Source organism: Nansenia antarctica (genome assembly GCF_963989245.1).
Source record: "Nansenia antarctica genome assembly, chromosome: 7".
NCBI lineage: Eukaryota > Metazoa > Chordata > Actinopteri > Argentiniformes > Microstomatidae > Nansenia > Nansenia antarctica.
In genome coordinates, this window is record NC_137677.1 from 24,311,525 (window position 1) to 24,455,703 (window position 144,179).

A 144,179-nucleotide genomic window follows, 5' to 3' on the forward strand; every position below is an offset into this window, starting at 1 on the left:
AATTTCCGGCTCCAAACCAGAAATTCCCTGCACCAGAGTACCAGTGTACTACAGCGGTAGAATGACAGTTTAATCGTTTTTTAGACTGGGATCTATTCATACAACAAGGGACACAGCAGCACTTTCCCGTTGTCCCCATATTGTCAGGGTATTTGAGCCTCGGAAAAGCGCTATATAAATATAATTTATTATTATTATTATTGCGGCATTTCGAAGACAGCGCCTCAGCCAACTTTGGACCCGGAAACGACAACAGGAGAGGAGAGCAATAGAGACAGAACTGAGGTGATAACAAACAGTTCAGTATGACAGAGACAACTAATAGAAAGACAACTGTATGATTATAGAGTTTACATGTTCAAGGAAATATTGTATGATAATAGAAAGGTACACTTTAATTTAATTAAAGAAGTAACAAAGAACACATTTATTATCACAATTGCATTGTGTTCCATGTCTTTCTCCATTTGAATAAATAATGCCTAGTTGAATGGCTAAACAAGACAACTGTCTGGACAGTACTATATACAGTATATTCTCATGCTAAAATCGACTGTAAATCCAGATTTTAAAGTTGATATTCTTCCCCGTGGAGCATGCCCCCATAACCTGTGCCCCACCCAAAATGTTTAGCACCAGCCGCCACGGGTACAAACACAATACTACTTTGCTAACTTCACCATCGGTATACGGTCATTTTGAGCCCTGAACCACCGCGCTGACACCCCGAGAAGTTATGATTTTAACCGTAAACTCAATGAACCGGGAGTTCACCCGCTACTGCAAGCGTATCTATAACGAACGCGGAGATTGAATGAGCCCCGCGTCAGTCAGCCTTTCCGTAGAAATACGTCGCACCGTTATATATCTAACGTTACATGTTTTAAGGCTGATCTGTGCGTGATAGTGCTGCATTATGTTGATCTATTTATATCGATCTATTCTTGCCAATTCCTTATTACCAGTGGAAAGGGGGAAGACTAAAACACTTTGAATGGGATAGATAGGACTTCCGTTCAATGGAGGAAGCATGATACTCGCAAGTTCATCTCGCTTTTCCTCCCGTTGATGTATTAAACAATCTAAGCAATCTAATCAGAGCAGTTGTTATTGTGTAATATTATTGATGGATGTGCCATTTTTGATGGAGAGCAGTGAGCGGATGACTTGATGTGAGCATGTATTTGACTAATGCCGATAGTCTTGCTCCGAAACCGGAGCTGTCTACAGCGGATTCCACAACGTTCCTTCAAACTACCGTAATTCATGAACTATATGCCCAATCTAAAACATTCAAACAGTTTCTGAAAGCAGAGAAGTTGCACTTTTTGAACAGTTGAACTTTTTTAGGCTTATTACGGTAGTTCACCAACAAAAAAAGCACAGTGCTCAACGTGTCAGGAGACACGCATTTCCCCCCGCTGATCTGTATAGCGGGGGGGGGGGGGGGGAATCTTATGACACGTAACTCCTCCTTGTCCCGGGTCGCTCCGTATAATGGAGAAGCGTTTCTGAAAGTACGGCACGGCTTGGCTACAAAGTCGACCCGGGCTAGCCCTGTAGTGGAAAAGCACCAATGTTGTGTCTATGAGGCATTGGTGAGTTTTGTGAAGATAAAATATATTCAGATTAACTGCCTGTTAAAGATTTGAGAGGTCTTTATTCCAGGAAGACAAAGTCATCAAGATCAACAGTAAGTTTGGACAAATACATTCAGAAGGTGTCAACCAAACGCAGATAAACGTTCAACACCCAGTTCATATGTATTCTTTTTTATACAATCAGTCGGTGTTATAGATCAAAATTGATTCCTCAAGTTTCTAACACTCTCACCATCAAGGCATATATACTGAAAAATGTATTGTACTTTGCTGATGGGACAGTTCAACTCACTGTGGACAGTCCAGTTAGAACTATGATGTTCTTAGGAGATGGGTTCCCATAACCAGGCCTTGTTACCATTTAGGGTTCTTTAATGAGCTTGTGAATTTGTGGTTTCTGTAAACATATCAAATATACAGATCTCTATAATAAACCTAAAATAATATACTCTCTACCTAGGTGCATACTGTCCACGAGGCTAAGGCATGCACCTTCACGTGTAACACGCATGTGCATTAACACGCATGTGCATTAGTACGCATGCACCAGTGTCCAATGATAGCTCAACCTCCCCAACTGACGAAACATTAGAATAAGTGGATTCTAATACACAGCAAATGCCCCTTGATTATCATTACACAGTTCTAACTTGACAATAATATCTAACAGAAAAGGTGATCCATAGACTGTGTAAACATCTTATATACATAGCTACTGTTACATACATAATCAATATTTCCAACGGCTAACATCCTAGCATTTAGTTCAACTCAAATCAACTAACAGAGAAAATCCCCATTCAAAGTTCTTCTTTGTCACTTCACACTTTCCACAGGCGGGTAATGGGTGGGAACAATAGCTGGTTAACTCCCCCCCCAACCAAGTTAATTACCTCCCATTATACAAGTACAAGAGAGTGACGTTGTTATGGCCTCAGTTCCAATCGACATTGCATCAGCATGAGAGAACAATATGGCAATATTTATAAAAGGAAACAATAAGGAAAGATTAAAAATATATATAATAAAATAAATGTAATAATAATGTTGGGTCCATGTGTCCATTCATCATTCTAGTCCATAATGCATCTGGTGGGACTTTGGTGGAGGGCGTGTGATGTTTCATGCCTCATCAGAACACAATTCTATGATCTTCTAAAAAAAGAGTGGGGTTTTTCTGTGTCAGTGAAGCGTCTCTCCTCTCCGCGTCAAATTTGTGAACACAAACTCTGTGGCCATTTTAATGCTAGTCACAGCTAATAAAAGAGAGAAAGTGTTTTTATTGATTCTGCATATCCTCATTTCCAGTGAAATAGCTGCCATCTTGTTGTTCCATTTTTGTTTATCCCACCCCTTCATCACGTTGATTGGTTTCTTGAAAACAAAACATGCCCCCCCACCCCCAAACCCTACTGTTACCTCTGACCTCATCTGCCATTCAACCCTCTCCCTCTCCCGCTCTGTACTGTACTGTACAAACACACGTTTATTACAGCCCTCGTTCTCTCTAGCCCAGCGCCAGGGAGGGGGCTGAAGGTAGAGGGAGTTCTGTTGGCTGTCTGGAGTGTCTGGGGGAGAAGAGTAGACCAAGACAGACTGACAGGCCTCAGTATCCAGAATAGATACACAACAGTCTTCTGTCCATACAAGCACATGTACATACAGTATATGAAGGTGCTGCCAGCAGACCCCCCCCCTTCTTCTTTAGGGCTCCTGCCTCCTTTAAACACCTCCCACACTGGGAGCAGTCGTGTTAACTAGTGTGTGTTCTCTGATGTCTCTTTAGGTTTCCTGCGTGACTGAAACTCCTCCCACACTGGGGGCAGCAGAATGGCCTCTCTCCTGTGTTTTTTTTTTTTTTTACAGATTATGAAAGTGTTGATTGTCAGATCTCAAATGGTGATGTCATACACTGAAACCAGTTGAAAATAGTTGAAGATTTATTGTTTATGTGAATGTTGGTACACCTCAATTCAACTAGCAGAGAAAATCTCCCTGAACCAAAACAAACAAACACGTTGGTTTCAGAACATGCTAAAACACATAACTACACAAAACTGGATTATCACACAGTCCCTAAACATGAACAAGACATGTATCACCATGACAACACTCACCCGAGTACAAAGCTCAGAATGTGTTACAGCAGACAAGTGTTGTGAATCACGTAATGAAAACAAGCTTAGTTTGCTGACAAATTATAAGTATTTAAGGATCCTAAAACTGTTGATTGTTATATTGAGGGGGCTCTACAACATTTAAACTTTCAGAATATGAAAACAAATAAAAACACATTTAAAAAACAAAACATAAAAATTATCAGCGTCATTAAACAATGTCAATATGTCCACACAGGCTAGAGGCCAATCTAACAAATGTGGGGGAGGAATAGTGTTGGAGTACGTCCAGGCATATGTCCAGATAATAAGCTAATCTAATAGAAAACTGAGAAGTGATGGGATCTATATCTTAATATGATATGATGTACAACATCTTAGTCTTCTAGCTGAAACGTTAGGAGGATTTATTGCAAACATACAACATACCAGTATTCAGTCACACTCGGCTTCTAAACACCAAGGCCTCATCTGGGTGGAAGGGGCGGTGACCACATGACAGAGGAGGGGACAAGGACATCTCAACTCCTACGACCTCGATTCCTCCTTCACTTTCCAGGAGGGGAAGAGAGGAGGAGAGGAAGAGAGGAGAGGAAGGGAGGAGAGGAGGGGAGAGGAGAGGAAGGAGGTAGAGGAGAGGAAGGGAGGAGACAAGAGGAAGGGGAGGAGGGGAAGGGGGGAGAGATGAGGAAGGGAGGGTATGAGAAGAGGACAGGAGGAATTGAGAGAAAAGAATCAAGAAAAGGCTCATGTCGTGACACAACCTTCTCCCAGATCTGATCAACAAGTAAATATCCATACAGTATATGATGGTGCTGCCAGAAGACCCCCCCCTTCTTCTTTAGGGCTCCTGCCTCCTTTAAACACCTCCCACACTGGGAGCAGTCGTATTAACTAGTGTATGTGTTCTCTGATGACTCTTTAGGGATCCTGCCTCACTGAAACTCTTCCCACACTGGGAGCAGTAGAATGGCTTCTCTCCTGTGTGTATTCTCTGGTGACTCTTTAGGTGTCCTGCCTGACTGAAACTCTGCCCACACTGGGAGCAGCAGAATGGCTTCTCTCCTGTGTGTATTCTCTGGTGTGTCTTTAGGGATCCTGCCTCACTGAAACTCTTCCCACACTGGGAGCAGCAGAATGGCTTCTCTCCTGTGTGTATTCTCTGGTGTGTCTTTAGGTCTCCTGCCCGACTGAAACCCTTCCCACAATGGGAGCAGCAGAATGGCTTCTCTCCTGTGTGTATTCTCTGGTGTTTCTTTAGGTCACTTGCCTGACTGAAACCCTTCCCACACTGGGAGCAGCAGAATGGCTTCTCTCCTGTGTGTATTCTCTGGTGTGTCTTTAGAGATCCTGCCTCACTGAAACTCTTCCCACACTGGGAGCAGCAGAATGGCTTCTCTCCTGTGTGTATTCTCTGGTGTTTCTTTAGGTCACTTGCCTGACTGAAACCCTTCCCACACTGGGAGCAGCAGAATGGCTTCTCTCCTGTGTGTATTCTCTGGTGTGTCTTTAGAGATCCTGCCTCACTGAAACCCTTCCCACACTGGGAGCAGCAGAATGGCTTCTCTCCTGTGTGTATTCTCTGGTGTTTCTTTAGGGATCCTGCCTCACTGAAACTCTTCCCACACTGGGAGCAGCAGAATGGCTTCTCTCCTGTGTGTATTCTTTGGTGTCTCTTTAGTTGGCTCATATAACCACATCTCTTTCCACACTGAAGACAAGAGTGAGTCTTCTGTCCTCCTTGAGTCTGTGGTTGTGATTTAAGGTGAGTTGGACAAATGAAACTCTCACTGCAATCTAAACAGTGGTGATTCTTCTGTCTTAAGCTCCTCCTCCTCCGTCTGTGTTGTTTATGGCTTCCTGATGCGGTGGAGCTGGGCTCCATGTCTGAGTCTGGGTTGGAGCTCTCTCCTGTAAGAATAGGAACATATACAGGATTAGAAACAACATGAGAACAAGTGCTGCTTCCATAGACTCAGCAGTGCCAGAAGTAACACCACATCTCTGGAGTCTGCACACGCTGTGGGAACATGAAGTGTTCAGAGTGTTAGGATACCTGTAATGGAAAACTGTAATATTCCATCCTTGATAGAACTGTGTCATTTAAATTAGGGATGCACTCAATTGAAATTTCTTGGCCGAAGCTGAATTTAAGGAAACATTTGTCAGAATACCGAATGCGTACCGGCAGTTTTTCATTTCACTATTGATCACTTTTATTGAACACTCCAGCAGACATTATGCTATACCAACAAAGCACAATAACTGGAAATAAATAAATAAATAAGAACAGCATTGCACTGTTTGATCGCGTCATCAAAAACGTCTACTCAGGGTTTTTCCTGCCACAAAATGAGGTTATGACAGAGAAGGTTTGTTAGTCCTTGTTAATGACAGTAGTACCATGTCATTCCAAAACCTATTGTTGACTGTCTGATTAATACAACTTTTCAGCAATTGAAACCCCTGACAGACTTCAAAACTGATCATTTTGCAAATAATACATTAAAAGGAGCACTGACTAACGCTAGTATAGGCTCAACTTGTCATTCTGGATAATGGAACAGCAAGCCAACTAATGTGACTTTCAGGATTTTTGATATGAAATAACGTTTCGACCTAAAAGACTATTCTGACAGTTGACAAAGTGACGAGTGTGCAAGCCCAGGGCTCCACATGTTGCTGGCTGGTTCCTTGTTTTGTCTTCGCTAGCAAACACCAAAGCTAAGCTTATTTGCAGCACAGCGCCACCAGGGTTAAGGTTAAATAGCGCCCCCGCCACCACATGGGCGCAGTGCCGCAATTGCAGTTAGAAATGACAGAAATCCACCGAGTGCAACGTTTGTCGAAAATACGACCGTCAGAGTTTTGACGAGAGCTGGAGGCGGCAAGAAATATGACGGAGGCGGCCGCCTCATAATTCTCTATGCAGGAAAAACCCTGAAACCCTGCTACTATTTACCTGTATAACCAGGGGTGCACATAACTTTTTGGGGCCAGTGCTCAGAGGAGCACCTAGGGATGCTGCTTGGTGCTCCCCGAGCTCGCGAGTCACGACCCGTCCCACAGGATGGATAAAAAAGGGATACATGAATAACTTATATTAGCAAAACGACATGTAGTCATAAATAAAGATGAACAAACAAATGATTGTGTGCAAAACAAAAGAAACAAATGCAAATTCAAATGACTGCTCTTTAAGCATGAAAGTCTGTCAGACTCCTTTAAATACAATGAAATCAACTGACATCTCTTTAAGCACTAACTGAATGTCTGTTCTTTAAACACACTGAAATAAACGGACATCTCTTAAAGCACTGCTCTGTTCTGTAAACACTGAAATCAACTTTTCAACAAAAAGTTACAGCCTAAGCATTTATTTATGCTACAAGCTTAATCATCATCATCACTGCTCTCTTGACTGCTGTTATCACTGTCCTCAATTTCAACCATGGTAGAGGATGTTATAGGCTATCACTTTAAATAGCTCATTATTTTGATTGTGCAACAAAGTCATTTTTTTTCTTTTTTCTAATAGAATTCCCAACCATATTCCCTGGGTCAGGGGTCGAGGTGCGATAATGAAGCTGTAAAACAAACGTCTGAACGTTTGAAAGCTTCAGAGAAAAGAAACGTGAAGTCCCTTGGTGTTGTTTTTCCTTTTAGCGACGAGTCGTTCGGGACTGAATTTTCACGTGGCGGCATGATAACCGTGCGATACGCGATACGCTGAATGAAAGTACGAGTTACGATACTTTCCGAATGTTTTCATGAGGGGAGTCGCCGTGGTCGTCGTCGGTCGACTATTGTGATGGATTACTCGTCGGGCCTTCGGCTGAGGTGACGGCAAATAGTTACTTAGTGGGGCTTGCTTCTTGGACATTTTGACGGCTCGTCGGGTGCCTCAGTGATGCAGCAGTCAGCAGTTGGATTTTGAGGAGGTAAATTCCTCTCCCAGCGGTTCCAGCTGTTGGTGCGCAAGAGCGCCTTCATGCGGCTGATCTGCCGCGCAGCATGCATTTTGGCGACGCATGCGCACTGGCGCACCAGTTGTGTGCACTCCTGTGTATAACCCTGCTACTATTCACCTGTATAACCCTGCTACTATTCACCTGTATAACCCTGCTACTATTCACCTGTATAACCCTAACTCTTTGACTTCAATAAATGTAATGATCATTTAAAAACTGCATTTTCTATTTACTCAGGTTATCTTTGTGTAATAGTAAAATTGGTTTGATTATCTGAAACATTTAAGTGTGACAAACATGCAAAAACACACAGAATTGGGAAGGGGGCAAATACTTTTTCACAGCAATGTATATGCGACCTGCCTGCTGAGACCGCAGTAGACATGACACATATCAGATTCATATCTGATAGAGGCCGGCATGAGATTGAGGCCTGAATGGGATCTGAGAATATCAGAGTCAATGTGCTTGTTTACTGCTTACACCTGCATGTTACATAACCCATCTGTGCCACATGAGAAAAAACGTGAGAAAAATATCTGAATTGTGTCACTTGGACCTGCGGTGTAAATGCAGCCTAAATATCTGCCAGCGCCCTTTGATCTACTCATTAACCTGGCCTGGCCTTCGCCAAATACATAGCATGAACTCACCATCTTCATCATCCTCACCAACTTCATCATCTTCACCATCCTTGTCCTCTTCATCCTCCTCTTCCATCACCACATCTTCCTCCTCTACTTCCTCTTCTTTCACCATCACATCTTTCTTCTCTTCTTCCTCTCCTCCTTCTTCCTGTTCTTCTTTCACCATCACATCTTTCTTCTCTTCTTCCTCTCCCCTTTCTTCCTGTTCTTCTTTCACCATCACATCTTTCTTCTCTTCGTCCTCTCCTCCTTCTTCCTGTTCTTCTTTCACCATCACATCTTTCTTCTCTTCTCCTCCTTCCTCCTCCTCCTCCTCTTTAATTGCCACATTGAGTTTGAGTGTTTTCCTGCAGTCTTCCAGCTTCACTGCAACCATCCATCGGCCGTGTGTGCTTTCCAGGGCTGGAGAACCACAGCCAGAACCAGGGGACTGTGTGGACCTGGGGTCAGACATGGTAGCTGGGCTGTGAGGTGGATCTGTGCAGTGGAAACAAAGGAAGCATAAACAGTGAAGAGTACAGTCCCTGACAAAAGTATTGTCGCTTGGGTACAAGTTGACCTTAAGTGCCCCTCAAATATATTTCTAATCAAAAAATGTTTACAAGAAATGGCTAAATTCAATCCCAACAGCTTTTGAAATAATGTTTTGGTGCAAAACGAAACTGCTGAAAAGCATTCTAACGTTCACAGCTTGGTAAAGCCCACTGAGTCAGTTTTTGCAAAGACAAAAGTCTTGTCGCCTTGTCATATGATGCACCCAATCCTAGATTACAGCCTCACCTATGATCAATAATTGATCAATCAATTAGTGGGTGTGTATAAAAAGAATCCCAGCACACCAGACCTTCACATCAACTGCAACTTGACCTCTGACAACATGCCTAAAATTCACCCTGAGACCAAAGCGTTGATTATCAAGAGGCTGAAGACTGCTGAGGTGGCTGACACCTTCAATGTGTCTCAGCGTCAAGTACAAAGAATAAGAAAAAGATGAGACTGGATTTGAAGAGACTGGAGATGTTTTTGACAAGCCCAGGTCCGGCAGACCCCGCAAGACAACTGCTCGGGAGGACCGTTTGTTGGCTCAAAAAAATCCAAGGCCAGCCCCTTTTCCACTGCAGCAGAGCTCCACCAGGCCTGGTCAACTCAAGTCCCCGTGTCAACCAGAACAGTTTGTAGAATTCTGTCTCGAAATGGCCTCCATGGTCGAATCAGTGCCCAGAAACCAGCACTAAACAAAAGGCAATTAAAAAAACGTGTGGCATTTGCCAAGACCCACAGCCTGCTAAAAGGATGGACGCTGGAAAAGTGGCAGAAGGTGGATTTCTCAGATGAATCTTCGGTTGAATAACATCACAGCCTCCGCAAATATTGCAGGAGACCTACTGGAGCCCGCATGGATCCGAGATTCACCCAGAGGTGTGCGAGAGATTTGCAGGGTGGAAGGCAATATCAATAGCCTAAAATATCAAGAAGTATTAGCTACCTCTTACATTCCCAACCATAAAAGGGGTCAAATTTTGCAGCAGGATGGTGCTCCATCGCATACTTCCATCTCTACATCAAAGTTCCTCAAGGCGAAGAAGATCAAGGTGCTCCAGGACTGGCCAGCCCAGTCACCAGACATGAACATCATTTATTTTTTTTTATACTTTATTGCAGGACTTTACATTACATTTCACAAGTTCATTTCACACACTTTACAAGTTTTCTTCACTTGTTTAAGTTCATCCTGCATCATTTTTGTTTGTTTGTTTTTTTTATTTTTTATAAAGAGAACAAGAAATAAAGAAAATAAAGAATAGAGACTAAAGAGAAAATATAGAAAAAGAAGAGAGAAATTATAGGGATAGACATAGAAAAGTAAGAGACAAAGGGAGGGGGTGGGAGGGGTGGGATCGGGGAGGGGGGGGGGGGGCTTCCTTCCTACTCATTCATTCGGTCCATTTACTCCAGTTCATAGTGAATTGCTCTTCACGGCCTCCCACTTTGCAAGTAATTCTTTCCATTTCTTTTATCTCTTCAACAGTTTTTTTCCAATTATTAACAGATGGTGGGTTTAAGTCCAACCATTTACGTGTGATTTGCTTTAAAGCCGCGATACGTAGTATGGTGTACAAATATTTATCTCTCTCTCTGTATATATCTAATGGAATAAGACCGAGTATAATATTGACTGGATGTATAGGATTTTGTAAGGTAAATGTATTTTTTATTTTTACTTGAACTGCCTCCCAAAACCTTTTCAATTTAGGGCATGTATAGAAAATGTGTGTGTGATTGGCTTCTCGTTCCGTACATTTCCTCCAGCATTCTGCATTGCCTGTTGGCCTATATTTTGACAACATTTTCGGTGTTAGGAAGATCTTCATATTTATTTTCCAAGCAAATTCTTTCCAGAATTTTGATTGTGTTGTCTTAAATATTCTTTTGCATGCTTCTTTCCAATCGTCATCCGTAATTGTTATTGCTAATTCGTTTTACCATTTTTCTTTAGTGTTATCTTCTTGTATCTTGATTTCTTGCATGATTTTGTAAATTTTTTAGATTTTTGTCTTTTCACTGTTTCTATTTTTGATCAGATATTCCATTAGTATATGTGATCTTTGTTCCTGTCTCCTCTGCTGTGTTATAAGGTAGCTTCTAATTTGTAAGTACTTGAAAAAATGGCTATTACTTTATTAAATGTATTAACTAAGGTTTCAAATGAGTCTATCATGTCATTTGTAACCATCTGTGAGTACACCTGTAGTCCCTTCCTAGTCCATTCTTCTAATATTTTGTCTGTTTTATTAGGTAAAAAGTCTGGGTCACTGGCTATCTCTCTCAAATAAATACATTTGTCATCACATTTATACATTTTACGAATAGTTTTCCAATTTTTGAGGGTATTTTCTATGCATCTGTTATTTCCACTATATTTTTGAATATCCTTTAGACTCAGAAAAGGTAATGTTCCTATTGATATTGATATTGCTTGTTTTTCTATGTCTTTCCATTTGGTTTGAACCAAGTTATTCATCCATTTCATTATTGTATCTATTTGAGTTGCATGGAAATAGGACTTTAGATCAGGGAAATTAAACCCTCCTTTTTCTCTGGTTTGAGTTAGTATACTAAGTTTTTTCCGTTTACTTTTGTAGTTACAAATGAAGTTTGAGAGCATTGTATTCCATTTTTTGAACTGGTAATGTTTGAAATAAAAACAGAAACTGTGGGAGGATCATCATTTTGACGCTTTCTACTCTACTCATTAAGGATTCAGGTGTTATCTTCCATCTATTAAGATCTTCTCGTATTTTATTTTCAAGGGCTTGATAATTGTCGGTGTATAATGTTGTTATATCTCCAGTAAGGTAGATTCCTAAATATTTGATTTTCTTTGCATCCCATTTCAACTTGTATTTTTCCTTAATTTCCGAATCTATCTGTTCTCCAATTGTTAATACTTCACACTTACTTTCATTTAGTTTATAACCAGAGTGTTTACTATATTCTGTAATTGCTTCCATTAGGCTTGGTAAGGATTGGGCTGGTGATGTTAAATAAACAACCACGTCATCTGCATATAATGCCAGTTTGTGCTGTTCCTCTTTTATCGTTATGCCTTTGATGGTATTATTTTTCCTTATACTTTCTGCTAGTCCTTCCATGCATATAGCAAATATAACTGCTGAGAGTGGGTCTCCTTGTCTTGTACCTTTATAGATTGGAAATCTTCTGGATATTGTGCCATTTACTTTTACTCTTGACACTGGATTTTTATACATTCCTTGAAGCCATTTATTAAAATTCTCATGAAATCCAAAGCTTCTTACAATTTCAAAAATGAATGGCCATAGCACTCTGTCAAATGCTTTTTCTGCATCCAGTGTTAAGAGTAGAAGGTTTGCACCATTGTTTTGTGCGTAGTCCATTATATTTAACGTCCTCCTTATATTATCTGACAACAGCCTACCTGGTATAAAACCACATTGGTCGCTGTCTATTATATCTGGCACGATGTCCTTTAACCTATTGGCAATAATGGCTGTTACTATTTTATGGTCCGTATTCAGTAGTGATATTGGCCTGTAAGACGAACATTCAGTAGCATCCTTACCTTCTTTATGTATAACCGTTATTATAGATGAGTTCCAAGTAGTTGCCCAATTTCCCGTTTGTAATACAAACTTATATGCTTGTAAAAGTAGTGGTATCAATTGTTTTTGAAAAGTGTTATAAAATTCATTAGTATATCCATCATCACCTGGTGTTTTCCCCATTTTAAGATTATTTATTTGTTGTTGTATTTCATTTACTGTGATGTCCTTAATGAGCTGTTCATTTTTTGATCTTGTTACTTGCTTTAAGTTTAACTTATGTAAGAAGTCTTTCATTAGTCCCAGGTCAATGTTTCCTGTGTTTTTATAAAGGTTCTCATAATATTTTACGAATTCTTCAGCTAATTTTTCCGTTATTGTTCCAGAGCCTTCTACAGTCTTCAATTTCGAAATGTGTGCTTTTTTAGTCTGTGTCTTAAGTCGATATGCTAGGAGTTTTAAAGACTTAGGTCCTCCATCGTAATATTTCTGTTTGGTGTATGTCATTAATTTCTCCACTTCCTCTGTACGGATTTTATCCAACTCCTTATACTTCTTTTTTAATTCATTTTTAACTATTATTTCATTTGTCTTTTTTAATTTGTCTTCCAAGTGTTGTATTTGTTGTTCAAGTATTTTCTGTTTTTGTTGTGTTTGTCTTTTCTTCCATGCACAATATGATATTATCTGTCCTCGTAGTACCGCTTTAAGGCCCTCCCATATAATAGTTGGATTAGTATCTCCATTGTCATTTATCTCTATGTATTATTTTATGGCTTTATTGATTTTTTCAACAAAGATCTTATCTTGGAGAAGTGAGTTGTTTAATCTCCATATTTTTTCTCCTTGCTTTATATCCAAATGTATAGTTATAGATAGCATAGCATGATCTGATAAATCCCTTGTGCCTATTGTGCATGTTTCCATCCTCTCTACGTCTTTTTTAAACATGAAGAAATAATCCAGTCTATTGGAAGTTGGAAATCGCCCAGAATAATATGTATATGTTTTTTTAGTTGGATTTAGCATCCTCCATATGTCTACTAATCCAAATTCTGACATTGCACTTCTTAAAATTGATGATGTTTTATCAGCTCTGTGTGGTTTATTATTTGAGGAATCTAGCCTAGAATTTATTGTAAGATTCATATCTCCTCCCATTAGGGTGATTCCTTTACATTTTGTCATTAACATTTCGATTATTTCTGACATGAATTCTGGGCCTAATTCCGGTGGATAGTATACATTTAAAAATGAGACAGTAATTGACTCTATTTTACCAATTACTAAAACAAACCTGCCCTCTTTATCGTATATATGTTGTTCTTCTTTAAATGGTATGTGTGGTTGTATAATTATAGCAACACCCCTCTTCTGTGTTCCATATGAACTGGAGTAAATTTGTCCCCTACTCAATTTGTCATGTTCTTTTTTTTTTAAATGGGTTTCTTGTAAAAAGAGGACATCTCCTCCAGCTCTCCTCAGCTGGAGGATAATCTTTTTCCTCTTAATTATGTTATTCAAGCCATTAACATTTAATGATATTATTTTCAACTTTTTCATATCTCCGTTTAAGGGCTTCATTTTAAATTAATATTGCGAGTATTTCATAAAGTAAGCATATTATCCAGATTATATATAACATACTTTTAATAGATATCATGCTTTTAATATGAAGAATACAAGTGACCAGCCCTACTCTACGACATAATTCAAAAATTAGACATGAAAGTGTAGTCTCTACATGCGATTTGACTTGAGCAAAACAGTTAACATAAACAAAATAGCCCCCCCCACAGAAAACCCTCCCAAAAAAACAAAACAACGTGAAAAGTAAAAATAAAAACGACATAAAGGTCAGCCCCTCAGAACAGAAAAAGGGGCACGGTTCTTTGACCCTCCCTTGCTCCACAAAATACAGTGGAGTTGTGACCACAACAAAAACAGGCCGACCCCTGTCTAAGGCACTCCGTGACTCAAGTATTTATAAAGGTGACAGCATAGTCATAAAGTGGCTCTCAACACCCCGGCAGGACACGGAGAGATCATTGCCCATACATTCATGTGGTGTGTCAGTCTGGCCTACAGACAAACACACTTATGCACACATTTCGGATGTGCACACTAGCTTTCACTCACACACACACAGACACACACACACACAGACACACACACAGACACACACACACACACACACACACGCACACACACACACACACACACATACACACACAGTCACAGTATACACACACATATACATATGTACACATACATACACATACACATACATACACATACACAGTCATAATATACACACACATATAGCCTACACATGTACATACACATACACATACACATACACATACACATACACACACACACACTACAAATTGAGCAATGTTCTCCGCAGAGTGTATCATCGTCCAGGTGGATAGCCTATTCGAAATGAAATGAAATGAAATTAGCCTACCAAGTCTGCCGTTTACAGAGTAGGCTTGATTCGGAACAGGAAACAGGTGACTTCCGGTGGCATGCACTGAATGGTTTGACACCTGTATGAGGCTCCGTAAAATCTTTGATTTAAATCATCACTGACGGCTTAAATCCTATAATTTGCCGTGGCATAAGTTTATATAGTTTGTTTGTAGGTTACGTATTCGAGAGCTAGTCGAAGATTATATTCTTAGACGCGAATGTGTACCCGCAGCAAACAAATGGATCCAGACGCCATGGCTAAACTTGTGAGATACATTGTTTGCAAAGAGGTCTCCCGTTTATCTGTCGAGTTATCTAAAGATAATGAACTCATTCGCAAGGAGATCTCCAATGCCAATGTGCTTGTTCGCAGGGAAATCTCGGATGGCTTAAAACCTATCCAGGCGACTTTGCAACGCCTAGAGCAGGGGTCACCAACTATATTTGTCCAAGTGCCAGAATTTTTCAAAGCATACACTGTGGGGGCCGGACTTTAATATATATATACGTATATATATATATATATATATAATTATTTTATTTAGGCATACTATTGTATATAGTACTATTAGCATATTACTGTTTAATATTTTCATTTTCTTACTAAATTAATGTTATTAATGATTATTAGCCTATTATCAGTGTGAACAGACTCCTGACACCTATTATCCAACCAGCCACCAGGGGGCAATCGAGATATTTTGGCGTGCTGTGTGCCAAACTAAGTGGGGATCTGAAAGAGGTTATGGACAAAACAATGAAAATAATTAACTTCATCAGAGGAACTTCCAGTACGCAGCATCGCCTGTTCCGCAAGTTTGTGCTGGAATCTGAAGCCATTCACGAGGACCTCCAGCCTGATTTTAAGAAGTTGGCGTCAGAGGGGAGATGTTAGTTCTCTCATTAACAAAATGTGAGTATTGCAGACATAGGATTTTATTGTTGCTATGTTAAATGGCATGGTTTATTCATTGTTAAAGTGTAATTTAATGACCTGGTTATTACCGTTTTATTTGATATAGGCTACAGATGCCAGGCGATACCAGGATGCCGCGGTGAACGTTTGACTGACCGACTTGAAAACAACATTTCTGGCAATGAAGGCCTATCATTTGCCATGCTATTTTTTTTATTTAAGTGATGTTAATCTTTTTCATTTTCTGACTGAGAAGTTAGTTATTTAAGTCACTGTTAATGTTACGAAATGTTAAACAAGAGCAACAAAGAGTGAAAAATAAAATAAAACGAAATGTTAAATAGGCCTATGAGTAGGCTATGTGAAAAAATGAAATACAACGAAATGTTAAATGAGAGCTATGAATTTGTCCTCATTCTTGCATGAGAATTGCGCTACGTCTGCCGCATTCCATTTAATAAAAGAGGGGAATTAGTTTCAGCTTCGCTACTGCTATTTAGTGCCCAACCAGAAGCAAGGCTGCAGCTTTGTGAATGAGGTAGGTCTGACTCCTCCTGCATTGTAAGAACTATATGAATCTATGATATATGTTCTAAACGGTATTTCCCTCATTTTCGAATAAAAATAATAATAAATAAAACATTAAAAAAAAACGTAAAAACAAGAATATTCGGCGGGCCCGATGGAAAGCTTCGGTGGGCCGCATCTGGCCCACGGGCCGCCTGTTGGTGACCCATGGCCTAGAGGGTTCTCTCAATGAATGCAAAGTAAAAGTTCGAGACCTGGAGAATGCCGCCACGCTCACAGACACACGCATTGATACGCTCGAAAAAGATTGCAAACTACTCAAAGAAAAGAATGACATCCTGCTCCAGAAAACATCATCTCTGGAGTTTCATTCTAGGAAATTCAATTTGAAATTCATCGGATGTAAGGAGGGGATAGAGGAAGGGAGACCTACTGCGTTTGTCCAAGACCTCCTGCGAGAGCTGTTTGGAGAGGCTGGGACTGGCCCTGCGCCCCTGCTCTCCATTGCGCACCGGGTTGGACCACCGCGAGGGGAGAGGTGCCGTCCGCTCATCGCCAGGTTCCATAGTCTGGAGACTAAATCGACAGTCCAACGCTTGGCGGCCAAGAAAGCTGGCCAGTTGGCATACCGGGGGGATAAGATCAGCGTTTATCCGGACGTTCCTGACGACCTGCGCCGTCAACAAGCTGCCTTTGGCCCGATCAGGGCACTTCTCCGTGCGACATCCCTGAGATATGGCCTGGTGCAGCAGGCGCTCCCGGCTAAACTTCTAATTACCTTCCAGGAAAAGACTCATTCCTTTACTAAAGTGGACGAGGCAATGAACTTCTACCATACGACATGAACATCATTGAGCATGTCTGGGGTAGAATGAAAGAGGAAGCATGGAAGACGAAACCAAAGAATCTTGATGAACTCTGGGAGGCATGTAAGACTGCTTTCTTTGCTATTCCTGATGACTTCATCAATAAATTGTATGAATCATTGCCGAACCGCATGGACGCAGTCCTTCAAGCTCATGGAAGTCATACAATATATTAGATATGGAGCTCACAGCACCACTACTTAATTCACTGAAGTTATGCAACATATTTTAGTATTTGAAGTAAATTATTTGTTCAATTTTCACATTACTCTCTGTAGGCGACAACACTTTTGTCTTGCCAAAATCTGACCTTTCTGTGTTCATTAAATGATCAATCTTTCTTCAGTGAAGCAAATTTATTTTGGTATATTAAACATAATTTGGGAGGGTTTTTGCTTTCATATGAGCCATTTCTAAAACCAATGGATTAATTAAAAGTCAGGTTATAAACTGTTGTTTCTACAAAATGGATAAGTGACAAGACTTTTGTCAGGGACTGTATATTTATCAAACAATACCAACAACAACCCCTGACCAGACACTTAACTCTCTACTCCCTCCACCTGTCATTCTAACCAGACACTTAACCCTTCTAACAAGACACTTAACCCTTCTAACCAGACACCTAACCCTTCTAACCAGACACTTAACCCTTCTAACCAGACACCTAACCCTTCTAACCAGACACCTAACCCTTCTAACCAGACACCTAACCCTTCTAACCAGACACCTAACCCTTCTAACCAGACACCTAACCCTTCTAACCAGACACCTAACCCTTCTAACCAGACACCTAACCCTTCTAACCAGACACTTAACCCTTCTAACCAGACACTTAACCCTTCTAACCAGACACTTAACCCTTCTAACCAGACACCTAACCCTTCTAACCAGACACTTAACCCTTCTAACCAGACACCTAACCCTTCTAACCAGACACCTAACCCTTCTAACCAGACACCTAACTAGGGATGCACGATATTATCGGCACCGATATTTATCGGCCCGATAATGGGAAATTAATGTTTATCGGTTTTTATCGGTTTTATAAAATTTTAGCCGATATAGAGCCGATATTTTTTTTATTTTTTATTTTCCTTTCCTAACACCAGGGGAGCCACCCCTCCTAAATTTCGTTGTTTGGTACCTGTACTGTAGCAATGACAATAAAGTCCATTTATTCATTCATTCAATATGAAGCCGGAAATATTTCTGCTTCCGGTTGTCGCGTTCATGCTGCTGCGCCTGCTTACAGCCACGCAGTGTATAGACCAGAGCGAAACATGAGAGCTTCCCCGGTGTGGACATTCTTCAGAGTTTCTGAGGCAGATAGTGCGTTTGCAATTTGCAACACATGTTCGACAAAAGTTCGGAGAGGAGGGCAAAGGTCTACGAGTTACAACACAACGACACATCTTGTAGCGGGTAGATAGTAATATCCCTCCCCTGGCCCCTCTGTTTTCCCTTGATAGCTGACAAGCTAACGGGTGAAGTAGCGAGGCCTGCTAGCAGCTAACCTGGCTACAACCCCTAGCCAGCAATGGCTAACGTTGAGGCTAGCGGACCTAGCACAGCTAGCGGACCTAGCACAGCTAGCGGACCTAGCACAGCCGAGACGTCAATGGCTAGCTGGGACACCCACTCTAAGTGCGCAGCGTGTCTGGGATTAATCCACGCCCAGGCCGCTGTTATCTCTACCGATGAGTGTATCCACTGTGCAGTGTTCCCCAAGAAACTTCTCCGCTGACGGCTAAGTCGCATGGCTAGCCTGTCGGGAGAAGATCCGCTTCTGTGGGGCAGCCGAAACGCTGCCATCACAGTCTAACGCGGACATGTCTCCAGGTCAGCCCGCTTCGTTCCCCTTTTCCATTCGTCGTTCCAGGTCGCTTCGGTCCCAGGTCCCACATCGGAGCAGGGTCTAAAATGTCATATCCGGGTCTCTTTGCCAGGCTGCGTGTGACGTGTGACGCTGCACACCGTTGATTGGTCAATGGACAATCGTCATCCGATGTGAGTCACCTCGAATCTCTAACCGCCATTTTTAAAACTCAGCCGGCAGCCGAACATACAACAGCGTACTAGATACTAGTTCTTTACTGTTAATTTGACTGTTTCTACTATTCTTTTTAATTATGGAATCGTGTTCGAGTTGGGCACCAAACGAGGTCCAGGCCCTCATCTGTATTTAGTCTGAAGACCAAATCCAGCTAGATCTGTACTCTACCGTTCGTAATGCGAAGATCTTCCAGGCAATTTCTCGCCGTTTGTTGGACATTGGCGTTCACAAGACACCCAAGCAGTGCAGAGATAAACTGAAGAAACTCAAAGCGAATTACAAGAAAATCAAGGACCACAACGGCCGCAGTGGAGTTGAACCACGAACCTCGCATTGGTACGACGCAATAGATGCCGTGATCGGACTACGACCGAATCACGCAAGCACAGAACTGACGTCGTCGATGGTCCCGGCAGTGTCGTTGCTGGAGGCCACCATGGCCGGTACTAACCAGGAGGAGCAAGGTATGATATGATAGACGTATGATACCAATCTACTACTAACTAGCTACTATCTTAACTGTATTTGTTGTATTGTTTGTCAACGTGCTATCTGCTAGCTAGCTAACAACAGCTGCCATTGTTTCTCAACGTGCTATCTGCTAGCGAGCTAACAACAGCATCCATTGTTTGTCAAGTCTTTGTTTGGCTAGCAGCTCGTCTTAACTCTATTTTTCCTGCTTAACGGGATGTTTTATTAATTAGTGTTGATATAATGTGCTTTTCAGAGGACCCACAGGTGGAGACGGACGACGAGTGCATCCCGAATACTCCGGGTACCTCCACCTCCACCCCCAGTCCCAGGCCCAGCCCCAGCCCCAGGCCCAGGCCCAGCACCCCCTGTCCTGTGACCCATAATCGCTCAGGTATGAATGGTCTTTATTGTCATTGATATAGTACAGATACCAAACAACGACATTTGGGAGGGGGGGCTCCCCTGGTGCTAGGAAAAAATAATAATAAACAAAAAAAAAACTAGAAGGGAAAGGAGCTGGTTTACATAAATAAAGGCTATGTACACTATCCACTATACTATGCTACTATACTGTACAAATAAAACACTGTGCTGTACTTCATGTATTACTTGTGACCTTGAATGTACTTCTTATTTTAGCCAAAAGGAAAATAGGGACCTGGCAATTTGAACACCTGGCCTTCATGAAGGAGTCGGAGCAGTGCAACAGGCAGCATCTCACTGTGATGATGGAGAGGGAGGATGCCAAGGAGCAGGCCGCCCAGCAGCATCTCACTGCGCTGATGGAGAGGGAGGATGCCAAGGAGCAGGCCGCCCAGCAGCATCTCACTGCGCTGATGGAGAGGGAGGATGCCAAGGAGCAGGCCGCCCAGCAGCATCTCACTGCGCTGATGGAGAGGGAGGATGCCAAGGAGCAGGCCTCCCAGCAGAGGGAGGATGCCAGGGATAACGCGGCTGCAGCCTTCCAGAGCGTTTTTTTGGGCGTCTTTGGAGACTTTGTCAATGTCATGGCAGGACGCCCAAGGAAGTAGAAAGACTGACTTTTGACTTATGTCTGACAAATATTAGTAAATAATATTTACTAATATGTGAGAGTGACTTTGCACGTTTGCAGTGTTTTTGCACGTTTGCTGTGTTTTTGCACGTTTGCTGTGTTTTAATTGTATTTCACTACACTTTGCACCTTAATAAATACCGTGATCTAATCTCTGTGTGTGTGTGTGAACCTAACAATGATGCCACAGTGACCTAAAGTAGTAGCCATCTCATATGCTGAGCATAACAATGCTGCTACAGTTCATAAAGCAGACAAGTGAAGGCAGTGGTTTTAAGGGTTCAAAAAACATGACTTTATTATGTGTAGAACAACATATGTGCAGAACAATGTCCACTAGCAATGATTCAAACAGGCAGACAATCACAATGATGCTACAGGGAGGTAAAGTAGCGCATCAGCCCCTGACGCACACCCAGTCCCTCAGTCTCAGCCCTTTGTGGCCGCGCCACAAAGGATGGTTCTGGTGTGTCATGAACACTCCATTCCTGTCTGTAGTCCTCACCATGGGCTTCACAAAGGTTGTGTAGAGCGCAGCATGTAATCACCATTGATCTCACCAGGGCCAGATCACAGTCATTCCGCTTCATAAGGCAACGCCACCTGCCCTTGAGTCTGCCAAAGGCATTCTCAACAGCAACCCTTGCTCTGCTTGTTTTCATGTTGTACTGTAGTTGTTCTTCAGTCAGTCGTCCGTTATCAGAAAATGGCTTCAAAAGCCAGCTGTGCAGGGGATATGCAGCATCCCCTAGAAGGTAGTAACCAATGTCACATCCACCAATGTTCCTTGTGCGACCTGAGAAAAGGTTTCCAGTGCTGGCTTGCTCCCACAGCCCGGACCGACGGAGAACACGGGCATCATGCATACTCCCTGTAAACCCTGTGCAGACATCCCAGAACAATCCCTTTCCGTCTACAACGGCTTGCAGGATGATTGAGTGCCAGCCCTTACGGTTGAAATAGTCACAGTGGTATTCTCTTGGTGCCAAAATGGGGATGTGAGATCCGTCAATAGCACCAACACATTGTGGAACCCCCCATCTATGCTCGAAGTAGTCAGCCATTTCCTCAAACTTTGCCTGGGTTGGAACATGAATGAGTTCTGGTACTAGTATCACTTGTACAGCAGCGCAGAAGTCTCTCACACACCGCCACACAGTTGTGATACTGACACCAAACAGATGTGATACACTTCTGTACTCGGAGTTGGTCGCCAATTTCCACAGTGCCATCGCTACTCTTTTGTTGAGGGGGACACACAAACGGAAGGCTGTGTCTCGTCTCTCCATGGCTGGTCGAAGTTTATGGCACAGATACAGGAATGTTCCCTCCGACATTCTGAAGTTCTGTACCCACAGAGCATCGGTGAAAGAAGGGACCACGAAATCCCACCACTCGTTAGCTCTGTTGATGGCCCACGCTGACGGGGCGCTGCGAAGATTTCGCCAAAAATTAAGCATCTGGAATAGATCAGAGATAATGTGTTTTGTCAATTCGGAATAAACCCAAACCAGTCATATACTAGAAATAGCCGTGAAGGATAACAAAACCCACCTGTGTTTGTTGTTTACGCCGACGATCAAAGCTCCTTACGACAGCCCACGTTTCTTTCTCTTTTCAGCATTCCTCTTTAGAGCATCCTTCATTCGGTCTTCTCTCTTCTGTCTTCTGTAAAGTCTCTTCTGTCTTCTGGATTCCCTCTTCCGTCTTCTCTCTTCTGTGTTCTGGATTCTCTCTTCCAAAATACAATGTTTAATGATATACCACAGGCATAGGATAACTGCAACTTCCTCCATGCTGCTATTGTTGGTGCTGTGGTGTGTTGTGAAACTGTCTCGTGGAAATATACGTCACCACCATGGCGCGCTGTTATGACGCGTAACTCCGCCTACTATCGTCTACTCCTCCTACTAGCTCCGGGTCTGTGTGTATAATGGAAAACCAGAACAGATCAAAAGTGACCCGACCTGACCCCGAAGTGATCCGAACTGCACTAAAGCGGGACCCAGATGGAAAAGTACCATTAGTGCCACATAGCCCTGACATCGGTTTCCCGGTACTGGGTGACAAGGGAATTGACAGCTTTACCGCTGCTCGCTATGACCCTAGGAGAGACTCGGACAATGATGAGGGAGGGTCGCACAACGCATCTAATTACTCTTAGGTGAGCCTTTTTTGTTTTCATAAAAGGAGGCCAGATCTTGGCTAAAAAAAGCATTGTGCACTGTCTATAACAGATTCGGTTTGTTAGAGGAAATAATAAATGAACATTTGAAGAGTCAGAAGTGTTCTCTTTGTTGTGTTAACACCAATAATTAGATTTGGTGAGATCACTATGGAATATAAAATCATCAATCTTTGCTCACTACATAGCCTTTCTTACCTTCAGGTGTGCATGAACTACAGGTTATCAACTGTGAAATATCTGAATGGTCTTTATTGTCATTGATATAGTACAGGTACCAAACAACGAAATTTGGGAGGGGGGGCTCCCCTGGTGCTAGAAAAAAAAAAAAGAAAAAAAAAGAAGAAAGAAATCGGTTATCATATCGGTTATCGGCCACGAGAAGCGGGTAAATATCGGTATCGGTATCGGTTGGAAAAAATGCATATCGTGCATCCCTACACCCAACCCTTCTAACCAGACACCTAACCCTTCTAACCAGACACTTAACCCTTCTAACCAGACACTTAACCCTTCTAACCAGACACTTAACCCTTCTAACCAGACACTTAACCCTTCTAACCAGACACTTAACTCTTCTAACCAGACTAGGGCTGTCCCAAACGACTATTTTTCTAACGATTAATCTAGCGATTATTTTTTCGGTTAGTCGATTACTTTAACGACTAATTTAACGATTAGTCTAACGTTTTTTTTTTTTTGCTGTTCGATTAATGTATCACTTCATTTCCCCCAAAATAATGGCTGTATTGTCTCTCTCTGTTTAACAGTGTCTTTATAAATCACTCTGGGTAATAGCTAGCCATCAGGGTTTTTCCTGGCTCAAAATGAGGCGGAGGTGGTACCAGTGGTGTTTGACATCGGGGGGGGGGGGGGGGGGGGGGGGGACCCATGAAGCAGGGCTGTCTGGGGGTCCTTAAACATCAAACACTTAATTTGTTGAATTCTGGTGAATTGATATGCACCAATTTGTGCCCTTTCTGCATCAATTTATGGTGGAAATGTCATTATTGATGTAAAGGAAAACACAATATTCAGGCACCAGATGACCATTCAAAATATAATGTAATATAATGCAATATAAGGCTCTCGGGCATTCTGTACTTTCAAATATGTGACAACTGACAATGAAAAGGGATACCTGTAGGCGAAATCATTTTTCTGTTTTTTACATGTGCTTAAACTACAGATTGTAAGCTTTCAAATGATGCATCATACATTGAAATCGGAAACAAATTGAAGACGACATGAGTATTTGAAAGTTGCTACACCTGAAATCACTAAGCACAGAAAATGCCTTTCAAAGATATTGTTTTTTCTCACCTTCACACAGCCAGGTAATGGGCGGTAACAATGTCTGGTTAACCCCACCCCCAACCACTCAGCTGTCAATATCTGTCAGTGTTACTCACTGGGTCAGATAGCTATCACTAACATTATTACCTAGCAAGGTATTACCTAAGCTAATTAGCCAGCTTATCATTATGGAGGCTTTATGGTTGTTGTAACTATTATTCTTTTAATGATACAAAAAAGTCTTGAATCAGAATCAGAATTTATTTTACAGTACACAATAATACAAATCTTTGGCTGTGGTTCTTCAACATTAGCTTTGCAGCAAGGTACATAATCACAACAATACCATCATCACAATAATCACAAGTAAATAAGTAAAGTAAGTAATGATAAGTAATAAAGTGATAAGTGATGGTAGTCGCACTACAGCAGAATTAAAGTGCAATCAATAGTGTAACATGCTGTGCAAAGTTCAACAAGATGAAAATGAAAGTGTTCAGGTATTTCTCAAGTAGTCAGGTAGTGTGCAATTCCTGTGTCCTAATGTTTTCAACATTAGCATTGCAGCAAGGTACATAATCACAATAATAAGTAAATGAGTAAAGTAAGTAATGATAAGTAATACAGTTTTCTGTGGTGCTGTGGAGTCTGGTGGGCATGTGATGTGGTGTCTTTTGCCTCATCTGAATAGAATTCTCTGATCAAAAAGATACATTCTGTCTTCTGAAACAGACACAAATAAACACAGTTAGCTAGCTGTACACGGTATCAACAACACAACTTATAAGAACAGCATAATGTGCTATGCGATTGTTTTAGAAAGTCTTACGCAATACCATACATAACTTACTAGCTAATGCTAGCTAGCTAACATGGCTAGCCCAACCCAAGTAACAAAAGACAAACAGTTAACTAACTGTACACAGTAGCAACAACACAACTTATAAGAACAGCATAATGTGCTACTATGCGATTGTTTTAGAAAGTCTTTAAAAGGCAATACGACGACACAGAACATACTAGCTAATGTTCGCTAGCTAACGCGGCTAGCCCAACAAACAAACAAAGGACTGTAGGCTACTTACTTGTGGTATGTTGATCCCGTGAAATCCGTATGTTGTCCAAGTAAAGTTTCGTTTATTGGGGACTTTCTTTGTGCCTTCAGTCATTACTGAACAATTGATGAGCTAAGCAGTGTTCATTCTAAACCAGTGGTTCTCAACCTTTTTTGGGCCAGCGCCCCCCTGTCCATTATCCAGGTCTCTTACCGCCCCCCATCAAAAAAAATGGCTTTTTTTCTTCCCTGAATATTAATGTTGACTAATATTCTGTGTTATATCATTTAAAAAGCATGTCACTGAATGCCAAATAATGGATTTGATTTAACTGGGCAGTTGGAATATCATTATCATTAGTTTACCAGAGAGCAGAAAAGCCATGTGAATGTGAATAAAAATGCTGTTTATGAGTGTTAAACAAACTCAGACAACATCAGAGAATACAAACAGACTGTTTTATGATGCTAATATTTATACTTGTTTTATTAGACTTTGTTAACACAGTTCCAAAGTTCAGAGCACTGCGCTCTGGGACCGCTCAGAGATGGGTGCTCTGACTGAAAAGACGGTTTGCCCGAGCGAACTGACCGTTCGTGCATTTACGAATGTACCTGTAATAACACTGCTGACAGCTGATCAGCAGAGTAGTGGTTTCCTATAGCAAGAGTGCTTATGTGTTCGTTTCCAGGGCATCACATGAGGAGCAACATATCACTAAAAAGCGATCGTATATTTTAGTTTGTAAACGTTAAGACGACCACATCGCAATGCTAACCTCAGAATGGCACTAGGGATAACAACACTTAACAGTAATACATTTATGTAATATACTGTAATGAACCTGCGAGGGGAAGGGACATTTGTAGCTGATTTCTCCAGGTTAGATTATTGGTAAGCGACAGAATACTTTCCGGACTGGTTTATTACAATACGATCGCTTTTTTGAGATAGGTTGTTCCTGCTGTGATGTTCTGGTATGGTGGTATGGTATTAGCACTCATTTTAACTAAATTAAATAAGCTGTATTGAAATAAGCGAACGCATAAGCGCAGAGGGTAGTGTGTATACGCAGAGGGTAGTGTGTATACACGGGGAGGGAGTATTTGGCACGACAGGCTTACGTCACCGGCGGGGACATGGACTCAGTATCAAAACTAACATAAGAAATATTCTCTCTCGCTTATAGCCAACAATTACAATGAGCCTACAAACTGAAACACATGTCACTCAAGCATAGCCTACAAGGAAAACACTCATAGAAATTAAACAAGACCGTAAATTAAACAACACCTTATCGCTGTTAGATGAGCAACACAAATTAAATAGCCTATTCCTCATAAATCTAAATCCAAAGACAATCAACTATTTACAGTTATATATAGCCTATTCCACTCCTATCCGTGTTCATTTGCGGGTGCTATGCAAGAAAAGGATGGCAAGGGTTGAAACATGACATTACAGATGGGATGAACCGGGGTTCTTTCTATTGTAGACTAGCATAGTATTGCAATTTCTGCACTGTACATGAACTGTCAAGATTCTTCTACAATGCAGCTTACCCAGACACATTGGAAACTATCAAAAGCTCTGCCTTTGCTAGCCGAGTTTTTAGCTTCATCTTCTTGTTGACACTCTCACTTTAAAAAAATGTGGGCGCTGCGCTACGTGTGTCTGCGTCACAGAGCCCGGCCAAGTTCAGAACACTGCGCTCTGGGAGCGCTCAGAGATGGGTGCTCTGACTGAAAAGACGGTTTGTCCGAGCGAAATGACCCGTAATAACACTGCTGACAGCTGTTTTTCATGAGAAAAATACTTAATGCGCGAACGCCCCCCAAGAACACCCCAACGCCCCCCTTTTTAAAATATCTGTTCCAGCGCCCCCCGATGTTGTCTGAACGCCCCCGTTGAGAAACTATGTTCTAAACAGTGTTTGTTTTCTCAATGAAAACAAACACGGCGCCCTTTGTCCCTCCCCCTTGAGCTCAACAGCCAATCACACCCAAGTGTGATGCTCGTGTTATTTGAGCTACAAGCATGACAAACAAGCCTATTTTGTTGCTAGATTACACTTATTTAATGAACGTAAAACTGTTCGGAAAAATAACGAGTGGGTACTTCACATCTTAAAGTTGAATGTTAGCTAAAAAACCGAAAATCTGAGTTTTAGGTCAGAAATAGTTTGAAGAGCGATTTCACGTATTTCTGTTTTCCGAGAGGTGGCTGATTACATCGTCAGTCGACACATGTATTCTCCTTGAGCAGCCAACATCAACTTTCAGCTATTTTGCTAGTAAAAACGAACGCTAACTTATTTGCGAAACAGCGCCCCCGCCACCACGTCGGCGCAGTGCCGCAATTGCTGTTTTACAGAAATCCACCGAGTTCAACGCTTGTAGAAAATACGACCGTCAGTTTGTCGAGAACTGGAGGTGGCTAGAAATATGACGGAGGCAGCCGCCTCATAATTCTCTATGCAGGAAAAACCAGAAGACAAGACATACAAACTGTGGTGAGCTACATTGCTTGTGTAACATTAGCTAGTAGCCTCCTCCATGTTTCCACTGGTCGCAGCCATGTTGTTTATTTGCGACGCACCGACGCACATTACGCAAGTCGACGTATTGACGTAGTCGATTACGTCGACTACGTCGGTCGTCCCAGCCCTAAACCAGACACTTAACCCTTCTAACCAGACACTTAACCCTTCTAACCAGACACTTAGGGCCAATCCCGATTCCCTTTTCTACCCCTATGGCTCGTTTTCGAGTGTGACTCGATTCGAAGCCAGGGCCTTCGAACAGAGCCACAAGCCATACCCCTTGAAATCTACCCCTATGAATTGGGACGGCCCTTCACGGCGGCTACGTCATCAACAGTGGTTTAAATAGACGCGGTACGGGTGACGCGTTATGTTGCCGGCGAATTCTCACATCTCGCAATGCCTTCTTCAGCTGTGTTTATTTCTGTTGCGTGTGCTATAAGTATCTTTTTTCGTTTGTTATCAACACACTGTAGTGTTTAGACGTTCCTTTTTCAGTCTCTTCCGTCAACGATGTCTTTTTTGTGGACATCGCAATAATGACAATGAATGACTCCAACCAAAACACAGAGTATTAACCAGATCTGTCAGCGCACAATGTTCCTCCAAAGATACCCGTGACTCAATCCTCAGCCACCACATACACACGAGTCCATCAGTAGTCATAAAGCGTTGTCCAAAAATCACGTAACCAAGCGCCTTTCTCAGAACAATTCGTCGTCAAGAATCCAAAAATCAATCCATCATAGTCGTGGTCAAAAACGTAGAAAGAGGATCTCTTGGGGACGCGGCCACATTTGCCCGTGAAGGAGAGATGACAAATAGGCGGAAACATTTCTCAGTAGAGTCGAACTGTGATAGATAGTCCCGATCCCATTTTTTCACTACCGATACCGATACCTGGGCTTCAGGTATCTGCGATACCGATATCAATCCGATATTTGTATTTATTGTTTAACTCCTGAATAATAACAAATACTTCCCCAGTATATAGTCCACAACAACAGTTGCCAGCCTTTATTCAAGCAACAAAAACAGTACTCTGCAGTACTCAGTGACCAACTGGTTTAAAGTTAAAACAATTTAAACTGCAGCATTCAGCATTGTAAAAAAAAAAGAGTTACTGTCTGATTTCTAGTTTTAGTGCCTTCATGTTTTTATTCTATTTATCTTCTCTTACAAATGGCAAATCAATTATAGCACCCTTTTTAAAAGTGTAGCCTAGTGAGACCAGAAACCCGCTGGTGAGACCAGAAACCAGTCCCAGAATCAAAGGGGTGTCAACAATATCTGCTTTTAGTTTTTTTCATAACAGGCAACTTGGAAGTTTTAAAGTACCACTAGATATAATATACAACAGTTTAACGATCACTACTATATTATTATATTATATTATATTATTATAATACTTATAATCTGTGGGTTGGATTCACTGTTGCCAGAGGCTACCGGTAAGTGATACCTGGCTTGTAAACATAGTGTAGCAACCCTGTTCATTAATGCTTGAGTTCATGTTCATGTTCGCACTGTTACTGTGTTGTGTGCCAATGCACCCCTGTGATTGGTGGAGGTCACGGGGGGGGGGGGGCGAGTGCTGTGTGTGTTGTTGAGACCGTTGGGAGAGAGAGCTCCAGTGAACTAAGAAAGTTGTGTATGAGATAGTTTACAATTAAACGCACAGATTACATGAGAGAAGCTATCTGTCATTATTTCAACCACTGTCCAAGTGGGGACGTTACAATACTTTCGTTTTAGCACGAAACGTTAGCAGCTAGCCGCTAGCAGCGTTTTTAGCAGTCACCATTCTTGAGCAAAACATTGATACAAACAAACATTCAAATACTTGTGTCGTCTTGAATTTTTTTCCGATTTCAATGTATGACGCATCATTTGAAAGCTTACCATCTGTAGTTTCAGACAATGTAAACAAACGAAAAATTACGTAAACAAATGGTTTATGATTTCACCAGCTAGCATCATGACATTGTCAGACTCATTACACACAGGTAGCTACTAGCCAACTCATGCCCGTGAACACTGACTACTACTGTTGTCATCACGTGAGTGACACGCCGGATCGCGAGCCCCAGATCACAGCCTACTTTCTCAAACCCAAGGACGCTTAACAGATTTCATAGACAGAAAGTCAAACAGACAGAACAGAAAAACAAAGCAAAGAACAGGGCTTGACGCTTACCTTTTTCCCAGGTAGCACTGTGCTACCATGTTGAAAAATTTAGTAGCACACCAAGAATTTCAGTAGCACAATGAAAATTGCGCAATTTTCGTCAACAACGACAACAAATTATCATAATCATAACATATCAAAATGATCATAACCGGCTCTTGGCCGTAATAAAAATGGAGACTCACACAATGTAAAGGGGAAGTAGAATAATAATTTCAGTTGCCCCACGGTTCGGTATGAACCTCGGTTTTTGGGTCACGGTTCACGGTTCGTGTTTTTTTAAATGTTTTAATGCTACTATTTATTTACAAACTGTTACTTTATTTTGCTTATACTTATGGAACTTTAACATTTAGACAAATTCCAGAATATGACTGGTATATTATAAATATATATAAACAAAAAACACTTTCAAATGTAAAAAAAATACATAAACACTTTCAAATGTGACGTGTTGTGGATTGGAACTACGGATCATAAGCTTTCAAATGATGTGTCATACATTGAAATCCGAAAAAATATGAAGTTAGAGTCATTTGAATGTTAGACGTCAGGCACATATAGGGTTAACCTCTTTGTAATGAAACCGGAAGCAAACGCTGCTAGCGGCTAACAAAACACAGCGCTACGAGCGCATTTTAAGCGCATATAGGACTCGCGTGAAGCATTTCTGCGACACACGTTTCTGTTCACTGTTTTCATTCCCTCATCGCTTATACACATAAGTTTGACTGCGCATGACACTTTTAGTCGCACTGGTGCGATTGAATGTATTTCAATAGTCGCACAGAAATATATTCACTCGCAAATGCGACCAAAACAGTCGCACTGTCGAGCCCTGGCAAAGAAACAAAGACAACGAGACTGACAAAACTAGACTAGGGGCCAAAGGCCTTAGAGAACAGGTGGGTTTTGAGGGCTGATTTAAAAGTGACCAGGGTAGGGGCATTGCGGATTGCTGTGGGGAGAGAGTTCCAGAGGGTGGGAGCTGCCACACTGAAAGCTCTGCCCCCGAAGGTCCGTAGGTTGGTGCGGGGGGTGGAGAGTAGGCCCATGCCTAAATACCTCATTTAAACCAGCTACTCCATAGAGTGTCCACTCTGAGATTGGGAGGTTGTGAGTTCGATCACCAGCCGAGTCATACCAAAGACTATTAAAATGGTACCCGATGCCTCCCTGCTTGGCACTCAGCATTAAGGGTTGGATACCAGGGTAATGTCCAGGGGGTGTACTTGTATCAAGCCACCACATGCTACGGAAACAGGAGATAGGCTCCTGCCCTAAGCAGTGTTTCCTCTATATGCATTTATTGGTGGCGGGCCGCCACGAATGAATTTCCTCCGCCACCAAATGATTCAGACAGTCCACTTTGATTCAGGCTGCGCAGAAAGGCAGCGAGTTATTTTGACCGGAGAACAGAAAAAAAGCATGCGTCCCTGAACGCTCCGCCAATCACTGTGAGTAAACTGACTCTGAGAATGTCCTCACGTCACATTTTACCGTAATACCCTATATGTTGGTTGAAGTGCAACATCTCAGCTTTCAGGGACAGTTGGATTTTTTTCGATAGCACAAACCGTTTAGAAATTACGGTAATTACAATGTCGGGTGCGGATTTGTGCCGGGGGCGGTACATTCGGCGCAGAAGTGGTATCTATACCAGATAAATAATAACCATTTGGTTACGTAATTTTTCATTTGTTTACATAGTCTGAAACTACAGATGGTAAGCTTTCAAATGATGCGTCATACATTGAAATCGAAAAAAAAATCAAGACGACACGAGTATTTGAATGTTTGTTTGTATCATGTTTTGCTCAAGAATGGTGACTGCTAAACGCTGCTAGCGGCTAACGTTTCGTTCTAAAACGAAAGTATTGTAACGTCCCCACTTGGACAGTGGTTGAAATAATGACAGATAGCTTCTCTCATGTAATCTGTGCGTTTAATTGTAAACTATCTCATACACAACTTTCTTAGTTCACCCGAGCTCTCTCTGCCAACGGTCTCAATAACACACACAGCACCCGCCCCCCCCCAGCCCTCCCCCCGTGACCTCCACCAATCACAGGGGTGCATTGGCACACAACACAGTAACAGTGCGAACATGAACTCAAGCATTAATGAACATTAATGAACAGGGTTGTTCTATCTAAATTATTATGTTTGTGTTATGCTAATAAATGTAGATCCACACAGGTATACAAACTGAGCTCCGTTTACTGTCAAGTGCCACCAGGGTTTGAACACACACACACAGTCGTAAAGCTCTAACAGAACGTGACGTCGTAAAGTGCAACAAAGTGCTGCAATGACATACTGTCGTACATAACAATATTGGTATTTGATCACCTTCTATATAAAATCAACTGCTCGGCTTTAATGACTTAACCGCTATTTAAGACAACCACTCCGCCACTAATGTGAAAAATCCTGGAGGAAACACTGCGAGACATTAGACTCTGCTGCCTCATACCTACGACCGAATCATAGCCGTGCTGATATTCAGTATAACAGTACGTATGTGATATTGCTTTGTTGTGGATATAATTGATTCTTAATAGATTTAGTAGAACTTACAAAGCACAAAGAGCTTAGATCAATTGTCTCCAAAGAGGCCTTTTATTATGCCACGTTTACATGAGCGCAGCAGCAAGAAGCAAGCAGAAAGCAAAAAGCCCCCAACGATGGGTGGGACTCATATATATAGAACTGTCCTTGGTCATGAGGTCACTATTCTTGGGAACCAATCATATTATACAAATCTGTGATTACATAAGTTATGGGCCTTGTCCATAGTCAGAATTGTTCACTGCGCCACAGATCTTGGCACATCCCTTTCAGGAAGGAAATGGGCTTTCCTTGAGTGCTAGATTTTGCCCCTACTTCAGAGAGACTTACATTTCTCAGTATAACATGATATAAAACCACTACAGCTTAAATAAGTCAGCACACAGGCTTCAAATCATACTGGCTAAATCCTAGCCTCGTTCTAACCAGTTTGTGCTTCGACAACAAGCTGGTTACTTGTGTAACAACCAAGCGTGCAAAACCTGGCCCCCGAACTTGCTTTGGTAAAGAACTGCTGGCTGTGTTGGTTAGTCCACCGCTACTAGCATCCGTCATTGTTATCAGCTAGCTAGAGTTATCTAGCGTTACCTAGCAACGAAATGATCAAATGTGTTTAATTTCATGTCTCAATCCAGTTACTTACTGTTGGTTGATTGGCTGTTGTAACTGCAGCTGGGTCTTGAATAGGAGGAGTTGCTGCGCGTATCAAGTCCTTCCTGAAAATGCAGAATTGATTGTGCCTCATTCATAATAATACAGTCAGCTGCACATTGGAAGATCGGGACTGACTTGGGATGGACCTCGGTTGTTAAAACAGCACAATTTGCATGACCTGGTTTGTTTGTCATAGCTGCAGCTAACGTAGCTAAAGAGGGTGGGCAGCTGCCTGCTTCTGCTCACTGGTTAGGGTTCTAACACAAGGTTCAATGTGATTCGTCTAATACAACGAGGTCCTGCGATGACACAACATTACATTACGTTAATTCTTCCTAAACAGATCTGAATAAATAACATGTGACATACAGTAAAAGGTATATGTTAGTGCATGTGGCCTTTAGGGCCTCTAGTTCCACACACACACACCGGGGCTAACATGAATAAATAACATGTGACATACAGTAAAAGGTGTATGTTAGTGCATGTGGCCTTTAGGGCCTCTAGTTCCACACACACACCGGGGCTAACATGAATAAATAACATGTGACATACAGTAAAAGGTGTATGTTAGTGCATGTGGCCTTTAGGGCCTCTAGTTCCACACACACACCGGGGCTAACATGAATAAATAACATGTGACATACAGTAAAAGGTGTATGTTAGTGCATGTGGCCTTTAGGGCCTCTAGTTCCACACACACACCGGGGCGCGAATTTGCGAAACCTAGGATGGTAGGGGAAGGCAGGGCAATACCGCTACCTGATTGGTTGGCGAAGCACTCGTGATGAGCCCCCTCATTGGCTGGCGAGTCTACCATCTAATTAGCCAGACTCCTTGCTATAAGCTAGCACTATTGGGCTAGATAAGTTAGAAGTCATAAGGGAACATGTTTATTGATTGGGCAACACAGTGTAAATACAGTACTAGCCTGACCTTGGTCATGTGAACCAGCTTTGATTGAAATTGATTGAAAACTTTATTAGAAGGTTTGCAGAAGTAGGTACATGAAAGTACATATTACATACAAGGTCAAACTAAAAGGATAAAAACCCAAGAAAGCCACTGGCTTATTTCAATTGGGGTCCTTGATTTTCAATTCATCGTTACATGTAAGACAGACATAAGAAAAGAACTAGTACTATCTACAAGATAATACAGACAAATAACTATTACTATCTACAAGATAAACGTACATCCATCATGGGAAGAACAATACAACAAAACATAAGGTATGTACAGCGGGTAGGACAGGTGGGGACATACACCACAGGTGGGGGCGGGGGACAAAACACAAAGTATGTACAGTGGGTAGTTCGGGTCTTTTAATCTGATTTTTGTTTTAGAGGGTCCAGTTACGGATTGCAGCCTCCTGTAAATGTTTTTTGAGAGTGGTTTTGAAGGTGGGCAGTGTTTTGCACTCCTTTAAGATTATAGGAAGGGCGTTCCACATCTTTACTGCATAGTTTGCAAACGAGTTTAACCCCTTGTTTGTGGTGCAACGCGGTTGAACGTGGTTCGTGGAGCTTCCTCTGGTGTTGTATGTGTGGACGTTGTTCACTTTTTGGAAGTATGTTGACAGGTACTTGGGTGTCTTTGTGGTGTAGCGTATCTTGAAGACCAGGCCCAGTGCAAGCTGCTGCACTCTGTCAACTACTCGTAGCCAATCAAGGCTCAAAAAATGAGCAGTGGTTAGATGTGTCCTAGGGTTGAGGCCTAGCAGAAGCCTAACCAGTTTATTTTGGGCTGTCTGGAGTCTTGTTTTATGGGCCTTTGTGGTTCTATAGTACCATGATGTTACGGCATAGTCGAAGTGACATTGAATGAGAGCTCCTGATAGGGTCCTCAGTGTGTTTTTACTGACAAGTGAGGATATCCTGTACAAGAATCTAGTTCTATGGTTCACTTTTTTGATTACTTTTGCTGCCATTTTATCTCCGGAAAGATTTGCCTCTAAGATGGAGCCCAGGTATGTAATATCCTCTTTTCTTGTGATATTAATGTTACCCACTTTTATTTTAAAATTTTCAGCCTTTCTGAGTTTAGATGGGGATCCGTATAGGATGGTTTCAGTTTTACCTAGGTGTATTGATAGTTTATTGTCAGCTAGCCAGATGCAGATTCTACTCAGTTCAGTGCTTAGCGCTTTTTCCACCTGCAATATGTCCCTGTCAGAGACCAGCAGAGCCGAGTCATCCGCGAACAGGAACAAATTGCAATTACATGCTGATGACATGTCATTCACATATATTAGGAACAGTAAAGGTCCCAATATGCTTCCTTGTGGAACGCCGCAGGTCACTGGGACAGTGTTCCGTTCACACTAACCACCTGTTCCCTCCCCTCTAAGTAGGACTGCATCCAGCTCACCGATGTTCTATCGAACCCAATTGCTTTCAGTTTATCTAACAATATGTGGTGATCTACTGTGTCGAAGGCCTTCTGGAGGTCCAGCATGACCATGCCGCAGTACTTGCCCGAGTCCACCTCATGGTTGATGTGGTCGTTCAAATAGAGAAGGCATGTGTCAGTGGAATGGGATGTTCTGAATCCTGATTGAAATTCATACATCAGATTTTTTTCGGTAAGGTACCTATCAACCTGTTCATAAACTATTTTTTCCATAAGTTTCGAGATGGAATTAAGAATAGAAACAGGTCGGTAGTTGCCTGGGTCTAATTTGCTTCCTTTTTTATACAGTGGGGTTACCCTTGCTATTTTAAAGTCAAGGGGGACGTGTCCCTGTTTGATGGAGAGGTTTATTATGTGGGTGATGATTGGGGTAATGGAGGCAGCTGAGTCTTTTAGAAATCTGGCTGGAATATTGTCATGGCCCGTGGCCTTTTCTGAGTGTAGAGCGCCTAGCTTTTTAAACACCTCATCGTTTGACACCATGGAGAGTTTAAAATCATCATTGCGTACACCCAGTTTATTGTAGAACGCACGGATGTGCTCTACACCATAACGCCCTGAGTGGGGTGGTAGATTGTTAACTAATTTAGTGGCTATGGTTGTAAAGAAAGTGTTTAAGCACTTAGCCACATCCAGCTTGTCTGTAAGGAGAGAATCACCAGATTTTATGCTGATGTTTGTAGACCTGGTTTTGAGTTTTTGACTGCAACCTAGTTGGCTATTAAGTAGCTTCCAAAGGTCACGTGGTTTGTTTAAGTTTTCTTCGATTTTGTTATCGAGGTATTCTTTCTTAGCAGATTTGGTCATGGTAATTACCTGATTGCATAGTTTGTTGCATTGTTTTTTAATTTTCTCAAATTGGGTTTGTGATCTTCGTTTAAGTGTTTCACTAATTTTGATTTGCATTTTTGAACTTCAGAGCATTTTAGGTCTCTGACTTTCCTAGCATTTAGAATGTCCGAATTCATCCATGGTTCCGATCGGGCTTTAACCCTGGTGGTTCTCATGGGGGCTATACTGTCAATAATATTTAGGAATTTGGTTTTGAAACCTAGCCATGCCTCTTCAACCTGTGTGCATTTTAGTTCATCTAACCAGTCTTGATTCTCCAGTATATGGTTTAAGGCCTCACTAGAATAGGATTTAAGGGATCTAGTGGTTACAGTTTTATGACCGCCAGCCTTGGGTTTATGTTTTTTACGAGTGCAAAAGATCATGTAATGATCACTTAGCCCACATACAATAACCCCACTCTTGGAGATTTTGGACTCATCCGATGTTAGAATGAGATCTATGGTGTAGTGATGCTCCGATCTGATCGGCGCCGATCGGTATCGGCCGATATGGCCTTGATCGGTTTTGATCGGAGTTCTCAAAACGGCCGATCAAACACGACCGATCAGTTTACAAAATGGCGTCGCCAGTCTGGAAATATTACACAGTGTCGGAAAGAGACAACAAATATGCCGTTTGTAATGTCTGCTCAAAAGAAATACCTCGGGGAGGAACCCACGCAAGGTCTTTCAATACCACGAATATCATACGGCATTTGCTGCGTTTGTCGATTCGCTCAGAGAGCGCCGAAGCGCACACTGGGCTCGACGTCATAAAGGGACCGAGTGCTTTGATTGGACGAGAGGCGTTCCACGAGTGCTGGTCAGAGTTTCAGCGCGACTTCACGAGCGTAGTGTAGGTAGTGTTCAGCGACGTCATGTGACCCCGCGAGCAGGAAGTCACTTGGCCCATAATCCGCTTGTTAAGTCGTGACGTGTTTCCGGGGCCAAAGTTGGCTGAGGCGCTGTCTTCGAAATGGAGAAATAATAATAATAATTAATTATATTTATATAGCGCTTTTCCGAGGCTCAAATACCCTGACAATATGGAGAAAACGGGAAAGTGCTGTGTCCCTTGTTGTATGAATAGATCCGAGTCTAAAAAACGATTAAACTGTCATTCTACCGCTGTAGTTTACAGGTACGATGGTGCGGAGAATTTTTGGTTTGAACCCGGAAATGGCTAAACGTCACTTTTGACGTCAGACTTAACAAGCGGATAACAACTATTAGCGCGTGAGTTTTAGGTCTTCCTCTGTGCACCTTGCACAAGTGTAGATAGCGAGCGACTTTTCAGCAGAGCAGGACATATTTTAGATGATAAGAGGAACAGGCTGAGTGCCAAAAACGCTGAGATGCTTGTATTTCTCAAGGCTAATCTGCCAGTGATGCTGCTTAATCAGAAGTAAGGTTTGAGTCTGAAATCTCCTTAGGTGCAATGTTTTGTTTTTTTGTTTTATTGATTATTGCTGACTTGCTGTCTTATCTCCTCCTAAATATGACTTGAAACTGACTGACTTGAAACAGTATTTTATATTTGGCTATAGCCTGTTTATAGGGATGCTCCGATTTATCGGCCACCGATTTAAATCGGCCGATTTCACTCCAAATGACTCGATCGGTGATCGGCAAAAATGGCCGATCGCAAAAACCGATCTTTTTTTTTTTTTTTTTTTTTTCCCCCCCCCTGGGGAAGACAGATAACTGAACAGAAAACATAGGAGGACGTAACAGTATGTAAACCATGAAGGCCACGTTTATGATGTCTTTTATACAGCCATATCGACTGACTTGGGCTTCAGGCCCTAACTGGGTGATAGGCCAGACTTTTACTATGCCATAAAAATGGGTCTGCGTTTGCTTGGTGCCTAATGGATCAAAACTTTTGTCTAAAAAGCAAAAAATATGTAGGCTATCCAGTCAGTAGGCCTACAGTTATGTATTTTAAAAAAAATCGGTATCGGTATCGGTATCGGTTGATCTTGAGGAAAAAAATCGGTGATCGGTATCGGCCCCAAAAATCCAGATCGGAGCATCCCTACCTGTTTATGTTGCAGTTTAGTTTGGGTATGTTTATTGTTCCTCAGGAAAGCTACAGTATAAGCTCCAAGTTCTCTAAGAGCCCCTAGTTCCTCTCATTCGAGTGGAATGTTGCACATTTGATGTGACAGTGTACATTTTATTTATTATGATTTTATTTTCACATTTTATTTGTTTTTCCTAAGCTACAGGTGGTTGTGAATTCAATAAAACAGATGGTCGTCAATTCATGATACTTTCTCATCTCCTAATTTCATTTGAATACTTAATATACAATGTCAATGGTGTTAAGAATAATTAAAAACATAAATAATGCTACACAATAAATAGAATGCTTCAATTGCCATTTTCGACGCTGTGATCGGTGATCGGTGATATCGGATCGGCAGATCACTGATTCCAGTGATCGGTGATCGGCACCAAAAACCCTGATCGGAGCATCTCTACTATGGTGGTTTGAGTAGAAATACACACCCTAGTGGGTTTGGTAATTTGTTGACGGAGACCGTGTAATTCAGAAAACCTAGTGAAGGATTTGAAAATGGATGCTTCATTTCTGAGCATGTCCGTGTTCAAATCTCCAATAAGAATCTTTTCCACACAGTCAGCGTCATCCAGGCACCCCTCAAGAATATCATAGAAATCATTCTGATCGGGAGGAGCTTCATAAAATAAACCAGAAACACTCATTCGCCGAAACCAGACCAGTACTTAGGAACAACCTCTAGGCCAGCCAGTCGAAGCTTTCCACATCAACACATTTCAGTAATGTGGTTAAGGGTGTGTGTGTGTGTGTGTGTGTTCACTGGTGGGCCTGAATGACATTATTATGACGTCTGTGGCGACTGCCTGAGGCGAATAACCAATCAACAACAAGCTCCTGTGTCTCTCTGTGCTTTGTCTCACAGAGAGACGGCAGGCCTGTGTGTGTGTGTGTGTGTGTGTGTGTAATCCCTCACACATGGGTTTCATAACACACACACACACACACACATACACATGCTCATGCGTACACACAAGCACACTATACACCAGTGCCTGACTAAAATCCTTCGCTCAAAGCCATTCGACACGCGCACACGCACACACACACAGAAACACACACACACACACATACACTACGACACCACAAATACACTGTGTTTTGACATGCATACACAATATGCATAAGGCTATAGAGTCTACGTCCCAATGTCCAACACTCGCACACTACCGATATTAACGATGAATTGAGAATCAAGGACCCCAATTGAAATAAGCCAGTGGCTTTCTTGGGTTTTTATCCTGTTAGTTGACCTTGTATGTAATATGTACTTTCATGTACCTACTTCTGCAAATCTTCTAATAAAGTTTTCAATCAATCAATCAAAACCGAGTACGAAGCGAGCTGGCCGTGCCCACTTAATAACAGCACGCCAAGTGTGGACAGTGGGATGTAGGCTCTGGAAGAACAATTATGGGTGGAATCCTACGGCACACGCAGATGTAGAATTCCACCCTCTGTGAACAATTCCCTCCTTGGACAAGAGGCATTCCGATATACAGTATAACAGCACTTTGATACTGTATTTCCCCTGTGTGGTTGCTTATGCAGTAATATGGTTTGTGGGTATACAATGTGACAAATTGAATGTTAACAAGCTGGTTAATATCAGAATAAAACGTGCAGACTGCAGAATGAGTGTTTCTGGTTTATTTTATGAAGCTGGTTCACATAACGTTTACGTTAGCCCAATATTGCCCTGCCTTCCCCTACCATCCTAGGTTTCGCAAATTCGCCACCGGGGCTAACATGCGCCATACTGGACGCTACTAGAATAGGCTACAAAAGAACCAACGCATTTGCCTTTGGCCAGTTAAAGTTATTATTCATCTGGCTAATATCTTAGTTGTCCTTACCTGCGACGCGATGCTTTATTTAATCACACTCCGGGAGCGTCGAGCTGCATACGCTGTCTTGCATAAGGAGAATGGAATCAACCTTTGATCAGATAGAATGAAAATGCTGCTCTGACAAAAACACAAACACTGTCGTCTTTTGATGACGTCATCGATGGGCGTTTCACTTTCTTCACAGGGATAGGCACATTCAGCGGAAAATAAACACACGTCTCAGAATGATTACAAAACTAAAGCTGATACAAATTAATTGTATCTATTAATTATTTATCAACACTACGTAACATAAGATTAGAAAACTGTAGACTGGTGTCCTCAGACACAAAGGACCAAATACTTTACGGCAAGCAACTCCTCAACAATCAACAATAACAATGAACAATTAACAGTGCAATGCAATGCAATACGACTACTACTACTTATAAGAATAATAATAATAATAATAATAATAATAATAATAATAATAATAATAATATTAATAATCATAATCATAATCATAATAATAAGAAGAAGAAGAAGAAGAAGAAAAGAAAAAGAAAACAGAATAGCAGCAGAAACTCAACAACAAAACCCAACCACATCAGACAGGCCAACACCCTCCCAACATTCAAACAGGCCCTCTAAACCTCTTCAAGCTGGCCTTCACCAGTTAACCCTCTCCCCCCCTCCCCTTCCCATGTGTCCCCAGCACTACCTCAATTAGGCCCCTATACTTTCTTCTATTTACCTTTTGTTTCTTTTTATTATTACTACTCGATCTTTTCAGTTTGTAAAGCGTCTTTCAGTGTCTAGAAAAGCGCTATATAAGTCTAATGTATTCTTATTCTTATTATTCTTATTATTCTTATTACATGTAAGTGATCCTTCCTGGTTCTCACTGAGACATGGACCACAGGGAACACGGCTACTCCAGCAGCCCTCTCTGCTCCTCTCAGCCCCCAGGGTTTGAAGTGATCTAACTCTTCAGTCCACCCCCCAGCACTACGTCTCCTGAGACACCCGCTTTTCCTCTTTACTGTGTCCCCTATGACTACTACTGCCACCGCCGCCACCAAGGCAGGCATTCTCCGCCGCCGCCGCTACATCCACCGAGGCCCCCAGCAACATCGACACCGGACTCTACACCACCCTGAAGGCACAAACATCCCCTCATTCTGGACTAACTCTCGCTCACCTGTCATCACCCCACACCGCACCGCTGACCCCTCAAACCTCCGCTCTCTCCCTCCTGCTCCCCCATCCATCTCCCTTGCACTATTGAACACTCGCTCTCTCTCCAACAAATCCCCTGTCATATCTGAACTGATACTGGACAACAACCTGGACATACTTCTCCTCACTGAAACCTGGCAACAACCCTCGGACTACTACTCACTCAACCAGGCCACCCCCCCTAATTACACCTACATCGCTAAACCCCGCCTCTCCAAGCGAGGGGGTGGTCTCGCTGCTCTCCACAAACTCACCCTAACTGTCACTGTACTGGACCTCAACCTCCCACCCATGTCATCCTTCGAATACCTCGCCTTTTCACTCCCCAACTCCATAACTGCACTTCTACTCTACCGCCCACCGAAGCCACACCCCTCTTTTCTGTCTGATCTCTCTGAACTCCTCACCATTGCCTCTTCCCTTTCTACCCGTCTCTTACTCACCGGTGACTTTAATATCCATGTCGACCAACCCAACTCCAACCTCACCTCTGATTTCCTCTCTCTCCTTGATTGCTTCCACCTCACCCAGCACATCAACTTCCCCACCCATGTAAAAGGCCACACACTCGACCTTGTCTGCTCTGCCTCCCTACCCATATCCAACCCCCACCCTTTTCCTTTCCCACTCTCTGACCACCACTGCATCCTCTTCTCTGCCCCCCTGCCCCTACCGCGCCACCCCATCAAACGCACCATCTCCTTCCGTAACATAAAATCTGTTAACCCACTCACTCTATCCCAGTCCATATCTTCTGCCCTCCCCACTGACTCCACTCCCACCAACCCGGAAGACTATGCCACCTTACTCAACTCCATTCTCTCTGACTCCCTTGACTCACTGGCCCCCTTGAAAACCATCACTGTCTCCTTCACCACCTCCTCCCCCTGGTACACCCCTGAACTACGCACCATGAAACAGACCGGCCGCCAACTTGAACGACTACACAATAGAACCCACCTCACTGTCCATGCCGAAGTCTACAAGCAACATATCTCCTCCTACCGTGACGCACTCCAAGCTGCCAAATCTGCCTACTACTCCACCCTCATCAACACCTCCAATCGAAACCCCCGCACCCTCTTCTCCACTGTCAAGACACTACTCCAACCCCCGGACAACAACACAACTTCCTCCCCTGACCTCTGCAACTCCTTTCTCCACGCCTTCAACAGCAAGATCTCCCACATCAATAGCTCACTGACTGCCTCCATCTCCAACTCCACCACCCCCGCCCCCCCTGCTGTCATCTTCCCCCCTCCTGACTACCCCCCCCCTACTCCTCTCACTACTTTCTCCCCTATTGACTCCTCCCTCATCACTACTATCATCACCGCCTCCAAAACAACCACCTGCTCCCTCGACCCCCTCCCTACAACCCTGACCAAGGCCTGCCTCCCTGCCCTCATCCCCCACCTCACTGCCCTCTTCAATCAGTCACTATCCCAAGGCCACGTCCCCTCAACCTACAAACTTGCCGCTGTTACCCCCATTCTCAAAAAGCCCACTCTTGACCCAGCCAATCTCTCCAACTACCGCCCCATCTCCAACCTACCATTCCTTTCCAAAACCCTTGAGCGCGTTGTCGCTGCCCAACTTCACTCCCACCTCCAATCCAACAAACTGTATGAACCCCCTCAATCTGGATTCCGCCCACATCACAGCACTGAAACAGCCCTGGTCAAAGTAATCAACGATCTCCTCACCTCTGCAGACTCAGGTGCCCTCAACATCCTAGTTCTACTAGACCTGAGCGCAGCCTTCGACACAGTGTCCCACTCCATCCTCCTTCAAAGGCTGCGTCAACTGGGTGTTGAGGGCACCGCCCTGGACTGGCTCACCTCCTACCTCACCAACAGACACCAGTTCATCTCCCTCTCCGGTCACACCTCCTCCTCCTCCTCTGTCACACAGGGGGTCCCACAAGGCTCAGTCCTCGGCCCCCTGCTCTTCCTCTGCTACACACTCCCCCTCGGTCACATCATTCGCCAATTCAACCTGGACTTCCACTGCTACGCTGATGACACACAGATTTACATCACCACAAACTCCACCCAGAACCCACCCCTCACTCACATCGAAACCTGCATCTCCGCAATAAAAACCTGGCTCACACACAACTTCCTCAAACTGAACAGTGAAAAGACCGAAGTCATCCTCATCGGCACCAAATCCACCCTCAATAAAACCGGACCCATCACACTCACCATTGACGATACTACCATCACCCCCTCCCCCCTGGCTCGCAACCTCGGCTTCATTCTGGACCCCACCCTCTCATTCGATCCCCACGTCAGTTCCATTGTCAAGACATCCTACTTCCACCTCCGAAACATTGCAAAAATCAGACACTGCCTCTCCCCCCCCGCTGCTGAATCCCTCATCCACGCCTTCATCTCCTCCCGCCTCGACTACTGCAACTCCCTACTCACCGGCATCACCTCCCGCTCCCTCCATAGACTCCAGATGGTCCAAAACTCTGCTGCACGCCTCCTCTCAAACACCCGCTCCCGTGACCACATCACTCCTGTCCTCCACTCTCTCCACTGGCTCCCCATCAAAGAACGTATACAATTCAAAGTCCTCATCCTCACATACAAAGCCCTCCACAGCCTGGCCCCCCCTTACCTGACTGACCTCCTTCTCCCCCACCGCCCTACCCGTACCCTCCGATCCTCATCCATTGTTCCCCTCACTGTCCCACCCTCAAAACTCAAAGGCTTCGGTCACCGTGCCTTTTCACGAGCCGCACCCCGCCTCTGGAACTCTCTCCCTCAACCACTCAGAGACTCACCCTCACTCCTCACTTTTAAATCCCACCTCAAAACCTACCTGTTCTCCCACGCCTACAGCCTCCCCTACCCCTAGCCATCTCCCCCATCCCTGCCACCCCCGCCCCCCCCCCTGGACATGCATACAACCTCCCCTATCCCTAACCATCTCCCCTCACCCTGCCACCCCCCTCCCCCCATGGACATGCATACAACCTCCCCTTCCCCGTTCGTTACCTCTGTGTTCTATGTGCTCATGTTATCTGTTGCTTGTTGTTTCTGTGTTTTCCGTTTTGCCCATATTGTCAGCGTCTTTGAGCCTCGGAAAAGCGCTATATAAATCGAATGTATTATTATTATTATTATTACTACTGGATGGATCTACTGCCCCCCTTGTACTGTTTCTCTGTTCTCCAGTGTCTATAACATACTAAAACGTTTTTTCCTTCTAGTTGCATTTCTTTGGCTTTGTTGATAATAATAGTCTTTGCTTCTGTATAAGAAAACAAACAGATATATCGACTTTCTTGGCTTGGAGAATTTTTGACTGTTTACACAAATGAACAAAGAGTTTTCACAGCTTTTACAATAATGTAAATATTTTACAATAATGTAAGATTTATGAAACACAGGATAAGATGTAAATTCCTTTGTGCAGGCACGTACGTGAGAGTGTGTGTGTGTGTGTGTGTGTGTGTGCGTGTGTGTCGTCTTGGTGGTGAGTGGTTCATGCGGGGGGGGCTGGGGTTAGGTTTAATTTCGGACGCATCATCAGTAGTGTTCCTCCAGGTCATGGGGTGTTTCGGCCATCACACTATACACCCTCGCCAGAGGTGGCCAGCTCAGGGGGATCAGCCCCGAACTTGCGTCAATCCTAATTCGTCATGAGAATGGCTGACGTCTCATGAGACTATGCAAGGCAGGGGCGTCCTTTTCCCTGAGTCAGGCCTAAGCTGACCGCATACCTTCTGGTTGGCTACTTCGGGGCCCAGCAGGGATCTTTCCTTCTCATAAAAAGCCACTGGCTGCTTCTTTCGGCTGCTTCCGATGCAGCTTTGATGGCTGAACGCAGGCTTTGGCCTCTGATTCCCAGGTCTGTAAACAATCTGGTGGTAGATCTTGCCACAAACCCTCTGCACCCCACCTCCACTGGGCGGACTTCAGTGTTCCAGCCGCGGTGTTGTGCTTCGGCGGCGAGCTCAGCATAGCGTAGATGTTTCCGCTCGAAAACAATAATGTAAAATAAAAGCTTTAGGACAACATTTGATTTCAACATTTAATGTCAATGTATTCATTCTGATCTTGTACTGGGTCTGTGAACCCGTGCTGCCCTCTAGTGGTCGGATACGGTAACTGACATCCTGACAGTGAACCGACCCAGATACGGTAACTGACATCCTGACAGTAAACCGTCCCAGATGGTAACTGACATCCTGACAGTGAACCGACCCAGATACGGTAACTGACATCCTGACAGTGAACCGTCCCAGATACGGTAACTGACATCCTGACAGTGAACCGTCCCAGATACGGTAACTGACATCCTGACAGTGAACCGACCCAGATACGGTAACTGACATCCTCCATCCATCCGTCCCAGTTCACGAGGACGGAATAAAACGGAGTCTGTCTGTGTATATATGCTGTCTACTTTCTGGTGTATATATGCTGTATATTACTTTACTATTATATATATATAATATTATATTATTATATATTATATTATTATATATTCCCTGGTGTATAATAGACAGCATATGTATACACCAGGGAGGTAACAAGACACAGACGTACCAAATACAGACTAATGACAGACGTTATGACAGACACAAGACAGCAGTTACGTCATTAAAACACAGCGAGAACACATCAGATAACTGTTCAATAACAGGGTTGCCAGGTTGGGCGGGTTACCGCCGAATGGGCTACTTTTGATCACACTTGGGCCGGAAAAAAAGCATCCGAGCGGTTGGGCTGGATTAATAGTTAAGTTAAAACACATAGTAGCTACATACGATGTGCATGTTTTTATTTTATTTTACTGACATCATTGGTAACAGACATACAGTTTAGGGGGCAGGAGATGGGCACCTGCCCAGTATTTAGCGGTTTTTGGAAACAAATTGAAGACGACATGAGTATTTGAAAGTTGCTACACCTGAAATCACTAAGCATGGAAAATGCCTTTCGAAGATGTTGTTTTTTTCTCACCTTCACAGCCAGGTAATGGGCGGTAACAATGTCTGGTTAACCCCGCCCCCAACCACTCAGCTGTCAATATCTGTCAGTGTTACTCACTGGGTCAGACAGCTACAGTATAGCTAACATTATTACCTAGCAAGGTATTACCTAAGCTAATTAGCCAGCTTGTCATTATGGAGGCTTTATGGTTGTTGTAACTATTATTCTTTTAATGAAACAAAAAAGTCTTGAATCAGAATCAGAATTTAATTTACAGTACACAATAATACATATCTTTGACTGTGGTTCTTCAACATTAGCTTTGCAGCAAGGTACATAATCACAACAATACCATCATCACAATAATCACAAGTAAATAAGTAAAGTAAGTAATGAATTAAAGTAAAGGTGCTGTGGAGTCTGGTGGGCATGTGGTGTCTTTTGCCTCATCTGAACAGAATTCTCTGATCAAAAAGATACTTCTGTCTGGCCAGATCCGGGGGGCTTGACATCAAAGCTGAAACAGACAAAAATAAACACAGTTAGCTAGCTGTACACAGTATCAACAACACAACTTATAAGAACATGTGCTATGCGATTGTTTTACAAAGTATTGCACAATACCACACATAGCTTACTAGCTAATGCTAGCTAGCTAACACGGCTAGCCCAACCCAAGTAACAAAAGACAAACAGTTAACTAACTGTACACAGTAGCAACAACACAACTTATAAGAACAGCATAATGTGCTACTATGCGATTGTTTTAGAAAGTCTTTAAAAGGCAATACGACGACACAGAACGTACTAGCTAATGTTCGCTAGCTAACGCGGCTAGCCCAACACAAACAAAGGACTGTAGCTACTCACCCAAAAGCAGAACGTGTTGTGGTATGTTGATCCCGTGAAATCCGTATGTTGTCCTAGTAACGTTTCATTTCTTGGGGACTTTCTTTGTGCCTTCAGTCATTACTGAACAATTGATGAGCTAAGCAGTGTTCATCTATGAACAAACTCAGAACACATTCTCATTGTAAACATTAAAACAGGGCTTCCTTTGTCCCTCCCCCTTGAGCTCAACAGCCAATCACACCCAAGTGTGATCCTCGTGTTATTTCAGCCACAAGCATGACAAACAAGCCTATTTTGTTGCTAGATTATAGTTATTTAATGAACGTAAAACTGTTCGGAAAAATAATGAGTGGGTACTTCACATCTTCAAGTTGAATGTTAGCTGAAAAAACGAAAATCTGAGTTTTACGTCAGAAATACTTTGAAGACGAATTTGACGTATTTCTGTTTTCCGAGAGGTGTCTTATTACATCGTCAGTAGACACCTATATTATAGGTTTTGGGCTGGTTTTTGGTGGATTTAGCGGTTTTCAGATTGTCAATCCCATCTGGCAACCCTGTTCAATAATAGATCTTTTCGTTTCTTTCCGCACAGAAACTGGAAGCAGCCCAGTGAGCAATTTTACGTTGATTAGACGTCTAAACAACGTCTAAATGGCCCGTAGACGTTTAGGCCAAATCGAGGCTAAATATAGGCCAAATTGGAAATGTAAAAAACGTCTATGTTTAGACGTTGAAATGCCATTGAAACATAGACGTTGTTTCCCTTTCTATGTTTCAACGGCATTTCAACGTCTAAACATAGACGTTGTTTCAATTTCCAATTTAGCCTAAATTTAGCTTAATTATAACCTAGACATTGAAACACCGGTGTTTAAACGTCTAGGCTAAAACAAAGCCTAATGGAGGTGAAATTGAAACGACTGTTTCTATAGGCATTTCAACGGCAGACTATATATAGCTGTTGAAATGCAGTTTAAACAGACGTTTCAATTTCCAATTTCACATCAATTTAGCTTTGTTATAGCCTAGACGTTTAAACACTTAGTATAAGTAGACAAATACAATTTTCATGAGTAATAAGTAAATTATGACAAGGAAATATGAATAGGAACATGTATTTATTTAGGGTTAGGGAATTTTGCAATAAACAGAAAGAGGTATTACAGTACACATGTTGTTACTAATCTGAATTATAACACCAACTTAAGACAGTACTCGAATAACAATCTCTGGGGCGTGAACTGCGCCAAACGAGCTTCATTGAAGAGCACGCAATAGCGGCGCCCATAGAAAGCACATGGCCAGACTAATTGCTAGTGCTAATAGTGCAGAAAACGGCAGTATCCAAATCAACACAACAAATATGTACAACCTAAATACTGGGTGAAACATTGTACTTACAGTAGTTCAGTGACGCACATTGACACTGTAATGCTGCACAACGATGCTAACTGGTTGGAGTTGTAACACGAGAAACTTGATGGAAGCTTGCAACTTATTCTCCGATCTGAATCAATGCGGTCCAGAATGCACTGCGCACTTAAGGTGGCAGGTGATATTACGCACAGCTTAGCTCTTAAGGTGGAAATGATAACCAAATATAATAATCATGAATCATTAATATTTTCTACTTATCTTAAATGCATTAAAACCGTTATTAAATCCCTCTAAACTGTCAGAATACGTCCCTGACGAGTTGATACATCCAATTGTATCGAACCTTTCGAGTTTTGATACTTTTTTGCCAGCGCCAGCCCAGCACACATATTGTTTGCACCAGAGAGAAGTTTTGTGGGGTCAGCTGTCAAACGTGCGTGTGTGGATGTATCAACTCGTCTTAGAGGGGTTTAATAACGGTTTTAATGCATTTAAGATGAGTAGAAAATATGTTTAGACACAGACCGCATTTAGCTGGGTTAAAGCTAGACTACATGGAATCTCAGACTAAATGACGGTCTGGTACATATTTTGACAATCTACAGGCGTTTAGGGTATTAATTTAAACTCAACGTGCTGCTAGACTAAAACAGGTTTAGACACAGACCGCATTTATCTGGGTTAAAGGACAGCGACGTATAGACGCAATTTAAACCACCACTTCTGCTAGGATAACTATGCTAGACTATATGAATCTCATACTACATGACGTCTGGGACGTATTCTGACAGTTTAGAGGGGTTTAATAACGGTTTTAATGCATTTAAGATAAGTAGAAAATATAGCCGTAATATAGCTGGTTTATATGATGGCCAAGCATAGACGCGAGGTTGAAAAGACGTCTATTGCTCAGGGGGAGTACAGTGGAAGCGGTGATGGTTTGTGGTCTTGGGACCAATAGCCTATTATCAACTCACTGTATTTCGGTTACGACTTCACTTCGAAATGAAACATGACTGATTTACAATGTGCGTGAAATAATGCAGTTATCTCATGAATATGCTATGTTTATTGTGTATATCATATTCTACATTATTTCACACACATTGTCAATGAGTCATGTTTCGAAGTCGTAACCGAAATACAGTGTGTTGAATTGCTCTAAATCTATAACATATAAATAAATGCATTATCATTATTATCGTTATTATTTTAAACCAAGCATTGTTATTATTTTAAACCAAGCGCTGGTAGAACGAGCTTCCGCCGTAGACAATCCCCACTATACCCCCATGTACAGTTTCTCTTCTGTTAGTAATAAATATATATATATATATAAATAAATAATAATACTTCTTAATAATAATACCGTCTTTCTAGCATTGTGAATGCCAATGGCCGCTGGTCCTAGATTTGTTTTTTCATATCATGACTGATGGATAAATGATACATTTACTTAGACAAAATGTCATTTTAGACAAATGTAGGCCTATTTGTTGTAAGTCGCTTTGGATGAAGGCAGCTGCTAAATGTCTAAAATGTAAAATAAATAGCCTAAATAAATGGTGTGGCAGTTATCAGGGTTCATATGTTCTAGAAGCATAGTTTAGCAGAGCTATTTTTTTACTTGTATTATTTATTTAGCCATTTAGTGGCAGGGACAATACACTTAAATCAACATATCAGTTTAGCCTACACATCGATGTAAATTAGTCTGATATGGCGCTAATAATAATAACGCATTCATTTTGTATAGCGCTTTTCTCAGTACTCAAAGATAATACATTCCACGGAGAGAACAACAATAGATCAGTAAAACGGAGAGGAGAAATTCCCAACTAAGCCACCGGGGCGGAGACTTTCCCTTGATTGATTGATTGATTGAAAACTTTATTAGAAGATTTGCAGAAGTAGGTACATGAAAGTACATATTACATACAAGGTCAACTAACAGGATAAAAACCCAAGAAAGCCACTGGCTTATTTCAATTGGGGTCCTTGATTCCCCTTCCCCGGTTTCCCCCGGTGCAAGGCGGCAGGAACACCGTCCGTGTCCCGTCCTCTGGCTCCGGACCGGGCGAAAGGAATACAACAACATATTCCCACTGAAACCATATTTGACTGTCATATTCCCAGTGAAACCATATCTGACTGTCATATTCCCACTGAAACCATATCTGACTGTCATATTCCCAGTGAAACCATATCTGACTGTCATATTCCCACTGAAACCATATCGGACTGTCATATTCCCACTGAAACCATATCTGACTGTCATATTCCCACTGAAACCATATCTGACTGTCATATTCCCACTGAAACCATATCAGACTGTCATATTCCCACTGAAACCATATCTGACTGTCATATTCCCACTGAAACCATATCGGACTGTCATATTCCCACTGAAACCATATCTGACTGTCATATTCCCACTGAAACCATATCGGACTGTCATATTCCCACTGAAACCATATCGGACTGTCATATTCCCACTGAAACCATATCTGACTGTCATATTCCCACTGAAACCATATCTGACTGTCATATTCCCACTGAAACCATATCTGACTGTCTCCACATCTGAAAGCATATCTGACTGTCATATTCCCACTGAAACCATATCTGACTGTCATATTCCCACTGAAACCATATCTGACTGTCATATTCCCACTGAAACCATATCTGACTGTCATATTCCCACTGAAACCATATCTGACTGTCATATTCCCACTGAAACCATATCTGACTGTCATATTCCCACTGAAACCATATCTGACTGTCATATTCCCAACTGAAACCATATCTGACTGTCATATTCCCACTGAAATCATATCTGACTGTCTCCACATCTGCTTTCAGTGGAGGTGTGGCGAGACAAAGACGGTAGTCTCGCAGCTCCGTGTTCTCTGGTCACAACCACACTTTCACATCGTTCTCATTCCTTTTCTACAACAAAACAACAACACAAATCCTCCTCGAAGTCGATTACCCGTTTCACACTTCAGCAGAATGCAGTTCGGTTTAGAGATGATTAAGCGAGTCTCGTTCAGATTTCAATCCAGAATGAAACAAACAACAAACGAATGAAAAGTGAATGAGAGGGCCCCGCGGTGGTGTAGCGGTCTAAGCACTGGCCACTAGTGCATGCTGCCCACCGGGGCCGGGGTTCGTATCCCGGCTCGCCAGACCCGGATATGGCCAGGGCACACACGGGGAACGGCATATTGGGCAGCCGCTCCCGAGGGGGGTATAGGAGTAGTTCCGGACAAGGATCCGTCGCGCAACAGCGCCCCCCGTCTGGTGCTGGAATAACGGTCTGCCTGGCGGCCTCCTCTGGGACTGCCGGCCGCGGGGTCGTGCGGCGGATCCCTCGCAATAGGCAGGGGATAATTGGATGCTAGGTTGGGTTCAATTGGCTACCAAATTGGGTGAAAAAAGGGCTAAAATCTGAGAAAAAAAAAAAAGAAAGAAAAAGGAAAGTGAATGAGAGACGTGACGTCAGAACCGCGCGCGACTTCCTCTCACCTCTGCGTTTTCTATTTCGCAGTGACGTCACTCACTTTCACTGTGCAGCTGTCTGCTGTGACGTCACTCACTTTCACTGTGCGGCTGTCTGCTGTGGGCAACACAACTTCCTCTACAGTAAAAGCAACAGCATATCACAGGCCTGCAGACAAAGTTAAATCAAGTATAGTGATATTTTCCTCCAGGGAGACCTCTAATAATGAATACTAGGCTAATTGATCATATTTATATGTATATAGTGCCTCTCAAGACACCCGAAGTGCTTTACTTGTGTATCAGGTGGCCAAACAAAGATGAATAAAGCCGCATGAACCACGTATGTCTTGTTCTCATCAGCAGTATTCTAATCTCTCTTCCTCCCTCTCCCTCTGTCTCTGTCTTCCTCTCCCTCTCTTCCTCCCTCTCCCTCTGTCACTCCCTCTGTCTCTGTCTTCCTCTCCCTCTCTTCCTCCCTCTCCCTATGTCACTCCCTCTGTCTCTGTCTTCCTCTCCCTCTCCCTCTGTCACTCCCTCTGTCTCTGTCTTCCTCTACCTCTCTTCCTCCCTCTCCCTCTGTCACTCCCTCTGTCTCTGTCTTCCTCTACCTCTCTTCCTCCCTCTCCCTCTGTCACTCCCTCTGTCTCTGTCTTCCTCCCTCTCCCTCTGTCACTCCCTCTGTCTCTGTCTTCCTCTCCCTCTCCCTCTGTCACTCCCTCTGTCTCTGTCTTCCTCCCTCTCCCTCTGTCTCACTGTCGGTCTTTGTTAGTGCAGGTGCAGAGACGGCCTTGACTTCCTGACACAGGCTGGTGGGGGAGTGACTCTCATACAGGGAGGCAGAGCACTCACTTTACTCACTCTGGAATAGCCTCCCCCCCTCCACGTCAGATCTGCCCAGAGCGTAGAGGCTTTTAAAACCTTAGCTAAAACCTACCTCTTCTCCATGGCCTTTGACCTCAGTTGAGCCTGCCTCCCAACAACATACTGCACTTTTCTGCACTTTTATTTCTGCACCTGTTGTTATTCTGTATTGCACCTTGTTTTTGTATATTTGTATTTCTTGTTTTCTTTTGACTACAGTGTTGTATCTGTTAAGCACTTTGGTCTGCTGTTTGTCGTTGGAAATGTGCTATACCACTATGGGGTCTAGAGCCTTCAGCCACTCTGCCCCCCGTCTCTCTGGAACTCTCTTCCACAAGACATCCACAATATTGAGTCTCACTCCACCTTCAAAACCTGCCTGAAAACCCACCTTTTTAAACTGGTGTATTTTTAATTGATGGTTGTTTTTAAGTCTTTTGTTTTGTCTTGTTTTGGTTGTTTTTGTTTGTTTGAATCACTGTTTTAACCTGTTTGAATATGTTGCTTGTTTTTAAATGATGCTCTGTAAGGTGTCCTTGAGTGCTCTGAAAGGCGCCTATAAATAAAATGCATTATTATTATTATTATTATTATTATCATTATATAAATAAACCTGACTTGACCTGACTTGATTTACTTCGCAGCCTCGCCTCTCACTTGCATGTCTGGTTCCTCGTACCCCCTCCGTATGACATATGGGTTGAACCGTGACCTGTAATGTACTTGTGGTATATTTTGACACACACACACACACACACACACACACACACACACACACACACACACACTCATAAACTGTATATACTGTATAGGCCTGTAGAATTTGTCTTATTGCACACACATTCATGCCTGTGGGGGTTACACCTTTTTTAGGCCATTGTTGCATTCCTAAAGGGGGGTTTCATGATGGTCATCCGTTTGTCCTAAACCACATTGTCCCAGTGGTGTAGTCTACGTGATACGCGGGTCTACGCCGTATACCCACTAGGAACGGCCAAGGATTTGCGTATACCCACTTAAAAATGCGCGAGGATACGTATACCCACTTAAAAATGCGCGAGGATACGTATACCCACTTAAAAATGCGTGAGGATACGTAAAGGTGTTATATACAACCAGTGTTGCCACAGTTACTTTGAAAAAGTATTCTGATTACTGATTACTCCTTTAAAAAGTAATCTAGTTACTTTACTGATTACTTGATTTTAAAAGTAACTAAGTTAGATTACTAGTTACTTTTTTAGTTACTATTGGCAGCTGCCTAGGCACCCGACCCCCCCCCCCCCCCCGCAACATAAAAATGAAAACTGGTTTTGCCAAAACTCACTTTATTTTAACAGAAACTTAAATTACATAATTAAACTTTAAACAATAACTTAAAACAACAAAATAAAGAGTCTTTCTTTGCCTCACCCAACATAAATACTTGTTTTTAAACAATAAAATAAATATAATCTTTATTTAACACAGTAACTAGCAAGGAGTGGTTTCACAAAACCTAAAACCTACCCTGACCATTCAGATATGATCCTAATATAATCCTAATCCTAAACTGGGTGAGTCTGAGTTTATCAATGAAGAGTGAACTCAGCTGTCAAGACTGGAAGGAGGCCATGAACACGCTATGGAGGCCATGAACACGCTATGGAGGCCATGAACACGCTATGGAGGCCATGAACACGCTATGGAGGCCATGAACACACTATGAGTGAAACAGTGGAAAGGGGCGAGTAAACCAGTGGTTGTATCTCATTAACAGAAGCTTCTCAAACCTCTTGTCAGAAAGTCTGTTCCTTCTAGGCGTGAGCACCAAACCTCCCAGACTAAAGAGCTGCTCTACAGGAGCGCTAGATGGGGTTGGAGTGTTATACTTCAAGAAAATGTTCTTAATGTTTGGATACTGATTCAGAATCTGAAGCTCATGCCCTGACCTCAAGTAGTCCATGACTTCCTTTTCTGCCGAGTAGGTCTCCTCTGGCTCCGCCTCAAAAGCAAAAAAGTCCATCTCGCCTTGGTTGGCAGTCGTGGTGGGTACACTGGCAGGGCTCTGTGCTGCAGGAGCAGTTTTGCGACATTCTGCTGTGAGAAGCTCCTTTACTTGCTCCCTCCTACCTTCATCTCTCAGCCATCGGAGTTTGAATTTTGGACAACTAGCAGCTGCGAGAAGGGCATCTTTGTTGTCCAGCACACTGGCAAAACGAGTCTGGATAGCCTGAAAGATCTAATTTGATATGTTTATTATTATCTAGTTGTAGCCTATAAGGTCTATTATTTATACCTTTATTTACTAATTATGTATGCAATTAGTTTGTGCAACTGACAACCTACATACTGCAGTATGGTGTGACTCTGCTCCATGTTCATGAATAGTGCAATGAAAATGTATTTATTTATCTTTAAGATGGAACAACATAGCATACCTGCACTATGGCATCTGGAAGGCCTGCAGTCATCTTGGATAGGGTGTCTTTCACAGCAAGGGTCTTCTGCATCAGGACTTCAAGTGTGGGCAGTAAAGTCCCATACGGACAGTCACCTTGTAGGATATCCAGTGCTATAGTTAGAGGCTTCATGGCGGTACAGTACTCATGCAGGTACTGGTACTCCTGGTCTTTGAAGCACTTCACTCCCAGCTTGTTGCACAGAGTAGTCAGCTCATTCATGGGGATTTCTGCGATTCTCTTTATGGCTTCGTAAAAGGAATTCCACCTTGTGGATGTCGGTACCAGGAGCTTTCTTTTGTTAACCTCCTCCACCGTTTCTGACGCAACGGTAGATCGGCTTGCTTTCGTCCAGAGAGCTGTGCATTTTGCTGTGCTGCTCCTATACACAGCCTTGCTCTCTGGTTTGGAAGTGATGTACTTCTCCACATCACTTGTAGAAATAAGGTTGAGGGTATGTGAAGCACACCTTTGGTGCGGGGGAAGAATCAGCTGGCCATCACTATCATCCTCAGCTGATAGGATTTCTGACACATCTAAAAAAGTGACATCATCCGTGGCCTCCTCCACCGTCTCATCATCGGACTCTGTGACAGCAGGCTGATAGACTTGAAATGCCTTGACAAAGTTAGATCCATTATCTGTCACTGTTGCTACTACTTTGTTGATTAGTCCATATGAAGAGTGAATGTTTTCGATTTCTGCACCAATAACATCATACGTGTGTCTACCGCGGATTCTCCTACACGCCAATGCAGCCTTGTTGCGGTCTAATGTGGATCTACTAATCCAGTGGAGCGTTACTCCCATATATAGCTCCTATTGTTAGCTGTCCAAATGTCCGCTGTAGTTGACACATAGTCGACCTCGTTCAGCGCAGCCTTCAGATGTTTTTCCATCTCTGCATACTCCTTCTCCAAGTACGAAGAAAAAGATGTTCTGTGAGGTAGCTCGGCATTGGTAGTAGTGGGGATCTTGTTAATGATGGCACGGAAAGAGGGCGAGTCAACTGTGTTTATGGGCAGCATTTCCTCTACAACATACCGCCCGACCAATTTATTCAACTCTCCCACACTTACAGGTTGTGATTTTGTAGGCCTACTGAAGTCCAGCTTTTGTTGCTTGAGCGGTGTGGGACCTCCCGCAGAAGTCGAGGCGCGGTCTCTGGGACTTTCTCCGCGAGCTTGACTGAGCTGTGCTGAGATTCCAAATGTTTCTTTAAATTTGATGTTGTGGTTTTACCACAGGACAATATTTTCTTTCCAGCACAGAGTGTACAACGAACATTTATGTTCTTGTCATCCTTTGCTGACACAAACTCAAAATAATCCCTATATTTCCAGCTATTTAACTGTTCTCGCTCCATTGTGTAGTAGGCTATACGCTTCTGTTTACACTGTGCAATCAGCGTGGTGATACACGTGAGCGATTCTGCTGCACCTCGTGTTGAAAACGTGATCACTGACGTCACTCCCCAAGACGCGAGAAAAGCAATAAATGTTTGTTTACTATCGAACATTACAAAGAAATACTGCATTTAGCCTAAGTTATGAGGTAGTAACGCAATAGTAACGCACAGTCACTTGAATAAGTAACTTTAATCCGATTACTGATTTGGAAATAGTATCGCGATAGAATACTCGTTACTGGGAAAAGTAATCAGATTAGAGTAACACGTTACTTAGTATCGCGTTACCGGCATCACTGTATACAACAGATAGATCCGGTCCATTCATGTCTCTATTGGTCAGTTTGAGTTCCAGCCGTACAAATATCCATGATATACGCACGGGCCGGCTAACTGGAATCTTGACACATCTTGTATTACTCCGCGTTTGTATATTTTACCCGTCGTGCCTAACCACTCCGCTAGCTGTACCAAATACACACCTGTGCCGCACCATAACGCTTATTGTGACAGAACTTTCAAACTTCCCAGATATGAAGAGAAAGCAAACTACACTTTTTGAGTGTTTTAGTAAGCCTTCCCCTGAAGCTACTGCCGCTTCTGGTGACACTGACACTGACATGAATGTTACAGAAAAAGAGCCAGATGATGAGGCTAATGCTATCCAGCACCAACCCGATGCCATCGTAACGTCACCTGGTGGTAAGTGAAAGTACCATATGATATGCGTTATCATTAACGTAAACTGTAACAGCAGGGTATTATTGTTGGTATATTGAATTGTATCTAGAACTAGCTAGCTAACTTCACTAACGTTAGCTGCGTTAATATTCTCTGTATAGTTATTCTCTGTCAGAATAGTAGTGTGATGATGGATCAATAAATGCGGGGGAAGGGGAGAGAGAACTTAGATACTGTGTGTGCGCATGTGCGTGTGTGTCTGTGTGCAGTAGAAAACAAACAGAATATGATGTTTATATCTCCTTGTTTCAGACGATGAGACAACTGAGAACTCCTGGCCAGCCTTGTGGACTGAAAGTCAGGCTAAGGAATTTAAAACAAGGCATCCTTGGTTACAGTGGAGGGACAGAAAATTAGGTAATATCAGCACATGAAAAGGCAAAGCTGATATAAACAATTGAAATTCATAAAGTCAATGACTATGCAAATGAGAGTTAATTCAGGGTCATCTTTAATGTGCATTAATTTAAGACATTTACCATTCAATTACTATATTGTAATGTTAGTTATCAATAGTTGTCAGATAATTAGCTATTGAAAGAGTGTAATGTTTTCCTCCTTTCATCTGCTTTTCAAGCATTTGCTAGCCATGGTGTGAAGATTGTAAACAGTTTATTAAATACTTTAGATTTAATTTAATTAAAATGTTGGCCCTGTTCAGCAGATGTTATTGCTAATATAGATACAAAACGTGTATGATGATGCTAATTAGTCGTGGTTTTGTTTACTTCCAGGTTGTGCTATTAGCAGGTCCATAAAATCAACTGCCATCCTTACAGAAAAAAGAGTGTCCATATCTGAGGAGTGGGTGTCCTTTAAGATCCAGTCTTTAAACACAGACAGACCAACGGCTCTGACCTCTTTGAGGAACAAGATTCGACGACATGAGACGTCCAGGGCACACGCAATAGCCCAGGAGCTCACTGAAAAGGGTGGACAGGATTTGCTTGGAAATTTGGTGAGAGCTGTGTCAGAGACTGTGTTGGCTGAGACAGATGCTGTATTCAGAACAGCACACTATCTTGCAAAGATGAACCGACCTTTCACTGACCATGATGATCTCATTGAGCTTCAGGAAAAAAATGGTGTCAACATGGGTACTAGTCTGCACTCAAGGTACAGTTCCACAAAAATTGTGGAACATATAGCAAAAGAGATGCAGAAAAAAATTGTTCACAGTCTTGTGTCATCTTCAAGCAAGTTGTCTGTTCTCATTGACGAGGCTACATCTCTCAGCCACAAATCTGCCATGATTGTCAGCCTGAAAGCCTCAGTAGATGGAGCTACTCCTGAATTTTTGTTCCTGGAGCTGGTTGAGCTGGAGAGCCAAAGGGCAGAGGGCATAGAAGAAGCTCTACTGAGCTGTTTGGACATTGCAGGCTTCAGTGAAGAGTGGCTTCAAAAGAACTGGGTCTCATTTATTTCTGATGGAGCAAGTGTCATGTTAGGCAAGAAGTCTGGTGTGGCAACCAGGCTGACTGCAAGGTACCCTAACCTCTTCACATGGCACTGCATGAACCACCGTTTGGAACTGGCTGTATCTGATGCTGTGGATGAGGTTCAGGCAATCAACCACTTCAAAGCGTTCATGGAGAAGATCCACAATCTCTACAGTCAGTCTAATAAATATTCACGGGAGCTTCTGGAAGCAGCACAAGAAGTGGGCTCACAAGTCCTGAAAATTGGCAGAGTTTTAAGTACACGATGGGTGGCCAGCAGCTTCCGTTCTGTACAGGCTGTGTGGAGGTCGTATGAAGCACTCAACAGGCACTTTGAAAATGCTGCAGAAGACCAAACAAGAAACAGCAAAGAGAGACAAACTTACAGAGGCCTGGCACGTCGTATGCAAAGCAAGGAATTCCTGTGTGACCTTGGACTCATGTATGATGCACTGTCTGAACTTGCAACCCTATCTCAGCAACTCCAGGCCCATTCAACCACACTCTTGAGAGCAAACCAGCTTCTGAAGCGCACCATCAGAGTGCTGGCAACATTCAAAGACACCCCAGGAGAGAAAACAGAGGAGGCACTGACAGCACTGGGTTTGGGACATTTGGGATCAGTTCCCCTGGAGTCAAATGCAAAGCTCACACCAATCAATGCAAAGCAGTTCCTCCAAAGTCTGATCAACAACATGGAGAAGCGCCTCTCATTTGAAGGTGAAATGCTTCTTATTTTAATTTAAATTTAAATTTTGCCATTTAGCAGACGCTTTTATCCAAAGCGACTTACAATTACGAATTACAGGGACATTCCCCCTGGAGTAACTGAGGGCTAAGTGCCTTAACCAAGGGCACACTAGTAGTGGTGTGGCTTCAGGCGGGATTCGAACTCACAACCTTCCGATCACAAGTCCAACTCACTATCCACTAGACCACCACTACCCACAAAAAACGCACAAGCCTTTCGCCTTTTACTAAAGACTTCTGTGGAGAGGAACACTTACGAGTTCAAGCTATTTTTGGCAGGCTCTGCGTCTAGCTGAGCCCATATCCGTGTTGATCTCAATGTTCTGGATACAGGAAACTGGCCATCAACACCTGGCATACGGCATGGTGAGACACAGGTAAAGCGACTGTGCAGGCGGTTCAATCTTTGTGAAGCGCAAGCAGTTAATGGTATGAGAGACCATCCCTTGCAGCACTGCCGAATGTGAAAGGGGCTTCAGTCTCATGAACAATATATGCACGGACAAGAGATCTACACTGTTGTTGTCCAATGTCAGTCATTTGATGATGATCAGCATCAATGGGCCCCCTGTAAGGCTTTTTGAGCCAAGGAAGTACATCACAACATGGTTGAGAAGCCATCGTTCTGCCACACAAGCAAGGAGGCAATGCAAACCTCAGATGGCCGAGTACAAGCATATTTGGAAAGCTTTGTAGACTACCAGGCTGTTTGTTTTTTTCTTATTTGAAGCGTTTGACTTGTAGCAGTTCTTGTAGCAGTTCTTGTGGCAGTTCTTGTAGCAGTTCTTGTGGCAGTTCTTGTAACAGTTCTTTCTTTCTTGCATTTAAGCTGAGAGTACATACTGTAGTGATGGTGATTAACACTAAACAGTAGAAAATCAGTCCACCCCCCTGCTGTTAATGCCATTGGTTGTTAAAGTCTTGTTTTGTTTATAATAAATTGAAATGTTTGTAAACACATAACCAGTCGTTCAGAATGCTCTCATATATGTGTAGATGCATACTGTATGCATAAGTGAGTATGGTGGTGCTTATGGGGTGTCGCTACGGGACGGGTGTCGCTCCAGGACACGTCGCTCTGGGACGGGTGAGCATGAAGCTGGGAGGGAAAAATCACAGTATACCCACTAGAAAAAACTACACTACACCACTGCATTGTCCCCACATGCTCATTTCAAAATGGCCGCCTATCTTCCTGTGACTTTTAACCTGAGTGACACTGTGTGTAGCCTGACCCCTTTCCACACCTTGGTCATTGGGGGCACAAAGGTGAGGACAAAACACCAAGGGACCATCAGAGAGAAGGGCTGTCATCTGTAATTGTAATTTGGATTAATAAATTGTCTCAAAACTCTGAAGTTTTACTCGTGATCTATTTCAACCAAACTCTTTAAAGTCAAGATACTGCATACTCTTCTCCCCTATAAGAGGGGAACTCTGAAGCTGCGTCTTCAGACATGTGCTCAACCGACTCTTGAACTCTGTCTGACCTCGGTTTTGTGTCTGTCTCTTGCTTTGCGAGCAATAAAATAATCACTTAACTCATATCGTGGTGTACTCATATCTTTATTTCTTGAACTACATCTCTAAAGAGGCAGTATTGCAGAGTGGTTTACCCTAGAATATTTACCATAGGATTCATCAGCGTTAACTCTATCAGTGCTGCTTGCATCATAACTTATCCTTTATAGGACGAGATTCCTGGAATTCCAGGAGCAACGTTCTGATTCCAAGCTACTGCATACATCATTTGTTTACAAAATCTCTGGTTAACAAAAACATGAACCACACAGTAAAGAGTCCTTGTTGCTTTGGTTATGAAGAGGTGCAACACTTGTTCTGCTCTCATAAGAGCTCTTTAGGAGTCATAATAATCATAGTCAAGGAGAACATTACATTACATTACATTACAGTGATGTTAAATGTTCCTTATCTGTATGTTTCTGGCCATAAAACTCGAACTCAAATCTTAAGTAGAAGAGCACATTTATTTAATTTCTCATCTTCACAACAACTTAAAGAGACATTACAGTACTTGATAATGTTGCAATAATAAATATATTCATGGTAACAGACACACCCATTTCAGTTTAATAAATGAATAAATAACATGAAATCATTTTACATTGTAAAGCTTTTAACACTGAAAAGATGACATTATTGGCAATAAAATAGGGCTAATGTTAACAAAAAATACTGGAGGCATCAATAAATAGATAGATTAATGAATAAATAAATAGTCCTGAGTTAGTGCAACAATAAATATAATAAAGGTAAAACATGTTTCAATAAATAGTTATTATTAAATAGTCCTCAACACACACACACACACGCACACGCACACACGCGCGCACGCACGCACACGCGCGCGCGCACACACACACACACACACACACACACACACACACACACACACACACACGTTATTGGCTGGTAGATCTGAGGTTTGCCGCCAGCAGGTCGAGTCTTCGCAGGTGCGCGAGCACCACTGTCCTGACGTCATCCCACGCGCTCGCGCTGTATTCCTGTTTGGGTCAAATACAACAGTTACATTTAGAAATGCTTCAGATACGTTTATATATATGGAGGAGGAAGGGGAGTCACAGTGTGAGTAATGTATTTATAAACTAGCTGATTAGCTGAAGGTTTCTCACCTTGTCTTTCAAACTGTTGTTCAGGTGTTTGAAGTGCACGTGCATCTTCTTGTTCGCTCTTTTGACAGACGCTGATGACGTTCGTTTCAGAGCCTTTACCTGTGTTGGAAAGACACACTAATGAGTCATATTTCATATTCTGACTCCTCTCTGCATGAGTGCCTGGTAGGCAGGGTGATACCAGAGTGTTGTGGTTGAGACAGGTGGACTCACGCATTGCTGCAGTTCCGAGGTCTGCCGGTAGAGGGCGTTCTCAAACGTGTCCATCTGTCTGTCGTCCCCCGCCTCGCTGCTCGTGTACCGGCCGCTGCCGTACAGCTTCATCACGGCGGTCAGAGTCTGAGACATGAAGATGGTCTTGTCTTCGGCCTGGAGGACGAGGGAGGGATATTATTAATATTATGAATATGAATATGAATATTATCATTATTATTATCATTATGATGATTATGATTATTGTTATTATCGTTATTATTTTTATCATTATTATTAAGAGTAGTATTACTCTTATTATCATTATTATTATATTTATTATTATTATTATTATTATTATTATTATTATTGTTCTATAGTCTATAAGGAGTGTCTTAAGAAGGAGTTTCTTACCGCAGAATGAAGGACGAGGCTGTATTGCTTCTCAGGGAAATCTGTCATTGTATCTCGTGGGACCTCATCACCCTAAAATGCCGAAAAATCAAAACAGGTTTGTAGTTGAAGTTTAGTTCTTAGTTCATATTCCATATGTTGAAACCAGACTGTACAACACCATAGTTCATATTCCATATGTTAAAACCAGACTATACAACACCATAGTTCATATTCCATATGTTGAAACCAGACTGTACAACACCATAGTTCATATTCCATATGTTGAATACAGACTATACAACACCATAGTTCATATTCCATATGTTGAAACCAGACTGTACAACACCATAGTTCATATTCCATAGGTTGAATACAGACTATACAACACCATAGTTCATATTCCATATGTTGAAACCAGACTATACAACACCATAGTTCATATTCCATATGTTGAAACCAGACTGTACAACACCATAGTTCATATTCCATATGTTGAAACCAGACTATACAACACCATAGTTCATATTCCATATGATGAAACCAGACTTTACAATACCCTAACCCTAACAATCATTAAACAGATAAGATACCAGTTGTGTGTGGGCAGTGTGTGTGTGTGTGTGTGTGTGTGTGTGTGTGTGTGTGTGTGTGCGTGCGTGTGAGTGTGTGTGTGTGTGTGTGTGTGTGTGTGTGTGTGTGTGAGTGTGTGTGTGTGTGTGTGTGACCCTACCATTCGCTCCAGCATGGTGATGGTGTGGTTACTGAACACCTGGAACATGCTCTGAGACCCCCTGCTCGGCGTCTTCATCCAAGTGCATCCGCTGGCAGCGTTCCATCCGCAGGCGGTCAGAACCAGGAGCATCCACAGCTTGGCTGACTCCATACTTGTAGTTCTCTATCTGTCCACAACTGGCGCTAGAGCAACAGGTAACCTCCGGCTCCGATAGAGACTCTCCGAATTCACTTGTTTGGTCGGAATGAAAGAAAGCAGGCTGCAAAGGCTTACGAGGCTGAAGAGGATCGTTCTTGAGCGGTTTGCTTTCCAAATGAGTTGTGCCATGCTCCCGTCTGTCCAGGACATTTATACCAGAACACTTGTTTCCGAAGTGAAAGCTGGAATTCCCGACAAGCACACACTTTCACACCTGAGCGAACGCGGAAAGGACAGGTGAATGTTCATATTCTAGTTCGATCCTCTTAGACCTTTTCGATTGATTAACACTGATAGGAACGTCATATAATCCAACTCCTTTTAGACAATCGACGCACGCAAAGAATGATAAATGAAGGGTATACCGCCTGTCCACTAGGTGGCAGTATCTCGTTTGCTATGCTGTCCGGCTCAGTCAGGAGTCGGCCATGTTTATTTGTTTAGTGTCAGTCAGACGTTCATGTTACGGTGGCCGTCTATCGAGCTGCCCACCTAATTCCTGTAAGTTGGTTATTCTAATGTTTCTGGTTAAGTTATATATTTACATTTACCCTGCTTATACTTTATCTCAATTCATGCTTCTATTGTTTGTATATTTGCAGGGCGTTTTCATCTTTGTCATTAAACACTTCATTGACATTGAGGAGCGTATTTCTTCATGAAAACGCCAGGAATTCTTCCAGGAAGCCATGGTCGTCGTTGCATGCTCTGTCCCTGGCTGCGCTTTCGGAACTGAAAACGTGTCCGAAGCACTCGCCATTGCCCTGTTGACTAATCATGGATTTGCCCATCAACGCACATCGCCTGTCACAGCCGCGCCGACCCCCCGAGGCCCGAAACTGGATCGGCCTAAAGTCGACGTAGGCGTATCGATTGAGGAATGGGACGTGTTCATCCGTCGTTGGGACGTCTTCTGCACTGGCTCAGGCATAGGAGCCGCCGAGGCCCCTTTCCAGTTGTTTCAGTGCGCTGGGCCTGAACTTGGTGACAGCCTGTTGAAAGTCAACCCCAACGCCGCTTCCGAACCTTTGCCACACCTAATTGCCGCCTTACGTTCACTAGCAGTCATCCCAGTCGCCACATGTGTCCTGCGCACCTAGCTGCTCCAGCTACGCCAGGAGCGTGATGAGACATTCCGCGCCTTCACTGCCAGAGTACGGGGGAAAGCGGAGACATGCGCCTATGTTACAGTATGTGGGTGTGGCGAGGATGTGGACTATACCGACCACATCATCCGCGACATTCTAGTCAATGGCATCTCTGATTCGGACATTCGCTGAGAGGTACTAGGGACGCCAGACATCCTTAAAATGCCAGTGAATGACGTGGTTGCACTCGTCGAAAATAAAGAGATGGCCCGCAACGCTTTCCCGTCATCCGCCCTTTCGGCCATGTCGTCACTCCAGCGCTTGACAAAGAGTCCACAGGCGAGCCCCACCCCGACCCCAGGCCCAGCGGACGTGGCTAAACGAGCCCCGTGCCCAGAGTGTAAGAGAACCTTTAATGTCTTCACAGAGGGATCCCGCGGATGGAATACCAAGCCCCACCAGCTTTGTATCGACTGTTATAGGGCCCGCCGACGCAAGGGGCGACCGCAGCCATCTGCCAGCAGTCAACAGGCCGCCGTGGAGTCAGAACCGATCTCCCAGATCTCGTCGGTTCAGTCTGATGCCCGCCCTGGCCAACGTCGTGGGAGTCACCACCAACACCACGCCCCCACGCCCATCAGACTTGAGCACCACATTTTCTCCAAGGGCGAATGGAGAAGGGCCAGGCTGAGAGACCATCCTGAGCGCTGATCACTATCTCGGTTGACATGCCTGTCGGACCGAGTGCAGGCACCGGCGACCGTGGCTCGGTCAACGGGGCGAGGGTATCCGCCATCGCGGACACTGGTGCACAGTCGGACCTTTGGTCCCTAGAGGAGTTCATTGCCTGCGGATTCTCACGTGACGACCTGCGTCCCGTCCATCTCAGCATGTCGGCCGCCAACCGCTCCCCCATAGCTGTCGAAGGCGCATTCTTCGCTAGACTCTCGACAGCCTCCAGCAGCGGTGGAGTGGCGTCCTGCCGCTCCATGGTGTACGTGAGCAGCTCAGTCCGGGCCATGTACCTATCCTACGAGTCGCTGCTCAACCTCGGCCTCTTGTCTATGGACTTCCCATCAGGTGACATCGTAGGGGGGCCCAACGACGAGCGTGGGTCTTACACGCCAAACCAGCCCCTGTCCGTCAATGCTACGAGGTCCACCAACGGCGGCTGCGGCGACCCGAGTAACCCCCACAGCGCCCAGTGCTCATGTCCCCAGCGTACGGTCCCTCCGGAACGCCCTACGGCGCTACCTTTCCCTGTCACACCAGAGAACAACAGCCGGATGAAGGATTGGCTATTCGGGAGATACGCCTCATCCACATTCAACACTTGCCCTCATCGGGCGCTGCCGTGCATGGAAGGGCCACCCATTGAAATGCATGTGGACCCCGCAGCCACGCCGAGAGCATGCCACACCGCGGCCGTTGTGCCTCTACACTGGCAGCAGAGAGTCCACGATGACCTTCTCCGGGATGAGGCCCTCGGTGTCATTGAACGTGTGCCATACGGCGAACCAGTGACATGGTGCCATCGTATGGTGGTCACTCGGAAGCACAATGGCTCCCCCCGCAGGACCGTGGACCTCTCACCTCTCAACAAGTTCTGCCTACGTGAGACTTTCGCCACCGAGTCCCCATTCCACCTCGCACGTCGTATCCCAAAGGACACCTGGAAGACTGTCACGGACGCCTGGAATGGCTACCACAGTGTGCCCCTGCGTGAATCGGATCGTCATCTGACTACATTCATCACGCCCTTTGGCCGCTGGCGTTACACCAGGGCGCCACAAGGTTTCCTATCGTCGGGGGATGGCTACAACCGCCGTTTCGATGCGGTCCTCTCGGACTATGAGCGTACGGAACGTTGTGTGGATGACACCATCCACTATGACACCGACCTGGAGCAGCACTGGTGGAGGACCATCGACTTCCTTACTCGTGTCGGCCGGGAAGGCATCGTGTTGAACCCGGACAAGTTCCAGTTTGCGGAGAGGAACGTCGAGTTCGCTGGCTTCAGGGTGTCGGACACTACTATCGAGCCACTCCCCAAGTACTTGGACGCTATCCGAGACTTCCCCACCCCGGACTCCACGACGGATGTCAGGAGCTGGTTCGGCCTTGTCAACCAGGTGTCGAACTATGCCCAGCTGCGTGACACAATGGCTCCATTCAAGCCATTCCTCAGCCCACGCTGTAAATTCTCATGGTCACCCGAACTGGAGGAAGCCTTCCAAACGTCCAAAAGTGCTATTGTCGGGGCTATCCGTGAGGGCGTGGAGATCTACGACATGCAGAAGCGCACCTGCCTCCGCCCTGACTGGTCCAAGCGCGGTATTGGTTACTTCCTGCTCCAACAACATTGTAGCTGCGTCTCGGGCATACCAGACTGCTGCCCGGGAGGATGGAGGATCACCCTCGCTGGTTCACGCTTCCTGTCCCCGGCCGAACAGCGCTATGCGGCCATCGAAGGAGAGGCCCTAGCCGTGGCCTGGGGTCTGGAGCAAGCACGGTACTTCACGCAGGGGAGCGACAACCTCGTCGTAGTTACCCATAAGCCCCTGGTGAAGATCTTTGGCGACCGTACGCTAGATGAGATAAAGAACTCACGCCTGTTTAGACTCAAGCAGCGTACCCTCCCATGGCGCTTCGACATTGTGCACCTGCCTGGAAAGAGCAACTATGCCGCTGACGCAACCTCAAGACATCCGTCTCCATCAGGCTCAGCGAACGGCCTCTCACTGGGATTGCCGGGCGTGCCTGACGCCGTGGAGTCAGCACTTATGGCTTCCATCCGCGCCGATGCACAAGAGCTCGGAGCCGTCTCTTGGACCGTCCTTGCACGTGAAACAGCAAGTGATGCATGCCTCAGCCACCTTCTGCACCTGATCGAACATGGGGACAGGGTTGATATGAACGACCCCGCCCTGGCGAGTCTATCACCAGTCTGTGAGTCCATTTACGCACAGGACGGCGTCCTGCTATATCATGACCGCGTCGTGGTCCCTCCATCCCTCCGCGACAGCGTCCTTCGACACCTCCATGCCGCCCACCAAGGGATCTCGGCGATGGGGCAACAGGCCCGTGCCATAGTCTACTGGCCAGGGATGTCAGAGGACATCCGAGCCGCCAGGTACGGATGTGCGGACTGTAACCGGAACGCTCCGTCACAAGCAGCCACGCCCCCCCTACCATCCTCGCCACCGTCCACCCCATTCGAGGCGGTGTTTGCTGACTTCTTTGACTATGGAGGTCGTCACTTCCTAGTTATCGGAGATCGACTATCGGGCTGGGTGGAGGTCCTATGCTCCACAGCAGGCACTGATATGGGAGGCTCAGCTGGGCTGGTTCGCCACCTCCGTGCGTTCTTTGGCTCCTTTGGCGTGCCGGAGGAACTTTCGAGCGACGGTGGTCCGGAGTTCACAGCAGGCCAGACACAGGACTTCCTCCGTTTGTGGGGCGTCAAACACCGTGTGTCCTCTGTTGCTTTCCCACAGTCAAACGGAAGAGCGGAAGTTGCAGTGAAGTCTGCGAAGCGCCTCCTGATGTCCAACACTGGCCCGACTGGCAGTCTCGATCATGACCGCTTTCTGCGTGCCATGATACAGTTACGCAACACGCCTGACCCCGACTGCAACCTCTCACCGGCGCAGATTATCTTCGGTCACCCCCTTCGAGGTTCGCTTTCCTTCGTCAACAGGCTTGAGAAGTTCTCGAACCCACATATCCGACCGCTCTGGCGCCAAGCATGGGCGGCAAAGGAGGATGCCCTTCGGACCCGGATGTCCCGTACCACTGAGTCCCTGCAGGCTCACTCGAAGCCACTCCGCCCATTGGCACTTGGTGAGAGGGTGTTCCTCCAGAACCAGCAGGGCCCTAGCCCTAACAAGTGGGACAGGTCAGGGGTGGTGGTGGAGTCACGTGATCACGATCAGTATCGGGTTAAGGTTGATGGGTCTGGACGCCTGACTTTACGCAACCGGCGGTTCCTCCGTGGCTACACCCCCTATGCTCCTCAGCAGCCAGCTGCTATGTCCCCTCCACCTGCGCCCCTGGTACGCCGCTCCCTACCTGTCCAACCGTGCCCGGTGGTGCCCCAGGGGATCGTCCAGCAGCTGGCGGATGGACCCTGTGGCGCGGCCCTGGGTTCCTCCTTGCCGGCGTCTGCTGGTGAGGCGGCCCCTGGCCTCGGGTCCGAGGGCGACCCTGTACCCACTGATGCCACCCCGAACGCTTCGCTTCTAGTGTCGCAGTCGCCTATGTCGCTGCCCCGTCCTACGCGGCCTAGCCGTACAAGGGAGCCACCCAAGCACTACGAGCCCGAAACAGGCCGTTGGACGCGGGACTGAGTCCGGTTACCTATTTCAGTTTATAGCTTTCCGGACTGGGGGGGATGAAGGGTATACCGCCTGTCCACTAGGTGGCAGTATCTCGTTTGCTATGCTGTCCGGCTCAGTCAGGAGTCGGCCATGTTTATTTGTTTAGTGTCAGTCAGACGTTCATGTTACGGTGGCCGTCTATCGAGCTGCCCACCTAATTCCTGTAAGTTGGTTATTCTAATGTTTCTGGTTAAGTTATATATTTACATTTACCCTGCTTATACTTTATCTCAATTCATGCTTCTATTGTTTGTATATTTACAGGGCGTTTTCATCTTTGTCATTAAACACTTCATTGACATTGAGGAGCGTATTTCTTCAATAAACAACAACAACACAAATAATCAATGTTTAACTGTTATCAGTTTTATCTTGTGTTTATCTTTATAAATACATTTCCCCATTTCGTTATGTTAGGCAAGGCAAGTTTATTTGTATAGCACATTTCATACAACAGGGGCAATTCAAAGTGCTTTACATACATTATTTAAAAATACATTTACAATATATACAATATATTTCGATGTTATCGAAATACATCTATTAACCAGTTATACAAATATAACTTTTCGATTGTATTATATTAATATATATTATATATTATATTGTATTTCGATTATATTATAACCAGTTATAATAATCAATCTGAAAAGGTCTAAGAGGATCGAACTAGAATATGAACATTCACCTGTCCTTTCCGCGAGCGCTCAGGTGTGATATTGCATGCTTGTCGGGACTTCCACACTTATTCTGCAACGCAACATTGTGAGGCTGCGTTGTTACAATTTAGTTATTAGAGTTAATTGTTTTCTATTTAAATCACATCAAAACGTTAACCAATTTTAGATACTATTATTGTTCTCTCAGTGGAATGTATTGTCTTTGAGTACTGAGAAAAGCGCTATACAAATGAATGCATTATTATTATTAGCGCCATAGCTAGGTCAGACACATTTACATCGATGTGTAAACTGATATGTTGATTTATGTGTATTATTCCTGTCCAGTAAATAGCTAAATAAATAATACAAATAAAAAAAATTGCTCTGCTACAGTAAAACTATGACGATGCTTCTAGAACATAACTAACTATGTACCCCGATAACTGCCACACCATTTATTTACGTTTTTATTTTACATTTTAGACATTTAATAATAATAATAATTCATTTAAGAAACAACAAAATAAATAAGTGGCAGGGGAACTCCTAACACTAGCATTATGATGCTTTTCAGTGGTCTAGTTTTTACCCTCTCTTAAAAGAGGATCTAGTTTTCAGTCTTTCTAGAAACACAAGCCACATGTTAGACCATTCCCGTGGTTACACAGTAAACCCCTAGCAGACGAAAGAACCCAGAGCATTTTATGGAACTCACCTAAGATCTTATGCATTTCCTCATGGCCAATCATGCGTGGGAAACACCTAGACGGAAAACACCCAACAACTGGCATTCTCCTTTATATACTATGTCCTTCATGAACGATTGATGCTCTCTCATGGCTGAACATTCAATACACACAATCAGTGAAAGTTTTTGTAAACCACCAAGACATGATTGATTTTTTTTTGATTGAAAACCTTTATTGTCCCCAATGGGGAAATTTTGTTGTCAAACAGCTCAGTTAGGGCAGAAAACATTCAGTACAGAAAACAGAAAAACATTCAATAAAAAAACATAAAACAGTGCAGGCTCAATAAGTAAAAAGTTCCAAAAGTTCCATCTCCAGGTCTCCCCCACCCTGCAGGGCCTGGTTGTAGAGTCGGAGTGCAGCTGGAATAAAGGACTGTCCAAATCTTTTTGTACTTTGACGGGGGAGAACAAATCTGTGGCTGAACTTGCTCCTCATCCCTGCCAGCTCGCAGTACATCGGGTGGGAGGGATTGGCCAGCATGGCCGCCAGTTTTTTCCCCATCCTCTGTTCTGCCACCACCTCTAGGCTGTCCAGCCCGGTCCCCACCACAGAGCTGGCCTTCTTCACCTTCACCTTCTTGGCCTTCAATGCTAAGTCTATTTCACGTGTGACATAATGCTTACTCCTCCAAAAAAATCGCCAATACCTGTTTCTATACTGTTTACAAGAGGGAATCCAGTTGGATTCTATTGAGTTTATCATTGAACTATTGAGTTTAACATTCCGATTTGTAGAACTGACTGATGAAGTGAGTCAAATGATGATCTCTAGCATTTATGAATGTTACATCTGTGATTTATGCAATACTTAACATGAAGCCTGAAAGACTCAGCATAGATTGTGTATTAGTTATACATAATTGTGACACCAACCACATGTACTTGATTCCCTCATAACCTAGGGTTAGATGGCAAAGTGTTAACACACAATTGTTACCTATGAGGAACTACAAACAGAACATATACACACAGTCAAACCAAGAAATGGAACACGGATGGTGTTCCAAGTGCTATCCAGTTACCCCTAAACGCTGACCTTTCCTCAGTACCAAATCTTAACTCAGTAATGCAATACTGACGGCATCCTCTCGTGTTCCCAGTAGACTTCATATCAATAGGGTTTAGCTTTGGAATGGAATGGAATGGACTTTATTTATTTGTCATTGCTACAGTACAGGTACCAAACAACGAAATTTAGGAGGGGTGGCTCCCCTGGTGTTAGGAAAGGGAAAAAAAAACATTTTAGAAAAAGCATAAAAGCATAAAATCACAAGAAGGTAAGGAGCTGGTTTACATCAATAAAGGCTATGTACACAATCCACTGTACTATACTGCACAGATAGTCAACTAGGGTTGTCATATTGCACAAAAGTATTTTTTCACGTTATTTTAAAGTGTCACAGTTTGCAGGCTTGAAAATGTACATGTTTGTGCCTCAGCACTAGCTGCCATACAATCCGTCCGGACTGTCCTGGGCCCAGAACTTAGGCCTTTTCTGTGTTCAGGGCCTTGACGGCCCTGTGGTAGAAGCAGTTCTTCAGTCTGTTTGTCTTAGCGGCCGGGGTCCTGTACCTCCTGTTCGAGGGCAGCCTGACAAAGTGTACGTGCCCAGGGTGGGTCGGGTCCCTGGAGATCTTGGAGGCCCTCCTGAGACAGCGTGTGTTGTACAGCTCCTCCAGAGAGAGGAGGGGAGCGCCGGTGATCTTCTGTGCTGTTCTCACGACTCTCTGTAGCGCGTTTCTCTCCGCTGTTGTGCAGCTGTGGAACCAGTTGCAGATGCCGTAGGTGAGGATGCTCTCCACTGCGCCGTGGTAGAAGGCCACCAGTATCTCCTGCTTGTTGTGTTCTTTCCTGAGGCATCTCAGGGTGTATAGCCGCTGTTGTGCCCTCTTGATGGTGCCTTTTGTGTTGTCCTTCCAGGCCAGGTCATCCCGCATGTGATGTCCCAGGAATCGGAGGGTTGAGACTCTCTCCACGCTCTCTCCGTCGATGAGCAGGGGCTGGATCTCTGACTTTTTCCTCCTGAAGTCTACGATGAATTCCTGGGTCTTTGACTTGTTTAGCAGCAGGTTGTTAACCTTGCACAGCTTGCTCAGTTGCTCTACCTCATCCCTGTACGCCGCCTCGTCCCCCCCCGAGATACATCCCACCACGGTGGTGTCGTCTGCAAACTTTACGATGTAGTTGCTGGGGTGGACGGGGGTGAAGTCGTGGGTGTAGAGGTTGTAGAGGATGGGGCTTAGCACGCAGCCCTGGGGGGACCCAGTGCTGAGGCTGAGGGCTGTGGAGGTGTGGGGGCCCACCCGCACCCTCTGGGGGAGGTCGGTCAGGAAGTCCTTGATCCACGCACATATAGAGTGTGATAGACCCAGGTCTAGTAGTTTGGTCACTAGCCTGTCTGGAAGGATGGTGTTGAAGGCGGAGCTGAAGTTCACAAAGAGCAGTCTCGCGTAGCTGTTTCCCCTCTCCAGGTGGGATAGAGTGGCGTGGAGAGTCGTCGCTATGGCGTCCTCTGTGGACCTGTGGGCTCTGTAGGCGAACTGGTATGGATCCAGGTTGGGCGGGAGGCGTGTGAGTATGTGGGCCCGGACTAGTTTCTCGAAGCACTTCATGATGATTGGTGTGAGTGCCACCGGGCGGTAGTCGTTTAGGCAGCTCACCGTGCTTTTCTTCGGGACTGGGATGATAGTTGAGGTTTTCAGGCAGGGTGGGACGGTGGCCTGGGACAGGGACTGGTTAAAGATGTTGGTGAAAACCCCGGCCAGCTGGTCGGCGCAGTCTCTCAGCACCCGTCCCAGGACGCCATCCGGCCCCGAGGCTTTCCTGGGGTCCACCGCCTTCAGTACGCGTCTCACCTCATGCTCTGTGAGGGTGAGGCTGCTGAGAGCTGGAGAGAGTGGTGTTTGTGTTGTGGTTACCTCCGTTCGCCCCTCGTCGAACCGGGCGTAGAAGGTGTTCAGCTTTCCCGCCAGCAGGGGGTCGTCCTCTGCGGCTGTGAGCCTGTTGGCTCTGAAGTTTGTCATCTGCTGAACCCCCTGCCACATCCGCCTGGAGTCGTTGCTCAGGAGGCATTCCTCAATCTTCTCTCTGTGCTCTGCCTTGGCCGCTTTGATGCCGCGCTTTAGGTTGGCCCTGGTGGAGCTGTACAGCGGTGTGCGCTTCCCTGCGAAGAAGGCGTTGTCCCTCTCATTTATCAGTTTTTGGACCTTCCCAGTCATCCATGGCTTCGTGTTGGGGTAGACCCGGACCCGTTTGTCCACGGTGACTGAGTTGGTGCAGTTCACTATGTGGTTCAGAACCGACGACGTGTACTGTTCCAGGTCCTCATGCTCATATTCCTGCCATAGGGTGTCATTTAGGCAGATCTGCAGTGGAGCGGACCCTTCTGGCCAGGTTCTGACAGTCTTAGTGGTGATGGGAGCACTTTTCCCCATTGTAGTGTATGCAGGAATCAGGAGGATTGACACATGGTCAGACATGCCTAGATGAGCTAGCGGACTAGCTTTGTAAGCACGTTTGATGTTGGTGTATACCTTATCCAGTGTTTTTTCTCCTCTCGTTGCACATTTTACATGCTGATAGAACTTGGGTAGTACTGCCTTCAGGTCGACATGATTAAAGTCCCCCGCTATGATGTGAATAGCCTGTGGATCAGTGCTTTGTTGGCTACTAATGACTTCATATAGTCGTGCCAATGCTACTTTGCTGTCTGCGCTAGGCGCTATATACACACATGTAATTAGCACCGCGTTAAACTCCCTAGGGAGGTATGTGGGTCGGCATTTAACAGTCAAGTATTCCAGGTCTGGGGAGCAGTGGCTACTTACAGTTTTCGTGTTTAAGCACCAGCTATCCTTCGTCGATATTATGATCCCACCTCCTCTTGACTTCCCGCTAAGCTCCGCTCGGTCAGCGCGATGTAGCGTGCGCCCCTCTAAGCTAACAGTAGCGTCCACAATGTTGTCATTTAGCCAGGTTTCAGTCAGAATAATCACACAGCTATCCCCAACGATGTTGTTTTTGGCCACCTGTAGTCTCAGTTCATCCATCTTGTTCGTCAGGGATCTGACGTTAGAGAGGAAAATGCTTGGCAAAGCTGGTTTGTTTGGGCTTCTCCTCAGCCTTGCTAGCAGGCCTCCCCGGCGGCCTAGCCTTTTCTTACGGTCTCGCCGCCGGCGTTTCCGCCTCAGGGAGGGGACTGTGAACCAGTGCTCTCCCGGTAGCCTGGCGATGTCCTTGTCAATTCTGTATTGCTCCAGGAAATCCGCCATCTTGTCGTTTTTCGTGCCGACTTCTAATAAGTCGAGCCTGCTGTAGGTACTATATACATAACTGTTCCCTATAAGTACTAAAAAAAAAGTGAACATACAAATGTTCTTAAAAACACAATGAAACACCAGTGTGGTAGCCCCCCGAGCTGCGGCGACTAAGCGCGCGGCCATCTTGGAACAATGGAAAAAACTATCTGTTTGTATTTATACCAAATGATGCCATGTCCAGGTGGAAACTGCTGCCAATGTCACTCAATGTTTGTTGCTGTCCTGTTGTTTACTTTGTCTACTGTATGTTGTATGTATCGTCACTGTTGCACTTGAAGCATGAAAGTACCATGCCCAAGACAAATTTCCCCTCGGGGACAATAAAGTACAATCAATCAATCAATCAATCAAACCCCCCGCCCCCAAATCTGGTAAAAACCAACTCAAACATAATATTTTGCTGCATCTCAGGTAACTGTGCATGCTTAAACAATGAGAAGAACACGAATCAAAATGGCATTCGTGGGAGGGTTGCTAGGAAGAAGCCTCTGCTGTCAAAAAATAACTGCCCTTCTTAACTTTGCTCACGTCCGGCCCCATGGAGGTCTTGGAGAAGACTCTCCTGGGCCATGTAAAAGCCCAGCTTTCCCCCGGACTAGGGGCTGTTCCTCCAAGCACGATTAGAGCTAAGATAGACTAGTTTTGATAATTCGCGATAATTTCAGCTCGAGTTCCGTTCCATGAATGTGGCTCAAATAATTTGCTAGCGACCAGGTTTTACGGTCTGGTTTAAGTAAGATGTGTGTCAAAAATGTCTCACAGGCGGAAACTACATCCCGAACAGTTCGGTCAAGTGTCTTTTTGGAAATATTAGTTCCCACCTTTTATGAGATAGATAGATAGATAGATCATTTTATAGTGTGCTAGATAGATAGATAGATAGTGTGCTAGATAGATGGATAGACAGATAGATAGTGTGCTAGATAGACAGATAGATAGATAGACAGATAGTTAGACAGACAGCTCTAACTCAGATAGTTAGACAGACAGCTCTGTCAGACAGACAGATAGATAGATGCTATGTATTGAATGAATGAATGAATGGTTTAATGACCACACGACCAAGGTCGTGGAATTTGTTGTCAGTACAGATGGAAAGCTCAATACAGCAGTGTCAATTACATCAAACATACACACATTACACATGACTATCACAATGGACAATGTACACACATAACCACAAGACAAAATCATAGTCAATATTTACAACTTAAAGTGCAGTACATGTGGCAGGGTTAGTGCAGTGAGTCAGGTGTTGAGTCCTTATAGCAGAGGGGACAAAACTGTTTTTGAAACGGGATGTTTTGATGGCCAGGGATTGGTAGCACCGTCCAGAGGGCAACAGTTGAAACAAGTGGTGAGCAGGGTGGGAGGAGTCAGCAGGGTGGGAGGGGTCAGAGATAATTTTACTTGCTCTATTGGTAGTGCGTTTGAGCATTATAAATGTGTATGCACCGACAAACTGGATAGAGATTGCTGTCTTTTCACTAGAGCCTACCCATATGCTATCAAAGGCCCACATTTATTTTCTTCAGAAACAAAATGGAAAAATTACAGTATTGGCTGCTATATATTACAGCATTATTCCATTATCAAAACAATGTTGTTGTTTTTTAATACACACCTTTTTGCATGCAGTTACATTCATCGTAGTGGTAGGCTTATAGGCTAACACGTTTCCTCTAATTACATTTATTTGGGCTGTTACATTTAAGATATTCTTTTTTGATTTACTCGCCATGGGGCCCCTTCGATACGAAAATAACCCACAGGAATAAAAGTGAAATTACACCCGCGGCCCCTGGATAGATCTGTCTTTTCACTAGTTGTCAGATCTCAACTTGGCAGGTGCTAAATTAAATTCAGAAAACTTGTCAAAACATGAAATTGCCTCATTGTGTGTAACTGGCCTAGTCCTACTCATTGTATTAATATTTTTAAATGGATCATGTCGACCTCCACGTCATGTTACCGGTTAAATCAATTAGGTGGTATCAGAATAACATAGAGAGCAAGGCACCCGTCTAGGCTGGGTGACAGCTGAAAATTGTCCGCTTACCTCTTTCGTTCTCAGGAAACTGAGTTACTGCCGCCGGTCGCGAGTCTCCAATGAACATGATTGAAAACACAGTACTCAACCAACAGCTGCACTAAATCGGTGATCCCGTGATCCCTAAATCGGTGCTCCCCATAAGCGACTTTCGCAGCATGGTCTGGTCCTGACGTCATATAAATGCGCTCACGCAACTTTTACAACGTAAACATACTTTACCACAATCGTACCGTAGCTACAACAATGCTAATATAGCTAACAAACAAAAGCGTTGCCTAGCTTAGTCTAGACTGAACATTGTGGTTTCAGTTAGTTGCTAGTGGGTAAATAATAAAGAAATGTCTAAATACACGAACACACTGGTTTCAACTAACTAACAAAGGCGCTATGTAGATACATAGAAGACCCTTACCTTATGAGATCGCCGTTGGTAGAAACTTTCTTTGTGGAGTCAGAGTAAACGAAGAGCATGCTGCCTGCTGCCTCCTATAGGTCAGCCGTACACACATCTATCGACCAATGAAACAAAACAATGAAACCATTCGCCCCCTCCCCCAAGCCGGGAGAAATCAGGCTAAAAATAAGCTTATTTTGCTGATCAAGTACATATATAATTATCGTGAAATTGTTTAAAAAAATATTGAGTGGGTACTTCAAAACGTTGTTGTGTGTTGTAAAAAACCCTGAAAATCTGACTTTTAGGTCATAAATAGTTTGACGACCGATTTGACCACTTTATATTCTGCGCCTGTAGCTCCAAACACCAGCTGCCATCACATTGATTTATTTTTGTTTCTACATTCGTCAGACAACTGCAGGAGGAATTTCACTTGTCCGAACATAAAATGCACTAACAAGCCTTAGTGTGGGACCCTGCCCAAACCCCCCAGTACAGTTTCTCTACTGTAATCATTAAACAAATCTTCCTTCCTCCAGCATTATGACTGCCAATGGCCCCTGGCCCGAGCAGAGATGTTTTTGTCTTGTGATGCTGATTGATAGACAATTCACTTACTTAGACAAATGTATTTATTTGTAAATGCAACTCACTTTAGATCAAATAAAATAAAATAAATCATGTAAATATAAGTAAATCTCCCAGTCACAGGATCAGTATTTGCACATATGCAACCACTTGGATAGCCCATTCAGATTGTGTCCATGCTGAAGCTAATATTCACAGTATTAAAAGCTACAGTAATTTGATGATGAAACGGTAATGCATTATGGGTATACAATTGAATACAAAACCACCCAAAGAAAAGTATCTTTTTCAAATATAAGTTATTGAATTTGTTCATTAAAGATGATCATTTTAATAACAATCAAGCAACATTTCAATGACTAGTCATTCAGGGTAGACAACACAGTGATTTTTGCAATTACTTCAAATTCACCAAGCAGGTCTGCTCTGTGGTCAAAAATAGCTTTTTTCACCTCAGACTCCTCGCTAAGACAAGGGCCTATCTTCCGGAGAAGGACCAAGAGAAGGTGATCCATGCCTTCATAACAACCCGGCTGGATTCCTGCAACTCCCTGTATGTTGGCATCGACCAGCCTCTGCTCCGCCAACTGCAGCTGGTGCAAAAGCGATTGATTTTAAATCACTAAGAATTTATTTGAAAAGCACAATTCATTGTGAACGAAAAGAAAAATACATAAGCTTCAGCAAGTTTCCATTAAACAGAAGCTGTGGAACCTAAACAGCAATTGGACTTAATGCAATGCAAAAGCAAAGCACATGGGTAGGGCATCCACTGTTGGAAAAGCGAGCTTGTGACTGTTCAAAGTGATTTACCCAATACACAAATGGCCTTTTTCCATCAGCAGCCCAGCCCAGCTCGGGTCGGGTCACTTTAGCCCACTTTAGCCCGCTTTTGAACAGTTCTGGTTTTCCATTATACACACAGACACAGACCCGGAGCTAGTAGGGGGAGAAGACGATAGTAGGCGGAGTTACGCGTCATAACAGCGCGAGATGGCTACTGCCTGATTGTCTGCATGTTTGAATCATTTCTATTGGATTTTGTTCTGCACATATGTTGTTCTACACATAATCTTCAATCTCCGCGTTTATAGAGTGCTCCGGTGTCTTGCTGGTAGTCAAATATATGTATGTATATATACAGCATATGGATGTTACGTGCCTGTTACCTGCCGATTTCAGTTCAATGCTTCATTGAATGGAAAGTCCTATCTATTCCATTCAAAGTGTTTTAATAAAGTGGGTTAATAACTTCGGTTTACCGTGGGTTAGGATAACAATTCAAACGTGTCCAGATAGGGGAGAAGACATGGAATCCAAAACCATTCGAATGGAGTCGATCCTACTCTCCTATCACCGTCGACACAGCGCGGAGCGAATTCCCTGGTAAAACGATTCTCTGTCAACGAGAGTTGCGGTGCTGCACTCTCTCTATATATTTCGGGCTAAACTGTGCAGTGTAGCCGGCGTCCTGGTTCCTCCAGCAACCGGACACTTCCATAAATAACAACAAATATGTAATATGTAAATATGTATAATACCACGTTCATTGATAAAATGATGAGGGAAATGCGATAAGAATTATGTCAAAATGCAGCACCATCATGCACAGATCAGCCTTAAAACATGTAACGTTAGATATATATCGTTATACAGGGAGCGATGTATTTCTACGGAAAGGCTGATAGATTGTAGAATCTTCTTGTCGGTAAAACGATGGAATCAATCTATTGAGGATTGTGATCTTAAATGCGTTGTCATCTCATGATAGATTAGGTGCACAGCAATGACAGCATACACGATTTGACAAGGAAATAGAATGTTCAACACGGGTTGGAATCTCTGTACTTGATTTATAAAGACAGTCAGCGAATGGTTCATCAGCACAGTACCACAGCATCGGCATTCAACGACATCATTATACAGACAGGCTGATAGATACGAGTGCAGCGCTGTCTTGCTGGTGCGGGACTCCAATCTCCGCGTTTATAGATCGATATAAATAGATCAACATAATGCAGCACTATCATGCACAGATCAGCCTTAAAACATGTAACGTTAGATATATAACGGAGCGATGTATTTCTACGGAAAAGGCTGACTGACGCGGGCATTTGAATGGAATTCCGGGGTAGAAATATTCTCTGCCCCCGCTGTCAACTGGACAAGCGGTGCTGCGAGCAGCAGCGGCCGGGTGAACTCCCGGTTCATCGAGTTTACGGTTAAAAGCATAACTTCTCAGGGTGTCAGCGCGGTGGTTAAGGGCTCAAAATGACCGTAGACAGATGGTGAAGTTAGCAAAGGAGTATTGTGTTTGTACCACCTCCACAGCCGGTGTTATTCACGGGCAAAGACGGTGCATAATAGCGATTTTTGTGTTATCCTTGTTGTAAATAAAAGTTCTATGATGCATTGAAATGACATTAAACTAAGATAATACGATGGTCAGCATAATTTTTCTAATCTTTATTAATAAGCTATTACAGAAACTCTAGTGACATTTTCCAAGAACGAATGTGGTATTTCAAGATGGCGGTTAGTTAAGAAATCTATGAACATGGGATGACGATTTCCATTGACCAATCAACGGTGTGCAGCGTCACACGCAGCCTGGCAAAAAGATCCGGATCTGAAAATTTAGACCCTGGGGTCGATGTGGAGCTAAAGAAGCGACCCGACCCGACCTGACCCGACCCGGAACGACATATGGAAAAGGGGAAAAGAAGCGGGCCGGCCCGGGCTGGCCTGCTTTGGCGCTGTAATGGAAAAGCGGCAAAAGTAAGAGATGAGAACAAACCATGTGGGGAGCCCTGCAAAAAAAAAAATACAATGCATATCATACTATATGCACAGCAAAAGCTTTGTATGGACAAAGAGCCTATACATTAATCAAACAAATAGAAAAACTACGTTAAGCATATTTACAAATAGAACCAAACCACCTTTCACTCTTGACAGAAATCTGGTACGGTTTCTCTCCTGTGTGTGTTCTCTGGCGTGTATTTAGGTTTCCTGTCTGCTTGAAACTCTTCCTGTGTGTGTTTGCTGATGGCCCTTCAGGGAATCTGCTCGATTTAGACAGGTTTCTCTCCTGTATGTATTCTCTGGTGTTTCTTTAGGTGAACTGCTTGACTGAAACTCTTCCCACACTCGGAGCAGTGGTATGGTTTCTCTCCTGTGTGTATTCTCTGATGCTTCTTCAGGTTTCCTGCTTGACTAAAACTCTCCCCACACTGGGAGCACTGGTAGGGTTTCTCTCCGGTGTGCATTCTCTGATGTCTTTTCAAATTTCCTGCATCAATGAAACTCTTCCCACACTGTGAGCAGTGGTATGGTTTATCTCCTGTGTGTATTCTCTGGTGCGTCTTCAGGTGTCCTGCATCAATGAAACTCTTCCTACACTGGGAGCACTGGTATGGTTTCTCTCCTGTGTGTATTCTCTGGTGCTTCTTCAGGTTTCCTGCTTGACTAAAACTCTTCCCACACTGGGAGCACTGGTATGGTTTCTCTCCTGTGTGTATTCTCTGGTGCTTCTTCAGGTCTCCTGCATCAATGGAACTCTTCCCACACTGGGAGCACTGGTATGGTTTCTCTCCGGTGTGTATTCTCTGATGGGTCTTCAGGTTTCCTGCTTGACTAAAACTCTTCCCACACTGGGAGCACTGGTATGGTTTCTCTCCTGTGTGTATTCTCTGGTGCTTCTTCAGGTCTCCTGCATCAATGAAACTCTTCCCACACTGGGAGCACTGGTATGGTTTCTCTCCGGTGTGTATTCTCTGATGAATCTTCAGGTTTCCTGCTTCACTAAAACTCTTCCCACAATGGGAGCACTTGTATGGTTTCTCTCCTGTGTGTATTCTCTGATGCTTCTTCAGGTCTCCTGCTTTACTAAAACTATCTCCACACAGTGGGCAACGGTAGGTCTTCTCTCCTGTGTAAGTCTGTGGGTGTGTTTTATGGTAATTCTTCCGCCTTGAGCTCCTGTGTTGTTGATGGTTTCCTGATGTGGTGGAGCTGGGCTCGCTGTCTGAACCTGGGTTGGAGCTCTGCTGGTCTGTAAGAATAGGAACATATACAGGGTTACATAGGCAAGTTTAACTTTAATATATACGTTTAGGCAAGGCAAGTTGATTTGTATAGCACATTTGATACAACAGGGGCAATTCAAAGCGCTTTACATACAGCATTAAAAAAAATACAGCAAGAGGAGGATAGTAACAACAACAAAAAATAGAGAGAGAAATTAAATAGATAAACATTTAACAAGATAATAAACAATGAATAAAAAGATATAGATAAAAGTGTTCTCTATCTAAGTATGTCTCTCAGAGAGATAAACCTCTGCACCTTGTACAAGTATCGTGCCCTGATACAGGATTAAGGTAGCAGATTATCACGGGTAGTGGCTGCATGTATGATGAAGAAGTAGTTGATTATCATTATTAAAAAACAATAGTCATGAATATGCAAATATTCCGGGTGCGTGGAACGCTATTTCCATACACCCATTCACCCATGTGTCGCATTCGATTGGAACAACCCACCATTTGCATCCCACCCCTGTTAGATTCCCCTGGTCCTGGTAAACACGGGGATGTGTGTATTTTGATGTTAGCCCCCTGGGAAGTGAACCTATACATACCTACATACCTATACTATCTACATGCCTATACTATCTACATACCTATACTACCGTATTTTCCGGAGTATAAGTCGCACCGGAGTATAAGTCGCACCACTAAGAAATACGTCATGAAGAAAAAAATGCATATAAATCACACTGGACTATAAGTCCTACCTATACCTATACAATCTACATGCCTATACTATCTACATACCTATACTATCTACATACCTATACTATCTACATGCCTATATATACAATCTACATGCCTATACTATCTACATGCCTATACTATCTACATGCCTATACTATCTACATGCCTATACTATCTACATACCTATACTATCTACATGCCTATACTAGCTACATACCTATACTATCTACATACCTATACTATCTACATACCTATACTATCTACATACCTATACTATCTACATACCTATACTATCTACATGCCTATACTATCTACATGCCTATACTATCTACATACCTATACTATCTACATACCTATACTATCTATATACCTATACTATCTACATACCTATACTATCTAGCGGAACAGGCTTACTTCCCGAACCTTGTTGACCCGACAACCTGTCATGTTGGAGCGGGGAGGTACCGGGGAAATCGTTTGAAACCCATGTCAGACACACACACGCACGCGCACGCACGCACACACACACTCAAGCTGCGAAAATACACTTGATTACATGATACTGTATAATAAATGGAATTTTATTAGTTCCATGTTGCATGGAAATTCGTTGACGATTACAGACAATCAAATGTAGGTTGTTGCAATTACTTTGCTGCGGTAGCTATAGCGTGCAACACTCAACTGGGAAAGCTACTGTACAGTCTCTCATTCATAATTGTCTGTACGGGGTTCGTATCCCGGCTCGCCAGATCCAGAATATGGCCGAGGCACACGGGAAGCGGCATATTGGCCGGCCGCTTCCGAGGGGGGGTATAGGAGTATTTCTGGACTAGGATCCGTCGCGCAACACCGCCCCCTGGGGTGCCGGAATAACGGTACTGGGCTCGAGGAGCCAGTCAGCCTAGTCTGCCTGGCGCCCTCCTCTGGGACTGCCGGCCACGGGGTCGGGCGGCGGATCCAATGCAATAGGCAGGGGATAATTGGATGCTAAATTGGGTTAAATTGGCTACCAAATTGGGTGAAAAAGGGATAAAATCTGAAAAACAAAATTAAAAAAAAAAAAAAACATAATTGTCTGTACATAGACATACAATATCCTATCACTATTGCGTATGTAACTTGGGTAAACCCTGTTGTAGAAAGAGCTTTATAAAAGGTAGATTTAGAAAATGTAAGGATACTGGGTGGTAGAACGCATCTAGGAAAAGTCATGAAAGGTGGTTCCTGAAAAGGTGAGTGTTATGTATGTAGACAATAACATCGATAATTCCCGATAAAGAATGGAGGCAGAGGCGGCGAAACACTTTGATTATATCCAGAGCTTTACTGAGCACATCGCAGGTATACAGGCATAGCATCACTTCCGCCTTCCTGCCTGGGCAACACTAGTTACCTATACGCTTTTTATCACTCCAACTACGGTGGTTCACATAGCTCAAAATTACACTTCAATACATAACATATTCCTCCCCCCTTAAATGATAATGTCCACATTAGCATCATACACATTAAATGTCAACTAGGGAGAGATGGTAGACAGGGTTAGCACCAGGCGCTCAGGAGGTTTCCTGTCTCTTGGGGGATAGCGCCTCAGCACCGGAGAAGGGCTGGGTTCCAGCTCGATCACAGGGCATTCGATCACCGAGGGGTCTGGAGGTGCTGGCTCTACTGCAGGCGGCGAAGGTGTGGCCGCTGCAGGTACCGGCATGCTCAGGTGTGGTGTCAGCTCGTCCGTGAACGCGAATCCTGATGCCCCGGATGTGGGGCTGGTCACTCCTAGCTCTCTAGGCAACAACTGGTCCACGTGCCTACGCCATGTCTGATTGTCTTTGGTGTGAACATGATAGGAAACAGGTCCAGTCTTCCGGAGGACCGTGGCAGGGGTCCATTTCTCCTTAGTAGTGTAGTTGCGTGCGAGGACAGAGTCTCCAACATCAAACTGTCTGTCTTTAGACCGCTTAGCTCGCTGATTGACTTGTTCCTGCTGTTTCTCGTGGACTGATGTTTCCGTTGAGGTAGGTCGCAGCAGATCAAGACGTGTCCGAAGCTGCCTCTTCATTAGAAGGTAAGCTGGCGAGGTCCCAGTCGTTGCATGAGGGGTATTACGATACTTGAGTAGAAAAGTATCAAGGCGTTGCTTCAAGGGAGCCTCACTCTTGGATGCTTTGAGGGCATGTTTTACAGTTTGCACCATTCTCTCCGCCAATCCGTTGCTGGATGGATGGTATGGACTTGAAAGGATGTGCTTAATTCCATTGTTCTGTAGGAAGTCCTCCATCTCTGTTGATACAAAAGATGGCCCATTATCAGTGACGATCTGCTCAGGGAGTCCAAATCGACCAAACATCTCCCTCAATATCTGAATGGTCTTCCCCGAGGTGATGGTGGACATGACAGCCACCTCAGGCCACTTTGAGTGTGCGTCCACGGCCACCAGCAGCATAGCTCCATCAACTGGTCCTGCAAAATCCAGATGAACCCGTTGCCAGGGACACGCTGGCCAGTCCCAAGGCAGTGTTTCCTCTATATGCATTTATTCGTGGCGGGCCGCCACCAAAGAATTTCCTCCGCCACCATTGCCACAATGTTGCAATTAACCTCGTCGTTTGTGTTCGCACTGCAATCGAGACTGAATCTCTCAACAGGCGCGCGGCGCGAGGCGACGCGCTTTCAAAACTGGCTGCGTTCGTAAATTCACTCAGGAAATCCGATCAGCACTCGTGGAATGCCTCTCGTCCAATCAAATGACTCGGTTTCTCTATGACGTCGGGCCCAGTGTGCGCTCCAGCGCTCTCAGAGCGACTTTACGAACTCAACCTTACACTCATCTAGCTAGTTAGCTTAGCAGTCGTAGCTCAATGGAGTGAGAAGCAGAGTTGTTGCCTTGATGAAAACATATTCAGACTCCCCAGCTGTTCTACACGAGTTTATGACATGCAGCTGTATCGTGCGGTGGTAGTACTAAACCCTCGTTGTGTATTGTTTGTTTTGCCGTGGAAATGAAACATTTATGAGTCTTACAACAACTCATGTGCGTGTAAAAAGCCGGTAAACGGATTTCTCTCTTCGCCCGTCGCCGGTGCCTTTAATCCCGTATCCTAATCGAAAATGCAACATCATCAGCGACGACTGTGGGTTATTGCATTTACTGCTGTTCTCTGGTTCATGTTCTTATACCAGTGCTCAGTATAGAGTATTTTAAATGAACATTCGTAATGTAGTCTAGTCGCTGATGTTCATGGTCAACTAAATCAGGCTATTTTGTGAAACAAATAATGTTCCCGAGCAGCCTCGCATCTAACGCTAGCTTCGAACTATTGATAGCATAAACGTTGGTAAATGTCACAAACGACACAGTATTGGCAGGGGAAAGAAGGGGAGTCGAATTTTTATTGACAACGGATTTACATGCTGGAAAAACATGCAGCTAAAATTCAGGGAACATTTGGACAATAAGAGACACAACGGAGCTGTGGTCGCGTGGTCTAATTACAGGGCAATATGCGCGGTGCAAAAATAATCTATTGCCTCTCAAATCATCACGAACAGAACGGCGGAGGTACGGGTAAGCAGGTCTCATGTTGGTGTCATCAAAGGTAAGAGTTGGTTTTCTTTAACTCAACTGATGCATTACCTTGCTGTTGGTTGTTTACCGAATGCTCCATCTGACTGTCACACTGTGATTTTACTTGTGTAAACAGTTAATAAGTAACGTTAGCCGGTTTTGTGCGTGTACTCTCATGTAGGCCTACTTCAGTGGTGTAGTCTAGTGTTTTCTAGTGGGTATACTGTGATTTTTCCCTCCCAGCCTCATATCGTTCATAAAAATACATCTGCGCTCCCTGTCTAACGTTATATCTAACATTACATGTTATAAGGTTATAAGGCTGATCTGTGCATGATAGTGCTGCATTTTGACATATTTCATGTCGCATCTCCCCCCTTTTGATGGTATATGACGCTATAGTCAGTCCCAATGGTCCAAAAGTCAAGTGCTTCGTAACACAGACGGGGTGAATTTTATGAATGAAAGTGAAAGTTCTGTCACAAAACGCCGTTACGTATCCTCACACATGTTTAAGTGGGTATTGCGTGGGTAAAGTGAAATTACGTCTTTGTTTTGAGCGCGCGTGCGCGTTTTATGCGCGTGCACGCGAAGAAAAAAAGCGAATGAGGACCCCCCCGCCACCAATGTCAAAAATCCTGGAGGAAACACTGCAAGGATGCAGCGGAGCCAGGCTTGGTGTGTTTCTGATGACTTGACATGATGGGCATGATCTGGCTTTAGATTCAATGTCATAGTCTAGCCCAGGCCACCAGAAGTAACTGCGTGCAAGCTCTTTCATCCTGACGATGCCACAATGGCCTGAGTGTAGCTCTCTCAGGACTGGTTCTCTCAGCTTTGTCGGGATTATGACCCGCATGCCCCAGAGCAAGCATCCAGCCGTCACCGTCAACTCCTTCCCCCGCGAAAGGTAAGGCTGAAGATCCGGTGGTGCGTCAGGAACCTGTGACAGATCCCCTCTCATAACACGGTCAAACACCCTGGAGAGGATGGGGTCCCCCTTTGTTTCCTTCCTGACACGGTGAGCAGTCACCGGGGCACTCTCCACCATGTCAAAGTAGAAAATGGTTTGCTCCTTGCTCTTAGGGTGATCAGGAAGTGGAAGGCGTGACAAAGCATCCGCATTGGCGTGTGCCCCTGACCTCCGGTACTTAATGTCATAGTTGTGAGCACTGAGGAGCAGTGCCCAGCGCTGCATGCGGCTTGCTGCCAGGGTCGGTATCCCTGCATACGGACCCAAGATGGTTGTCAAAGGACGATGGTCGGTCAGCAGGGTGAACCTCCTTCCGAACAGGTAAGTGTGGAACTTTTAAATTCCAAAGATAATGCTTAATGCTTCTTTCTCTATCTGTGGATAGTTCCTTTCTGCTGTGCTCAGCGTACGTGACGCAAACGCGATGGGTTTGTCTTCTCCAGTCGGTGTGATATGGGACACCACGGCGCCCACTCCATATGGCGACGCGTCACATGCGAGTTGGAGAGGCAAGGACGGGTCGAAGTGTGTTAACACCCTCTTGTCGGTCAATGCTGCTTTGGCTATGTTAAACGCTGCGTCACATTCTTTTGACCATGACCATGTTTTGCCCTCCCTCAGTAGTTCGTGCAACGGCTTTAGCCGCGTAGCCAGCTGTGGAATAAACTTGCCATAATAGTTTAGAAGCCCAAGAAAAGATCTCAACTGGCTCACATTCTCGGGAGCAGGAGCCTCTGAAATGGCGGTCACTTTAGAGGGCGCTGTGTGGAGCCCGTCTGCATCGATGACATGGCCCAGGTATTCCACTGCTGCCTTGAAGAAGTCGCATTTTTCCTGGCGAACACGTAAGCCATATTCTTCAAGTCTTCCCAGAGTTTTATCCAGGTTCAGCAGATGTTCTTCATCATCCTTTCCAGTCACCAAGATATCATCCAGATAGCATTGCACACCAGAGAGACCACTCAGGACCTGATCCATGGCCCTCTGGAACACTGCCGGGGCGGAGGTGATGCCAAACGGCAGACGGTGATATCTAAAGAGACCCTTGTGGGTGGTGATGGTGAGGAGCTCCTGTGACTCTTTTTCAACATGCATCTGTAGGTAGGCCTGGTTCAGATCGATTTTACTGAATTTCTTACCACCAGCCAACCCAGCAAACAGGTCCTCAATCACTGGAAGAGGGTATTGTTCAACAGTCAGCACCGGGTTAACAGTTACCTTGAAGTCACCACACAGGCGAACTGATCCATCTCTCTTGATTACCGGGACCACGGGGGTGGCCCAGTCGTTGTATGGTACTGGCTCAATGACCCCAATCTTCACCAGCCTCTGTATATCAGCGTCGACCTTTGGCCTGAGTGCATAGGGAACAGTCCTGGCTTTCATAAAGCGTGGTTTGGAATCAGGTTTGACCTGCAGCTTGACTGTGATGCATTTCATGCTCCCCAGCTCGTCTTTAAACACAGCTGCATGTCGCTTTAACACTGCTGATAGGCCGGTGGTATCTTCTGATACTGCATTCACCTTTCTCCAGTTCAGACGCATCACCTCCAGCCATGGTCTGCCCATCAGTGCTGGATAGTCCCCTCTGACCACATAGATCGGAAGCCTGACTTTTTGTCCATTTATTTCAACTAGGACCTTAGCCCTCCCAACCATGGGGACGGTTTCACCTGTGTATGTTTTTAGAATAAGCTTTGCCTGAGTCAATGGCATATGGTTCAGTTTTTTCTTGAACAGTGTCTCTGACATTAGTGATACAGCGGCTCCAGTATCGATTTCCATCGTAATGGGATGTCCTTCCAATAACGGGGTGACACTATAGGCTGCCGAGCCTCCTTTTACAGTTAACACCTTTATTGGTAACTCCTCTTCTGAGTCTGTTCCACTGCTGCTTGTCTGTCCCTGCTTAACACTGTGCAGTTTCTTCTTTGACCGCCAGTTGTCTGTGTTTGCCTTGTCTGACTTTTTCCTATCTTTAAAGGTGTCCTTTGTTGACTTCTCTCTCTTAGCTCTACAAACCCGCTCAATGTGTCCCCTCTTGTCACAGTGATGGCATAGGAGCTCCCTCGCCCAGCATTCTGATGACAGGTGATCACGTTTCCCACAACGATAACATTCCAGGGTACCCCCTCTCTGTCTATCATGTGTGGCTGCTACACCATGCACTCTTGAGGCAGCCCCTAGCTGCAGTGCTTCCCTGGCAGCTAGCTCCATTGATATTGCAATATCCACAGCTGTCTTAAATGTGAGGTGCTCCTCTGTGAGCAGGCGCTTCTGTATTGCCTCACTCCTTAATCCACACACAAGTCTGTCACGCAGAGTGTCACACCGTGATGTGCCAAACTGACAATGTTCAGTCAATTTCCTCAGTACTGCTACATATTGAGTAATGGATTCACCTTCCTCTTGATTCCTCTTGTGGAACCTGAAACGCTCTGCAATCACCAAAGGCTTTGGGCAAAAATGTCCATTTAACGTTGTCACAATGTCCTTGTAAGAATAGGCACCTGGCTTGTTTGGTTGGAGTAAGTCCCTTAGCAAGCCAAAGGTTTTAGCTCCTATTATACTGAGGAAGGTTGCCACCACCTTGTCATCTTTAATGCCATTAGCAATAACAAAAAACTCAAACCGTTCAGTGTAAGCATTCCAAGTCTCTAAAGTGTCATCAAACTGTCCAAATGCTCCAGTCATCGGCATTTTCCCACTTTAAGTAAGTCCGTTTCACTTACTTGTTTACTCTCCTCCAATATGCGCAGTGTGAGTTTCTCTTTTCCCGAACTTCACAGCACGCACACCGCCCTGATCATGACTCCCGCCGGTGATAATTTGTAATCCAGGGGGAAACAAAACCGCCGCACAAGTTCGTCGATTCTCGTCGCCAATTGTTTTGTTATGTATGTAGACAATAACATCGATAATTCCCGATAAAGAATGGAGGCAGAGGCGGCGAAACACTTTGATTATATCCGGAGCTTTACTGAGCACATCGCAGGTATACAGGCATAGCATCACTTCCGCCTTCCTGCCTGGGCAACACTAGTTACCTATACGCTTTTTATCACTCCAACTACGGTGGTTCACACTCAAAATTACACTTCAATACATAACAGTGAGTTTAATTATTTTTTTACTTACTAGGTCAAATGAGCCCACCCATGGCTGTTGTAGTGTTAATAATCTCATCTCCCTGGGGGAGTTCAAAGCTCTGATTAATTGTGTGACAGTAGAGTGCAGTAGAGTGCAGTAGAGTGCTAGTAGACAGTTAAAATGGATTTTCTATCATATGTATCTCTCGTCCCTTTTTATTATGTTTTATTTTCCAATCGTGTAAACTTGTACTTGAACTGGTGTGCTTTTGGCCAGGTCTTCCTCGAAAAAATTATTTTAATCTCAAGGGACCTTCTGAAATAAAGATTAAATGAATGAAAATGAATAAATATGCTAAGCCTGCCTGCGTGGTGCTAACATTATTAGCATAGTATATTTGTGCCAGCGTGGCAACATGGCATTCCTGTAATTTTAGCCCATGTTGCGTCGAAAGATAATAATAATAATAATAATAATAATAATAATAACTTTAATTTATATAGCGCCTTTCAAAAAACCCAAGGACGCTTTACAATTCAAGGGAATGATCAGACAGACAAAACAGAAAACAAACAAAGCAAAACTGAAACATTGACTAGGGGCCAAAGGCCTTGGAGAACAAATGTGTTTTGAGGGCTAATTTGAAGGAGTCCAGGGTGGGGGCATTGCGGATCACTGTGGAGAGGGAGTTCAAGAGAGTAGGTGCGGCCACGCTGAAGGCTCTGTCCCCAAAGGTCCGTAGGTTGGTGCGGGGGCTGGATAGCAGGCCCATGTCTGCGGACCGCAGGCTCCGGGAAGGGGTATGCTGGGGGAGGTCAGTTAGGTACTGGGGGGCGCAGGCGTGGAGGGATTTGTAGGTGAGGAGGAGGATTTTGTAAGTGATGCAGGACTTGACCGGGAGCCAGTGGAGGTGAATGAGGGTGGAGGTGATGTGCTGCCAGGGCTTGGTGTGGATGAGGACCCTGGCAACTGAGTTCTGCACGTACTGGAGCCTGTCCAGGGCATTGTTGGGAACCCCGAACAGGACTCCATTACAATAGTCCAGACGGGAGGTGACGAAGGCGTGAATGAGGGTTTCGGCAACGGAGTCAGTGAGGGAAGGTCGTAGTCTGGAGATGTTTCTGAGGTGGAAGAAGGCGGATTTGCTGATGGATTTTATGTGGGACTGGAAGGAGAGGGTGGAGTCCAGGATGACACCCAGGTTACGGACTTCGGAGGATGGGGAGATGGAGCAGCCGTCGAAGTCCCCAACCTTCCGGAGCAGCGCCTTGGGTGCCACAACCATGAGCTCTGTTTTCTTGGTGTTAAGTTTGAGGAGGTTAGATGTCATCCAGGTTTTTATTTCGAGCAGGCAGTTGATGAGGGACTGGGGGGGAGTGGAGAGGATGCGGTGGAGCTGAGGTAGATTTGGGTATCGTTGGCGTAGCAGTGGTAGTTAAGGCCGTGACGACGGAGGATCTGGCCGAGGGGGAGCATGTAAATGGTGAAGAGGAGGGGTCCTAGTACAGAGCCTTAGGGAATGCCTTGGTTGACTGGGGCTGGGGGGGAGCTTGAGCCTGAGGGCTGTACCAGTGACACCCAGGTGGGTGGAGAGGTGGTTGAGGAGGATGGTGTGGGAGACAGTGTCGAAGGCAGCAGAGAGGTCCAGGAGGATGAGGATACTGAAACGGCCCGAGTCAGCAGCAATGAGGAGATCATTGGTGATTTTAATGAGGGCGGTTTCCGTGCTGTGGTGAGATCTGAAGCCGGATTGTTGGGGCTCAGAGCTCATGGTTGGACATATACTGATGGATTTGGCCGGCGGCTGCTCTTTCCAGGGTTTTACTCAGGAAGGGAAGGTTGGAGAAGGTGGTTGTGGAGGTCATCAGGGTCCAGACCAGGTTTCTTGAGGATGGGGGTGACTGAGGCAGTTTTGAAGCTATGCCAGATAGCAGGGAGGCATTAATAATATCCACCATGTAGGGGCAGAGGGTGGGTAAGCAGTCCTTGACCAGGGCTGTGGGCATGGGGTCCAGTGAGCAGGTTGGGGTCTTGGCCAGGGTGACCAGCTTGGCGACCTGGGCAGCGTCCACTGGAGAGAAGGAGGAAAAGCAGCATTGGGGGGGGCACGGCGCTGGGGCGAGGTCATCGTGTGGCTGGGGTGCAGGAGGAGCGGGAGGGGCTGGTGCCCGGAGCTGCTGGTGGATGGAGTCAACCTTTGAGTGAAAGAAGGAATTTGGAGCAGCGGTTGGGAGCACCAGGAGGGTGGGGGGCGTCGGGGGGGCGGAGTAGACGGTTGATGGTGGTGAATAGTGTTCTGGGGTTTTGCTGGGAGCCAATGAGACGGGAATAATATAGGGTCTTAGTGTGGGAGAGAGCATCCTTGTAGGCAGTCATGTGACGGTCTCTGTAAGCCAGGAAATGGACTGTGAGGCCGGTAGTTTTGGACAGCCTCTCTAGCTGGCGACCAGTGGCCTTCATGGTGCGGAGTTCGGTGTTGAACCAGGGGGCAGGGCGGGTGAAGGAGACGGTCCGAGTTTTGAGGGGGGCGAGGGAGTTGAGGCTGAGGGATAGGGCAGCGTTGTAGTGGGCTACCAGGCCGTCCACCGTGGTGTCAGGGGGAGCCGAGGCCATGTGGGACACAATGAGGTTGGATAGGGCCGGTGCACTCACAGATTTGATATTCCTAAATGAGATGGTGCGTTTGGGATGCTGCCTGGGCAGGGAGACCGGGACAGTGAAGAGGACGGCATGGTGGTCAGAAACAGCCAGGTCCAGGCACTGTAGGTCGGGGGGAGGAGGTCCAGTGGAGCACACCAAGTCCAGTGTGTGGCCTTTGGTGTGGGTGGGACCTTGGACATGCAGATGTTTTAACATGTGTGACAGCTGCTGGTGTTTTGGGGAACCAGTAGCCAAAGTTGTTTACATATTCTGAAAGGACAGATTGTAATTGTTTATTACATATTTTGCAAATTTTATTTTATGTTTTCTAAATCAGCCAGGCCTATATACATGTGCAAAATGAATAAGTATTAATAAAAAATAATAAATAATATAAATAAAAAAGGCTTTGCTACATCAAATAGGTTTAACAACAGGCCATGGACTATGGCGGTAGATTGTTTCAATAAAGTAGTTGAACTCTAGCTCAATACATGCATTGTTTTAGGTAATAACTTTGCTTAATGTAAAGGTCAGTAACCCAAAGTGCAATATAGGCTACAGACAAGACACTAATGTTTTTATATAACAGATATGCTCCAAAACAATGCAATGTGTCCTCTCACTCCATACAATAGGCTAGGCTACAGTCAGTGCCTCACTCTAACTCACGGGTAGCTTGGTAGGCTACCACTAGCTAGCCTTTAGCTTATCACCTCTGCTCTACCACTGACGTTAGCCAGCTAGCTAAATACACTTGTCATGCAATATTGAATTCATGAATGCGAGCAAACACTCACTGGCTATCGCATTACATTACAGTCATTTAGCTGACGCTTCGCCAGAACTCACACTAACGCATTTGCATGGAGAGCAGGAGACCATGGAAGGGCTGAGCCCAGCAGGACTTCTATAATAAAACAATAGGAAGTTAGCTGTAACCCTCCTCTATAGAAACATAGTTAGTACTCTGGTTATCAGCACAGCTACGCAGACTACAGCTGGACGAGCAGCGTAGTGACAGTCAGCTAGCGGCAGCAGCGAGCTAACCCTGCTAGCTAACTCACTAGCATGTCCTGACAGCAGACAGCAGACAGCTTCACTCTCAAGGCTTTTGAGTAGCATGATTTAAATGTAGCCGCCGCGCCGGTGTAGGTACCGGATTTTCCCACTTTTCCGGTTCCGGTCATAGGTTCTGCCCTTTCCGGCCATAGGTAGCGCTATGATTCGCTATGATTCGCGATGCAAGACAGCGTGGCGTGCGTCAACAGGAAGTAGGTTTGTTATGGAACAAGACCCGACGAATCGATAATGGAATTCGTCGCCAATGAATTTCATTATCGATTTTTAGCGATTTCATCGATTCGTTGTTGCAGCCCTAATATCACTGGTTGCAAAATAAATGGAAACGTACAGATAAATGTACACGATACAAAGTAGCTAGCCTGCGGATGTTTGAATACATTACTTGAGAAGTTACAAAGCCACTTTACCTAACTAGTTTGCAGTGTAGCTTCATGTTCATTCCATTCGATGTTCACACAAATGTAGCTGTGTTGTACCATTAGATGACGTCATTCTATCTATTTCTAGGCTTCCTGCCTAATCTTCCCATAATGCATTGCAATGTGCTTGCTGCTTACGTCAGAGGCGCAAGCTCAATAAACAAACAAATCATAATCTGTAGTCGCTTATTACTGTTAACTAATAAATGGCGCTGCCAGCGGCCTCGCATCTACGACCGAATCACAGCCGTGCTGATGTTCAGTATAACAGCACTCCCTCTCGTGTGATTCATCAGAGCAATGCATCCGGGTACTTTCCCCTCCCGTAATGTCCACGCCCCTTTTTGGGTGATAGAAGAGTAGAAGTTTGACTGGCGGTCAATGGGAATTTCTGGTCTTTGCTACTTTAATCCGATAAAATAAGAAAACCGTAGTGCTTTTTAGATATTAGGAGCACAAATCTGATGGCCAGTTAGGCAAACTATTATATAGTGTCATTGCCGATCAATGATCGACGTCGTTATATAGAGAAAATTAATGAAATAGGGGTTGATTCATCAGAGCAGTCATACGTCATCTCCCTGTCATCAGGGATTTGTAGTTCTTCAGTTGATTTGCCGTGTAAATCCCCAGATGAGAGTGTTACATTAGTTTTCTTAAGATAGGATAATAAATAAATCTGTTCAATGGGCATTTGCCAAAGTAGCCTACTGTTAATCAGTATTTATCCTGTATGGTGTATATGAAGATGTTATGACGTTTTATCATGAAAATAATGAACAGCAAGCTAGATCCAAAACTAGGGCCGGTGGAGGAGGGCAATTGTCACATTGGACAGACTACCAAAACAGAAAAATAAAGTATCTTAACGACAGCAAAAGTGATGGATGTCAGAAATACATTACCTGGAGATTCAATAAGGTAGCCTACTTTTATATGACAGGATATGGGTTAGGGTTATATGACACCTGTAGCTAGATAGATAGATAGATAGAGCCAAAAGTAAAAAGTCGCTGAGAGACGCAAGCAGGGTAGGGCTGCCACGATTAGACGACTAGTCGCGACGACGTCGATTACCAAAATCGTCGCCGACATATTTGGTAATCGACGTCGTCGCATGTTTTTTTGGAGCTGTTTTTTTCTTTCTTTTTTTTCGTTTTTCTTCCCTGAAGCTGCCACTGGCTAGCGTCTCCCAGTGTCTTTGATGTACATGCGCAGTGTCGGTCATCCAGGGCACACGTGACGTCCCCGGAAAAACAAACAGAGAAATGTCTTCCCGTCCTCGTACCTCTAAAGTGTGGGAGCATTTAAACCACAACGTTGAAAAAAACAATGTAAAATATACAATTTGCAAAGCTGAACTCGCTTATCATGGCAGCACGTCTATGATGCGCGAGCATCTAAAATAGAAGCACGTTGTGGCAGATGACGAGGAAGACGATGGCTCGTCTCGGTAAGCTAGTTAGCTTGTTATTGGCTAACGATATCGTGACGTTAAAAGCCTTCTTTCATTATTTTTACGTTATGTGCTGTAGGAGGAGGTGGTAGAAAAGTTTGACATCTCGCCTGCCAAAATAACGCACATTAGGGGCGTTTCCCCACACTATCAAAGCTGGCAAAATCTTTTCTGTGCATCCCTGCAACCTCCACCCCATCCGAGAGGATCTTCTCTGCAGCAGGGAACATCTGCTCTCAAAAGAGAGCAAGCCTCTCTCCAGAACATGTGGAAATGCTGACTTTCCTCGCTATGAATGAATAGTCCACACAGGAGAGAAACAATTTCTTTTCTCAGTCTCCTGCACTTTTCTTTGTTATGTTATTTGATTGAGACCAAACCTTTTCTCTACAAACATTTCTTTTTGTGGATAATTGCTCTTTTTTAGTTGCCTTAGTGCCTACCTCATTTTATTTTTGCAGCACTATTCAATACATTTAAAATGTATGTTTGATGCCAGAGATGAGTGAAGCAAAGCAAAACTTTTGTACTCTGTACAAGTATTTATTTTTGTTTTTGTATTCTTTTGGTTGCCTAGTGCCTAGCCTACCTCATTTTACTCAGCAGTTTGCACTCTCTACTACTCTTTACATTACATGCAAGTGATGCCAGAAATAAATCTGCAAAGTTCATTAAAATATCTATTTTTGAGTGAACAATCATTTTAATTGTCTTTGTAACCAGGGAGTAGCTGAAAGGACTGTAGAATTTAGGAAGGGGCTGGTTATCTAACTAACTCTGAGCTAAATAGGCAGTGTAGGAGGATACAGGCAGGGGGCGCCAGCAAACCGTTAGACTAGCAGTTACTATCGTTAGCATTAGCATGGGAATTAGCATTAGCATTAGCATTGGAATTAGCATTAGCATTAGCCTTGGAATTAGCATTAGCCTTCGCATACAAACAACTAAACACACGGTAACGGTATCCCATATGAACAACACATTTATTTACATAACTGATGTATACCTCCCCAGATATATACATTCCCTCCCCGCCGGCCACACACACACTCAATCACTCACTCATAGTATCTGGCCTGAACAGGCTTATAGTCCCGGACTGTGGTGCGCGTTGAGGCCTGGTTGGATGGCATGTGCGTCGAGGAAGGTAGCAGACAAAAAGGGGGGGGTGACGTAGCAACGCGGAGGGAAAGGGCCTTCTTCGTAGTCCGCGCCGAGGGGTGAAGGGCTCAGGTCCGGGTGGTTCACGGTAAGCTCCGATGGAGTCAGCGTTCGGTCGCAGTCCGCTCGTGGAGGCGACGGTTCTGTCCAGTTTGGCGTCTCGCTTGGTCCAATCGTTAACAGCCGGCTGCTGGCAAGGCTGTCTAACGGGAACACAACTAAACGGGCTATAACAGTTCTGAACTCGATAATCACTCTTGGTCTTCAGCTTCAGCACGGTGTGCGTGTTACTGAATCCGCCATCTTAGATTGACTTCTCGTTACTCTCTCTCGTTTGGTCTCTCTCGTTCTGATTCTCATCACACACTGACACACTGAGCACTTCCGTTCCTATATATACACCACCGAACCTAGCATCCGGGTCACGGACACACCCCGGATATACCACGTCATCAAACATATACATAAACATTACAATAACAATACATACACTTCACGAAACGTATATGAATAGTATAGAAAATAACAAAGGAAATAACTGGGGCAAAATAGGGCTGGTTTGGGGAAACTAAACTGGCTCTAAACTGTGGGCCTTCACAACAGCCGCCCCATGAAACCCTCGGTTTCAGTTAACTAAGGAAGGCACACTGGCTAGGCTGCTCTAGCAGCGTGAGGTAGGAGGTGATAGTGTCCTTGGTAATTTGAGGGAGCTCAATCAGGCGTGCCACAGGTCGGGTGTAAGTGCGACCACCAACGTCCACGATGGCCGTCCGCACCCTTCCATCCGGACCCGGCAGGACCTTGGTCACTCTGCCTGTCTGCCAGGCGGCGCGTGGAAGGGACTGGTCGATCACCAGTACCACGGCACCTTCGGACAAGTTGTCTCTCTCCCTCAGCAGAGTCTTCTGCTTCTCCTCCTTCTCCAGGGCGCGGATGTGCTCCTCGAAGCAGATCAGAGCGTCTTCCTTGTCCATGTTCTGCAGCTCCTCGTACTCAGCGAAGGTGGGGTTGTCCAGCAGGTACTGCTGGGCCTCGGACCAGGTGGTGCGGTAGGTGACGTTGGCCATGTTGTCCAGAATGCTCTTCAGCGCCTCCCAGTTCCTCTTCCTGAGCTGCTTGGCTTGTTCCTTCTCCTTCTTAGCCTTGTAGGCCTTAAACGCTTGCTTCTTCTCACTCAGCTTGGGCAGGGCGCTGTAGCGTGGGTCGTTGATGATCATTCTCATGGCTTGCTCCCATGACGCGTTGGATGAAACACCCTTCTCCTTCAGAAGCTCTTTGAAGGCCTGCTTGGCCTCCTCTTTTGGGTTCCACTTGTACGTTTTCTTCGCCAACTCCGGCCTTTCCTCCTTGGAGGCGTCTACAATACTGGCTGAGACTTCCATGGCTGACGTGTACTCGACGGAGTTGACGGGTGCGTCAATGCTGACCTCGGCCACGTGAGGGTGCATGGCCACCTGCAGGTGTTCCTCGGCAACAGCTGTTGCCGCCATGGCCTCCATGTCCATCATGGTCGCCATGGTAGCAGCAGGATCAACCTGAAGAGTGGGGACGGGGGCGGTGCCAGGAGCTGCAGCTTCTACCGTCCCATTCTCCTCCGCTTTGATCATCGCTTCAAGATCTTCCAGCTCTTTGGGCTTGGTCCACCGGGACTCCTTAGTCTGGGAGTTGTAGTAGTAAGGCGTTCCCGTGTCAGACTTGTACTCCTTCCACGGGCACTTAGACAACATTTGCTCAGCAGGAGATTTCAGGTCGTCTGGTTTCTCCCCTGAGGACTGTTTAGTCTCTGTGTGGTAGAAGTAGGTCTTCCCATCCAGAGACTTATGCTCTGTCCACAGAGACTTCTTCTTTGGTTGGTCATCCTGTGGTGAACCATTGGTGGTACTAACTGTTCCAGGTGCACTGGCAGCAATAGATTCCACTCCAGGCGGTCCGGTTGGTTGGTTTGCTTCTTCGGTTCGGACATGGAGGGATGACGTAGCTCTCCCGTCTCTATCTCTCCCCTCGGTAGCGCCTTGGAGGGCCCACCCAAGCGCAGTCTTAACAGCCATCGGGCAGCCTCGTGGTCCTCTCAGCGGAGGACGGAGCGACACGATCAGTTCAGCGTTGTCCGAGCCGATGAGAAGGGTTGGCTCCGCTCCTTCTATCGGATGTAGGTCTACTCGCCGTAGGTGGGAATATCTTGCGCGTAATCTCTCCAGGGGGTAGTCGTAGCGGGAGAGCGCTAGCTGGTCTGCAGTGAAGACATTCCGAAGCCGATATCTGTCCGACGGCCGCCCCGCCGGGGAGATAGAGAAGTTGATTCTCGCCCCGGTGACCTCTTTAAGGTCGCGACGTATCGTGCGCAGAGTCAGCTTCTCCGCAGTCCCTTGGAGCCCCAACTGGCGCACTGCCCCCTGGAGAAGGATGGTCCGTTCCGACCCGTCGTCTAGAACGGCGTACGTGTCGTACACAGCGTTGTTGTGGTGAAGTCGGACCTTCACCACCTTCAGTAGGACCTTGGAGCCGCTGCTCCGGGCTGGGTCTAGGTAGTAGACAGGTGTTGCCTCTTCCGGTGCGCTACCGGACCTAGGGCTTCTGGTGCCCTCCGTGGACCTGGCGAGGGAGACCTCGTGTAGGATGTTGAGGTGGACCTCCTCACAGCGGTTGCACTTTCTCCTCAAGGTGCAGTTCTTAGCCAGATGGTCGCGCCCACAGTTCCAGCACCTCTTGTTCTCCTCGAGCCACCTCTGCTTGGCCTCGGTACTCAGGTTGTTGAAGTCACTGCACTCATTGAACCAGTGCTCGCTGGTGCAGTACGGACATGGCGGTGGACCTCTCCGTCCCTTTGGAGGGGGTTGAGAGGAATCCTTTCCCTCAGGTCGGGCTTTCCTCTCTCTCCGAGGCTCCTCCTCCGTGTGCAGCACTCCTACTGGGCGTCCTCTGTTCGAGCTCGGCCCGTCCCAGCGGTCTCCCTTCTCCCTCTCCTTCTTCGGCTCAGCGTAACCCATGGCGTCTACGTTGGTGTCATGCACTTCCTCCAGTAGGAACTCCGCGAAGGCAGCCATGCTCAGACCCAACTTCCCGGGGTTACGAACGCGCTGCTGTCGCCGGAACCTCTCCTGCCGGAAGCATGGGATCTTGCGGAGCAGCCGCTCTACGTTGGAGGTGCTGTTGATCTCGCTGGCGCCAGCTGGGCCCTGCGTCTTCAGCATTCCAACCAAGGTGTGCACGCGGAGCGCGAAGTCATCCAGCGCCCGGTCATCCTTGATGGGGGCCTGCTGTTCGAGGGCTTGCAGTTCAGCAAGGGCGTGGTTCCAGGGACGACCGTAGCGGGCATCCAAGTCGGCGAGCGCTCTGGTGTAAGGTGTCGGTGCGGAGGCATGGGCCAGAACCATGTTGTGGGCTCTGGGGTTCCTCACATGCTGAAGGAGAATCGCATATTTGTAGGACTCTGAGCAGGAGTCGTCCAATAGCGTGTCTAGGCAGATGCGTAGTTCCACATACTGGCTCCTGTCCTCGTCCTTGAAGAAGGGGAACTTGGGTCCCTCCACCTGGGGAAACATCCTGTAGTGGATGATCGGGGCTGGAGTGACGGTCTGGGTGTCCTTTTGGTCCACTGGAGGACCTAGGGGTGTGCTACGCTCTTGGGGAATGGCTCCCCTCCCGGGCAGCGACGCTGGCTCCCTCTGGGCCGCGTAGCGGTCGGGTCCCTGGTCCTCTTCCTTCAAGGTGGTCAGCTGGGCCTGTAGTTGGACATTCATGGCGGGGGTCATGGAGCCATCGGCGGGGGGTTCAGGAGATGGCACTCGAGAGGGCCGTGCGGATGATGCTCTGGAGCTACGGGCCGACGGAGCTCTGCTGATGCACACGTCGCGCATGGTCTGCATCACTTCCTCCATCTTCTCCGCGTGCAGTTGCTCTCTCTCCATCTGGAGGCGGTCGCGCTCCATCTGGAAGCGTTCACGTTCTAGCGCCTCCTGGCGCTGTCTCTCCGCCGCGCGTTCCGCTCCGTTCATCTGGAAGCGTTCACGTTCTAGCGCCTCCTGGCGCTGTCTCTCCGCCGCCTCCATCTGGAGGCGCTCGCGCTCGAAATGGATGCGTTCCCTCTCTCGTTCACGCTCGAACTGGAGGCGTTCTCGCTCTAACGCCACCTCGGCCTGTTGGCGCATACATTCGGACAGCGCGGCACTACTCCCTCTGGAGTGCAGGCTATCCGCCCCAGAGGCAGAACTGCCCACGGAAACCCTGGACCGGGAGGAAGCCACTGAGCGGCAGGAGCTAGGTCTCGAGCGCGCCGTACTGGGAGGCAGATCGTTAAGGCTGAGGCCCTCCCTCTTCCGCCCGCAGGCGCTGTCGGACCGGGCCTCTCCTTCCTGCTCTTCCGTTTCCACGGCAAAACCCTGCGGTTCTGCCATCTCATCCTCAGGCTGGTGCTCTTTGAGGGCTGTCTCAGTGCTAGCCACCCGCGCGCCGGCGGACACCTCGGCCTCTCCGACCACTGTATCCCGTGGAGTGCGCTCCTCGCTACCACTCAGTGAGCTTTCGAGCTCAAGCTCATACTCCTGTAACCTCGGAGGCAACCGCGGGACTCTCTGTGGTCGTGGCTCTGGCTCAGGGGGCGGAGAAGGGGGGGTAACTGTCTGGTCTGGTTGGCTGCGCTCAGCCATGCTATCACTACACTACCGATCCGGCTCGAAGGACCAATTGTAACCAGGGAGTAGCTGAAAGGACTGTAGAATTTAGGAAGGGGCTGGTTATCTAACTAACTCTGAGCTAAATAGGCAGTGTAGGAGGATACAGGCAGGGGGCGCCAGCAAACCGTTAGACTAGCAGTTACTATCGTTAGCATTAGCATGGGAATTAGCATTAGCATTAGCATTGGAATTAGCATTAGCATTAGCCTTGGAATTAGCATTAGCCTTCGCATACAAACAACTAAACACACGGTAACGGTATCCCATATGAACAACACATTTATTTACATAACTGATGTATACCTCCCCAGATATATACATTCCCTCCCCGCCGGCCACACACACACTCAATCACTCACTCATAGTATCTGGCCTGAACAGGCTTATAGTCCCGGACTGTGGTGCGCGTTGAGGCCTGGTTGGATGGCATGTGCGTCGAGGAAGGTAGCAGACAAAAAGGGGGGGGTGACGTAGCAACGCGGAGGGAAAGGGCCTTCTTCGTAGTCCGCGCCGAGGGGTGAAGGGCTCAGGTCCGGGTGGTTCACGGTAAGCTCCGATGGAGTCAGCGTTCGGTCGCAGTCCGCTCGTGGAGGCGACGGTTCTGTCCAGTTTGGCGTCTCGCTTGGTCCAATCGTTAACAGCCGGCTGCTGGCAAGGCTGTCTAACGGGAACACAACTAAACGGGCTATAACAGTTCTGAACTCGATAATCACTCTTGGTCTTCAGCTTCAGCACGGTGTGCGTGTTACTGAATCCGCCATCTTAGATTGACTTCTCGTTACTCTCTCTCGTTTGGTCTCTCTCGTTCTGATTCTCATCACACACTGACACACTGAGCACTTCCGTTCCTATATATACACCACCGAACCTAGCATCCGGGTCACGGACACACCCCGGATATACCACGTCATCAAACATATACATAAACATTACAATAACAATACATACACTTCACGAAACGTATATGAATAGTATAGAAAATAACAAAGGAAATAACTGGGGCAAAATAGGGCTGGTTTGGGGAAACTAAACTGGCTCTAAACTGTGGGCCTTCACAACAGTCTTTATTTTTAGTTAGCACATGCCTACAACAACAACTAACAACTTCAAGCTAAATTTAGAAGCTGATTTAGAAGATGATAGCTAAATAAGAGCGATTGAGTAATTGTGCGATAAGCTGTAATTTATGATCCGATTAGTCGACTAACCGTTAAAATAATCGGTGACTAGTCGACTATGAAAATAATCGTTTGTGGCAGCCCTAAAGCAGGGTGTGGGCTGGTAATTGTATGACGCGCCAAACAATCCGCTGAGATGAAAAGTACGTTTTAGAGCATTTATTGAATAGAACAATCAAATTTGGCGACGTACAAAAAGAATCCATAAGCGATCAAAACCAGAAAAATAACAAACTATGCGTATAGAATATGCGTATAATGCGGTCAACAAAAATACATCTCTCCCCTCTCTCTCCACTACCGCCATGCAAGGTGCGCAGGTGCTTAAATTACCTTGCAATATCACCCCCCATAACCATATGACTTCTCAATACGGTGATCTAGGCAATAAACAAACAATCAAAGTAAACTCACAATAAACCCATTAGCCTGTTATACTAAATACCAAAAAGGGGCGTGATCATTCTGATGACAGGGAGATGACGCGCAATTCATCAGAGCAACGCATCCGGGTACTTTCCCCTCCCGTAATGTCCACGCCCCTTTTTGGGTGATAGAAGCGGAGAAGTCATCAGGGATTTGTAGTTCTTCAGTTGATTTGCCGTGGTCCTAACGTCTTCACCTCCAGTCCCCCCAACAGCGTTTGCTTTCGTTTCTTCTTTGAACATTTATCTCCCATGATTACAATAGAAATATCATGCACAGTAGCACTAGTCGATAGCTGTTATGGGTGAAGGGTTAGTAGGTACTAAGTAGTACCTTAGTAGGCTAGATCAAATGAAGAACTACAAATCCCAGATGACAGGGAGATGACGTATGACTGATCTGATGAATCAACCCCTATTTCATTAATGTTCTCTATATAACGACGTCGATCATTGATCGGCAATGACACCAGTGTTTCCTCTACATGCATTTATTGGTGGCGGGCCGCCACGAATGAATTTCCTCCGCCACGAATTGATTCAGTCCACAAAACAAAACAAAAAAAAGTTCTCAAAAAAAAAAGGGAAAAAAAAATCTGAACATTTTAGCTGATTAAAATATATCTGATCCTAGATCAGCGCTATAATGGATGTTGACTAAAAGTGCACCTAAATCCACGCCCATCTCTCTCTAACCGCTGATCCAAAATCTGATTAATGACATTCAGTTGACGACGTGACACAAGGGCTCCTGATTGGTCTAAATGTGAACTGTGGTATTATTGTTATTGTGTACAGGCCACCGTAGTGACATCAGGGGGGTATTCCATCAACATCGCTAAAGGGAAAATCCAGGTTTAGTCTGATAAATCTCGCGAGAGTTCTTAAAAATATCCAGGCATATTCTGATAGGTCTCGCGAGAGTTATCAAAAATAAGCCAGGATTTTCCTTTAGCGACGTTGATGGAATACCCCCCAGGTCAGGTGGGCAGGTTACGACGAGACAACAAGAGACCGGTATTGTAGAGCTTACAGAGCGAGTTAAAATAAAGACACTTACATTGAAATACAGAAGGACTCACGTGTATGTTTAATAGAATAACACGACATGGTGTCAGAAGTCCTGTAAGTGAGTGTTAAGAGTTAGATCGGCCGACAAGTGTCATTTGAGCTCGTGACGGTGAGAAGGGAGAAGAAAAGATGGATGCTAATGCTAACGCGGGAGCAGCTGCAGTCCAGAGAACGGCGCCAGTTTCAAGTGCTACGTTAGCAGACATTAGCAAGTTAAAAAACGATTCTTATGTGCCGTCACTTTAGCAACGACACAGTATTGTCAAGGGGAAAAGAAGGGGAGACGATTTTTTTATTGACAACGGAATTACATGCTGGAAAAACATGCAGCTAAAATTCAGGGAACATTTGGACAATAAGAGACACACGGGAGAAGTACGGGAAAACAGGGCTCATGTGGGTCTCATCAAAGGTAAGAGTTTGTTTTCTTTAACTCAGCTGATACTCAGCTGTTTACCGAATGCTCCATCTGACTGTGATTTTACTTCTGTAATGTGGTGGGTTGACATAATTCACGCACGGAACTATAGGTTGAGACTATTGTTCCGTCCGTAGTACCCAAGTTGTTTAGACTGTTCTATTTACTGCTTGAGTGTGTTGTTGACAATCGTTCATGTCCTTCATTAAACGTTTAGCTTTGTCATTTGATACGCCGCCTACGACTACCATCTCTCTGCACTACAGTAAACAGTTAATCAGTAACGTTAGCCGCTTTTGTGCTCATGTAGGCCTACTTCGTATTATATTATAGCTGATGATCTTTGTGTATGTGTATGTGACTGTCAGTCACAAGTTTATATTCTGTATATTCATATTTTAAAAAATTTGGCCATCCTCTAGTTTTGGCTGTGATTAGAAAAAAAAAAGAAAAAAAAAAACGTTGTTTTGAGCGCGCGTGCGCGTTTCATGCGCGTGCACGCGAAAAAATCTCACGGCCAGGATCTCATGGTCACGGCCATCCGCCACCATTGTAAAAATTCCTGGAGGAAACACTGGACACTATATAATAGTTTGCCTAACTGGCCATCGGATTTGGGCTCCTAATATCTAAAAAGCACTACGGTTTTCTTATTTTATCGGATTAAAGGAGCAAAGACCAGAAATTCCCATTGACCACCAGTCAAACTTCTCCGCTTCTATCACCCAAAAAGGGGCGTGATCATTCTGATGACAGGGAGATGACGCGCAAATTGCTCTGATGAATATGTGTTAAATAATGACCGTGTGTCACTAACGCAGCTCCACCTATGAGCGGCTGCAGCTCTGTACTGACCATTGTATCTAGCAGCTCTCTGCTTCATTCATCAATCACTCCAACTCCTACCGTCAGGTCGGCGCCTCCATTGTTGTTCAAGCTAGTGTCGCTTTCCCAGTCTTTGTGTAATAAGTGAACATGTTGTAATGTTTGCCATCTAGCACAGTTATAAACTTAATAAATGACTCGTGTTGTCTTCAGTCTCAGCACTGTGTGCGTTTATTGATCCACCATTTTAGTTTCACGTCCCGTTTCACATCCCGTTCCCTGGTCTCGCGGGAATAGCTGACGTCTATCCTAAGGCCAGCGGTGAGGTATAATATTATGATTTATAGTATATCAGATGCGTCAGATGTTACAACTCCTTTTTTCCAAAAAAAGTGCTGCCGTACACAATAATAATTAGTCTAACAGGTGGATCAATAAACCCACACAGTGCTGAGACTGAAGACAACACTAGCCATTTATTGTGTGCGTGTGTGCGTGTGTGTGTGTGTGCGTGCGTGCATGTGCAGTACTCTCACGGACCACCAGTGGGCCGCGGCCCATAGGTTGGGAACCGCTGCTCTAGATGCTTCCATTGGGACACATCATAAAAAAGAACAAAATTGCCCACCACAAATATGCAGATGACATAGATAGCCCTCTCATCGAACGACTATAGCAGGGGTATTCAGCAAAAATTCAACAAGGTCCAGTTAGAGAAAATGTCCTCAAGCAAAGGTCTGGAACATTATAATGTCTAGATTGCGTTATGATTCAGTGCCATACATATAAACTCCTCAAAAAAAGTTTGGAAACGTTATTTCAGTCGATTCTTCCTCCCCTTTAATAATACCAATGGGTATTGTATTTTATATCGTTGGAAAGCCTTATTAGTCACCTTTACAACGAGGTACAACTTGTAAGGATCATGCATTCGTGGAATGAGTAACACAGCTAAACGTGTGGGTAGCGGGCCAACATTATTTGACTCTCGTTTTGAGCTTCAAGTGCTGGCAGGTGTATGTCAATCACAGGTGTGTGACTGGCACCTGAATGGCACCTAATTGACAGTGGCAATCCCATATCTCCAGATTCTGGGACCAGGCTGGTGACCAGCATGAGGAGGAGGTGCCAAGCTGTTGTGACTGCGTATGGATCTTCCACACACGACTGAGGTCCCTGACAGTGTAAAATGGCCAACATGTGTTGTTTTTTCCTTATTACTGTGGGAGAGTGCAATCATCCAATCCACCAAGCAACTCAAAACGAGAGTGAATACCAACAGAAGAATATAGGGGATTTTGGCAAATATGTTTGGGCCGCTACCCACATGTTTAGCTGTGTTGTTCATTCCATGAATGCATGATCCCTGTACAGGTGACTAATCAGGCTTTCCAACGATATAAAATACAATACCAATTGGTATTATTAAAGGGGAGGATTAATCAACCAAAATAACGTTTCCAAACTTTTTTTGAGGGGTTTATATACAGTATGTTAAGGTACATGTGGGAATACGGTACATGTGGGAAAACTAGGGTTAGGGTTAGGTGCTAGGGTGCTACGGTTAGGATTAGGGTTAGGGTTAGACATGCCAGCATGTACCAAGTCGACGTAGCACCTAACCCTGACCCTAGTTTTCCCACATGTACCGTATTCCCACATGTACCGTAACATATGTGTGGTGGCCTGGGAAAACCCTTCACATGGTGGCATTTTGACATTTTCATTTTTTAATATTTCCATAAATTAGAAGTTCTCAGCTATTCATAACTGGTTGAATGACTGAGATAGCCCTTTATTTTAAAAAGTTATGAGCATTTTAATGTATCATGTCAAAAAAAGTGAAAGGGGAGAAATCCTCCCCTTTCTCCTCCGGGTCGGGGGAGGAGCCTATGCAGATCGGCCGGTCTCGTTAGTCTGCTTGTGATGCGGTGAGTCTGCTCGCCTCGTCGGTATGCGAGGGACAGATCCAATTTTGTGTGTCTTGTCTTCTAGTTAAGATTGTATTACTTTATGCTTATTGTGAGCATCAGTAAACTGGCAATAACACAGGTGGAAGTATCGTCTCTCCTTTCGCTCATGTGTGCGTGCGTTGCTTAACTGAGAATGAGGAAATGAGGAAATGAGGAAATGAGAATGATGTTGTTTCACTAGCAAACTATCCGCCACAAAAACATAAAAATAAGTACTTTCTCTTTTGTTTTCTTAAAATGTTTATTCACCATAATGTAGTATGGAGTTCAAAGTACTAGAATACCACATAATATCAAAATCGCCAAAATCGCGATTTCCATCTATATTTGCTCTTTGCCACGAACGAACGCCAGCGACATCCGACGGGTTTTCCCAGGCCACCACACATATATACATATAGTACATATACATATTAAAGTACAATTTAATAATATTTCAACAATATTGTAGATTTTCACTTTGAAGTGGAGAGATTATAAGTACTAATACATGTTCTTTTCTCATGTAAAATAAGGGCTGCATTTACATGTAAAGATACATAACAGAGCATTGGAAAAATGTGCATCTTAAAATAAAGTGCTTAATTTTTGAAAAATAAATTAAAAAACAAAATATAAAGTGTAGCTTCAGTTTCCCTCTCTCTTCTGTTTTGCTAGCATGTCCTGGGTTAATATTTCGGTTTCCCTTGTGGCTGATGATGCTGATGTAGGTATCTGTAGTAGTGTTGTTCCGATACCGATACTAGTATCGGCATGGCCACCGATACGCACAAAAATGCTGGTATCGGTATCGGCGAGTACTAACAAATAATAACACCCGATACCAAACTCTTGTTCAAACGCAGCACGTTGCGTTTTTCTCAGCTTGTCTGCTATAGTGAGCCTGACACAGCCTTCCTAACACAGACATGCCCAGACATGCTCCTCTGCTGGAACGCTATTGGCCCAGAGCAGCTGCTCTCAACCAATGGCGTGGCAGCTTTTCAGTATCGCGGAAAAACAAACACGCATGGAGATATTTCAAGGTGGATAGTCCGGTGTGTACAACGGCTAAATGCACAATTTGCCGTCTCAATGTGTCGAGGGGTGGCACTAAAGCTGCCAGTTTCAATACTAGCAACTTAATTAAGCATTTAAAGGCAAAACATATTAAAGAGCACGAAGAGTTTCTGTCATCTACTGCAGCTGCGACAGCGAGCAAGAGAACGGATGGACCAAAACAACAAACGCTGAGTAGCTCATTCCATAAAAAGGACCAGTGGGACGCGACGAGTGAAATGGCAAGAAAGATGACTGAGAAAATGTCTGAAATGATTGTGCTCTGTGACCTGCCCCTCTCCTTTGTTGACAATGTGGGATTCCGCCTTTTTATGGCTCACGCTGTACCTAAATACAAAATACCAGGTCGCAAATACATCACGGAGACGGCCGTCCCTGCCCTCAATAAGAAGGTGACTGAGCATGTTTCAGATAAGCTAGGAAAGGTGCAGGCCATCAGCTTCACTACGGATATTTGGACCAGCGACGTCTCCCCACTGTCCCTGCTTAGTTTAACTGCTCACTGGGTGGACTCGGAATCATACAACCGGGAAAGCGTTGTGCTGCATGCAAACGAGTTCAAGGGGTCCCACACTGGTGAAGCAATTGCAGAAGCAATTGAGAGTATGCTGCTTAACTGGAACATTTTCAGGTTTTGAGCAGTGCCAGACTAAGTGTTAGCAATAATTTTACATCGAGGTGAGTATGCGGCTCAAAAAACATGTTTTTTTGTTTTGTTTTTTCAAACGCCGTGGTATCGGATCGGTACTCGGTATCGGCAAGTACTGCACGGTCAGGTATCGGTATCGGTATCAGGATCAAAAAATGGTATCGGAACAACACTATGATAAAGGCTGTAAACCCCTTATGCATCACTGTGTGCTATACTCTCTAGGGGTGTAACGATACATCGATTCACATCGATACATCGATTCATTGACTAACGATCTGATTACATTGACGCAATGTAAAAACATCGATCTATATCGTCATCTTAAAGATACACCTTTATTTTGAAATGGCACATTCTGCGTGACTGTCACCATTTCCGTGCAGCGCGCGACTAGCAGACGTTTACACTCTCTGCTCGGTTGGGAAAACTCAACATGTTGACTGACGCTGGCTGCGTTCGTCAAACACGCTCTGGAAATCTGATCAGCACTTGCGGAACGCCTCTTGTCCAATCAAATGACTTGACGTTGAACCCAGTGTTGCGCTCCGGCGCTCTCAGAGCGAGTTGACGAACGCAGCCCACATGTTACTGACGCTGTCAGCCAGTCAAACGCGGACTCCCAAACCCCACCTCTCCTCTCCTCTGAGCTGTCCTTCCAAAGCCACGTTGCGCTAGCCTGCCTAGCTTAGTTAGCTAACGTTAGCTACAATAACTTTGCGAATAAAACAAACAACAAGCACCGTGTGTTCCTCACAGCCCACCACAGGGACACACATCTACCTCCACGTCCACTGGGCTGCTACAGGCCAACTAGCCGCAGACACACATATTCACAACACTGCATGCTAACAGAAGTTAAGCTAAAGCAGCTAACGTGTGTTTTTTGGGGGGGCATGGTAGGGTCGGGGAGGGGATACAACTTATACACACAAACAGACACACACACACGCACACAACATGATATTGCGTCATATCGATCATATCGTCATATCGATCTTGAATCGAATCGAATCGAAATCGTATCGTGACTGACATTGTGATATCGTCAAACATTGTATCGTCATACAAACAAATCGATATAATATCGTATCGAGATGAAGCTGGTGATTTACACCCCTAGTTAACTGGTCATCTCTCTCTATCCGCCGAACCCTTCACTGGTATATTTTCATTTACAAATCCCAAGGACCCAAGGCGCACGGCAGCCCTAGCCCTCAACTAGTGAATACTGCGCCCCAGTATGGTGTCGCAGTGCCCACACTGCAATTAAGTTGACCCTCCCTTTTGCCCATTACTGACCCCTCCCTGTCCCTAGCTTTTTAGCTGTCTAGTTTTTGGTTTTGTAGTTTTAGTTTAGTTTTAGATTATCTTAGACTGTTTTAGACTAGTTTTAGTTTTAGACCATGTAGTTTTAGTTTAGTTTTAGACCATGTAGTTTTAGTTTAGTTTTAGACTATATTGACGGAAAGTTTTAGATTATCTTAGACTGTTTTAGACTAGTTTTAGTTTTAGACTATGTAGTTTTAGTTTAGTTTTAGACTATATTGACGGAAAGTTTTAGATTATCTTAGACTGTTTTATACTAGTTTTAGTTTTAGACTATGTAGTTTTAGTTTAGTTTTATACAATGTAGGCCAGGTTTTGTATTGTATTTGGTTGTGGTGGATGTTGTATGCCTGTAAACAGGTCACACTTGAAAATGAGCCCTTGGGGCTCAATGTGTTTTTTACCTGTATAAATAAAGGTTACATTTAAACATTTAATACAAAAATAAAATAAAATAGGTACATCGGTATCTGCTTGATCTTTTCACAAAACTCTTATTTTTGTTTCCCCTCAAGGAAGGTTTCAGCTACCACTCATGCACTCCTTGACCGTCAGTAAATGTGTTATATGTTGACGCAAAACGCAAGCAACTTTAAGGGAACATTCATTAGCACGTTGTTGGGCAGTGAATGAATGTGTTTGAATTCTGGTGGATCGATCATATTGGACTCTGTATCGTGTATTTTCTTTGTCCTCGGTTCAGATTTGAGTGTGTATGTTTCTGCTCAAAAGATGGGTTTAGTCTCGTAACGCTTTACATTGCCGCTTTTAATAATCGCCATGGTCTCCAAACATATCAGACATACAGGGTTTGAACTGAACTGCCCGTGGGAAGAATGAACATGTGAGAGTCTGTCCATTCTTCATTAAACAAGGACAAAACAGAGATAATTGTATTCGGTAAACCTGACAAAAGATCGAAAGTCAGTGCAAAACTTGATTCTCTCTCTAAACTAAAAAACAGGTCAGAAATCTTAGTGTAATTCTAGACTCTAAACTTCAACAGCCACATGAACTCGATAACTAAATCAGCCTACTATCACCTGAAAAACATAACAAGAATGAGAGGTTTCATGTCCAAATAAGACTTTGAAAAAAAAACTCATCCATGCATTTGTTTCAAGTAGACTTGATTATTGTAATGGTCTACTAACAGGCCTATCTAAAGGGGCTGTTCGTAAGCTGCAGCTCATCCAAAACGCAACTGCTAGGGTCCTAACAAAAATGAATACGTTTGAACACATTACACAAATCCTGAGATCCCTACACTGGCTACCAGTCTCTCACAGAAAATGGTCTTGGACCAAAATACATATCAGATCTCCTCCCACCCTATATTCCCGCAAGGCCCCTAAGGTCAGCTGAGACTAATCAGCTAATAATTCCAAGAGTAAAAACAAAACACGGTGCAGCAGCTTTCAGTCACGCTGCTGCATGCTCCTGGAACAAACTCCCTGAAGAAATCAACAGGCGCAAACCCTAAACATATTTAAATCTAAGCTGAAAACCTTCATGTTTTGCAGCAGTTATGATTAAACACAAAGGGCCTGTTTCGGAGACAAGGCTTAAGCCTAGTCCTGGACTAAATCACACTTTCAATGTAAAATCTCCATTGAAGATGTTTTTTAGTCTAGGATTAGGCTTAAGCCTTGTCTGTGAAACCGGCCCTAAATGTTTTATCTATTTACCTCTTATATTTGCTTTTATTCAGTCGTTTTTATTTTCTTGCTATGCTCCTCTTGCTGTATTTTTTAAATAATGTATGTAAAGCACTTTGAATTGCCCCTGTTGTATGAAATTTGCCATACAAATAAACTTGCCTTGCCACAGGCAGCATTGATTTTACAGCAGTGCAATGACCCTCACAACTATACAACAAAGACTTACCATCCGTGTCTTCAATCTCCACTTCTACTTCGACCTCTTCTTTCACCATCCCTCCCTCCTCCCTCATTTCTTCTCCTCCATCTTCTTCTTTCACCATCACACCCTTCTGCATTACAGCTGAACCTCCATCTTCTTCTTTCACCATCACTCTCTTCTCCTCCACTTCTTCTTTCATCATCACACCATTCTCCTCCACATCTTCTTCCTCCAGCTTCACTGCCACCATCTCTGGACCCCACTGTGTGATTTTCAGGGCTGGAGAACCACAGCCAGATCCGGGGGACTCTGTGGACCCTGGTTCATACATGGTTACATGAGCTGAAGAGGACCTGCATAGAAACAGTGGAGGCACAAACAGTGCAGAGTCAATTATAAATGACAGTTCACTGAAAGCCCATCTAGACTGACAGGACATGTCCTGCAAATGCAATAATCTATGGATTACTGATTGCATTTCTTTGTCATTAAAGGGTCTGGAAAATAGACATTAAACGGTTCCAATTGTATTTTGTGTCCAAGAAAAAATGACAATAATCTTCTCAGGGATTAAAGCAAAAAAAAATCTCCTGACTGAAAATGTGTTCAAGCCAAGTCATATTCTCATTTTAACCTCCACTATATGTTTGTATTTTATAACGTTAGCGTTTTAAGGGAAGAAGATTCTTTTGAACAGCTTTTCTATTGCCAGTTTGCTTTTATGTGATATCAATGCTGTTTTCAATTCATGAAATAAAATTGATACTTATTGCAAGGGTTGACTCTGACATACAAATAATCAACCATCTACATATCTTTTCAGTGCAAGTTTTTTATTTACATTGTGCCAACGGAGCAAGCTTACAACTTGAACAAGGAACTAAAAACACAAAAAAACACATGAACTGAATGTGTCTTGTATTGCCCTTAATCCACACATCTTCTGCATCCAGAGGTTCCTCTAGTCTTTGGTGTCTGCAATCAGCCAGTTTCTGTGCAGGTAAAAGAAACATATGATGTTAAGACTATGCAATGCTACTGTATGCATACTGACATTTTTTTCAGGTTAATAGTAAGACCCACCTTGAGATGGCAGCTGTCTAGTATAACACCAAACAAACACAGTTTTTGTTTTGAAGTGAGCGATCACTGAAAAAGACCAAAACAGCATTAAATAATAATAAGTGTAATACTTACTATAGTGCTTTTCACTTTTTCTGCTTTTTGGCAGTGAAGTGATATGCCTGAAGCTTGGCTACACCTGATGTCCGTTTCAGGGTTTCTTCTGTGGGAGTGGGACCAGCTTTGACTCCAGGGGTGGAGGAGGGGGAGGAGGAGGAGGAGGATTTTGAGGCTGTAGCAGGTGAAGTGGCTTTGACTCCAGGAGTGGAGGAGGAGGAGGAGGAGGAGGCTCTAGAATATGATGCAGTGTCTCTGACTCCAGGGATGGAGAAGGAGTATTTTGAGGCTGTAGTAGATGCAGTAGCTCTGACTCCAGGAGTGGAGGAGGAGGATTTTGAGGCTGTAGTAGATGCAGTAGCTCTGACTCCAGGAGTGGAGGAGGAGGATTTTGAGGCTGTAGTAGATGCAGTAGCTCTGACTCCAGGAGTGGAGGAGGAGGATTTTGAGGCTGTAGCAGGTGCAGTGGCTCTTACTCCAGGAGTGGAGGAGGAGGATTTTGAGGCTGTAGCAGGTGCAGTGGCTCTTACTCCAGGAGTGGAGGAGGAGGAGGAGCAGGAGGAGGCTGTAGTAGATGCAGTGGCTCTGACACCAGGAGTGGAGGAGGAGGAGGAGGAGGTGGAGGCTCTAACAGGTGAAATGGCTGTGACTCCAAGAGTGGAGGAGGAGGCTCTTGCAGGAGCAGAAGAGGTGGAACCTTTCTTTAACTTTTCTGTTACTTTTCTTACCCTAACTGCTGAGAGGACTTTCACAGCTTCCATCAGTTTCCTTTCCTTTTGCTTGTCAATGTTCTCCTTCTTCTTCAGATGATGACTTTGGTATCTCTCATTAGAAGACAGGCACGAGCTCCTCAGTGCAGGGCTGATTTCCATTTTGGAGGCCGTTTTCCCTGTTGCCTTCATGTGGGACTTGATAATGGCTAAGCCTTCATATGTCTCAATGTTCAGCCTGACCCTGTCTTTTTCTATGATGTCATCCATGAGGTTAAATGATCCTTCGACAAGAGGGCCAGTGAACAATGACAGAAGGGCCTTTACCAACTTCCCTAAGATGGGGAATCTCATCCCTCCCTCTGGCGTCTTCTTGGCCAAGATCCTACTCCACCAGTCAACATCGATTCGTTCGGTATTCTCCTCAAAGTGTTTGGCCTGTGCTCCTAAATCTGCGTCAATCTGGTAGGCTCGCACCTCTTCATTCAGTTGACCAAGCTCCTCAGATTTCACTGCATTTGGCAAGGCCTTGGCTAAGGTGTTGAATGCCCCTTGGACCGATTCGTGGAGAATCAATGATGGTGTCAGCACAGACAAAGAGGTGATGATGTGGTTGTTGAGGGGAAGGTTTTTCAGGAGGTATGTTGCTGCATTGATGTAGCCTTCTCTGAGAGAGCTGTAGACGTTCTGCACCCAGGGCCTTTTCTCCACTCTAGCCTTGTTTAAGGTAGAGAAGCTGAATCTCCCCACAGACAACCTTTGGTCAGGGTACTGCAGGTCTCTCTTCTGAACATCAAGCTTCAACAAGCCCTTCACACTCAGGGGGATGTAAACAGGCTTCATGAACTTGGAAAGAAGTTCCCGGACCAGTAGCATCATTTCGGCATGCAGTGCGTGGAGCATGGGCTTTTCATGCTGCAACTTTTTCAGGAACACCTGGAAAGTTGGAAGTACACCTGAAAATCACAATTAAGCCTGATTAGAAAAGTCGCTGAATATGTTTTACTATTCTTTCCTGATCACAAACATAGTAATGTAACATACTCAGATTCCATTACAGGAAAAATATGCAACAATAAATAAATCGATAAGACATCTCTGTACATTTCTTTCCACTTCAAAAGTGACTGAGCTAGGGCTGCACAATATAGGGTAAACGTCCCTATTAAGCCCACTTGCAACTCCTGAAAAAACTGCATCATTATTTTTTGCTGTGTAATGTTTCTTCCAATGAAGCTGCTTCTTTCCTACATGCCAGGTCAGCCAATCAGATTTACTGATCTTAAGTTAGATAAGTAAATCTGTAACACGTGCCTGCATGCCAGTTTTCTTTTATGTATCACAATAGGCCTATATATTGCAGTGAAAAAGAATATTGCAATGTCAGTTTTTTCCAATATCACCCAGCCCGAGAACATACCTCTGTATAAATCAATCAAGGCTGTGAGCTTGTTGAACTCTGAGAAAAGCATACAGATGCGTGTCTTCCGGTTTTGGTTGACATCAGTTCCGGTCCCTGCAGATTTTGCCATTTGCAGTTGCAGAACCGTGATCCTTGCCTTCTCATCAGATGTAACTGCATGCTGATCAAGAACCTGGTTCAGGAGCCATCTGCATCACAAAAAGCATATAATTATACAGTTGGGGGAACAGGAATGCTATATTTGCTCTGATTTATTTAATTAGATTTTGCAAATTGGGCCTGCTAGTACAGAGAAAACAGACATAAAAAGAGAATGCTAATGCTATTGTACCTGTATTTGTGCTGATCTTGAGGAGACAGGAAGCTGTAGAAGTGCACAATCAATAAGCATCATAATCATAAGCTCCCGTATTCTGTTGCACACATCCAGCATTTGGAGGAACCTGCTGCTGATGGGACGGATCAAGCTCTTCTTCTCCAAATGGAGCAAGGACTGAAACTCGCCAAAAAGCTCCTTCTGTTTGGGGAATTTTTCTACATCATAGTAGACATCAGAGCAAAATTCATCCACAAATCCCTGGAAAGGCTTCAAAAGGGCCTTGGTTGCATTTGAGACCATGTGAACCGTGTCTCCGCTGATGTCCAGGAGTGATGGATTTTCTTTTCGGATTTGTGTCTCCACTCCAGACCTTTTCCCTCTCATCACATTGCAGTTATCCAGCAGTATAGCAACAACCTGATTCCAGTTCAGGTTGTATGACTGGAGGATATCTGTCAGTGTGTGTGTGAGGGTTGAGGCATCTGCGATGTTAACTATCCTTGAGGCCAGATGCTGGGTCAACACTTTCCCCATATCCTCATCGAAGTACCTTACAAGAACATTAAGGATCCTGTCCATGTTACCATCTGTTGCCTCATCTGCATTTAAAGAAAACATCTTTGTTTTCAGTCTGGTTGACAATTCGTTTTTCTGATGAGCAGCAATGCCGTGTGTGGACATGTAAGAGGCGTGGGCATTGGACATGGACAATCTTGAAAGTGCACTCTGGTCTTCGGCAGCCGATAGGATGAGGTCAACTAGTGGTTGCGAGATCGTGAAAGACAGGTCATGCTCTGCTATGAATGAACATATGCACACTTTATGATTGCACACACGGTCGGTCATAGATACCTTTACCTCCGTTGTTGTGGTTGTCGCGCCAGGCAGGGAGGCTGTGTGCTGGAGAGCACGAACGCGAGTCTTGTGGCTAGCTTCTGATTGATGGCGAGCTAGCACCTTTTTCCCATTACTGCCATACTGTAATTTCCTGTGGCATATGGTGCAAAAACACACACCTGGCTCTTTTTTTGCACCATGAACTAAAAGGCTTGTTATCATACCCCGTTTCGTAGAGCCAAGCCCATCTCCATTTATTTCTCACGCTTTGATCAATGTCCGATACATTGGAGCCTTCTTTTAGTATGAGCGCTTCCATGCTTCTAGCTGACCGATCGCAGATTACCGCGGGGGTGCATCATATAGGTGTGTATGTAGTGCCGAGATCCCCAACCCATAGTTCTGTGGGTGAATTATGTCAACCCACCACAGTATCCAATTACATTTTCTAAATCCGTAGCCTACGGGGTTAATTTAAATTAGAATTATAGGATATCCTACTTGAACTTTGTGTTTTCGTTAGAAGGCTATAATAGCCTAATAATAATATTAATAATTATTATTATTATTGTAGCCTATTTCAGTACCATGGTCAGAGCCATGCATTTATCGGTAAAGACCGAACTGCTGATACTAAACGAAACAACTCCTGGATGGATTTTACCAATTCAGTGTTTCCTCTACATGCATTTCATCGTGGTGGACCGCCACGATGGAATTTCCTCCGCCACCATTCAGATTTCTCAAAAAAAATAAAATAAAAAGATTTAGGCCGCTTTTCAGACCTTCACATCGCTAGACACACCCACAAGCGCGAAGCGACGCGCTTGCAAAACTGTTTTGTGATTGGTCGAATACATCTAGGCTGCGTGTAGTCTACAAACTACTTCAAATGTTGCGAATGTACAATATGCGCGACGACGGTGCTGGATCCTGGATCTGTGCATCGGTGTGCAGGAAGAACACGGAGCAGGCGCCAGACCAGACTAGATGATCGTGGAGTGAAGATATTATGAAAGTGTACGTGCTTGTCGATCACCCGTCGCATCGCGTACGCTTTAATAATCTCTTCACTCCACAATCATCTAGTCTGGTCTGGCGCCTGCTCCGTCTGTTTTTCTTCCTGCACACAGGTAAACAGATCCAGGATCCAGCAGCGTCTTCGGGCTCGCGCAAACAAACCCCGCGAATTTTTTTACTTGCCCCAGGCAAGCGTTACTGTTGAACCCTGCTGATACATGATTCTTCCCTGCACATTGACAATGTTTTCTCTCTCCTCTTTCTTCTGCGTTGTGAAGGGATCCACTGCAGCGTACACGAAAAGCGGCTACTGTGTCAACCGCTTCCCATAATAGTTACAACAACCATAAAGCCTCCATAATGATAATGAAAAGAAGGGGAGACGAATTTTTTATTGACAACGGAATTACATGCTGGAAAAACATGCAGACACAGACAATAAGAGACGTACGGGAAAACATTTTATTTTTTTGGGCCATCCTCGAGTTTTGGCTGAAATTATGTCGTTGTTTTGAGCGCGCGTGCCAACGCTACCCGCCACCATTGTAAAAATTCCTGGAGGAAACACTGCAATTTAACATGTGATTGTTGGATTCTCATACACAGCCATAGCCTAGTACACAATCAAGCCACATAATCAAGCCACACACAACAAACTAGAAGTGCAAGCAATGTGTGACTGACTATACCAACACAAATTAAGGAGACACGGCGGTCGACAGATTTTGATAGACAGATTTACAAATTAATGAATATGAAACAACTCAACTTACGGATCATCATTTTCACTTCCATCATTGCTTTCCTGCATAACGTTAGCTGCGTCCTCTTCACTTGCTTGGCGAGTAGTGGGGCTAGCACTGTCAGCAGCATTTCCAGTATCACTAACTAGACCTTCACCCGTGTTGTCACTGTCTTCGTTTATATTATCCTCATCACTATTATCACTAGGGATGCACGATATGCATTTTTTCCAACCGATACCGATACCGATATTTACCCGCTTCTCGTGGCCGATAACCGATACCGATACCGATATTATTATTATTATTTTATTTTTTCTTTCCTAGCCCCAGGGGAGCTCCCCCTCCCAAATTTCGTTGTTTGGTACCTGTACTATATCAATGACAATAAAGACCATTCAGATATAATTTCACAGTTGATAACCTGTAGTTCATGCACACCTGAAGGTAAGAAAGGCTATGTAGTGAGCAAAGATTGATGATTTAATATTCCATAGTGATCTCACTAGGGCTGCAACGATTAGTCGACTAGTCACGACTAATCGATCACGAAAATTCGTCGACGTGAATTGTTGTTGTCGACTAATCGCATAAAAAATTTATATTTAAAAAAACGTTTTTTTTTTTTTTTTTTTTTTTTACGGGAGCCATGCAAGAATCAGCTGGGGAAGTTTTAGCTAACGTTGTTAGCCAACTGGCTAACGTTATATTGTTAGGGTCGTAATGTTTATGTTAGCTTTACTGTTACATGTTGGAAAACAACGTCTCATGGACAGGGCTGTACATGCTATGAGCGTTTGTGCTATTAATTTATTTGCCCTGTGGCACGCATGTGACAGACAGAGGCGCTTGTATGTAACGTTACGTAGCAGGGGTTTTCCATGTTGAAGCCAGGAGAACGCGAGATGAAATGAAGTGAGGGGTGGTCGCTATTAAAATACCAGGTAGTCATGGTGGATGATCATGAATGATGCTTGATAAGTGAATGCTATTTCAATTATGTTGAGTCCACCAGCGAGCTGTCTGTAAGATAAACAGCGCCAAGCGTAGCCTACTAACGTGAGCTGTCTGTAGTCTAGCCAGCAATGCTAGCTAGCCAGTCAACTAGCTCTGTGAGCAGCTGTAGCTTGGCGTAACGTTAGGTTAGATAGCTAGTTAAGCCGGATTTATGCTTCTGCGTCGCCATTTACGCGCAGCGAAAAGCCACACGACTAATCGCGACTAATCGAAAAAATAATCGACAGATTAGTCGACTACCAAAATAATCGTTAGTTGCAGCCCTAGATCTCACCAAATCTAACTTACATCACTATTGTTAACACAACAAAGAGAACACTTCTGACTCTTCAAATGTTCATTTATTATTTCCTCTAACAAACTAAATCTGTTATAGACAGTGCACAATGCGTTTTTTAGCCAAGATCTGGCCTCCTTTTATGAAAACAAAAAAGGCTCACCTAAGAGTAATTAGATGCGTTGTGCGACCTCATCATTGTCCAAGTCTCTCCTAGGGTCATAGCTGTAACATACTGTGTGTTGTCTCACTACACCACACTAACACACTGATGTGATTCGCTTTCTGTATCCGTCGTGTCCCAACGGAGTTGCCGTAGGTCGCGGCCAGCAACCAGAAATAAACTACATGTCTACAGTAAAGTCGTGTCCGTGTCTGTCAAGAACATTACAATAGCGAGCAGCGGTAAAGCTGTCAATTCCCTTGTCATCCAGTACCGGGAAACCGATGTCAGGGCTATGTGGCACTAAGTCCGCCCAGCATGGTGTCGGTAAACCTGGAGACATGTCCGCGTTAGACTGTGATGGCAGCGGATCTTCTCCCGACAGGCTAGCCATGCGACTTAGCCGTCAGCGGAGAAGTTTCTTGGGGAACACTGCACAGTGGATACACTCATCGGTAGAGATAACAGCGGCCTGGGCGTGGATTAATCCCAGACACGCTGCGCACTTAGAGTGGGTGTCCCAGCTAGCCATTTACGTCTCGGCTGTGCTAGGTCCGCTAGCTGTGCTAGGTCCGCTAGCCTCAACGTTAGCCATTGCTGGCTAGGGGTTGTAGGCTAGCTGCTAGCAGGCCTCGCTACTTCACCCGTTAGCTTGTCAGCTATCAAGGGAAAACAGAGGGGCCAGGGGAGGGATATTACTATCTACCCGCTACAAGATGTGTCGTTGTGTTGTAACTCGTAGACCTTTGCCCTCTCCGAACTTTTGTCGAACATGTGTTGCAAATTGCAAACGCAATATCTGCCTCAGAAACTGTGAAGAATGTCCACACCGGGGAAGGCATGTTTCGCTCGCGTCTCGTCAAAACAAACTGCGTGCCTGAGTGCGGAAACCGGAAGCAGAGCGCGGAAACCGGAAACCGGAAGGAGAAATATTTCCGGCTTCATAATATCGGTTAAATATCGGCTACATTTTATAAAACCGATAAATACCGATAAACATTAATGTCCCATTATCGGGCCGATAAATATCGGTGCCGATAATATCGTGCATCCCTAATTATCACTATCATCATCGTCGCGGTGGTTGCTTTCCACAGCACATGAACGGAGCCAGCTGTAGGCCTATGCTGTTCATCCTCCCGAGTCCGACCCGAAGACCCACTTACTTCGCTAACGTTACGGCTAGTGGGAAACTGGCCAGGTGTGGAGGGTTGCGTTGAGAAGAAGTTTGTGAGTGGAACACATGAGTTTTTAAAGAAAAAATAACGCACATCCTCCTGTCTTCGGTGCTGAGCTAAAACTGACAGTGCAGTAATATTGATACAAAAAGGTAGCCCGCACTCACTTTTCGTTGCTCCAATTTTTATTTATCAAGCAGCAAGTAAAAAGGCGTTTCGACCGTGAGGTCTTCTTCAGTACAACACATGAGGCCACCAAGTTCTTCCGCTGTTATTTCTCGGGTATTTTAGGTAATTGCAATGTTACACTCTGATGGTCACGTAAATCACGTTCTCTCAAATCAAATGACGCACAGGTCGCACGTACAGTAAACAATATCAGAGTGAGATTGACAGCCAATCATCTCCCCGAGTCTGAAAGATTGACTTTTTTTTTTACATTGCCATTGCATTTGGTACGTTAATGATCATCACCTCTTCTGAATTCAAACGCTCATCTTGACTCTTTTATTTTATTTTACAAAAAGACAGCGAGGGAAAGAAATAGGCCTACAACAGACAGGCTAGGTGTTTTAAATATCAGCGCGACCGTAAAATCTTCTCTCCTCAGAGTGACGGGGGGCCCTGCTGAGGTGGTACTAAGACGGGCGGAATCGACAATACAAACAGGTGAACAGGGCCCTGCGGTTGTGGCACTTGGCCGTCAAGAACCCCCTCGTCAATGGTGGGCCGCCCCCCTCGCCCCGCTGTTGACCGATATCATAAGAGACTGTATGCCTCTACAAATCATATTACACCAGGTAGCCAATTGACGGAAATCCGTCGCGACTTGGAAAAAATTGACGGAAATCCGTCGTAGCGACGGAGAACTTTAATCCCTGTCTTCTAGTTAGGCTCAACTTCCTGGTCAGACAGAGGGCTGTATGGGCGTGGACTTTGCACGCTTGACTGGCAGCTCCCTTTCAAGCAAGCTTGCTGCGTTATCATACATGACATTCATCTATTAGATGTGCTTATAGTTCTGCCCTTTAATTACCAAATGTTTAGCTGCCGCTGAAATGTACTGAGCTAATACAATGACTTGGCTAAGATTATAGTTATGCACCTGGCAGTATAATTCATCATATCAATTCAATGACCACCATTAGCATACTGTACACCTGGCACCCTATGGTGAATTATTGAACCAGGGTTCGACAGTAACGCTTGCCCGGAGCAAGTAAAAAATTCACCGGATTTGTTTGCGCGAGCCCGACAACGCTGCTGGATCCTGGATATTTTTACCTGTGTGCAGGAAGAACAACAGACGGCGCAGGCGCCAGACCAGACTAGATGATCGTGGAGTGAAGATATTATTATTATGCCGTCTGTTGTTCTTCCTGCACACAGTTAAAAGTATCCAGGATCCAGCAGCGTCACCGGGCTCGCGCAAACAAATCCGGCAAATGTTTTACTTGCTCCGGACAAGCGTTACTGTCGAACCCTGTGAACACAATAGGCTACTTGTGGACAGGATTCACAGCATGTGTATGACTTACTGATCAGTTGTACCACAATGGTGTTGTCCTCCTTTTCTAATTCGCTGCCATATTTTCACAATATCCTCCATGTTTAGTTTCTTCCCACACTGGACGTAGCACTGGCGCATGTCGTCATGACCAGAACAAGCAGAAGCATCCATCATTGCCCAGATGGGGAGTTCACAGTGCAGGGAATCCTACGAATAAAGATGATCAAAATATTAAAACAAGAGTGAAGAAATTTAATCAAAACATATTTTGTTATTTTTTTACCAGAAGTGGAAAACAGTAGCCAAGCTATATGTAGGTCCATAATATATACATATATATATATATATATATATATATATATATATATGCATTTTGGACACTGACAGAATTGTTGTTATTTTAGCTGTTTACATATTAAACATATTCAAGTTGCAGTTATAGAATGCATATGGCCTTAAAGTGCAGACTAAATACCCTCTTTAATTTGAGGGTATTCACATCCAGATTGGAGGAAGGGTCTAGGAATTACAGCTCTTTAATATGTGGCCCCCTCTTTTTCAAGGGAAAACCAAAAGTTTAGCTTTTTCTGTGTTGACAACACAGCAAATAGGCTGATTATGCCATGATTTTGGCATTTGACATTTCAAATACCATTTACAGGCCACAGGATAAGAGTGCAGACGAAATTAAAATAGCTATTGAAAGGTAAGAGATTACAGATTTGAAAAGATCAGGTTTGTATTGTTACATTTAACATATATAGGGGTGTAACGTTACAGACACATTTCAGTTTGTGGTTTTTGAAGTCACGGTTCAGTACCTTTTCAGTACAGCAGTGTAAAAGTAAGTAAGAAGTAAGTAAAGCTTTATTTATATAGCGCCTTTCGAACATGAAATGCAATCTTTTACTGAACAAAAAGTGCCTCTTCCTTTCTTAACAAAGTGCCATGGAAAAGTCGTGGAAAGTGTTTGTGCTTGTTTATAAAGGACTGGTAACATTTGCTGTCTGAAATGCGGACGAGAGGGAACTAGTAGGCCTACGTCATGTCATGAGTAATTCACTAGGGTAATGTTACAGAGTTGGCTGGTTAACTAGCCAAACAAAGCCACATCTATTAACATGCTTGTATTTGATTGTAATTAATAAGTATGTAATAATGATCTTGTATCACTAACGCAGCTCTGTACTGACCATTGTATCTAGCAGCTCTCTGCTTCATTCATCAATCACTCCAACTCCTACCGTCAGGTCGGCGCCTCCGTTGTTGTTCAAGCTAGTGTCGCTTTCCCAGTCTTTGCGTAACAAGTGAACATGTTGTAATGTTTGCCCTCTGGCACAGTTATAAACTTAATAAATGACTCGTGTTGTCTTCAGTCTCAGCACTGTGTGCGCTTCCTGATCCACCATCTTTGTTTCACATCCGGTTCCTTCTTCTGTTTCTTCTTCTTCTTCTTCTGTTGGGTTTAACGGCAGCTTGCATCCTTCGCGTTGCACTACTGCCATCTTCTGGATTTATCCAATTCCTACATTGTCCATTTCGTCACAGTCTCCCTATCAGGCCAGTTCTCATGAGAAATGTGACCAGACACTTCCTGCCCTGTCCACTCCCACCACACTCCAATACGCCCTCCGCACCTTCTCTAGTCAGTCCCCATCTGTTCAGTCCCTCCATCATTTCCTGTCTTTCTGACGCATATTTCCTGCAGTTAATAAGAACATGCTCTACTGTTTCTATTACAGGACAATAGTCACATAAACCTGTCGGGTGTTTTCCTATATTGTGTAGAGTTCCATTCAGATTACTATGCCCTATTCTTAGTCTGGACATTACCACCTCCTCTTTTCTATTTCCTCCCCTGATTCTCACACCACCCACTCTGTTTTGTAATGCATATAATTGTCTTCCCCTTGTCTCCTGGTCCCACTGTTGCTGCCACTTTTTATTTGCTTCCCTCCACACAATACTTTTTCCCTCTGATTTTGATATTTGGATGTCAGTGTCTATGTTTCCTTTTTTTAACCGCTTGTTTAGCTAGTTTGTCTACTCTTTCGTTTCCCATGATACCCATCATATGTGCACGGACCCACATGACCACTACCACCACTACCTGCTTCGCCACCCTTGAATGTACATCCATTATACTGTGCATTAAGTCTCACTTAAAAAGTTGACTATACAGAGAGAGAGAGAGAGAGAGAGAGAGAGAGAGAGAGAGAGAGAGAGAGAGAGAGAGAGAGAGAGAGAGGAGAGGAGATCTTTCACCACCCAGCAGTGAAGCACCCCGCAGAACAAAGGCCAACACCAACATCATTATCGCTGGCATGTCTGAGATGGGTGTAGTGGAGAGGAAACGACAAGAAACAGAGACTGGGACCCAGGGCCGCTTTAAGGGGGGGCTAGCTGGGGCGGTGGCACAGGGCCTCGCGCTTTGGAGGGCTAAGGTGTCATAGGGTGTCTTTTTTTTTTTGTATCCTGGCTGGCGAGGCCCTCCAAAGCGCCAGGCAAGGGACCATATTATTATTTTTGCCTTTAATACATTTCTAAATGTTCACACATGTGATAATCATAGTCAATCATATATCTAAAATCTAGCATACCTATAGACTGTGAGGACAGGGAGATTCTTAGCAACAGAAAAAAATAAATGACACCCTATGACACCTTGACGTTGACCTTACGTGAAACGTGAATTTTGGGCGTGCGTTGACACTTGTTGTGCATAGTGACTGCTTAGTGCGACGTACAAAATGTCGAGGGAACGAGACCGAGGAAGAACATTTGAATCGGGTGCTGAAAAAAGAAATAAAAATAAAAGAAAGGAAGGCTTCAGGGCCTCGCTTAGAGGTTTGTTCGAAAAATTTCTAAAAACAAGTGAGGCTCCCGTTAGCACCGAAGAAGCTAACGTTACTGCTAATTCTAGCAATGCTAGTAGTAGCACGGCACAGCCCCCCCTGAGAGGCAAAGATGATGTCCCGGAGGTGGAGGAGGACAACAGCTACACCGGCAGCAGTGGGGCTGCCCAGCCCCAGGTGATGATGGTCAGGAGTGGCGAAGTAGAGGATACGGAGGCGGTAGATGGAGCTACTCAGAGCAGCAGCAGCAGGGCTGAGAGTGAAATTGACATGGACGCAGCCACAGGTGATGGAACGCAAGACGAGCCTACGGTGTCAGATGTCATGTATGATGATCCTGGTAATTGGCCGGTACATATGGACTCTACAGTTACAGATGTGATCATTAGAAGAGGTCCCCCAAAGATGAAACCTGGATTTAGTTATCCTAAAAATAATGAGAACAGAAACTTTAGTGAAACTTTATTTCTCCGAAAACTGTCGAATGGGGTAAAAATAGAAAGAAAGTGGCTTGTGTACTCTCAAAAACGGGACATGTCTTTTTGCTTTTGCTGTAAGCTTTTCAACATAAAGGATAGGCCTACATCACAACTAGTTGATAAAGGGAGCAACGATTGGCGTCATTTAAGTGACAAGTTGAAATCACACAAAACTTCCCCAGAGCATCTTTCAAATGCGTGCAAATGGATAGAAGCAACGAAAAGACTTGAGACTAATACGGGCATAGATGCGCTGCAACAGAAGGAAATGGAGAGGGAGAAAGCGCATTGGCAGGCCATGTTAACCCGTATTGTCGCAGCCGTTCAATATCTGGCAGAACATAATCTGGCATTTAGAGGAACCAACAATAAGATCAACGAGGAAAACAATGGTAACTTTTTAGGCCTTATAGAAATGATAGCGAAATTTGACCCAACCATGCAAGAGCATCTCAGACGGATACAAAGTAAAGACACCCATGGGCGTCACCACCATATATTTGGGGGGGGACGTGTCCCCCCCACCTTTGAAACAAGGTCGTTTGGACCCCCCCACATTTGCCATCAAAAATATGTTGCATGACTGGTCAGCGTTATTTTCATTGCTTCACAATCAAATCCGTTCCACTTTATGAGTAGGGGATTGCCCATATCCAGAAATCCACTCCGCGTTTTACTTCTGTTTTTAACGGCACGCAGCATCAGACACGCACGCAGATTCAAAACATTCAGACTGAGGCGATATTTAGATCATCCACCAAGATGGATATAAGGATTTTTTTTTTCTAAGAAGAGAAAAGTAAGTCAAAGTCATCCAAGTTTTCCCGTGAGTGGCCAAACAGCAACATTGCGTTCTCCCAAGGTCAAACACAGCCAGCTTTTCTGATAAGAATGTTAGCACCTTATGAGACATTCTCTGTATTAGCAATAGAATTAGCATAGCCTACTAGCAACCAAATACGAGCTAGATCAGCTATATGGCACTAGCAGTTTTGTTAGGCATTACTAGTGCGGTTAGACATGTTTAAATGCAGAACAGACACAGGCGAAATGTCATCAAAAGCACAGAATGGCGACAAACACCTCACAGTGCTTACCTGTCCTGTCATTATTGCATCTCCTGCCCGTGTTCATTGCCCTGAGCATTTGCACTATTTAATTTGGCCATTGCACCCACCCAAAGAATCAATTTTGCATCTGATTGCTTGAGCTAGGGTTAAAAAATAAGAAGAAAACACCTGTTCCATTTATTTTTCTATTTCTAAAATGCTTGTGATTGTATTTTTTGTATTGATGATTGTATTTCTATGTCAAATGTTCTATTAGAGAAAAACAATATGAACAAGTGCTCAATGCATCCCCATTTCTCCTGATATAGGTGGTTGATAGTGAGAGTGAGAGGCAGGGGCAGCAGGCAGGGGCAGTGGAGACAGCTCTAATTCACTCTTTGATTTTTGTTTTGTTTGTTATAGTTGTATGTTCTGCAATGCACTGAAGAGGGCTAAGTTTTATTGTAATAGGCTCTGAGTAGCCTAGGTACATATTTTATGTTTCCTCATAACTTTTTATTCAATTTGTTGACTCAAAGTTACCTCATTCTTTTCTAATTCACTCTTTGATTCTTTTTGAATCTTCATATTTAATAAAGTACCTAAAAAGTGCCACGTGTCAGTGTCAGGCCTCTGTGAGTTAAACCAAAACATAATAGTAGTCAGTAATTGCAGACCATGCCAGCTCCAAGGAAAAACAAAGAAAGAGGGAGATTATTTTGGGTGTAAAACGCACCAGAATGCAGGAAATTGAATCTACTATTTAAAAAATTTCGGGGGGAGGACCCCCAGACCCCCCGAAAAATAAGTGTCCCCACCCACATTCAAAAAGCTGCTGACGCCCATGAAGACACCCATCAACATTATCTGGGGTATAATATTCAGAACGAAATCATTGGTATCCTGGCTTCAAACGTGAAAAACTCCATCCTAAATGACACGAAGACGGCGAAGTATTTTTCGATTATTCTCGACTGCACTCCAGATATGAGCCATCAAGAGCAGATGTCGCTTGTACTGCGTTTTGTGAATATGAACTCCCTTGAGGTGAGCATCGAGGAACATTTTGTTGGTTTTATTGGGACAAGTGATCAGACTGGAAAAGGACTGACAGATTCTGTTCTCGCTGAACTGGTGCGGCTTGGTCTCGATATAAGCGACTGTAGAGGACAAGGGTACGATAATGGTTCGAATATGAAAGGACAGCAGCAAGGCGTGCAGGCTCGCATACTCCGTCTGAATCCCCGTGCCTACTTCATGCCATGCGGTTGTCACAGCCTGAATCTGATGTTGGGAGACATGGCAAAATGTTGCCCAAAAGCAATGACTTTCTTTGGTGTTGTACAACGTATACACACTATTTGCCGCTTCAATTAAACGTTGGGAAATATTGAAAGCAAATGCTCCATCTCTCACTGTTAAACCGCTATCTGAGACGAGGTGGGAATGCCGGATAGAGAGTGTGAAAGCAATCCGCTACCAAACAAATAATATTAAGGATGCTTTGCTTGAAGTGGCAGAGAGCAGTAATGACCCTAAAGTTAAAAGTGAGGCCCTGTCCCTGGTCAACTATGAGCTGCAAAACTTTGAATTCATTCTTGCTATGGTCATATGGTATGATATGTTGTTCGCCGTGAACACTGTGAGTAAGAGTCTTCAGTCTAAGGATATGCAGCTGGATGTAGCCCTGTCTCAGATTAAGGGACTAATTCAGTTCATGGAGAAATACAGAGAGACCGGATTTACCTCTGCAAAAATAACAGCAATTGAGATTGCTTCAGAGATGGATGTTGATGCAGTATTCAGGGAATCACGCGTGAAACGGAGAAGAGTAGATGCTCAAAATACCCCACTAACCCCAGAGCGGGTATTTGAAACAGAATATTTTATTGCAATTGTGGACCAGGCCCTCACAGCACTAAGCTCCAGATTTAAACAATTGCAACAATTCGAGGACACATTTGGATTTCTTTTTGAACTGTCAAAACTTTGCGCACTAGATGACACTGAACTGCAAAGAAAGTGTCAGGCCCTGAGCGCGTCTTTGAGTCACGGAGGATCTGCGGACATAAACGGAGAGGACCTGTTCTCCGAGCTGCGCGTCCTGCGTGAAATGTTCCCAGGGGAAACCAAGACATCACTGGAAACACTGCGCTTCCTCAAAAGGAATGAGGGAAATTTCCCAAACTGTGAAGTTGCTCTAAGGATTTTACTGACCATCCCTGTCACAGTTGCGTCTGGAGAGCGCAGTTTTTCAAAGTTAAAGCTAATTAAGAACTACTTACGGACAGTGGCGGATACAGAAAGTGGCTGATGGGTAGGCCTGGAAAAATCTGGGTGGGCCTGAGTGAAACTCATCACCGCACGTTTTAGACCTATGTATGAGCAGCCAGATGGATGGAACACAACCGGGCTCGCGATCATAGGCGCCGATTTATGTTTCTGCCCGTGGGTGCTCGAAACATTTGGGTACGACCAACACGCATGCACACACGCAAAATATTCGCAGGGACTGGAGGAGATCACTATGCAGACCATGAAACGAACGGAAAATAAATAAAGTACCTGTCTACCCAATGCAACGGACAGCCAAACAAGTTATTATAATACACACACGCAAGGCATTCAAGCGCACGCAATTCAATGAATTAACCAATAACCATCAACTATGGAGGACCAAGTCTGACAGAATTAACAATAAATATATAGGTACATAAATGAATGTATGAACAAATAAATGAACGAATACACACTAGGATCCTCTGTGATATTCCTTGAGCAGACAATTCCGCAGTTTCCACAAAGCCTACTGCTCGTTCTTTAATTACCCCTCCATGAATGAATCGAATACAGACAGCAACTAGCTCGCGCTTGGATAGATCTTTATACTCATCCGCAAGTATGGCATAATATGTGGATTGCTCATGCAGTTCAGACTTTATCTTTCGAATTAGCAGTGAGGCTGCAGCCTCAAGCAGCTCATCCTGAATGTGATGGCTTAGGAGCGTGGCATTTCGAGGCAGTTCCTTCAGTCTATTTTCAATTTCTGGATCATATTTTGACATGAACTTGAATAGCTCCAAGAAATTACCTTTATTGACGCCTCTTCCGTTTCTCTGTGACCTCTAAGTGGAATTTCCAACTTGGCACACAACATAGCAATGTCTAACACAACTTTAGTTTAACGTGTTGCCGGTTTCGCTCTATGAATGAAACGGCATCACCGTGCATTTGATTTAACACTGTCCCACGGCTTTGGGGTCCATGGCTTTGCCCATCCAACTTGGTGAGGGCAACAGCATGCGGCTTGCTAGACTCGTGTTTGTCACAGGCCTGCCGGAGACGTTTCCAATTTTTGTATCCATCTCTTATAAAAGTGAACTCCGTGTGCGCCTCTGGGAAATGTCGACACACTTTACAAAAAATAGCGTCTCTTTCTTTATTATATTCCATCCACTTGAACTTCTCGTACCAATTTCTACTGAAGGAGCGCGATTTCCCATCTATTACAGTGGTAGTAGGGAATGTTACCAGCTTTGGTTGAGTGGCTGGTTCCTCCATGGCTGACAGATCCGACGGTGTAGTCCTACCAGTTCTTCACAAGCCGGTGGCAATGACGGTCGCAAGACAAAACTATTCACATTACAGTTAGTTAGTGAAAATTAAACTTTAAAAAAAAAATATTATTAAAAAATATGTATTTTTATGAATCTGACTGGGTGGGCCAGCTGTCAATCTGGGTGGGCCTAGGCCCACCCAGGCCCACCCATAGATCCGCGCCTGCTTACGGACCACCATGTCCCAGGAGAGACTGTGTGGACTTGCTATCATTGCAATTGAAAAGAACGTCTTATCAAAGCTGGATTACACAGACATTATATCGGAGTTTGCGGGAAGGAAATCGAGGAGAAGATTCTGACATAATTATGCTGCTGGTGGTGAGTAACATCTCTATTCATGTCAATAATGGCTTGTGCGTATTTAATGTTGGGTATGATGACTGCTTTATCCTAAATCCTAATCCTTTACGAGTATAAAAGGTTTGAAATGAAACAAACATGGTTGTAAACTATCTAAATAAGTAGATATTCTATTGTCTATCAGCACAGCATGTGAGCGCATTTCTTGCAATATATCGCCGTGCGTGTCGCGCGGTTAGAATAGTAGCCTACATCATTATAAAAGGCCTCGCAAATCTGACTTCGCACAGGGCCTCGCATATCTCCCAAGCGGCCCTGCTGGGACCTTGTTCAGCCAAAACAACCAGCTTTTCTCTGATGACATTGTCATTGAACCGCACATTCAGGTAAATTTTTTAATGTAAGCTCTGTCTATACATGCATGTTACCTATGATGAAGCTCAGAGCAAGGTATATGTTTTTGCCATGTTGCTGGAAATGGTTGCAACTATGAAAAACATACTAATGGACTGAAAATCTCCTGCTCTGCCTTGTGTTAAAAATGATTCAAATAGAAAGCATATAATGATAAAACCATGTAAAAGCAATACAACTGTTGGCTTTGTATTTTGTTACAGACAAGAATCGATCACTTCCACTTAGATGCCCTTGGTGTTGGAAGACTCCAAATAAGTCTACTTTGGGGCAACATCAAGACACAATTGCAACTGTTCGTATCCAATCTGATTGTTGCAATTGACAGACCACACTGGCTCAAGCAGGTAAGTCACAGTTATACAGTTTGACGCCGGTGTATTTAATTGTTTTTTTTTGTAATCAGTATTTTATTGAATTTTTCAATTAACACATTTCTTGACTTTTATACAACTTTTGTATAAAATGGTAACACTATCACCGAATAAGTCTTGCTGTCATCAAACAGAAATAATACAGAAAAAAGAACAAACTATAAAATTAAAATTAAATAAATAAAAAAGCACCCATAGATTACATTCATCACTCATCCAATTTGTCAACTTAAGTCTTACAACCGACTAGCAATATATCTCAAGTAGCCTCCCCATTTTGCTGTGTATTGTTCAGTTCTGTCCATAGTACTGAAGGACATTTGTTCGTATGCTGCCACCTTTGCCAACTCCATAAGCCATTCCTGGAAAGACGGCTCCCCTGCGTTCCTCCAGTGTCTCATAATTATTTGTTTTCCAACCATTATACTGGTCTGAATAAATTCTGCAGCTCCACATAGAGACGTCATTTGTGGATCACTGAGAACATACAGTCTCGGACAGAACTCAAAGTTGTCCTGGGTAATGTTTTGCACCCATTCGTGGATCTTTCGCCAGTAATTTTGAATCATAGGACATTCCCAAAGTAAGTGAACCAGGGTCCCTTCCGGCCTGCAACATTTCCAGCAATCAGCATTGTCCTTGAGCTTCAGCCTGAACATCCTGGAGGGGGTCCAGTAGAACCGGTTAAGAACCTTGAACTGGATCAATCTAGTTTTAATGTCTCTCGATACTCTCTTAATGTTCTCACATATTTTGTCCCATTCTTTTTCTGTGAAATCAATTTTCAAATCAACTGACCAAATTACCATCAATGCATAGGATACCTTAACCGTCTGTTGGAAAACCATTTTATAATAGATAGCCGCCTCATGTCCCATACCCATTATCTTTGTAATCTCAGACAGAAGAGTTGACTGTTGAGGTGTGATTCCTTTACCTAGAATACTGTCCAGCAAATGGCGGAGTTGCAAGTATTTCCAAAAATCATGTCTAGGCAACCCATATTCATTAACCAACTCCTCAAATGATTTCAGACCATCTCCCCTATGTCTGTTAATGTTACAATTCCTTTTCTTACCCATTCCTTCCATATAAAGGAACACTTATTTATTTGCAATTTGGGGTTATTCCAAATACAAGATTCAGAGTTAAGATAGACATTTACTTTAAAGGACTTAGATATTTTCTTCCATACATTGTAGAGGTTGGCTATTATAGGATGGGATCGTAATTCAAATGATAATTTGCTGGACATAGAATTTATAGGGGCAATAGGGGAAAGCAATTTTTGCTCAATCTCAAACCAAGGAGGGGCCCTTTCAGGTGGCAGTGTCCACTGAGCAATGTGTCTCAGGCAGTAGGCATAGTGAAACAATATTAGTTTAGGTAAACCCATACCACCCTTATTGATCGGGACTTGGAGCTTTTCCAACTTTATCCTAGCACGTTTACCATTCCATAGAAACTTTTTGCAAATTTGGTCAAACCTTTTGAAATACACCTCGGGTATGGCAATAGGAAGGCATTGGAGCAGGTAATTCAATCTCGGGATACAGTTCATCTTCAGGACGTTGATTTTCCCCCATAATGATAGAAATAGTGTTGACCACCTTTCTGTATCTAAAGCAATTTTCTTAAAAAGAGGGTCGACATTTTTTTCTATTATTTTGCTGGTTTGATGAGGAAAAAGGATACCTAGGTATTTTATACCTTCCATAGGCCACTGAAAAGACCCTGCCTGGAATAAAGTCTTAGGGCAATACGAAGTTAGTGGAAGAGCCTCGGACTTAGACCAATTGACCTTGTACCCTGATAGCTTGGAGAAGGACTCGATGTTGTCTAAAAGTGCTGGGACAGATCTACCTGGGTCCGAGGCAAGCCATAATATGTCATCCGCATATAACATAAGCTTATGCGTGGACTCATTTATTCTAATTCCTGGAATATTCGGGTTGTTACGAATCATTACTGCAAGGGGTTCGAGGGCTAGACAGAAGAGACCTGGTGACAGCGCCGAGCCTCTACCAAGTGTAAAATAGGATGATATTAGACTGTTTGTGTTCACCGCTGCCTCCGGGTCTTCATAAAGGATCTCAATCCATCTCAGAAATGTTTGGCCAAACCCAAAAGCCTTCAATGTTTGAAACATGTATCTCCATTCTATCCTATCAAACGCTTTCATAGCGTCGAGCGAGATGGCCGCTCTTGGATTGTTAGAATTTCGCATAAACCACATAATATTTATAAGGCGCTTCACATTATCAGAAGAATTTCTACGTCTAATAAAGCCCACTTGGTCCGGATGGATAAGTGACCCAAGTGTTTTATCTAATCTATTAGCAAGTATTTTAGATAGTAGTCGACAATCGACTGAGATCAAATTTATCGGACGATAGCTTTTGCAATCAGTCGGATCCTTCTCTTTTTTCAATATAAGTGTAATAATTGCTTGATTTAGAGACTGAGGTAGCCTACCACTTTCAAATGCCTCCGTAAGCATCTTTTCAAACAATGGCAGGAGATCTTCAGCATAACATTTGAAAAATTCAGCTGTAAAGCCGTCATGGCCAGGCGATTTGCCTGCTGGTAGGGCCTTGATTGCTTCAATAATCTCCTGTGAGCTAATAGGTGACTCTAACTCCTCTTGTTGTGCACCACTCAGTTTAGGGAGGTTCAAATTATCAAGGAAGGATACTATCTCGTCATCCGTGGCAGTGCTTTCCAGTAGTATCTAGCTGCAGCGGGCCGAATGGAATGTGAGGACGGAATGGAATGTGGGGCCGAATGGAATGTGCCTTTCAGGACGGAAAGCGCCACCCAGCGGAGAACAGTTTCCAGTAGTGATAAATTGGAGTATTGCAGCGGAGAACAGTTTCCAGTAGTGTGCTATACAAATACAATGTATTACTATTATTATTATTATTATATTATTAAAGTGTGCTATACACTTTAACCATTTATTATTATTATATTATCATTGAGACAAAGTTACTAAAGTACATGGTTACAATAGCAGATGCTAGAAATTAATGCGTTACAGCAGCTCACTTAAGAAACAACAAAATAAATAAGTGGCAGGGGAACTCCTAACACTAGCATTATGATGCTTTTCAGTGGTCTAGTTTTTACCCTCTCTTAAAAGAGGATCTAGTTTTCAGTCTTTCTAGAAACACAAGCCACATGTTAGACCATTCCCGTGGTTACACAGTAAACCCCTAGCAGACGAAAGAACCCAGAGCATTTTATGGAACTCACCTAAGATCTTATGCATTTCCTCATGGCCAATCATGCGTGGGAAACACCTAGACGGAAAACACCCAACAACTGGCATTCTCCTTTATATACTATGTCCTTCATGAACGATTGATGCTCTCTCATGGCTGAACATTCAATACACACAATCAGTGAACGTTTTTGTAAACCACCAAGACATGAAATGCTAAGTCTATTTCACGTGTGACATAATGCTTACTCCTCCAAAAAAATCGCCAATACCTACTGTTTACAAGAGGGAATCCAGTTGGATTCTATTGAGTTTATCATTGAACCATTGAGTTTAACATTCCGATTTGTAGAACTGACTGATGAAGTGAGTCAAATGATGATCTCTAGCATTTATGAATGTTACATCTGTGATTTATGCAATACTTAACATGAAGCCTGAAAGACTCAGCATAGATTGTGTATTAGTTATACATAATTGTGACACCAACCACATGTACTTGATTCCCTCATAACCTAGGGTTAGATGGCACAGTCAAACCAAGAAATGGAACACGGATGGTGTTCCAAGTGCTATCCAGTTACCCCTAAACGCTGACCTTTCCTCAGTACCAAATCTTAACTCAGTAATGCAATACTGACGGCATCCTCTCGTGTTCCCAGTAGACTTCATATCAATAGGGTTTAGCTTTGTCAACAATACAGGGCAGTTCTACAAACAAGCCAGAGGATATACATACTGTATATGAGTAAATTAACTATACTTCATAAAATGTATTTTTCTTTTCTTTTTGCTCACACAATATATTAACAATATAAAACTCATAAGTAGTCACTGCAGCCGTTATCACAAGCTGTGCTCTTCTGTGTTCACTTACTTTTCCCAAAACTGACTTGTAATCTAAGTTGCCTAAACCAGATTGTCTACTTTTAAAAGGTCAGAGGACGGAACAGGTTTATTTGTTTATTTATTTTATTGACAATCCGTGGCAGCTAGGAAGGAGGTAGGGTTGAATAGATAGAGGGATGGATGGAGGGCGGACGAGGGCCCTGGAGGAACAGCTGGGGGACGGCCGTGGTGCTCAGGTATTGACAGGCCTGCTGTCATTATCAGCTGGACTCCTTCCCCTGCAGGAGAGAGAGAGAGAGAGAGAGAGAGAGAGAGAGAGAGAGAGAGAGAGAGAGAGAGATAGACAGAGAGAGAGAAGTTGACAAGACCCTGGCCTGTACCGACGTTAACGGATCCTAACGCACCTGGACTGGTTCATTAAGATTGTGCTCAAGAGTCTGGAGGGGGTCAGGTTTATGTGACTGTGAGGACCAACCGTTTCTCTCTGTCTTACCAGCTGTAGAACGAGGTGGAGGAATGGCTCAACATGTGTGTGTTATGGGGTACTACCCGGGGGGACCAAAGAGGCGGCACAGAGCGAGAATCCGTTAGCCCGTGGGCGTGTTTATTCACAGGATTTAGGGAGGGGGTATGTGGGAGAATGTGTGGTGTGCTGATAGTCTTGGAGTATGGGATATGTGGATACCTATGTGTAATGCGTAGTCAAGACTATGTGTGTGGTCTACCGTGGGTGCGGGGTGACGTAGGCGGGCAGGGTGTTGTCAGTATGTGCGTGCGCCTGGCAACAGTACAGTCCGAGAGTCCAAAAGGGGATGTCCAAGGGAGGAGGCGAGGGTGGTACCGGGAGATCCGTCCAAGGGTGTCCAGGGGTTCGGGGGTGGCTCGAGGGGTTCTGAGGGTCCGTGGAGACGGGGCAGGGATCCGCGGGAATGCGAGAGCCGGGGCCGGGGAGACGCGAGGGAGGGTCCGTGGGAATCTTGGGAGAGAACACAAACGGGGTAAGGCAGGGTTTGGAAAGAAGGCAGGTTACTAGAAAAACACAAGGAGCAAGATAGTACCGTGAACATAAGGCTACGATCTGGCGATGAACTGCAGGTCTGGCAGGACCTCACTCTTTTCAGATTTCTCCTTGACCCACGCACCCGCTACCATTTTTACCACAGCAAAGCCGGCACCAAAAACCAACCCAAAAAATACCTTTCAATATCTTCCCTTTTGCTTCATTTCTTTGGCAATCTTCCGGTCAAATTCCTCCCTTTCACTGAAATAGTAGACATAAAAATCACAACTTTGAAAGAAACGTTGTCAACAGTAAAAAATAAAAAATAAAGAGTACATCAATAACAATAATCATACATAATTCTTAAAGTATTATGTATTGGACAATGAGGTCCACCAGTCTCTTCTCCTCTGCAGAGTGGTCAATGGCTGCCTGGACATGGGCTGGAAGTTTTGTCGTGCTGGCCCTCCCGCTTGGGATTCTGTAGACCGGGTTATGGTTACCCTTAAGCAACCCTCTGGCCTCATTGGTCCAAAAGGCAAACATCTGGCCATACCTTTCAAACAACAAAATTAATTTTAAGTATTGGATAGCAAAAGGCTATGGCCTTGATGCCTGGGTGGACGAGGGTCCCTGATTGGACACGCCTAGAGGGTCGTGGCTTACCTGCACTCCTGTGAAGTTCAACATGGACTCCATGTTCTTCCCGTTGAAAATGTTCACCTGTCAAAGACAAAATATCCCACTCAGTTCCCTTACGCCCAAGCTTACACAAATACTTTGAAAGCGATGCTTTGTTTGAGCATTGGCTTGGCCAGGTGGGCGGGGGGGTTTGGACTTTTGGGATTATTCCATTGGTTGCCTTGTTTCAGGCAACACTGAATCAAGCACAAGTATTTTTCAATTAATCAAATACTATACGAACACAGGTCTGAGTATCTGTGTGTGTGTGTGTGTGTGTGTGTGTGTGTGTGTGTGTTTGTGTGTGTGTGTGTGTGTGTGTGAGTGAGTGAGTGAGTACTGGATACACAACACTTACATAGCCAAGGGCCTTATCTCCTCTGGGAACTCCAGTAATGTAATCTGTAAAAAAGAAGAATGCAAATAACAGAAATCAAAAGGAGGTGAAAGGGTTCATATGAAATGCCATACAGGACTGTGCAAACATCATCTCCACGAGCAACATCAATAGACTAGTCTTACCCTCCAGCACATTAGGTATGTCTAATGATACAGTAGTAGAGTTAGGTCTGTCTAATGATACAGTAGCAGAGTTAGGTCTGTCTAATGATACAGTAGCAGAGTTAGGTCTGTCTAATGATCAGTGATGTGAATAACGGCGTTAGAATAAACGGCGTTACTAACGACGTTACTTTTTCAGTAACGGGTAATCTAAATTATTACTGTTTCCATCGTTGTAACGCCGTTACCGTTACCGGTAATTCAATGCGGCGCGTTACTAGTTACTTTACTGAAGCTTCTCATTGTCATCCGACCTCAGTCACAGCTGCAACGGTGTTTTTGATTGCTGGGGAGGGGAGGGGCGAGACAACCGCTTAAGTGATCATGATTGGGTATGGTAGAGCCAACCATAGTTCAGTGTTGTGCGGATGTTTCTACACACAAACCACACGCGCGCACAGCACCACACACACACTCAAACTATCAGAGAGCAATGGCGAGTCCCGAGTGTTCTGAGGTGAACGTGGCGTTTTCACGGTGGAAATACAGGCACTATTTCAACTTCATTGAGGTAAAATGTAAAAACGTACATGTGATGTGTACTTTATGTCCCGGAGCTAAACGTTTGTCCACGTCCATTGTAAGCAACTCTAACCTGATGAAGCATCTCTCAACGGCACACGCTTCTACAAAACTAGTGGCTAAAACCGTTGATGATGATAGCAGGCCAGGTGTGGCAAACGTGAGCTCCGCTAACAAAGAAGGACACGGAGCCACGCCGTCCAAGCAGCTAAAGCTGGATTTTTCTGCGTCAGCTCCACAAAAACTTGTGACACAGACTGAACTGAACGGAATGATAGGCAGGTATGTTGTTGAGAACATGCTTCCGTTATCAACAGTTGATTCTGACTCCTTCAGAGCCCTAATTGCTAGTGATGCTCCGATCTGATCGGCGCCGATCGGTATCGGCCGATATGGCCTTGATCGGTTTTGATCAGAGTTCTCAAAACGGCCGATCAAACATGACCGATCAGTTTACAAAATGGCGTCGCCAGTCTGGAAATATTACACAGTGTCGGAAAGAGACAACAAATATGCCGTTTGTAATGTCTGCTCAAAAGAAATACCTTGCGGAGGAACGCACGCAAGGTCTTTCAATACCACGAATATCATACGGCATTTGCTGCGTTCGTCGATTCGCTCAGAGAGCGCCGAAGCGCACACTGGGCTCGACGTCATAAAGGGACCGAGTGCTTTGATTGGACGAGAGGCGTTCCACGAGTGCTGGTCAGAGTTCCAGCGCGACTTCACGAGCGTAGTGTAGGTAGTGTTCACCGACGTCATGTGACCCCGCGAGCAGGAAGTCACTTGGCCCATAGCAACAACAACTATTAGCGCGTGAGTTTTAGGTCTTCCTCTGTGCACCTTGCACAAGTGTAGATAGCGAGCGACTTTTCAGCAGCAGGACATATTTTAGATGGTAAGAGGAACAGGCTGAGTGCCAAAAACGCTGAGATGCTTGTATTTCTCAAGGCTAATCTGCCAGTGATGCTGCTTAATCAGAAGTAAGGTTTGAGTCTGAAATCTCCTTAGGTGCAATGTTTTGTTTTTTTGTTTTATTGATTATTGCTGACTTGCTGTCTTATCTCCTCCTAAATATGACTTGAAACTGACTGACTTGAAACAGTATTTTATATTTGGCTATAGCCTGTTTATGTTGCAGTTTAGTTTGGGTATGTTTATTGTTCCTCAGGAAAGCTACAGTTACAGTATAAGCTCCAAGTTCTCTAAGAGCCCCTAGTTCCTCTCATTCGAGTGGAATGTTGCACATTTGATGTGACAGTGTACATTTTATTTATTATGATTTTTATTTTCACATTTTATTTGTTTTTCCTGAAGTAAGCTACAGGTGGTTGTGAATTCAATAAAACAGATGGTCGTCAATTCATGATACTTTCTCATCTCCTAATTTCATTTAAATACTTAATATACAATGTCAATGGTGTTAAGAATAATTTAAAACATAAATAATGCTACACAATAAATAGAATGCTTCAATTGCCATTTTCGACGCTGTGATCGGTGATCGGTGATATCGGATCGGCAGATCACTGATTCCAGTGATCGGTGATCGGTGATCGGCACCAAAAACCCTGATCGGAGCATCTCTACTAATTGCCAAAATACCGGCGAGAGGAGGGGCCGGTCCGCCATGCAGAAAGACGTTTTCTAAATATATAGACGCCGAGTACGCCAAAATGAATGCCGAGCTCCAAAATAAATTTGAAGAGTTAGAATATGTCTCTACAACTGCAGACATTTGGACTGCACATAATAAAAGCTATCTTGGCGTGACCGTGCATTGGATTCATCCACATAGCATGGAACGAAGGAAAGCAGCCCTGGCATGCAGACGATTCAAGGGCCGTCATACTCACGACAGTATTGCAACTGAACTTGACTACATTCACTCATCCTATGGCATATCCCACAAAATAACATCAACTGTCACGGATAATGGCTCTAATTTCGTCAAGGCCTTCAAAATGTACCAGCCAGCCAAGGAGGATGACTCTGGGGAGGATGAGGATGAGGTGACTTTTATGAACATTAATGATGTCTTGCAAAACAGTGTTGGTGATGATGCTGTGATTACTTTGCCGCCACATCAGAGATGTGCATCGCACACATTAAACCTGGTTTCATGTACTGATGTTGACAAGTGGCTACTGTCAAGACCAGAAGCAAAAGCAATATACAGAAGTGCTACGACAAAATGCACAGGCTTATGGAACAAGGCTAGCCGTTCAACGGTGGCCGCAGAGACCGTGGATGATGTCATCGCAAGGAAGCTGCTAGTCCCTTGCACTACAAGATGGAACTCGTTCTATGATGCCCTTGTTCGAATCTGTGAGATCCCTATAGTCGAGCTGAACACCATCTCCTCCAAGTTCGGGTTGAAAGCCATCACTGAACGAGAGCATCAGTTCATATGGGAGTACTGTAGTGTAATGAAGCCACTAACAGTGGCCTTAGACATTCTTCAGGGAGAAGACCACTGTTTCCATGGCACACTCCTACCCACGCTCGAGACACTGATGTTCAAGACCCTGGAACTGAAGAGTGGCCTGCAAATCCTTGTTGACCACCCAGAGGCAGTTGTCAAGGTAAGAACTAGTATTTATCTTTAAATACATTAAATGCATCCATACATTATGAAAAGTTTTTAAATATGGTTAATGTGTAATGCTATTAGTGTGTGTGTGTGTGTGTGTGTGTGTGTGTTTGTTTGTGTGTGTGTGTAAGACAGTCAGTATAATATGCTCTTTGCATTATGTATCATTTCAGGCAATCAAAACAAGATTTGCAGAGGTGCTGGAAAGCAACAATGCTGTCTTGGCTGCTGTGACTCTGCCCAGGTTTAAACTACGTTGGCTGCGGACACAGGACAGGAAGGATAAGGCCAAGGCAAGTCTGCTGGCAGAGTGCCGGAAAAGTGTCCAAGACGAAGACCAGCAAACAGGTACTACCAGCACACCAACACTCACTGACTCAGCCATAGAGGAGTTCTTTTCCTTTGAGGATGAGGATGACCCCTCTGCTACTGCTGAAAGTGAAGTTATGGATTATCTCAAATCAGGAGGACAAGGGATGGACACTCTTAATGGATTTCCACGGATAAAGAAAATTTCACTCAAATACAATGCAGCCACTCCATCCAGCGCCCCCGTAGAGAGACTGTTTAGCCTGGGGAAGCTCGTCTTCACTCCAAAGAGGAACAGGCTCTCTGACCAGAAGTTTGAAAAGCTTCTGCTTTTAAGATACAATCACTGGTTTAATGGCTAGGATGGTTAGATGACTGGGTTGGCTGGATGAATGAATGCATGCATGGATGGATGAGTGTTAGGAAGGAGTGTATGGATGGATTTCAGTACTACTTTAAAAGCACGTCATATTGTTTAACTGTTTACTTTTGTTGTGTTGAAAATACTTGAAGTTACAGTCTGTCTACCAGTTGAAGTTGTGTGACAGTTTGATTTATTTAATTTACACAACAAAGATTTAAAAGCACTTCATATTGTTAAATGTTTACTTTTGTAATGAAGAAAATACTTGAAGTACAGTATGTACTGTATACCAGTTGTGGTCTGTTGAAGTGCAATAAATATGAAAAGTTCCCTGCAAATCCAAATTATTTTCTTCCTGATAGGGACACTTTGGTCCCCTAGATGGCACATTTATCTTCTAATCTGGCAGTGGGTAAGCTTTTCCTTGTCACATTTGGCTGACCACGGCTAGCCCACTGCACCGTGGTAAAAAGTAATGCAATAGTTACTTTCCCTAGTAACTAGTTACTTTTATAATGAAGTAATTCAGTTACTAACTCAGTTACTTTTTGGGATAAGTAACTAGTAACTATAACTAATTACTTTTTTAAAGTAACGTGCCCAACACTGCTAATGATACAGTAGTAGAGTTAGGTCTGTCTAATGATACAGTAGCAGAGTTAGGTCTGTCTAATGATACAGTAGCAGAGTTAGGTCTGTCTAATGATACAGTAGCAGAGTTAGGTCTGTCTAATGATACAGTAGCAGAGTTAGGTCTGTCTAATGATACAGTAGCAGAGTTAGGTCTGTCTAATGATACAGTAGCAGAGTTAGGTCTGTCTAATGATACAGTAGCAGAGTTAGGTCTGTCTAATGATACAGTAGCAGAGTTAGGTCTGTCTAATGATACAGTAGCAGAGTTAGGTCTGTCTAATGATACAGTAGTAGAGTTAGGTCTGTCTAATGATACAGTAGCAGGTCTGTCTGTCTGACGCCATCTTGCTACCTCCGTTAGCACTGCGCTAGCGCAGTCATGGCCTTGCACACGATAGAATAGCCATTACACTCGACAATGTGGACATTAAACATGATATTATGGACCTTATACACGATATTATGAACATTATAAACGATATTAAAGTCATTTATACCTTTCAGAGGCTGTTCTATCTTTCTTTGCACCCGCGACGCCATCTTGCTACCTCCGTTAGCACCGCGCTAGCTCAGTCATGGCCTTGTACACGATAGAATAGCCATTACACTCGACAATGTGGACATTAAACATGATATTATGGACCTTATACACGATATTATGGACATTATAAACGATATTAAAGTCATTTATACCTTTCAGACTGGGCTGTTCTATCTTTCTTTGCACCCGCGACGCCATCTTGCTAACATCACGTATGTGCTTTCTGTCGTAATAAACTGTAACACACGACTGTTAAACATATACATAGCACGTTAGGGTTAGTTTCTACTTACTCTGTAGTGAGCCATGGCAGTAATCTAAATCTGAATCTCTCGGTAGATAATAACTGACTGATGTCTTCAAACGTTCACCAAGACAACTTCCCTGACA